We start from the raw sequence: 137,550 nt of genomic DNA on the forward strand, positions 1-137,550 counted from the left end.
GCTGTCCCCGCCAGGGACCCCGCTCGGCGCGGGGACCACAAAAAACCCCCGGCAGGACACGACAGGACAGGACAGGACAGGGCGGGGGGCCTCTGCAGAAGGGGCAGCCCCTGGCACCGGGGGGGGTGTGGGGAGCACGGGGACCCCCGTGCTGCTGCCCAGTGTGCCCATGCCAGGGTGCAGATGCTGAGGTCTGGGGGCACATCCCACCTGGGAGCCCTGCGGGTCGGGAATGGCACCGTGGAAGTAGTGGGAAGATTTGAAGGTGGCAGGGAGGCGTTCCCACCCCGTCCTTCATGCTGAGATTGGCACAGGTGGTTTTGGGGCCTGGGGTTGTACCCTGGATAAGGGACACTGCCTAAGACATGCAAAGAGATGGTGGCTCTGGACCACACAAGGCAGCCTCGCCGTGCAGAGCCCAAGGTGTTGGCACGGGGCAAAGTCCCCTGGCTGGGGTTTGTGGTGCACCAGGTCACCAGAGTCCTCCCTGGTGCCACATCACAGGGGTGGAGGCACTTGGTCCTGGCAATGCTGGGCCAGTGCTCAGGTGCCAGGGTCAGTGCTCAGCAGTGCCCTGAGATGCCTGGAGACACTGGCACTGGCCTGGAGACCTGATGTGTGTGGAGAAGGCATCTGCCATAGGCATGAGAACTGCTCCCACTGCAGACACGGATCTGGCATCCACCATGGCCGTGGACCTGGCATCACCACAGGCATGGATGTGGCATCTGCCACCAGCATGAGTGTGGCATCTGCCATGAGCATGGCATCCAGTCATGGTCACAAACATGGCACAGCCACATCAGCCATGGACGTGGACACAACATCCACCAGAGGCACAGATGCAGCCACCATCACCATCATTGCACATGGCAACACTGCCTCCTCCCTGGATGGCCTCCTGCCCTCGCAGCTGGGCCCTGAGGGGACACCTCAGCCTCTCAGCGCTCAATCAAACAATTTTAATGGCAGCTGAAGGGAGAAATTTCAGCTCACATCCATCCCAAACGCTGGGCTGAGCTGGGGCTGCAGAGCTGCCGATGAGCCGCTGGCAGAGGGGTTCCCCTGATGTTCCTGGAGCTGTCCCACTGCTCGGGCACAGGCAGGTGGCAGTGGCCGAGGGACGCTGGGGCTGAGCGGTGGTGGCACTTTGTGTGCTCCCACCCCTGCCCGGCTCTGCTCCGGCGCGGGAGCGGCTGCGGCGGGGAGGGGGCCGGGGCCGGGGGCGGAGGGGCCGAGCGCGCTCCAGTGCTGCTGTCTGACATGATTTTGCTGATGGCGATTGGGAACGGGTTCGCTGCTCTCGCCGGCCGGATTCGCTCCTTCCTCCCGGCTTTCCTGCCTGCTCCGCATGGATGGGCACGCAGACGGGACGAGGGGCGACGTCTCGCCTCGCTCTTCGCAGGCTCTGCTTCCAGCGCGGCTCCTGCGAGCGCGGCCCCGGATGGAGGCAGAGCTCCCACCCCGGCGCGCATCCCGAGCGGCCCCGGCCGCCGTCCCCCGGGGTCACGGGAGCTGCCCGAAGCAGGTCACCCTCATTAGCCCCATTTCAGATGGGGAAACTGAGAGCGGGAGCAGCGCAGTGACTCCTCGTGGCACGCAGGGTCCGGCCCCGGGGACTCGCCCCTCCCAAAAGGCGGTCGCCGATTGCGGCTGTTGGGACAGTCGCGGCTGAATCGCGCCAGAGCGAGAGCGAAAATACTCCCCGAGTGCTCAGCGCAACCCAAAAGTATGAGGTTACATAAGCGGCACCACACCTGCCGTGAGCAACGCGGGACCCACGCAGCCATCCACGCACCCGCTCCCGCCGCCGGCCCTTTAACCCTTCGTGTGCTGCGTCTGCTCTGGCACCGACAGGTTCGGGATCGGCCCGGGGAAAGGCCCAGGGGAGAAGGAGATGCTGCAGGATTACCTGAGCATGTGCTGGGTGCTGCAGATCTGGGATTCAGCCCCACGGTTTTAGGGCCACAAGGGTGGAGGTGGAGAGGCTCTACCAGAGCAGGATCCCTTTTCCTCGTGATGGGGTCTCACCCCATGGACCTGGCTGGGTTTAAATTGGGGTCCTGGTCCCAGGAAAGCCAGAGGGAGGTGGATCCAGCTCACTGCTGGCTGAGCCCCTGGAGTAACATTTGTTCTTACGAGAGAAGCGGCCTTGACCAGAGCTGTTTCAGCTGTGGCAGCAGTGGAGGTCACAGTATGTCCCCTAAACCCCCTCTCCCCCTCCCCACGCAGTGACAGGAGCTGGTGCAGCTCCCTTCAGCTGCTTGGTGCAGAGACCCTCACCCCAGCATCTCCTGGTGCTGCTCCTGGTGATGGGAACAGTGGGGCTGGAGGGCCAGAGCTGCCTTTGGTTCCTGCGTGGTGCCAGGCCCAGACTCTGTGCCAGGAGCTGCACCCACCGGGACAATGCTGGGGGACAGGTCCAGCGGGGCTGGATCCAGCCCAGCCCAGGTGGCATCAGTGGCAAAGGAAGGAAATGGCCATCAGGAGGGGATTAAGGACCCAAAACCTGACACTTGCCACCATCCAGCACTTCTCCTCCTGCCCCAGCCTCGCTGCCAAATCTTTGTGATCAGGGCCAGGGCAGACGGTGGGGCCATGCCAGCCTGTGGCAGCACTGAAGTGGCCACGGTTGGCACGGCTGTGCCACCAGGATCAGCCCAGCCGGCCCCCGGCTGGCCCGGAGGTGAGCAGGAATTCCGGATGACACCATCGCGCCTTAATCACTGTTTGCTCTCCCTCGGGCCCCGCCCTGCGAGAGGGGAACCTTCTGCCAGCATCGCCCGTCCCACACCCAGAGCCCCTCACCCAGAGCCCCTCGCCCAGCTCGGGGACCACCGCCAGGGCTGGGCCAGCAGCCCTGAGCTGTGCGAGCCCCGGGCTGGGCCAGCCGGACCCGCGGTGTCCCTGCCGTGGGCTCCCTGCCAGGGGCACTGCCAGGGGCACTGCCAGGCACCTGCCGTGACTCAGTTTCCCATCTGGAATGGCTGACCTGCCCGGCAGGGAGTGGGTCACGGGGTGAACCCACTGACAGGGGCCACAGCACTGGTGTCCCTACATGTCATCCTCAGGTGGGGGATGTGCCCCACGGCAGCCCCCAGCCCCAGGACTGGGCAGAGTCCTGTCCCCCAGTGCCTGGGCTGGATGAGGGTCCTGTCCCTCAATCCCATGGCTGGATGAGGGTCCTGTCCCCCAGCCCCATGGCTGGATGAGGGTCCTGTCCCCCAGCCCCAGGGCTGGATGAGGGTCCTGTCTCTCAATCCCTGAGCTGGACGAGGGCCCAGCCATGTCCCCCATATCAGGCTGGGGGCGAGGGCAGCAGTGGGGGCCGGGGGAGCTGCAGGAGAACTGCAGCACTTGCAGCCACTGAGCCTTATGGTGTCCCCCAGCTGTGGGGGTGATGCAAGGGGGTACCCCCCTCAGGGGCTGGGTCCCACTGCTTTGTCCTCTCCACGGTGCCAGTGCCACCCTTCTTCCCCACCCTGCTGCTGAAGTGCCTCGGTGGTGCAGGTTGAGGGTCCCTCAGCTGTGCCAAAGCAAACAGGGCAGTGCCCTCAGACCACGGGGACGAGATGTGGCTTTGCCAGCTGTGCCAGTCCTGGCAGCCAGTGGGATCAGGCATGGTACTGGGCACGTGGCCGCGCTGCAGTGCTGTGAGTCACTGCACCTCGCTGCTGCTTATGCAAAGCTTGGCACGGGCATGGCCTGTGGTGTGGGGCTGTGGGGCCATGGGGTAATGGGGCCATGGAAAATGGCTGTGGTGTGGGGCCGTGGGGTCATGGGGTGGTGGTGTGGGGCTGTGGGACCAAGGAATGGGACTGTGGTGTGGGGCTGTGGGGCCATGGAATGGGACTGTGGTGTGGGGCTGTGGGGCCATGGAATGGGACTGTGGTGTGGGGCTGTGGGGCCATGGAATGGGACTGTGGTGTGGGTCCGTGGGGTCATGGGGTGGTGGTGTGGGGCTGTGGGGCCATGGAATGGGACTGTGGTGTGGGGCTGTGGGGCCATGGAATGGGACTGTGGTGTGGGGCTGTGGGGCCATGGAATAGGACTGTGGTGTGGGGCTGTGGGGCTATGGCGTTCAGGGGCCATGGCATGGGGCTGTGGGGCCGTGGGGCTGTGGGTACAGGGTGGGTGTCATTCAGACACACTGCGAGTGCAAAGCAGAGCATGGCAAGGGGGGAAACTGAGGCAGCACCCCTGAGTCCTGCAGTCCGTGCGGGGCTGTCCCTGTCACCGCCCGAGGCCGGGAGCAGGGGGCAGCAGGGCCAGGTGTAACCGGAGCCCCTGGGCTGGCCTGACTCGCTCACGGCTCACGTAACGCCTGCCCAGTGCTTATGCAATAGCTGCTGCCATGTGGCTCTAAGGGACACCAAACGCCGGGCAATTACCCGGCCCCTAATCAGCAGCGACGCAGGATAACGAGGCTAATTGGAACCATGGCCAGCAGAGCTGCCGGGGGAGGAACATTCAGTCTCCCCCCGCACCCCGAGGGGTGTCCCAAGCAATTAGTGACTGCTGAGCCTTCGTTAGGGGCTGGGGGGTTGGAGAACTATGGCCAGGCTGGATCCCACTGTGCCCCGGGCAGAGGCTGTGGTGTCCACTGGGGTGGAGCACGGCATCTCCATCCCTTCCTGCATCCCCACCCTTGCCTGCATCCCTGTCCCTGCCTGCATCCCCACCCCTGTTTGCATCCCTGTCCCTGTTTCCATCCCCATCCTGCATGCCCATCCCTTCCTACATCCCCATCCCTGTCTGCATCCCTGTCCTTACCTTCATCCCCATCCGTCTGCTTCTCCATTCCTCTCTGCACCCCATCCCTTTCTCCATCCCCATCCCTGTCTCCATCCCCATCCCTGTCTCCATCCCTGTCTCCATCCCCATCCCTGTCTCCATCCTCATCCCTGTCTCCATCCTGCACTCCCGTGGCTCACTGATGATCCAAGTAGGTCACTGGGCCGTGGTGTTGGGTGACTCTGGGTGGCTGCAGCACCCACCCTGGGGGGCTTTGCTCCCTTTGCCCCTGGGTGCCCTGGCCCCAGGCCCAGCCCACCCCCTGCTCACCCCGCTGGGCTCTGTGGTCCCCAGGGAGGGGGCAAAGGCAGCACCTCCCTGGCCCAGGCTGCAGAACCCTGACTCACCTCACTGCATGATGCCCAAACTGGCACTTGAAGGACGGTCCTGCCCCCCCAACGCTGCCCCTCCCTCCCAGGAGCCCCAGGGGCTCAGCCCAGCAGCGTGGGGTGCAGGGGCTCCCCGGGCAGCTCCCCCTGGCACTCGCCCCCGGCTCAGGCGGCGCAGCCTCAGCTTGGCACCGTCCCGGCACCGCGCGGCGCTGCCGAATCTCCAGCGTAATAATTAGGAGATAAACAGGAAAGAGGAAAGGGGCAGATTTCATATTCCGCCCCGATCCCTCCGGGACAGATAAAAGCGGAGTGGGGGGAATCAAGGGGGCTTTTTTCCCACTTGTTTCTGCTGAATCAAACATTTTTCCTCCTGCTTAGAAGATTTCCTGACTCCCCCCGTTCCCCCCGCTCCCGCCTTAATGAGGTTTTGCTGTAAAAGTCTCCGAGCCTCAACCATGGCCTTGAGTTAATCTCCAGGCACCTTCAAAGCTGTGTTGTTCCTGGCCCCCCCCAGCCCCTCCTTCACCTCCATCTTTTTGAACTTCCCAGCCACAAAATTGCTGAGTTTCATGTGATGCTGCTTCTCCCGCACCCGGCGGCGAGCACGGGGGTCCTGGGGCAGATGGGGGCACTTGGCAGTGACTCGGTCCCTAGGGCTGGGGCAGGGATGTGGGATGGTCCCTCCAGGTGGAAAAGCCACCTGCCTTTGAGGGGAATCTCCAATCTGGGGTGAAAAGGGTATATTTGGAGATTTTATTTTGTGCCCATATTGGAATATTGTGGAAATACTGGAAAAGACAGCCCGTGGCTCAAGGCCACCAAGATGGTGGCCCTGTCTTTGTCACCAATAGTGAGGCTCTGGGGGCTGGTGGCACTGGGGCATCACCCTGTGGGGCAGGCAGGGGATGTGGCACGATGTGGTGGCAGGTGCCAGGAGCATTCGCCCTCCAGGGCTCCGCTGGGGATGGCTGTGGGACCCCGGACTGGGGCTGGCAGCAGGAAAATGGTGCTGGTCAAGGCCTGGTCCTGGCTGCCCACTCAGGGCTCTGCCACAGGAAGCAGCTGCTCCCTGGGGAAGGGGCTTGGAAGCTGCACAGCCCTTGGTGGCATCCCTGTTACCAGGACAGACCCTGGTCCTCAGAGCACCCATCCATCCCTACTGGGGGGCTCTGGGCACCCCAGCCTGCCTATCACCTGTGTGGGTGCCCAGCCCTGAGCACAACGGGTCCAAAACCCTGGCAACGGGAGAAGCAGGAGTGGAGCTGACAGCACCTGGGCTGCTTGAGTGTGGGGTGCTGCCCTGTCCCACCGTGCTGAGCCATCGGGCACTGCCAGGCTCCCTCCTCCTGCCCCCGGTGCCCCGGGCTGCCCGTGGTGCCCGTACCTGGGCGTCCTGTTCCAGAGCCGATCTGGAGGCTTGAGTGCAAGTTAATCCCAGCAATCCCTTAATTCCAGGGACCGAAATAGGAAAGATCAGTAGGTCAGTGGGAAAAGCTCTTGGCCAAAGTTAACATGTTAATGCAGAGAGAAGGCGAGGTAAAGAGCAGGGAAGAGGAAAGTGCCCAGAAATCTGCTGCTGGCCCTCCCCGTGCCCGGGCTCTGGTCACTCTACATCCCACTGCTTCGGGGATGCCAAGCACCCCTGGCCCAGGAGGGCTTGGCAGCTCCCATCTGGTGCAATTTTGGGAAGGATGGAGGGTTTTTCCCCTCCCACCAAACAGCCCAAGCCCAGCAGTCCGTCCTGGGGGCGATCCTGGTGCGTTCAGCCCCGCTCTGCCGAGGCCGGGGCCGCGCGTTAGCGCCTGCACCGCTGAGCTCCTAATTAGGGCTTGGCAGGCGCCCACCCTGGCCCCGTAAGCACCTTTTTGGCTGCTGCTCTGGAAAAAGCTGTGCCAGAGGGCTTAGCTTTTAATACAGCCAAGGCCCAGGTGAGCCACCCACCACTGGCCAGCACCGATGGGCCGGTGCCAGCCCTGGCTGAGGGGCTCAGCTCTGGTTATGGGTGCCAGCTCCAGCTGTGGCCTCACCTGGTGACCCCACACAGGACCCCCAGCCCTGCAGTGCCAGGGCTGCTGCTGCTGCATCCCAGCTGGAACCTCCCAGAGCCTTTTCCTGCATCCCCAGCCGTTTTCCCTTGGGGTTGGGTGCTTTTGGGCAATAATATCGCTATGGGAGCAGTTTCCTTAAATCCATCTTTGTTACCACAAGCAGCTTAGCACCAGAAACTCTCTTCCTCTCTGCTCTTTTAATACGATCCCAGCTTAGCAAAGCCCTGAGCTTAGCCACTGCCCCTGCAGTGCAAGTGAGGAGAGGAGAATTAAATAATATGAAAGGAGAAAACAAAGGGCTCTGCTTGATTTGAGCAGCTGGAGGGGGGTGGCAGCAATCCAGCCCTGCCTCGGGAGAACCTCTGGGGTTACCTGAGGAGGGGGATGCTCGGTGGGGTGATACAGGGTGAGGCCCCTCTGGGATGCCTCGTTTTTACAGGTCAGTGGGTCAGGGATGCTCTGGTGTTCTCAGCCATTGCTCCTGCTGACAGATCCCAAGGGAGACAAGGTGCCTCAAATACCTCACTATGCTTCCTTGTGGCAAATATCCCCATTTTCTAGAGATTTTCCATCTTGGGCTCTGCCAGAACCAGTGAACAGCTTGGGAGAACTCAGTGCCCTTTGCAGGGGCAGCATCACACCGGGACATGGGCCTTCCCCACATTTCCCACCCCACCAGACCGGGATGGTGCTCCCTGGCTGTCGGGCAGACCCTGCTCTCGCCATGGGCTGGGGGTTCCTGCTCATCCCTGGCTCCCAGCTGGCCGGGCTGGCTCCCATGGCTGCCACCGTGGCTCACCTTGGACTCCGCTCCCGGCACAGCCCAGCGCCCGCCTGGGTTGCTGGGGAGACGGGCTGGTTTATTTACCATCGGGTCTGCGATAAGGAGTGTGAAAGGAGAGGAGGAGCACATGGTGTCCAATGTGCCTGACCCACTTTTCCATCGCCCGGGCGCTGCTCGCCCTCGGCGATTGGATTGCAGCGGCTGCGGAGCCGCCGGGGCCGCGTCCGTCCGTCCGTCCGTCCTTCCTTCCTTCCCTGCGAGCCCCGGGTGGGCTGGGGACGGAGGAGAAGCGTCCCCGGGCTCCGGGAGTGGACGGGGATGGAGCCCCGCGTGGGAGCTCCCCGGGGCCGCTCCCCGGCCCGTGCTGGCCCCCGGCGCTGGCACAGTGGCCCAGATCTGCCATTCCGCATGGCTTCCCCGGCTGTCCCCGGGGCCGGGCCCGCCGGGCCGCCCGCTCGCTCGGCGCCTCGTCCGCCCGCCCGCTAATCCGACATGACTCTTCCATTAGAGACGAGATGCCGGCAAAGAGCTTTTCGGTGTAGGAATTAACTCCTTCTCCCACCCCGCAGCTCCCTGACCTGGAGCGTGGGCTCCGGCTGCGTTGCCTGTGTGGCCTGGGGTCTGTGGGATGAGGGGGGTCCCCCCGTTGTCACCCCCAGCCTGGTGGTGGCTGGTTGCCCTGGGGACCTGGCCAAGCCCTTACGTGTGCATCTCCCATCCTCCTCCGGCGGGAATGCGGGATGCCAGCAGAGACCCGGCACCGAGGTGGCAGAGGGGACAGAGAGGGGCACCCCCCGGGTGGCAGGAGGGGCCCCAGCCCGGTCCCTGTCCCTGGCTGCAGCACAGCTGCTTCCCTTATCGATCTTCTCTTGTTGTTAATTATCGGCTCCAATCGAGCCTGATCAGAGCTACGGCTCCCTGTTGTGGTTTTGGCCATTCCTCCCCTGCCCCGAGGTGCTGGGGGTGCTGGGGAGCAGATGGGCCCCAAAGGGGAACTTGGGGAGCTGGGGGCAGGTGGGATTTGGGGTGCATCCCTGGCTAGGGGTGCTCCCTAAGCGGGGGAACCTGGGACACAGTGGGGACTGAAGGAGGGGAAGAGCCCAAGCCAGGAGGCAGCACATGGACCCCTGAATGGCCCAAATGTCCCAGAGCAGAGGTGCCAGGGTCTCACATGTGGCACTGGGGGACAGCAAGGGTGGCTCTGGTAGAAAAGGAGGTGAAAAGAGTGCAGGGTTCACTCTCCAGGAGCAACCACTGCCCCAAGGACAGCCCCCTTCCCACACTGGGCCAGAGCTGTCCCTCATGTCTCTGTACCCCAGGAGCCATTCAGGGAAGGTGACAGCAGTCCCCAGTCCCCAGCTCCAAGGACAGAAGGGAAGCAAAGCTGATCCTGCCTGGTGCTGAGCTCAGGGGAAGCGCCCACACTCTGCCTCCTTGTGCTGCTCCATTGCATGAAGAGAAAGATGGGCACTCATGTCCCCTGGCCACCCTTCCCATCTGTGTGCTCAGGGCTGGGGTCTGTCCCTGGATGGAGTCAGGAGTCCACTGATATCCTGTTCTCTTGCCTGAGGTCCTGGAAAATACCCTAGACAGAGGGCTCATGCCCAGGATACAGAGGGGGAACTGAGGCACAAGTGAGGAGGGGACATGCACCATGATGAGCTCTGCAGGGGTGGTGGCTCTGCTGGAACCAGGAGGGTGCTTGAGCCCTGTCCCTGCCATGGTGGGCTCTGCTGCCCTTGGGGCTCCAGCTGAGGGGACTTCAGAAGCAGCCACCCTGCAGCAGCCCCCCAGAGCTGCTGCGGAGCAGGCAGGGAGTGCTCAGGAAGGGCTACAGCCAAGGGGGCTGGAGAGGGCTGGGGAGGGGCTGCTCTCCCCTGATGTTGTCACCATCACCTCCCCTCCACTGCATTGCCACTGGGGACCTTTTGCTATCCTGGGCTGGCTCGGTTTGGGTCAGGATCCTGTGTAAGGCTGGCTGTGAGCACCTGGCTCACAGAGGGGATGTCCCAATCGAGAGCTGACCTGGATCCCAGCCACCTGTGTGACCGTCACCTCCCATGCCTCTACATGGCCCTGGGACAAGGGTCTCTAGCAAGGAAACAGCCCTGCAGCAGCCAGAGAGGACAGGCCTGGGGACAGCTGCTGTCCCTGTCCCTCGTAGTGACAACAGGACAGCCCAGCCCAGGGTGAGCACAACTTGGCGCTGTGAGACTCAGTTTGGGAGGTCACCCTGGAGACCTGGGGTCTCCTGATCCCCCCAGAGAAGATAGATGCCCAAAAGGACGCGACCTCTCCTCCCAGCCTGGGCAGGGGTCAAAACATGCATTGATTATTTCTGAGGGACTCTTTGGCTGCAGATGAGGTGGCATCACTCTTCCTCCATGCCAGATAGCTCAGACTCCATGGCAGGGTGGGGCTGCAGTGGCAGTGCAGGAAACCATCCCCAAAATCCCAGTGCAGAACCCCCCATGAAATATTCAGGCTGCTCTGCACAATTCCCACCTTGCTGCCGTCAAAAGCACCATGAATATTGCAGGTGGGCATTAAAGTTTCAGGGCTGCCATGTTTCAGGACACTGTCACCACAGGAAGTCCCTCCGCTGGGACATGTCACACCTTCGCCAGGCTCCAGTGACCTCTTTCTCTCTGGTTTACCCCAAAAACTGGTGGTGGTGATGGGTTAGGTCCTTGAGGTGCTACAAGAGCAAACCAACACGAAGCTCCTCACTGTGTCCCTGGAATGGATTGGCACAGTTCAGGGAAGAGTTGCAGGAGGTCCTGCAGGACTGGGAAAAGCAGAGGTCGTGGTCACCCCACCCCAAGGCTCAGGCATGGTCCCCACTGCCCAGACAGCAGTGTGGCCCCACTCCTTCCCACTTCCAGGCAGAGAAGGATGCCCTGAGCATCTTGGAGGGTTTTATCCTCCATGTCATGAGCTTTCCAGGTCAGTCCCCATCAGAAGGGACCATTCCTTTCTCATCCGCCTGCTCTCATAACTTGGCTCTTCCCGTGTTTATATAACAGCGACGTCTCCTGCGGACTGGGGAGAGAATTGGCTGGGGAGAAATAATGAGGATAATTCAAGTCATTTGGGAAGACGAGGTTTTCGAGGTGCCCAGCGTCTTCCACCTTTTACATGTTGTCTCTAATCATCCGCAATCTCGGATGGCCATTGATGGAGCTCGTTGCTGTGGTGACGGATGAATAGCCCTGGGATTGTACCATGCCAAAAAAGTGCTGTCCTTTCCATCAAAACAACAACAACAACAAAAATATCATTTTGTTCAGGAAATTAAGCAGTTTGCAACCAAATAGCAGAGTCTGAAAAGGCTCCTGCGTCCGTCCCTTCCTCCCGGCTCCCACGGCTTGTTGGGTTTGTCAGGAACATGCCCAGCACCCTGGAGGGTCCTTTGTGTGCACCAGACAAGGAGAAGGTGGTAATTGCAAGGGGGTTTCTAACCCACTGAGCCTTTTAAAAGGATTTGATGCCCCCCTACACCTCTGTGCTCGGCCAGATGTGTGTCACACAGGCAGGGAGCGCGGGGCCGGGGGCTGGCGCAGCACTAGGTTAATGTGTTAGCTGTGCATGGCCGGCATCCAGGGGACAGGGAGGTGTGGGTGACCAGTGACCAGGCAGCGTGTCGGGGCTCAGTTCCTGCTTGTTCCCCAGGGAAGCAGCAATTCTCAGTGGTGAGAGCCAGCATGGAGCTCCTGAGATGCTGAGAAGTGTGGCCAAGGCCAGACAAGGAGCACAGGGCTCCTGCCATTGCCAGCCTCTGTGGTTTTCCATATAAATTTCCTCCCAGGCAATAGGACCAGAGTTCAGTTTGCCTTTCTCCCCAGATCCTTGGGAAGCATCTCCTGGGCTGGCTGCTGGAGATGCTGCTCTCAAGCTGTGCCACTGGATGTGGGTAGTACAGCCCTTGGGGACAAGGCTGCCAGGCTGGGAGGGGGAGGCTTTGGGGTCTCCCCAACCAGGGATTGACCCTGGCTGTGGTGTGACCTCTCCCAGTACTGGAACCACACCACATGTCTCAAGCTGTTCGCTGGGGGTGTTTGTATAATCCCAGATTGGCTTAGGGTTGGGAGGGACCTTAAAGCCCATCCAGTGCCACCCCCTGCCAAGGCAGGGACACCTTCCTATGTCCCAGGCTGCTCCAAGCCCTGTCCAGCCTGGCCTTGGGCATTTCCAGGGATCCAGGAGCAGCCACAGCTGCTCTGGGCACCCTGTGCCAGGGCCACTGGGTCACTGTGCTGTGACACAGAGTATCCCCTACATGTAACCCTCGTTACTGCTCTGGGCTGCATTTTGAGCTGGAGGACTGGTCCCTGCTGGCATCTTTGGTGCTCCCAAACACCACGCACCAGTGGTGGAATCAACCTGGAATATCCTGAGTGAGAAAAGACTAATCAGGACCCTCAGCCCAGCCTGTCCCTGCACAAACACCCCAACAAGCCCACCCTGAGCACCCCTGGCAGCGCTGGCCAAACGCTCCTGCAGCTCTGGCAGCCTTGGGGCCGGGACCATTCCCTGGGCAGCCTGGGCAGTGCCAGCACCCTCGGGGGCAAGAACCTTTCCCTGAGCTCCATGCCAAGCCCTGGCACAGCTCCAGCCCTTCCTGGCCTCCTGTCCCTGTCCCAGAGCAGAGCTCAGCCCCTGCCCCTCTGCCTCCCCTGGGGAGGAGCTGCAGCCCCCGAGGAGCCTCCCCTCAGTCTCCTGTGCTCCAACTGAACAAACCGAGCGACAGGGATGGTGTAATTCGGAGCTGTGTGACTCCAACATCCATCCTGCAACAGTGTAAGAAGCCAAAACCATGCGTAGGGCGAGTGCCCAGCTGGCAGCCTGGGAGAGCCCTGGGGTGCAGCAGGGTCGGAGCCAGGCCCCTGCCTTGGGGTGGCGGGAAGGTGGAGGGAGAAGGAGGGATGGGCACATGGAGAGAGAACATTTTAGACGACCTGAGGAGGAGAAATGCTCCAAGTTCCCGCAGCTCCAGCCCCTCGTCGGGCGAGAGCCCCGGGCAGTGCTTTGCCAGCCATCCCCAGCGCCCTGCACCCTCCCTGGGCTCAGCCAGAGCCAGATGGAGGCACATCCTGGCTGCACGGAGAGCGAGGCGGTGAAGCGGGCTGGGGAGATTAACTCCACGGGGAAAACAAGCTCAGCAGACGCCGCGGAGCTCAGGACCCGTGCGTGTGTGTGTGTGTGTGTGAGCACACGCGTGTGCCCCGAGCACACAGGACACACACGTACAGAGGGAACGAGGCGCTCGGATGTGTTTGTGCATTTCTGTGTTCGACAGAGCCGCTGAGCCCGCGCCTCGCCTCGGAGGGGCAGCCGGGTATTGGCGATGTGGCCTCATCCTTTAATTGCTCTGCTTTGATAACAGTGATAATTGGCTGGAAATCGATACTGTTTTGCTCCTGTTTTTCCCATCCTGTCTAACCCAGCCTCCCCTCCCTTCCCGGACGCCGTCGTGCTCTCTTTAGTGGGTGACATTTAAAGGCTCTGCCACAGCCATTAGATAACCCAGGCAGAGAAGATGCTGTGGAGAGGGCTGATGCCGGCAGGGATGGGGGCATCTCCCTTCTCCTCTCCCACGGCTCAAGGACAGATGGACACGATGCTCCAGCAACACGTCCTGGTGCTGTGGGAGCCACAGGGGTGGGGGGACCGGTGGACCTGGGGGTGAGGGGAGAGTGAAGAGGGAGAGCAACAAACCCAGGCTGTGTCAGCCAGGAACTCCCTCCGGCTTTAGCTCTGAAAATTGTGCCAGAACATCACGGGAAAATGTGTATTAATATCACACTGCCCAGCCTGCCATGCTCTGCATGCCCCCTGTGCCTCCCCAGAACAGTGTCCCCAGCTCCTGCCATGCTGCCCCAGACACAGGTGTGATCTCAGGGCCCCCACGGTCAGGGACCTCCTGATCCCCTTGCAACTGCCCTCAGAGCAGCCCCTGCACTCCACCTGCCCACCCAGGCTGCTGGAGCTTTGTCCCCCCAGAAGGTGCCCTGATCCCCAAAGCTGAAGGGCCTGGGGAGCAGGACAGCAGCACCAGAAGGTGCATGGGGAGCCCCAGGAGCCGGGGGCACACTGGGCTGGAGCTGGCAGCCCTAAGGCTCCTGCTCTGCAAGAGCCAAGGGACCCTCATTAGCCAAGGGAGCCTTGTTAGCTGAGTGACCCTCATGAACAAAGCAGGGTCCAGGGACACCCTCTGCAGGGCTGGCTGGAGCTTGGGGCTGGCAGTGAGTGAGGGATGCCTGGGAGGCTGCAGGTGCATGAGTTACCTGTGCCCTCACTTTCCCTGGGCACCTCTATGCCCACCCCATCCCAGTAACCTGTGCACACATCTTCCCTGGTAACTCCTGCACACACCTGCCCAGGGTACCTGTGTATTCACCATCCCCATGGACCTGTGTGCCCACCTCCAGGAGAACCTGCGTGCCCACCTTCTGTGGGTATCTGTGCACTGGGTATCTGTGCTTTCACCTTCCCCAGGTACCTGTGCACCCACCATCTCTGGATACCTGTGTGCCCACCATCCCTGGATACCTGTGTGCTCACCATCCCTGGATACCTGTGTGCTTACCATCCCTGGATACCTGTGTGCTCACCATCCCTGGGTACCTCTGTGCTCACCATCCCTGGGTACCTGTGCACCCACTGTCCCAGGGTACCTGTGAATTCACCTTCCCCAGGTACTTGTGCACCCACCATTCTGGGGTACCTATGTGTCCACAATTTGTGGGTACCTGTGTGCTCAGCATTCCTGGATACCTATGCACCCACCGTCCCCAGGTACCCGCACCCACCATCCCGGTGCCCTCACCCTCTGTACCCTCACCCTCTCCGGGTACCGGTGCCCCCACCCTCAGTGCCCTCACCCTCTGTACCCTCACCCTCTGTGCCCTCACCCTCTGTACCCTCACCCCCCACGTCCGTGGGTTCCTGGTGCCACCTGGTGGCCGCGCTCCCGGCCCGGGGTGCGTGTCACTGAAATGTCCCAACTTGTCCCCGCAGTGATCTTTGCGCTGCCCCAAAGGCTCCCCCAAGGCCCCCCCAGAGCGGAGCCCGGCCCGCGCCTCTTCAAAGCGGACCCGGGCCGAACCCCGCGGCCCGGCCCGCCGGAGCTCAGGGCACGGCTCTTGGTGCCGTTTTGGGCAGGGAGGTGCCGGGGAGAGTCCCTGGCCGCGGCTTCCCGGGGGTTTTGCTGCTCGGTGCTCCCCAGCCCCAGCAGAACTGGGAGCGGGCGTTTTCTCCTGCGGGGTCTGCCCTCATGGCAGTGGCACTGGGGAGGGCTGGACCCCCGGCAGGGGCTTGGAGGAGACTCCTGGAGCCCGGCACGGACACACGGGCTGGGACGGGAGTCCTGCACGCGGGGTTGGGCACACGAGCTCAGAAGGGAATCGGCCCCATGACCAGCTGGGCCACCTGAGCCAAGCTTTGACTGAATAAACCCCCACATCCTCCAGGGCTTGGTGAAGAGCGGCAGGAACAGTTTGCAGCTGGGAACCCCTTCCAGCCAGAGGCCCCTGGAGCATCCCACCACCTACACTATGCATGGTTTATGGCCCCAGACCCCAGAGCTGGGGGTCCCAGCCCCTCTCCTGCCGCTGGGGCAGAGCTGGCTGCATCCCGCCCCTAAGGATGGGGTGTGAGCAGAGCGCCGTCCCCACTCTTCTCCAGCAGTTACAGCCATGTCCCCAGTCGCCTGCCCTACAGCTGAAGCCCCCGCAGTGTCCCAGTCTCTCCAGCCATGCCATATCTGTGTCCCAGCCCCTATAGCTCGAGGGACAAGGGTCTCATCCCCCTTCTTACAGCCTGGGTCTGATTGTGACCCAGGTTCCCAGACCCCTCTCTCTGCAGAGGAGCTGGCTGTGTCTCACCCCATACACCTACATGAGGGTCGCAGCCCCTCAGCTGTAGATGGGGCCCATCTATAACCCCGGCCCTGCAGCCAAGGGGGTCAGAGCTCCCTCCCCTATAGTCAGGGCACACGCACACCGCAGTCCCTGTAACCAGGGGGTCACAGCCCTCGCCTCTGCTGCTGAAGCACACCTGTACCCCAGCCCCTGCCCTATGCCCCAGTCCCTATGGCTCACAGCCCTCCCCGCTATTCCCGGAACCCACCCACACTCCTGTTCTCACAGCCGGGGGGTCACAGCCCCCTCCCCTATTGCACACCCACACCCCAGCCCCCTCCCCTACACCCCCGCCCGTGTTCCCGGGGGTGTCACAGCCCCCTGCCCTCTCCCCGGCTCGTCCCAGGCCTCGCGTCCCCCCCGTCCCGTCCCCCCCGTCCCGGGCCCTCCCCGGGGGAGGCGCTCGGGGCCCGCGCCCGCCATGTTTCCCGGCAGCGCTCCCTGCCCGCCGCCCGCCTGAGCCTCCCGGGGCCGGCCCGGCCCGGCCCGGGGCCGCCCGCCCTCCTCCGCCGCCGGTGAGTGGGGCGGCTCGGCCCGTCCGCCCGGCTGGGCCGTGCGGCGCTCGGGGAGGGCTGAGCCCGCGGCCCCTTCTGTCTGCAGGGACTCGATCGACAGCAGCTCCCGAAGGTTTGTCCGTGTGGCAGCGGGCGCTAGCCGGGACCCCCGAGGGATCCGCGGCTACCGGGGCTGCCCTGGCTGCGAGTGCCTGAGGAGAGGCCGGTTCGGGCCGGTTCGGGTCCCGGTGTGGCGATGGGAGCGCTGGTCTGAGCTCTGCGAGGGACCCCCGGGTGCGGAGCTGAAACCCGCATCCCCCAGCTGAGGACGAGGAGGGATAAACCAGAGGTGATCCGGTTCCGTCCCAAGGGAGCGCTCCTGGCAGGGTAATGATTTCGTGTTTGTCTTGTTTATTCCCTGGGTGAAGCAAGTTTTGTAGGAGCAGAAAGGGAAGCGGCAAGGCTGGCTGGGAGGTCGTGGGTGCTTCATGCACCCCACAAAGGCAGCACTGCTGGGAGCTCCTGGTACCAATGCCGTGGCTTTGTGCCCGAGCTGGAGCCACCCGCACCCACCATGGTCCTGCCACATCCTCTCCCCTTGTTCTGTGTCAAGAGTTGGACTGGCTGCAGCCACGTTGTCCACACACACTGGAATTGTGTGTGGTTTTTGTTTGTGCCTCATGGTTCTCATTTGGAGCACTGTGGTGGGTTTGGCCCTGTAAATGCTACACCGTGTGTGGCTGGAAGGGGCTGGTTCCTGGGGTTGGAGGTAACTGCATGTGTTCCAGAGAGACATTATTAAGATTAAACTTAAAATTAGGTTTCAGCATGTCAGTTGTTTTTCCTGGGAAGGTGATCTGGAGTGGCGTCTTACTGCTGGAAAGAAAACCTTATCCTTATTTCCAGCCTAACCATGCTAATGTTCCCCTTACCCACGTATGTCAGAGCAGAGCGTCAGTGGGTTCTTTCTGCATCGCTTGCGTCATCTTCCTGAGAATTAAAAAACTAAACCAGGCTCGAAATGAAAACCCAAATGTGACTGACTGGGCCTGCACTGGGCGTGTGAGGTGTGGGTGTTCACTGGGGGCATCAGTGGTGTTGTGGGGGCTCATTTGGTACCGGTGGAGAGCGGATTGTTGGGGTCTGACGTGCTCGTGTGTCACCGGGAGTTTAGGGAGCCTCGTGGAGCAGCAGGGAGAGCTGGGAGCCAGTTCCTGTTGCCTCTCTCTGGCTCTGGGTGGCTTAGGGCCCCAGGACACTGATTTTAGGAGCCCCGAGTGCTCCAGGGTCTGGGGCCTGGTGTGGTTGTGCACGTGCAGGAACCGGGCTCTCCTGGGATCCTTTGTGCTCCTTCCTGATCAGCTGCAGCACACAATGCCTGAGTGCTCTGGCCCTCACAGCTGTTCCGGGTTTATTTCTGATTCCTGGCTGCAGCTCGGTGCCTCGGAGGGGCGAGGATGGCTCAGGAGACGAACCAGACGCAGGTGCCTCTGCTGTGTACCACGGGCTGCGGGTTCTATGGCAGCCCCCGGACCAACGGCATGTGCTCCGTGTGCTATAAGGAGTTCCTGCAGAGGCAGCAGAGCAGTGACCGGATAAGCCCTCCAGGTAGAGGATTTTTTCCTGAAAATCTCTTAAATGTGTGTCTGGATCCAAGCTGTGTTCAGCATGGTGCTGGTGCCTGGCCACCAGCAGATTTACCCCCTCATAGAAAAATCATCTTTCCCTTTCCATGATACCCAAGGCTCTAAATCAAGGACCCAAGCCCTGAAGCACTTCTGTTCCCTGTCAGGAGGGGCACTTGCTTTCTTCCCAGTCTTACCAGTTTGTGAAGCCCCATCCCAGCCAGCACCTTCTAGTAAACTGTAGAATTTCACATGTGCTAATGGTGATCCCAGCTTTCAGCTATTTCCTGCTCCCTGATTAGGTGCTGACTGCTGGGAACCATGACAAAGCCCCACAATGAAATTTTATTTGGCCTATTTGTATAATATTCTTATCTTAACAGTGTGATATCTAAAAGCCATTACTCACAAGGTTTGTTTCCTGCAGTTGGGATGGGAGCAAGGGAAGGATGCTCTCTGCATTGTGAGCAGGGATTTCTTCTGCTGGGGGTTTGTGCAGATGCCACATGTACAGACTGGGAAATGCCTCTGAGAGTTCTTCCACAGTTTGTTCCTGTGGGTCATGGAATTCATCATGGCTTTCCTTGAGTCACCCACACAAAATATGCTCAGGAACATGACTTTTCCTGACAAAGGCTTTTCCTAAGACCCCAGCTTAGATCCTCAGCTGACACAAACCCATATGTGTCTGTTGAAGCCTGTTCCTTTCAGCAGGTGAGGATCTGGTTCTTACACCTTGGACAAGTTACAAAGTGCCATTGGGTTCAAGATCCAGACAACTCTGGTGTCCCACAGAGTCCCATGCACAAATTTGGAGAGTGTAGGAACAGGGATATGGGAGTGATCCCAACAGGGGTGTGCCCTCCCAGCTCCCGTAGGGAACAGGAGTGTAAAGCCTGCTGGAAGTGCTCGTTCTGCTTTCTCCTTGACTGTCAAGCACCTGAGGAACTTGCTGATACTTCCCAGAGACTTGACCACGTCTGCTCTTGTCTCGTAGCACCCACTGGTCCCAGCAGCAGCCCCATGGCTTCTGAGGCCATCGCAGGACAGCACCCAGAGGGAGACTCCACAGCTGAGGATGCAAAAGCCAGGTAGGGGCAGAGTCTGGAGGGGAGGGGATCTAAACCCTGCTAAAATCCAGCTCTGGGACACAGGGGACAGGCTGTCATCCTTTATATGTCTGTAAACAGGCTGGGTCAAACTTTGTGTTGTGACTCTGGTTTATCTGGAAGATTGAGACGACCCTCAATCTGCTGCTGTTGATGTCTGATGAGTAGAGTGAGGTATCAGAGGGCTGGTAGTAAATTAAGTGACATCTTGGTTCTCCTGCAGCCAGTGCACCTTTTCTGTCCCTGGCTCTGATCAACTGTTCAGTTTCTGCTCAGTCCCAAGCAGTGGGATTTTTGGGGTTTTCCTGTGCAGGGCCAAGAGTTGGACTTGGAAGGATCACGAGGATCATCAGCTCAGAATGTCGTGTGATTCTAAGTGAAAGCACCTGCTGGTGACCCAGTCTGGAAGCTGTGACAGCAGGATTAGAGACCTTGGGCCTGTTTGATGGGGAGGAGGACAGAGCTGCACTGAGCTCTACCATCACATTACAGCCCTGACTCATAACTGTGTTTCCCTGGACTTGTTTGGATAGGCTCTTGCCTTGGCTTTGAGATATAATTGGGTGCAAAAGGAAACTGAGATCATCACAGATTCATTCCATTTATGTCTGTAAAGAACTTTGATCCCCAATCTCAAGGGGAATTGACCTGCTGTGCTCCTGACCTACTTTTGAATATAAGGAAATAAACTTTACGGGCTGAAGGTCTCTCCCACATAACAGTCCATCAAATGAAAATACTTGTGTTTTCTCTTTTTGTTTGTGTGCTGCACATGCTCCCAGCGCTCAGACTCCTGTGACCCATCAGATGACGGCCATGAGCATATCCAGAGAGGAAACCAGCAACGAGACAGAGGAATTCAGCAAGACAGATGAAGCCTCATCAGCTTCTTCCTCATCAGGTGGGGTGGTTTGTTTGTCCTTTGCACAGGTCTGAGTGACACTGAGCTCAGGAGTCCATTGGAGCAGCAGGGACAGCTGCTGACCCCGGGGTGTGTCCCCTCCCGGCAGTAAAGACACACCTGAGAGCTGAGGAGGAAACTTGTTTTGGTGACAGGGAGGAGAGCAAATGCTGTGCTCGAGGGCAGGCTGATAGAGATTGCTCTGTGGGCTGAGGGCTGAGTGGCTGCCAGCCCTCGAGTGGCTGGCAGGAGGATAATCTTCCATGACGCCTCTCCCAGCGAATGGCAGCGAGCCCGGAGCGTCCCACAGCCTGACGCGGCTGCTGCTGGCGGCACTCCCCTGCCAGCTCCCGAGGGGGAGGAAGGGAGATGGATCCATCCGAGGCTTGGAGAGAGGTGGCTCCTTTGTGACAGTGCCTGTGGGTAGTGGAGGCCTGTTGTTGTCACCCCGTGTGATGGGGGAACGCGTCCCTCAGGGGGTGTTACACAGCGAGTGCCCTGACGTGATGGAGGAGCAGCAGAGTTGTTGCCCAGTGTGGCACATCTTCTAGCTGATGCCATAAGCAGGTGATCTGCATGCAGACACCCTCCTTTGCTCAGCTGACAGCTTGCTTGCATTGAAAGCTAAAAAAACCCAGGAGCAGTTGGTTGCTAAAAAGCCAGGTTCTAGTCACCACACATGGCTGGGCATTTTGGGTTAGGTAATCTCTTGCCTGCAAGCCCAGGAGGCAATTTACAACAGGCAGGTGAGAGACTGTTAAAAAGAGGCCTGGGAGAGCCTGCCCCTTTCATCTGCCTGTGTAGTTTTTAGGAGGCTGTTTAGGGTCAGCTCCACAAAGCTGTCTCTGTTTTGTCTCCTCAGAGCAGCCTGCACCACAGGTGCTCCAAGGAGCAGTTGGAGCTCCTCCCTCCTGTTGACTTCTCTAACCTGCTTAGGTACTAGAGGAAATCCTGCTAAGCATCAGTGACCTTTAACAATCTGGCTTTGAAAGCTCAGTTTTCCCTTTGGTAGATTAGAGGCAGTGATGGATATCTGTGTAAAGCATTCTAAGACCTACATTTGGGGAACACTTACATAAGAGTCAGCAAAAATAATTAGTAGTACTTACAAGGGGTTAACTTTTTTTCTCCCTGCGAAGATTAACTGTGGGCTCAGCTGACAGCTGTGTTGCTGTACAGCAGCTGAGCTGTAGTGACTATCCAGTCACTGTCCAGTGGCCACTTCAGCTTTGGATTTAAGGCATTTGAAACCGAGAGAAAGCTGTGAGGTGGAAATCTCTGTGGAACAAGGCAAATCTCAGTCTGGGGTATGTCAGCCAGGGCAGCGTGCGCATGGAGAGTCATCAGAGCCTGAAGCAGCTCCTGTAATAAAATGTGTTTGATTTATCAAGAAGGGCAGCAAAACTCTTGGTTCTGTTTCAGGTACCCTGCTTGAGATATCCCAGAACACAGCTGAGGGCAAGACGGCTTCGGAAAAACCAAAACCGAAGAAGAATCGCTGCTTCACCTGCCGGAAGAAGATTGGGCTGACTGGTAAGTGCCTGGCTCTGGGAAAGCTTCCCTGTGCCCTAAGCAGTCCAGAGTGAGATCCCTGTGAGCACAGTGCTGTGGTGCTGCTGGGTTTGGAGGGTCAGAGCCAGGAGATTCCCCCCAAATCCATCCTGGAGCTGTGGTGCTGAGGGAGAGGAGGGAAGAGAGCTCTGACCTGCAACAGCACTGGCTGAGGCAGCAGCCTGGGGAACATCCCACTCACTGCCAGGGTCCTGGCAGCCCTTGGGAGCAGGATTGGATGCAGCAGCACCTCTTGGTTGTTCCTGCTTCTTGGCAGAAGCTGCTGTAGAGGAAGGCAGAGCTCGCTGTGGATCAGAATCCGCTCCCGGTCAGGTCTGTGGTGAAGCTTTCATAACAGTGACATGAACTGAGCTAGACCCAAATGGAAAATCCCTCTCCAAGACTCATCCCATTTGTTAATGCTGCCTGATTTCCACTCTTAGCTTCCTGAGAGCAGGATGGCTCTCAGCATGCAGCCTATAAAGCTGGAGAGAGAAGTGCTGGGATGGTGTCAGGGCATTGCTGTCAGTGGGGAAACAGCTTCTGGAAAGTGAAGCAATTAATTTGGCTGTGGTTTGTTAATAAAAACATCATTCCCCTAAATTATCTCTGGCATTTAGTGCTTCTCTGGAAGAAAAGTTAACTCTGGAGCTGTGCAGGTCATATTGTTCTGGCAGAGCACTTGCTTCTGTAGCCTGCTTGGGGCATCCAGCAGCCAGGGTCTGGCTGTTTGCATGGATATGAGAAGCTTTGGCCAAGTCTAGACTGGAAAGTTTGAACCTGAGCCTGCCTGGAAATCCATGGGCACTGTCCTAGAATAGGGCTAAGTTTATAAACCTGGATCTGGGCTGGGTGCTTCGTGCCTAGCCTTCATGTTGCAGAGAGGATTGTTTTCTTACCACAATGAGTGTTTCCTTACGAGCTTTAAACTATGAGAAGTTATCTTCTTTAGGATTCAACTTACAGAGAACTCCTGTGAATTCAGGGCATTTAGGATAAAATGAGTTTTCTCAACCAGGAGTAAACTTGCACCTTGGAGCAAGGCGTTTGTGGGCTTTACAGCCTGTAGTTGGAAAAACATGAAGGGACAGAGCATTATGCCCTGCCAGCAGGAGTTCCCTGCTTCCTCCCTGCCTTGCTTTCTCAGTGTGCTGTGTTAATGGTAGCACTCTGAGCATTGTCTCTGAGTGAAGTGATTTAACTGGGAATTTTGAAGTCTGAGTAGCTCAGACGTGATCCTAAGGTGGTGACAGCTCTGCTGCTTGCTGCTGGTCAGTCCAGCTGCTGCTGTGTGACCCTGGGGAGCTGGACTGTCTTGGAGGGCTCAGCTCCAGCTCGGGCTGCCTGGGGAGCCTGGTCTGGATTAGCAATCTGGCACTCTGCAGTGCCTGGCATGTCCTTTGTCTCCAGGGAGCATGGACAGCAGCTGCTCTGGGAGCGTTTCCCACCATGTGACAGCTGGGGCTGCCCAAAGCACACAGAGCTCCTGAGCCAGAGGAAAGCAAAGAGCCACCCGTGGTCTTCCCTAAATGAAGAGTCCCTTTGACCTGTGGGGAATATCAGGCCCCCCTCCCTTGCCCCTCTCTCTGCATTGGTGGCATTTCCTGGTGTGGCAGGAAGGAGCCTCCTTCCTGCCCAGCTGGATGGGGCCTGATGAGGCTTTGTCCCTGCTCTTCCTCCCCTCAGGCTTCGACTGCCGCTGCGGGAACCTGTTCTGTGCCATTCACCGGTACTCTGACATGCACGCCTGCCCCTACGACTACAAGGCAGAAGCTGCCGAGAAGATCCGCAAGGAAAACCCCATCGTCATCGCCGAGAAGATACAGAAGTTGTGAAGGGGTTCGAGCAGCTCGAACTGCAGCCAGGCTGCCTGGTGCTCCTCCCCTTCCTCCCAGCCTTCCTCTTCCTCCTCCCAACCCCTGCCGCGGCGCGAGGGTGACTCCTGCAGCGCACACAACCCGGCACCTGGACATGGGGCATCCTCGCGCCTTTGGCAGTCAGTTGGTGTTCCTCCTCTCCCTTCCTGCCTGTCCGACAGCCACAGCTCAGCTGATGTGTTCTCAACCAGCTTCTCAAAGGAACAGGGACCGTCCTGCCCCGCTGCTCTGGCTCTAAGACCTTCGCACTCGCCTCTTGCCGGGCACTTTGTGTGGCGTGAGCGGCCGGGCTCTGCTGGGCAGCCTTTCCCTTCCCGGCGGCTCCGAGTCCTGCAAACCACCCAGGACTTGTGGCCGCAGTCCCCGAGCAGCCGCTGGACTCTGTTCCCTCCGCCTGTAATCCCGGGAGCTGGGGGATCCTGGCAGCCAGGCTGCCGTCTGCTCCCCGGGAGGTGTTTGCTCTCTGATGCAGAAAAGTTGATTCTGTAGTTCCAGCACCCCAGACCCCTGTCCCCACCCTCTGTTGACGCTGTTGGAGAAGCACCAAGGGGGTTGAGCAGTGATGCTGGCACAGGGAAGATATTTTGTGGCTTGAAGTGACGTGGGCAGGGCAGGACCTTCCAGGAGGTTCTACTCGCTGCCTTGTGCCTCTCTCCACAGGGAGGGAGCCAGGGACACCCCTGCTCCAGCCTCCTGCTTCAGCACCCCTGGATAACCCCGGCTGCTTTCCCAGCAAGGTGTGTCCCCCTCAGTGCTGCCTGTGCCTGCTCTCCTCTCTCCCCTCTTTCCCCTTTCTCCTCTCCCTTCTCTCTCTCCCTGCCTTCTGCCTTACACGAGTTGCTCTCATCAGGGTTGTGCACAAAGCTCAGGTCCCCACACCTCTGCTTCTGGACCTGTCCCTGCATCCAGGTGACACTGGGGTCCCCTCCTCCCATGTGGCTATGCTGGTATTGGGGAGAGCTCGGGGAACCCACCCAGCTGCCCTCCTCTGCCTCCTCCCTCCCTGTGGGATGAGAGGCAGGGCCAGGTCCCCAGGAGATGCTCTGCAAGCCAGACAGAGGGAATTGGGGCACAGGGAAAGTCACGAGGAGGGTCCCACGGTGCCCAGAAGTCCAGGTGGGGGCTCAGAAACGCCCATGGAGAGACCCAGGGAGCAAGGAGAGGTGCTTGGAGGGCTCTGGGCTCACTGAGAGACTCAGAATTCCCTGAGGTGCCGGAAGGCCCAGGGAGGGCTCTGGGGTGCAAGGGAAGGCAGAAGGAGAGCTTTGGGGTACAGTGAACATGCTCAGAGGCCTCAAGCACCCCAAAAGCCACTTGGAAGGCTCTGGGGGTGCACACATACAGGAAGGGAGGTGTAGGAAAAACCAAATGCCACTCAGCACCACTCCAGAAGGAGCACCTGGAGGGCTCTTTGGGAGGACCCAGGGCTTAGGGATGCAGCACAAGACAGGCAGAGGCTCCTGGGGCACAGCCACAGCCTCTTCCATGCCCAGGGGATTCCTGGGAACACCAGGAGCGGGGCTGTGGCCATGGGGCTCTGCCTCTCAAGCAGAGAAACCCGGATGTGTCCCGGGGGACAAGCAGCAGCCTCTGTCCCACTGCTGGCCATCCCACGCTTTGGAAGCATTTCCCTCAGTGTCAGCAGAGCTGCAGGGTCCAGCTGGGGGAAATCACAGCATCTCCTTCCTTCCAAGGACTTTTCCTGCCCTGCTTGTGGCAGTTCTGCCCAGGTGCTGGTGGGGGATCCCTCTGGGTGTTTGGTTTCTGCAGTCTGCTCCAGCCAAAGCAGTGTGTTCTCTGTGCCAGCTGCCATCCTGTGCTGCTACCAGCAGCATCTGAACCTCCCAAACTGCTGCAAACCCCCCCTCCAGCACAGAGAGGAGTGAGGCTGCCTCTCACCAGCCTTTTCCTCAGGTTTTTCCTTCTGGATAACACTGACATCATGTCTGGAGCACGCAAGTGGCTGCACCCCTGGACACAGCTGGGCCATCAGTGCAGAGCTGGTGCGTGGCCAGGCTGGGTTTGCCACTGAGCTTTTGGCTGAGGATGATCCCTCACCCTCGGGGGATGCAGGAATTGCAGCCACCAGCCCCCAGGAAGTGCAGCAGCTCCCATGGATCCCTTGGGAAAGCCCACAGCCACCTGCTTCTCCAGCACTGCCCTTTTCCCTGTTCTCCCTCCCTGTCCATGAGTGTAAATACAACACAGTCTAGTTTGCTTGGATGCTGTGGGTGCTCTGTTTCAGGCAGGGATGTCTGTGGGGCTTGGCTTGGCTCTTTTGGGGTGGCTGTGGGGCTCAGTGCCTGAGTTTCCCTGTGGTGATCATTGACAGTACCTGGTGCTGCTTGGGGATCAGAGCACCCCAGACCTGCACCCCCAGATCTCAAATCCACCGATCTCCAGAGGTCACTTCAACCCTGACAAGTCTGGGATTTTGCCTTCTGGCTGAGCAGGAAGCCCTGGCTGGGTTTGAGGGGCTCTGAGGTTCTCCTGGTTCCCTCTTGTCTGCTGTCACCCCCTTGGGGCAGGAAAGGGCGAAAGGAAAAGCCTCCCCCCTCGCCATATCCATGTGGGGCATTCGGGCAGTGTGTGGCACCAGGACTGACCAGCAAGGCTTTGGATGCTGCCTCCCGTGACAGCTCTGTAGGTAGACACGGGAAATGTGGGAAGATGGACTGGGGGGAGGGCCTGGCTGAAGGCAGAGCTCCGAGGGGCCTGGTAGGCACAGCAGAGTCCACCTGTGCTCAGCGCTGTCCGCAGGGGTCGGTGCCTCCAGCCCTGTGCAGTTCGGATAGCAAAACCCTGCCTGAGGGATAGAACGGGTCCTGATCAGGTTTCACCGTGATTCAGACCAGGGTGAGGGTGACTGCTTCAAATGAAGGCCGTGCTGCCATCCAGAGGGACCTTGAGGGGCTGGCTGAGAGCTGGGTGGGGGCAAACCTAAGGGGGTTCAACAAGGGCAGGTGTAGGATCCTGCACCCGGGGAGGAACAACCCAGCATGGGCTGGGGGTGACCCCGCTGGAGAGCGGCTCTGCAGAGAAGCCCCTGGGGGTTCTGGTGGATGACAAACTGTCCCTGAGCCAGCAGAATGTCCTGGGGCCAGGGGGACCCTGGGGGGCATCAGAGGAATGTGGCCAGCAGGGCAGGGAGGGATCCTCCCCCTCTACTTGGGGGGGCACATCTGGGCTGCTATGTCCAGTTCTGGGACAAGGAGCTACTGGGGAGAGTCCAGTGGAGGCCCCAGAGATGATTTGGGGTCTGGAGTGTCTCTCTGATGAGGAGAGACCATGGGAGGTGGGCTAGGTTAATCCAGAGAAGACTGAGAGTGTTGGATGTTTGTTTTTTTTTAAAAAGACTATACAATAAGACAGTTTAAAGTCATAAAAACTCGGAAGTTACATTCGAGAGTACAACGGTATGGAGAACAGCCAGGTTTCCATGGATACAAACCAAACCCAGCTCCAGAGCCGTGACAAACGCCCGTTCATTGAGTCCAGCTGACTCTGGGTGTCACAGTGCTCAGGCAGAGCACCCAAGTGCCCCTTGAACTCCTCCACTCGCTGCTCGCGGGTTTTCCACGCTGTCTTCAGGATCCGCTCCATTTGCTGCTTCTCCTGCATCTTCTCCAGGGCCACCTGCGCCGGGGTGTGATTGTCCAGCCCGCGCTTCTCCTGCTCCTTGCTGCCCGTGATCTGCTCCGGGGTCTGGGCTTTGTCTTTCTCCTTCTGCCGCTTGCCCCCAGGGCGCCCCCGCTGCCCTTCAGCCGCAGGGGGCAGGGGACCGCGCTCCGTGATTTTCCTCAAACTTCTAGATTTTTGTCAAATTTTATACAGTCCCAAACCCATAGAAATCCATCGGTTTAATGTTCATTGGTCCCTCGCCTCTGATGTTAATTAGGAGTTCACTCCTGATTTGCATTTCCTTGCCAGCCTTTTCCAGGTGTCTCCAGCCGTGCCGGGGGGCAGGTCTGGAGTAGAAGTTCGCTGATGTTTCGCCAATGGCCCTTGATGGCCTTTATCTCTCGTGTATCTCGTGCTGCTCTCGGCCTGCACAGATGCCGAACTCATCATTGCTCCTGGTGGAACAATGCTTTGGAAAGAAACTTCCGTTCCCTTCCCCCGGGGCAAAGGAGAACAAACGTGGCTAAAGTTAGGAAATAAAAATTTTAAACTTGGCATATTTTCCAACAAGAGGCGATCTCACCAATCCACCTAAATATCTCCAACGTGAGTGCCAGACTCCTTCTAGTGGTGCAGTGGCCATAAACTGAACTAAACCACAATAAGTCCCATCTCAAAGTGAGGAAGAGCTCATTTACACTGAGGGTGGCAGAGCACTGAGCAGCTGCCCAGGGAGGCGGTAAAGTCTCTCTCTCCGGAGACATTCCAAGCCCACCTGCTCCAGGTGACCAAGGTCGGGCTGGACGATCTCCAGCTCCCTTCCAACCCCATTTGGGATTTTGGGATCCAGGGACCGAGGAGAGGCCGCGCCGCATCCCCGCCATGAGGCGGCCGCGCTGTTCCCATGGCAACGGGCGCTGGACGATGGCGTCACTTCCGGCCGGGGCGGGGCCAGCGCCGCCCCCGCCTGGGAGGCCGCAACGGCCGCGGGGCCTCGGGCAGCGGCGAGCGGGGCCGGGAGGATGTGCAGGTACCGGGCGGGCACGGGCCCACGGGCCGGGGGCGGCCTGCAGGCAGCGGGGCCCGGCGGCGGGGCAGGCATGGTGTGGTGGTGGGGGTCCCACAGCGCGGTCAGAGGGAGGAGAGGCCCCGGCACGCGGGGGAGGCTGCGCTGGTCCGTGGGGGAGGGGACACGGTGGTCAGTGAGGGGGGGACACGGTGGTCAGTGTGGCGGGGATACAGTGGTCAGTGTGGGGGGGATACAGTGGTCAGTGTCAGTTTGGGAGGTGGGGTCAGTGAGGGTGTGGGACCCCCCCAGCGGGCAGTGGGAGGGGGGAGGTCGGGCAGGGTCTATGAGACCCCCCAGCAGGCGGGAGAGGCTCTCGGTGGGGCAGGGGAGAGCCACGCGGGCCACTGTGGGCTCATGGGCACCCCTCAGGAGTCGGGGGGCTCTCGGGGGGGGTCAGTGGGGGAGAAGGACACAGTGATCGGGAGGGGTCCCTCAGCGATCAGTCAGGGGATTGGGGCCCACAGCAGTCGGGGGGGCCCCACACGGGTCAGTGTGGGGAGGGTCTCCATGCTTGGCTGCAAAGTGGGAGGGCCACAATGGACAGCGAGGGGAAGAGCTCACTGCTCAGGGGTGGGGGTGGGTTGGGGTGAGGGGTCAGTGCTGGGGGAGGCACTGGAGGGAAATGTGTGTGCGGGGTGGGGGTCCCGTGCTGCCAGGGGAGGGGGGAGCACCCACCAGTCAGTGGTGGGGGCCCCACAGAGGTCAGTACAGCAGGGATCCCCCCTCGGTGGGCGGGGGGTCGGTGTGTGTGCGGTGGGTCGTGCCCCCACAGCAGGCGTGGGGCGAGGGCAGGGGCCGGGCAGGGCCGGCCACCCACGACGGGCTGTCCCCAGCTGGTGCCTGGCTTTGTCCCAGCGTGTGCAAGACACACGACACGAGTGTGGCCCGAGGTGTAAGTGGCCCGTAGTGCCACCTCCCCGCGTGGACCCCACGCGGGTGCGCTGCCCCCGGACGTCCCGTTCTGTCCCAGCGGCACACGGGGTGCCAGCCCTGGGAGGGACACGGCTGCCACGTGCAGGGTGTCACACCGGCCCTGGCCCTGCTGTGGATGGTCACCGGCCCGAGGGGGCTCCCGCCGGGGCACGGGACATCCCTTCGCTCCCAGTATTTTGGCATATTTGAGTGCCATATCCCTCTTCCACCCTTTCCTCCCCTTTCCCAGGCCTTCGGAAGCAGATGGAGCGAATTCCTCGGGGTGTGGGCTGGTTTGACATTCCTCAGCTCAAGCCTGTGCCCAAACTTGCAGAAAATAGTTTTGTTTTTTTTGGTTTTTTTTTTTTTTTTTTTGCTTGCTTTCCCCCTTTCCTCTCCCCTTTCCCCTTTTTCCTCGGGAGCTCGGCACTCCCGAACGCCTGTGCCGGCACCTAGGTGGCCCCGGGGGAGCCGTGTCCTTTGTCCCGTCAGCTTGTGGCTGCCGTGGGGGTGGCGTGTGTGGGATCTGCGCTTGTCCTCGCCCCCTCCGCGTGGGCTGCCCGCGGGGGCTGGCGAACGTGGCAGGAGCTTGGATGTCGGGGGGGCTGCGGAGGTGCTCGAGGGGGTGGGGGGGGCGGGGGGGGGGGGGGGGGGTGCGGGGGGGGGGGGGGGGGCCGCGGCGGGGAGCGCGTTTGTGTTCAGACGAGGGTCACGGAGGGGACAGAGCCCTCAGAGCCCCCGCCCTGCCCGCAGGCCCCCGCAGCCGCCGGACGGACAGATGGACACGGCAGCCCCGCCGCACGCCCCGGCCCGCGCTGCACGGCCGGCGCCAGCCGTGCCCAGGGCCAGCTGAGGACGGGGCGTCTCCGGGCCCGGCGTCGTTGCCGGCCTCTGTCCGATTCGGATCCTCCCTCGCTCCGGGCGCGGCCGCCTCCCCTCCCGCCGTCATGAACGGGCTGTCGATCAGCCAACTCTGCTGCCTCTTCTGCTGCCCGCCCTGCCCCAGCCGCATCGCTGCCAAGCTGGCCTTCCTGCCCCCGGAGCCCACCTACGCCATGGTGCCCGAGCCTGAGCCCGTGGGCAGCACGGGCTCCCTGCGGGGCGCCGCGGGCCGCTGGAAGCTGCACTTGAAGGAGAGGGCGGATTTCCAGTACTCCCAGCGGGAGCTGGACAACATCGAGGTGTTCGTCACCAAGAGCAGCCGGGGCAACCGCGTCGGCTGCATGTACGTCCGCTGCGTGCCCGGCGCCAGGTGAGTCACCGCGGGTGTGCCAGCTGGGGCTCTGCTGGGCTGCCCTGGGGCCGTCCTGGGGGCTGCTGTCCCCTCTTGCCCCTCGGCTGAGCCTCGCTGGAGGAGCTGGCTCTGCCGTGGGGATTTGGAGGCGTCCGGTGGGACGGGCGAGCCGGGCTCCCAGGACCGGTCTGGCTTGTGGCTGCCCTGGGAGTGGGGTTAATGCAGGAGCAGAGGCAAAGCCAGAGGCTGCGGGGCTGTGGGGATTCCCCAGGCTGTCTCACAGTGTCACAGCAGTGATGCAATGCTGTAGTTGTTTGCACAGAGCTTGGTGTTCAGCGGGCACTGGGGTGGCTGCACCAGCTGCTTCTCCCCCTGCCCAGCCCTGTGGTGACCATGGGAAGGGCAACTGCCCGTGCCAGCAGGAGAGCCTGGCTTAGTCAAATTCACAGGGACATTTGATTCCTGTAGGAAATGAGTGACAAGAGTGAAAGCCAGGAGGGGTTTGGTCACTCCTGTGGGTCTGTGGACTGACACCCTGGAGTGTGAGATGGAGAGCCTATCCTGCTGCCAGTGCCTGGGCAGGAGGAGACAGGAGGGGACCTGGCAGCTGCTCCCTGAGTAGTGGCACAGTTTGGGGGTTCAGGTGCAGAGGGAGGCCAGGTCACCCCAGCTGACCCCTTTCCTGTGTCCTCCCAGGAACAACAGGTCCTCAAAGACCAGCTTGCCAGGCTGCATGCAGGGCTGGAGGGGAGAACCTGGGCTGGGGGGAACCAGGCCTGCCAAACCGTGGGGTATCAGGTGCTGCTGGCTGTCTGACCTCCCCCAGCCCATCCTGTCATCGACTTCCAGCTGGGGCTCCCTGGGCATCCAGGCCAGGATTGGAGGCTCAGCCTGGCCACAGACCCCTCAGACTAGCTGCAGGGGCTCAGCAGGGAGTGGGTCCTGCTTTCTCCCTCTGGCAGAAGGGAGCCAAGCTCTCATCAATCTGCTATTAGTGTTAATTTTTATGATTAACATTGTTTTTCCCCTTATGGTGGAAATTTCTTGTGCCTTGTCACTCCCACAATTCACTTCTCTCTCAGCATCTGGTGTCTTGCCAGGCTCAGGAGAGAAAAAACCCGCTGTCAGAATTCTTACTTGAAATCCCCATTGGGCAAACGGCCCCAAATCCTGAGCTTTTTACCAAAAATAGACTCAAAAACTTGAACAGAATCATCATCCTGCCTTCAAGCTGCCTGTTCCTGCTGGGATCAAGCCCCTGGCTCTGGCAGCAGAAGGGTCTGGGTGTCCCTGGGGGTGTCACAAGGACCTCCCTTGGTGGCTGGAGGGCTTTGGTTGCTGGCCTCGGGGGATTTCCGTGCTGGAGCTCCGGCACGGCAGCAGAGCCCAGGATTAACGTTCCGTGCCCGTGTCCCAGGTACACCGTGCTCTTCTCCCATGGCAACGCCGTGGACCTGGGGCAGATGAGCAGCTTCTACATCGGGCTGGGCACCCGCATCAACTGCAACATCTTCTCCTACGACTACTCGGGCTACGGCGTGAGCACGGGCAAGCCCTCGGAGCGCAACCTCTACTCCGACATCGACGCCGCGTGGCAGGCGCTGCGCACACGGTGAGCGGGGCGGGGAGCACGGCCCTGCTGGCCTCAGGAAAACCCGGAGCTCCAGCGGGCTGGAAAACAGGAAATCTCCCAGAAGGGGAACCCTGGGCCGCTTGAGACAGGAAGGGGTGGTTGGAAAATTGTAGAAGGAGCAGCTGGGGGATCCAAGGGGCAGGGATGCTGCGGGGCATGACCTTGGCACAAGCTGTGCTTCCTGTCTCACTGTGCAGGGCTCAGCTCTGGTTCTCCTGCCATGCTTGGGGTGCAGCCCCGTGCCAGGCTCAGCTCTGGTTCTCATGCCATGCTTGGGGTGCAGTCCTGTGCCAGGCCCTGCCTCTTTTTCCTCGGGCCTGGCTCATGGTGTGACCCAGAGCTGGGGCTGCCCCACATGGCTGCAGACCCTATAACCCTGACCTGGTGAGGGAAAGCCTTGACATCCCCCAGAACTCAGCTGGCAGCTCAGCCCTGGCTGCTCCCTGGTCCTTCAGGAGCGCAGGGAGCTGCTCTGGGCCCAGCCATGAGGAGCTGGGGCAAGATCAGGGGGACAGACTCCAGACCCTGCCAGGAACCTGGGTGCAGTGACTGGCACAGAGTAACCCTGAGCTGTATCTCCTGGTGATGTGCCTGGCCACTGAGCTGCCCTGTCCTGTGCCAGGTACGGGATCAGCCCGGAGAACATCATCCTGTATGGACAGAGCATTGGCACGGTGCCCACGGTTGACCTGGCCTCCCGCTACGAGTGCGCGGCCATCGTGCTGCACTCCCCGCTCACCTCCGGCATGCGCGTCGCCTTCCCCGACACCAAGAAGACCTATTGGTTCGATGCCTTCCCCAAGTGAGTGCCCAGGGCAGAGGGCTTGGGGGGTTTGGAGGGGCAGTGCCCAGAGCAGCTCTGGTCGCAGCCAGGGGACATGTGGCACGTGGGACATTTTTTGTGATGGGTTTAAATATCCCCTTTGGCATCCTCTTGCCCTGTATTTGGTGCCCTCTGGGAGTTGTAGCCCGCCCTGGGGTCGCCGTGCCCCCTCCTGAGGGCTGTGCCATGTGTGTACCCTATTCCCCTGTGGCATCACTTCCTGGCCACCCTGTCCCAGTGACTTTGGCCACCAGCTTTGGGACTGTGCCGCTGGCGCCTTGTCAGCTGTCACAAGCCCTGGGACCCCTCTGTCACCCAGGAGTAATTCCGTGGGGATTTTCCAGCTCTGCAAATGGCAGGAGGGGTGCTGAGAGGATGAGCTTTTCCTTTGCCTCTCCCTTGCAGCCAGGCCCGTGGGGCCCAGGGGACAGTCCTGAGCTGTAAGCTGTGGCTGGGAGCCACCAGCCCACGCTCTGCATCCTGATGGCCTCACGTGGCCTTTGGGACGGGCTGGGACCGGCCGTGCTTCCCTTCCTCAGAGCCCAGCAGGGAAGGGCTGTCCTGCAGCGGTTCTCACCAGCCCTGCCGAGGTCCCACGGGGATGTTGTCACTGCTGTCTGCTCCTTGTCTGTCACACTGGGGCAGATCTTTTCCTTGGCAGAAGCTCTGTGTCCCTCCCTGTCCCTGTGCTCTGCCATGATCAAAGAGCATTTCCTGGTCCCTGTCCCAGGGGATGTTTTGGGGGCAGGAGGAGTGGAAATGTCTCATTCCCTGTGCTTACCCCCTCTCTCCTCTCTTCCCCACCCACTCTTTGGCAGCATCGAGAAGATCTCCAAAATCACCTCTCCTGTCCTCATCATCCACGGTACGGAGGACGAAGTCATCGACTTCTCCCACGGCCTGGCGCTCTTCGAGCGCTGCCCCAAGGCCGTGGAGCCGCTGTGGGTGGACGGGGCCGGGCACAATGACATTGAACTCTACAGCCAGTACCTCGAGCGCCTTCGGAAATTCATCTCCCAGGAGCTGGCCAGCCAACGCAACTAGCCAGGGGACAGGCAGGGGGGTTCTGCTTGTTTCTCCAGTTCTCCCAGTAGCTCTCCCTGGTCCCTGCTGCTGGAGCTGTAGCGAGTTTGCTCAGCTCGGCTCCAGGCTCAGGAGAGGGCGGGATGCCCTGGAATGGACAGTGTTTGCTCTCGGACATGAGCACAGCTCTCCTCCCTGCTGGTGCCAGCCCTGGCGCTGCTGGCACCACCGGCCTGGCTGGCCAGAGACGGCAGCTCCCTCCTTGCCCCTTCCCAGAGACATGAGCCCACCCTCCGATGGTGGATCCTTGGCTTCAGACATGTCCTCGTCTCCTCTCCCAAACCGGCAAAGTCCCGAGCCCCTCCCGGCCGCTCTGCTGCTCTGACCATAGCAATAAGGCGAGTTGGAGAGGGGCTGGGGCCCCGGCCCCTCCCGGTGTCCCTGTGGGTGGGACACAGGAGGTGGCAGTTCCTGCTCTCCACGGAGCTTTCCCGGGGCCGGCGCTGGTGGTGCCCGGTGTTCACCCCGCGGCTGGGGCAGAGCCGTGTCCCCACGGGGACTATGGGGATGCATGGAGGAGGTGCCCCCTGCCCCACACCTCCTCCAGTCTGGCGCTGCTCAGCCTTCCCAGAGCACTCCTGGTGCTCAGGTCACCCCTGGAAAACCTCCGGACCACTCGCCCGGGGAGTGGGGCGAGGGAAGCAGGCAGCAAATAAAGAGCAGAGGTTTAACGTTTCACCTGTGTGTGCCCTTTCCCTGGCTACCCCTGGAGGCTCCTGACCCAGCCCCAGCGTGTCTGGCCCCTTCGCCCTTCCCCCTGTTCAGCACCTTCCCTAGATTGCCCTTGGCCAGATCCCCAGTGCTTGTCACCCTCCTCTGGGGACCAGGTGACCCCAAGGTGCCAGTGGGAGCAGGGAAGATGTCCTCAGCCTCTGGGACCAGGCTGCAAAGGTCTGTGTGTCCAGTGGGACTTGGGGACAACAGGAACCCATTCCCGTGTCACTAGGGGGTCCCGCGGGATCACGGGTGCAGAGGTGGAGGATGGCCTCAGCCTTCCAGGAGCTGTAGGGGGCTGGGTGTGCCACAGGAAGGGGGACACCCCCACGGCCTGCTCTGTAGCAGGGCAGCACAGTGAGGGACACAGGCTGGTCCTGGGGTCCATGCGATGGTCCTGGGGAGAGCAAACTTTATTTTTGACCTGCTCCATGCCCAGTTCTGACCAGAGCTGTGTGGGGACCTCAGTGATTCTGGGGGTGCACTGGCCATGGGAGCAGGTGCAGGGGTGTCCCATGGAGTCCTCCCACCAGCACACAGGAAATTTGCCCCAGGGAAAGGCATAGGCTCAGGCTGGTGATTTTGGGACAGTACCTGCTCTTACACCCCAGGAAGAGCTGCTTGTCTGTGTGTTTTCCTGCCCCTGGGACATCCCTGGCCCCAGCCCAAACAGCAAAACACTGCTCTGCCCTTCCCCTCCCTGTCCCTGTCCTCCCGGTGTCCTGTCCCCGACGTGAGGCCCTGGGGCCCGCCAGGCTCATGTGAGGAGGGATTTAATCTCCTTAGGGGCTCAGGGCCAGGCAGGGGGGCCTGCTGCACCCCCACGCTCTGAGCACTCCAATGCACCTATTGTTTGGGGCTGGGAGCTGGGGGTGGGGGGCATGGGACCCCCTGCTCCCCACACATCCCTCCTTTCCCCCAGGAGCAGAGCAGGGTGTTCCAGAGGAGGAGGGATGACCCTTCCTTGGTGCTGGGGCTGTGCAGGAGCTGGAAGAGGACTGGATGGCTCTGGAGGGGCTCACTCATTTCCAGGGGGATTTTGGGGTCCAGGAGCTGGGATGTTTGGCTTCTCCCTGCACAATCCCCCACTCCTTCCTTCCCCATCCCTCTGCCAGCAGTGGCCAGGTGGTTTGGGAGCCTTGGGCTCACACGTGTGTGGGAAGCCAAAGCCACCCAGCCCAGCTCCCCCTGGCCCCACTGTCCCAAGGCTCCCTAATCCTGGCACAGAGACATTCTGTGTGCACCCAGGGTATTTTTATCCTCTTACTGCTGCCTGTTTCCTGTCCAGCTGCGGATGCTTCAGGCCAGCTCTGCCTCGCCAGCAGGGTGGCTCAGAGCTCATTGGGTTTGGGGGGATGTTGAGGTGGCTCGAGGTTGTTTTTCCTGTGTCTCAGTTTAAAACAAACACAAAAGGTCAGGAAAGTTCAGCCTGATCCCCAAAGTCTAGAGCCAGGTCGGGAGTATGGGAGTCCATGGAGATGGGTATTGCTGGGTGCCACCTCCATGGTGGGGAGCCCTGACTGGGATAGGGATAGGGCTTTGGGTCTGGATCTGGCCCAGGATGGAGGCTCCATCCTTACTCAGCAGCTGGAGCGAGGAGGGACAGAGGAGCACTCCCCCCTACGAGGGCTGCAGGGGCCTCAGAGGGCGTGGGCTGGGGGTCCTGGGCACAGGAACCCCCACCTGGGGCCAAACTGGGCCATGAGCCACTGGGACAGCACTTCTGTCCCCTCTGGGATCACATTTCTGTCCCCTTTGAGACAGCACCTCTGTCACCTCTGGGATCCTACTTCTGTCCCCTTTGGGCCAGCACTTCTATCCCCTCTGGGATCACACTTCTGTCCCCTCCACTGGTGCTGCAGTTTGGGGTGAAGGAAGGGCACTGGCTGGGGGACAGGGCTGGACGGTTTCCGTACCTGGATGGGGACTCTGCCGTGTCCTTTCCCTGGAGGGCACAGGCAGAGCCAAGGCCTTGAGCGTCCCCAGAGTCCCTCCTGCAGCCAGAGCAGAGCAGGGTAAGGGCAGGTTTGAAGCCCCCAGCCAGGGGGGCACAGGGGCCCAGGCTGGGCATGGGGGACGTCGGGTGTCCAGCCAAGAGGGGTTTAAGTCTCATTTGGGGCATAAATGAGGCTTTTGATGGCCGGGGCCTGCGTGCCACAGTCATGAGACCTTGTTCAGAGGCCGAGCTCAGTCATGAGATCCAGGAAACTGAATTAAAGCATCTTAAGGAGCTTTTTTCCAAGCTCTGCTCTGGTTTTCCACGTGCTTGTCATATGAACAAAGATGGTATAAAAGGGCAGAGGGGAAGGATCCCATCGGTGGTCAGGCTGGGAGAAGGGACGGCGTTGGGAGAGGATGTCGGGGTGAGGGGCACAGCACAGTGCTGGCTGAGGCGGAGGGAAGAGACAGGAAAGGACAGGAGACAGGAGGCTGTGTTGGCTCTGCTGAGTGAGGTGGAGGCCTTGGAGTCAGCAGGGACAGTGGGGACAGGTGTGGGGGCAGACCTGGGGGAGCAGAGCTCCTGTCCCCCTCCCTGAGCAGCGCAGAGCTGTGAGAGCCCGACGAGCCCGCGGCTGCACCCGACACCGGCGGCACCTCCCTGGTGAGACACGGGCAGGGGGGCAGGGGGGGCACCACAGCCCTGGGACACCACAGCCCTGGGGACATCACAGCCCTGTGACACCCACAGACCCGGGACACCCACAGACCTGGGGACACCACAGCCTCGGGGACATCACAACCCTGGGGACACCCTGAGAGTGCACCCACAACCTTGGGGGGCACCCAGAACTCATGAGTGGCACCCAGAACCCGGGGGGCACCCAGCCCTGCCCTGCTGGCTGGGGCTGGGGACAGGGGTGGCAGGTGGTGGCTCCTGAGGGTCCCTGAGCTGGGCTGGGACCCTGGGCCTGGGTGGGAATCCATGGGATGGCCCCACCCTGCTCTGCCTGTGCACACAGCACACACGTGTGCATGCACAGGTGTGCACACACACAAGAGTGTGCACAGCCCTGCTGAGACCTGCACACACACGCAGGAGGTGTCCACAGACACACGGACCTGCACACACACAGATGTGCACTCACACACAGATGTGCACTCACACTCACACAGATGTGCACACACACACAGAGATGTACACAACACACATGCACAGGCACACACACACAGATGTGCACAGGCACACACACACAGATGTGCACAGGCACACACACACAGATGTGCACACACCCCTGAGCAGCCCCACGCCCCCTCTGCCCCCTCTGCTCACCCTCGGGTTCCACAGCAGTCCCTGCACCACCGGCCCCACTGCACCTCACCCCCGCCTCTCCCAAACCACCCCCAGGGACCGCAGCCCTGCCAGGGCTGTGCCTTGCACCAGGGAGACCCTCGGGCTGCTTTTCACCTCCTGGAGATGTGGGGCAGCCCGAGAATCTCCAGCTGCCTCTGATCCCCCAGCTCCCCTGGCTCCATGGGATCCCCAGGATGCCATAGGGTCCCTCAGCTCCTGGGATCACCCCAGACCCCCGGATCCCTCAGCTGCTCGGGATTTCCCAGCTCCGCAGAATCCCCCAGCTCCCCGGGATCCTCCAGCTCCCCTTGCTGTCCCCTCACGTCTCTCCTCTGTCCGCAGGAGCTCTCGCAGGAGTGCGGGGCCGGGCCCGCTGCCCCCTGTGAGCTTCCCTTTGTCATCCTATGCCTGAGCGTTCCTGGAGGCTGGGACGGCCAAGGGAGGCCCACGGGCTGCCACAGCCCCGCGGTGACAGCGCCCGCACAGCACCCGTGGGACCCGCAGCCGGGCTGGGACACCCTGCGGCACCCAAGTGTCCCTTGGGGGGCCACAACATCGCCGTGGGGCGCCGGGAGCCGCCCCTTCGTGGCAAAGCAGTGTCTTGTAGGGGCCAGAGCATCCCCTTAGGAACATCCTGGGGGAGGAAAATCCCATAGTGGGATCAGAATGTCCTGGAGGAGGGGTTGGGATGCACCCCCTTCTTGTGCCAGGAGTGCCTGTGGGGAGCTGGAAAAGGGGAAGGGAAAGCATCCCTTTGGGGTGCCAGAAGAACATGGGGAGCTGGAAACACCCCTGGGGAGCTGGGGCATCCCCCAGGGTGGCTGGTACCCTGTGGGCTGGGGCTGGAGCTGGGGGTGGGCAGGGGGGAGGCAGCAGCCAGGCCATTGCCCAGGATGTGGATGGGATTATGGGGTGTCACAGAGAGCCCCTGACTGGGAAGGAACTCCCGGGGGAACACGGACTGTGGGGTGTTAAATGCAGGGTGGTACCAGGATGAGGTACTGGGGGTACTGGGAACAATGTCACCATGCTGGTCAGCCCATCCCTGGGAAGATGTGACCCCATGTGGGGAAAGCCCTGTTCTCCCAGCTCTGTTCCCTCCTCCATCTTCACAAACCCACCCGGCCCCTCGTGCTGAGGCTGGAAAAGTTCCCACGTGGATGCAGAGAAAATCTCCCCCACGGGGAGCAGAAACTCCTCCTGGGTGCTCGGATGGAGTGATGCAGAGCAAGGAACAGGGAGTGGGGGTCTGTGGGGGGAGGCTCTGGTCACACCAGCGTCTGGTTTCCACTTTTTTGGGTTCTTCTCCCAAAACTCGAGCCCATTCACCCAGCTGGGGGTGGATGGCAGGGCAGGGATCAGCTGGGGGGGCAGGGCTGGAGGGTGGGGATGAGATTCCAGGGGACCCCCAGCCCCAGGCTGGATGTGACCTCTGCTCTGGGAAGTGACCCAGGAGCAGCCCTGGAGCTGCTCCTGGTGGGTGGGGGACACCCAGCAAGGCGTGAGGTCACCCTGGCACCAGGGCAGCCCCTGTGTTCCCAGCACAGTTTGTGTCCCCCTGTCACAGGGGACAGGTCCCTGTGTCACTGTCACCTAGCACAGTGTGTCACCCTGTGTGCCCCAGCACAGTGTGGTGTCTCTCTGTCACTGGGGACAGGTCCCTGTGTCCCCCAGCACAGTGTGGTGTGTCCCTGTCACAGGGGACAGGTCCCTGTGTCACCCTGTGTCCCCCAGCACAGTGTGGTGTGTCCCTATCACAGGGGACAGGTCCCTATGTCGTTGTCACTCAGCACAGTGTGGTGTGTCCCTGTCACAGGGGACAGGTCCCTGTGTCACTCAGCACAGTGTGGTGTGTCCCTGTCACAGGGGACAGGTCCCTGTGTCACTCAGCACAGTGTGGTGTGTCCCTGTCACAGGGGACAGGTCCCTGTGTCACTCAGCACAGTGTGGTGTGTCCCTGTCACAGGGGACAGGTCCCTGTGTCACTCAGCACAGTGTGGTGTGTCCCTGTCGCAGGGGACAGGTCCCTGTGTCCCCCAGCAGCAGGAAGGGCTGTGCCAGGGGTGACTGTGGCCCCGATGCAGTGACACCTCCCTGCCTGGCCCTCCTGGGGAGGCGAGGCCAAACCCCTGTCCCCCTTGTCCCTGCAGAGGTCAGTGACAGCCCCACCCTGTGCCCCCCTGCCCCACTCGTCCCCTCCTCCCCTGGAATCAGAGCCTCTGTCTGGGGGTCCCCCTCACTCCTCTGCAGAGGCTCAGGGGCTCTGAGGTGCTGGGGTCAGGTTTGGGGGTCCCTTGCTCAGTCCAGGAGGCTGGGGGGGGGTTTGGGTCCTGAGCAGGGCTGGAGGGATTCCCTGGAGTGCTGGGCAGGATGGGGGAGTTTGGGGGTGCTGCTTGCAGAGGAGCTGCCTGGGTGGGCACAGGGACCCTCGGGGCCTTGCCCAGTGCTCTTGACTGCGAGCTGAGTGGGCATCCCAGTGAACTGAGCTTAGGTGAGCAGGCAACAGCAAGACCAGCATCGATTTTGGGAAGGTTTTCCATGTGGAGTCCTCCAGGTCTGAGCAGAAACAAGTATTTTATTTTATTTTATTTTATTTTATTTTATTTTATTTTGGTGGTTTGTGAGTTGAGGAAGCACAGGATGAGAATTGTAAGGCAGGGAAATATCCTGTGTGTCTCCGCTTTTACGTTGTGTGTCTTTCTTGAAGCTTCTCTGTCACAGCTGAAGTTTTATAAAATAGATTTAACCACGCCATAAAAATAAAAACACTCTGCTTTTGTGGGGGGAAGATGAGCTTGCTCTCCCAGGCCTGGTGGGGAGGGGGTCTCAGCACAGCCCTCCCCCAGTACCTGCAGAGCACCTCGTGCCAGGGCCAGGCTTCTGCCTGAGGGAAGGCAGCTTATCTCTTGGGTCTCCTGCTTTTTAGAAGCTTTTTATGGATTATTCAGGATTCCCAGGGTCAGCAGCTGCTGGTTCTGCTCAGTGCTGGGTTCCTGGGCTCTGCTGGGATGCTGTGGGAGTGATGGGCAGGAGGAGGCAGCAGCGTGTGTCCAATTTGGAAAACAAAGGGGTTTTTTTTCACTTAAGACTATTACAAAACACAGTTTTGCAACCTTTCCCTCATCCCTCCCTTTGGCCAAGGCCAGCTCCTCCTCGTGCACCTTCCTCTGCATCACCCAATTGTTCCTGGCATTGCCCTTGAGCTTCCCATCTCTCCTTGCACAAGAGGTGAGGCTCTCCTGGATCGTCCTGTTTCTCCAGGCTGGGCTGTCCTGTTCCACTCCACAGGATTTCCCCTCGGAGGGCTTGGTCCTTGCTGGCCCGAGAACAGCCTCACCTGCTGGAGGTGGAGTCTCCCTGCTCTGCACACCCAGGCAGGGGCAGTGCCAGTGATTCCCAGGAGCTGTGGATGCCCCTGTCTGGGTTGGAACAGACAGGTGTCTGCTAAGGAAGGCAGGAGCCTCCCCTGAAACAGAAAATGTAAACCCCCCCTCTCTGAATTATTATAATAATTTTGAAATTAAAAGGCTCTCAGGCAAAGATATGGGAATAGGAATAACAACTCTTTATTAGGGAAGAAAATAAAAATAAAATTTAAAATGTAGCAACACAAAACAACCCTGCCAGAGTCAGAACAGGCCCTGCCCCCTGTGTGTCAGGGTGGTGGCACAGCCCCATCCCACGGTGGCTCAGCCCTCCTGCAGTGCCAGCTGTGGTTCTGCTGGAGCAGGGATCCTGCACAAGGCTGGAGTTTTCCTCTGAAGCTCCAGGGCTGCTGGAGATGGGCCTGCTCTCCCTCTGGGAATGCAGGGCAGGAGAAAGCTGCTCCTCTGGGAATGCAGTGGGCAAAGGCTGCTGGGCTGTTCCAGGCTCAGATTGTATCCAGGTAGGAATGCTTGGCTCCTGCCCTGGGCAGAGCATCTCCCCATGGGATGCTGGAATTTGATCAGCCATGCAGGGACACTCAGTGGCCATGGACAGCAGAGATCTCCTGGAGGGAGGGTTGGCTGTGGGAGAGATAAAGAAAAAACTGCCCCATGAACAGAGATAACTGCCCCAGCTCTGACAGATGGGAACAGAACACACACCCCCAGCCACATCTTCCAACCTAAGACAGCCCCTCACCTGACTGATCCCCACAGGCTCTAGGCCCCTGCTCTGAGCTCAGCCAAAGTGCTGTCACTGCGTGCCTCAGTTTCCCCGCTGGTGAATGCAGGTGTGGTGACCACCTGGGGCAAGGAGGGGGCTGGGCCCTCATGGGATGTGGAACCAGTTCTTGGCCTGGCCTCAGCCTCAGGTCACTGCCCAAACCCGTCCAGTGTCCTGCTGCTCCTGAGGAAGCTGAAGCCGTGCTGGGGCTCAGGGAGCTGGTTTGAGGTGCTCCCTGCTGGGGTGGATGGGCCGCGCTGGGGCTGGTGGTCCGTGGCAGTCCATGCTGGGACGTGCTGAGGCAGTGGGGTGTAACTGGGGCTGGTGGTCCGTGCTGGGACTGGGCTGGCAGTCCATGCTGGGACGTGCTGAGGCAGTGGGGTGTACTGGGACCAGGGCAGTGGTCTGTGCTGGGAAGGTGGTCCGTAGTGGTGTTAAAAACAGGACCAGACTCCCAGTACTAAAAGTGATTTCAGCATTTGTTATAATAAAAAGAAAGGCCTAAAGCAGGGGGGCTTGCAGGCCGAGCAGGAGCGCTCCCGTCGAGGATGGGGCTTCTTCAGCAATGTCCCCGATGCTCCAGGTGGGCAGCACACTGGGTCAGATGTCCCTTTACATCCTGGTTTTTGTCCCTTTGGATTGGTTTCTTTTTGGATCCTTCATTTGCACAAAGGTTTAAGGCGCTTGATTGGCCCATTACAGTTCAGTCCAGGCTGGCTGGTTTGGCTGGGGGTGGTGCACTTTACTCAGGGGTAACATGGTACATTGAGTGCCGTATTTCTTATAACTACCCTTTTAAACTCTTTTACAATAACCAAACTAATAGTACATGTTTAACAATTACCAACTATTTCACAACCGTTTCTAACCTATTTTTAACAGTGGTCTATGCTAGGGACTGATCCATGCTGGGGCTGGTGGTCCATGGTGGAACATGCTGGGAATACTGGAATGTGCTGGGGCAGTGGTCCATGCTGGGAATACTGGAATGTGCAGGGGCAGTGGTCCATGCTGTGAATACTGGAATGTGCAGGGGCAGTGGTCCAAGCTGGGAATACTGGAATGTGCAGGGGCAGTGGTCCAAGCTGGGAATACTGGAATGTGCAGGGGCAGTGGTCCATGCTGGGATCTGCAGGCTCTGCCGGCGTGCTCCATGGTGCTCCACCGTGGTCTGTGCTGGGGACGCTGGGCTGACGGGCCACAGAGCAAGGAGCCCGTGACCATCACTGTGCCCACAGCAGGGTGAGGTGGCTGCAGCCCCCAGCCAAACCCAGCCGAGGCTGGATTAGAGAATCCTGGAATATCCTGAGCCGCGAGGGAACCCTAAGGATCGTCGAGTCCAACTCCCGGCCCTGCAGACACCTTTGTGCGGGGACGGGGCTGGATCCACGTTCGCTGCGGATCCCCCTGAGGCCATTCCGGGATCCTGTGGCAGCTCCCGGCCCTCCCTCAGCCCCGCCCGCCTCGCCCCGCTCTCAGGCGCGCCGCGGGCAGCCCTGTGCGGGCAGCGGCGTCGCGGGGTCCTCGCTGCCGCGCCCGGCGCTCCCAAGATGGCGGCGGGGCCGGTACCGGCCGTGTGAGGCGGGAGCGCGTCCCGGCCGCCCGCGGCTCCTCCGCCCGCCCGGCCCCGCTCCCGCCCCGTAGCCGGCGGGATGCTCAGATCCACCGGCTACTTCCGCGGCATCGACTGCCCGTTCCTCAACGCCGGAGGGTCGGGGCCGGGCCGGGGGTGCCGCAGGCCCTACTGCCACTTCCGCCACCCCCCGGTGGCCCCGGCGCCGTGCGGAGCCTCCGGAGCCTCAGGCGACCCCAGCGTGGGGCTCCCGCTCGGACACGGCGCAGGTACGGCCCGGCCCGGCCGCGGTGCCCCCTCACCTTCCCGCGACCCCGTCCCCGGGCTGCGGCTGTTCCCGTCCCCGCCGCCCCCAGCCCGGTCGTGCTTTCCTCCCCCCCGCTCCGTGTGTTTTCCCTCCGGCCTGGCCTCCCCTTCTGCCGCCTGCCCACCGTTCGGGGCCCGGGTCACCCCTCCGCAGTGCGGCGATCCCGGGCTCTGTCGGTGCGTCCCGGCCGTGCCGGGGCTCTGTGGCTGCGTGTGCCCGGCCCGGCCGTGGCTGTCAGCTCGCCCCGCTCCCGGGGAGGGTTTGGAGGAGCTGTGCGGCCCCAGCGGGTGAGGGTGGCTGGGCTCGGTGGGGTCCCGCCGTGGCGCTGCTCAGCGGGTGTTGGGGAGCAGCGTCCCGAGGCTCCGGGACAGCCCCGGCGCTGCCCCGCTCCCGTTCTTTGTCGCCCCGGGCACCGGGCTCACGTGGCGCTGAGGCGTCAGCGCCGAATTGCTCCGCTGCTGACAGCTCCGTTAGAGCCAGAGCTGCCTGGAGCGGGAGGCCGGGCTCTCCGGGGGGCTGTGGTCAGCCAGACCCCCCCGTGAGGGGCGTGTGGGGCACTGCCAGGCTTCTCAAAGGCAGCTGGCACAAAAAGCCAGTGAATCAGGAGTACCCTGAGTTGGAACAGACCCACAGGGATCAATAGTGAGCTATTGTTGGCCGTCCTTCAGCAGCTCTTGTCATTTTATTTATACACATTATTTGCTGTTCTGCTGATTTATTGGGAGAAAAAAACCTTCATTCTTCTCCCCAGAAGAGCCCTGCTGGCTTTCTTTGTGTCAAAGCTTTGTTATTTCTGTTAGATATGATGGGATATTAATGCTGGTGTGGACAGTCTCTAATAATGTGAAGCAGAAATTGCCAAAACAAAGCCTAGTTTGTATTTTTTATGTGTGCTTACTTAACTTTGGGTTGCTCTCAAGTTTGGAAGAGGATTAATTATTGATGTCTCCTGGTTACCAGGCCAGCTTACCACCACTACCAGTTTAGTTTAAAATAAAAGAAGTATTCTCAGGGCTGTCACAGGCAGATAATTGTTAGAAAGACAAAGGTGGTTTTTTTTGCCAATTTTGGTGTTTTGAATTTTAAGAGCTCCCTAGAATGCTTTAGGATGGTTCTTTAGATGATGTTATAATTATCTTTCAGTGTGCTGTTCCTGCACATCTTTAAATATCTGAGTGGAGTGTCAGTTTTGGAGCTGGAATTGCTCATTTTGGCCTGCACCAGGTGCTGCTGTGCTTGATTACAGCTGGGGCTGGGTTTGGAGTTTGAAGTGGGGCAGGGAAAACCTCTGTATGCCCCTGGGAAGTGTGTGAGGCTCCCAGAGCTGGCTGGAAGTGTTGGTGTAACCTGAGTGTGAAAGGCAAGGAAAATACCCCAGTGCCTTGCTAGGCTTGGCCTGGGCGTGTCAGAGGCAGGGGGAGCAGGCTGAGTTTTGGGAAGTAAGAGTTTCCTTACCATCATGGAATTGTAAAGGTTGGAAAAGCCTTCCAAGTTAATAAAATCCAATCCCTGTCCTCTAGAGCCACAGCCATGCATTGTTTGGACACTTCCAGGGTTGGGGACTCCACCCCTGCCCTGGGCAGCCCCTTCCAGTGCTTGACAACTTTTTCTATGAAAGAAATATATTTTATTAATTCTATATTCTATATATTCTATATATTCTATATTCTATATATTCTTAATTTCTTTATATAATTATTTATAGAATTTCTTATAAATTCTTATAAAATTTGTTAGAAATTCTTATTCTTATATTCTTAATATTCTATTATATTATTATTCTTATTTCTTAATATAAATTCTTATACAGAATCTATTCTGTATAATTTCTGCCTTTTCTTAATATCCAACTTAATCTACAGCACTTAGAGAAGAGTTTTTTTGGCAGGTGAAACCCCCAGTGTGGGCCTGGTTTCCGGAAGGTTCTGCCGCTTGTGAAAGAAGCAGGATGACGAGGCAGGGCTCCAGGCACTGCTCCCTGCAGCCAGCTCACAGCCCGTTCCTGCCTCTTCCCAAACTCTTGGCATCCAGCACATGGCACAGCTGGCATGACAGGGATCTGTGAGTTCTGTCTGAGCTCAGGGTTCGCCTCCAGCCATTTTTTAATGTTGGTTCTGTGTTGGCTCCCAGCTGCAGAGCTGCCCCAGCCCTGGGGAACAGCAGCAGGAGGACGTGGAGCTGCTGGAGCCAGGCCAGAGGAGGCCACGGAGATGCTGCCAGGGCTGGAGCCCCTCTGCTCTGGAGCCAGGCTGGCAGAGCTGGGGGTGCTCACCTGGACAAGAGAAGGCTCCAGGGAGAGCTCAGAGCCCCTTGCAGGGCCTGAAGGGGCTCCAGGAGAGCTGCAGAGGGACTGGGGACAAGGCCTGGAGGGACAGCACACAGGGAATGGCTGCCACTGCCAGAGGGCAGGGCTGGATGGGATCTTGGGCAGGAATTGTTCCCTGGCAGGGTGGGCAGGCCCTGGCACAGGGTGCCCAGAGCAGCTGGGGCTGCCCCTGGATCCCTGGCAGTGCCCAAGGCCAGGCTGGACAGGGCTTGGAGCAGCCTGGGACAGTGGAAGGTGTCCCTGCCATGGCAGGGGTGTCACTGGATGGGCTGCAAGGTCTCTTCCCACCCAAACCATTCTGGGATTCTGTGATTCCAGTTGAGAAATGGGAGATGAGCAATGGACCTGCTGCAATCTCAGGCTTTTAGAACAGACTCCAGCAGGTCACAAAATGTTCCTGATTCCTTTAGGAGCAGGAGACACTTTTGCAGTTATTCTGCAGTGCTTGGCTCAGCTTCCTGGGAAGGATTCTGGCTGAAGTGCTCCTCTCACTCCCTGCCTGCCCGAGGCTCCTGGCCTGGAAGGATCTGTAGGATTTACACTAGAGGGTGTAGTAGCTCAGCCAGAACCAGGCAACCATCTTCTGGGAGCAAGTTCTCCATCCCCCAGGGCTTGCTCCCTGCCGGGGGAACTGCCTGTCTTGTTTTGAAGTAGCCTCCTAACCATGCACGTGGGCAGGTCTGACCTATTTAATCACATCACTCGATAGAGAAGCTTTACAAGTGTAATTTTTTTGCCAAGGCAGGTGGGTTTCTACACCAAGAGCTACAGCACAGATTGGTGTTTTCTGGGATGGTGCCTAGAAAAAAGGGATAACATCTAAAGGAGCAGCCTGCTAAGCATATTGATTCGAGGCTGGGGCTGGCTTTGATGTTTGAGGATCACCAGAGGATTGGCAGGAACCCCAAAACTCTCGGTGCAATTTCATAGCTTTGAAAGGAGCTTTTGAAAACTGCAAGTGGAGCTGGCCCTGGCAGGTTGTGGGAGGGGGGGCCATGTACATGTGCCAGGTGGAGCAGAGAGGATGTGGAAAGAGCAATTTGTGGGATGTAGCACTATTCCCACCCTTTTTTTGCCCACCCTCACGGCTCCAGGTTTCCCAGGGTTCAGGTGTTGATGACATGATCTCTGTTTTGCACACACAGTGCTGCTGTGCTCCCAGGCACTGGGGGACAGTGCTGCAGAGCCCTCCATGCCCCTTGGAGATCTGCAGGAGCACGACTGAGTTTTCCTTGGCTGCTGCTGGATGTGGTAGGGGTTCCCTTTCCTTCCTGTCTGGAAGCAGCTCCATGTACAAACATGTTGAGTGAGGGGCACTTTTGAGCCGGGGTCTGAAACATGGAATGCTTGGTGTGGGAAATCCATTCCCATGTTTTATTGCAGGGATTGCCTGTGTGGTAGCAGAATGTGGGTGCCTTGGAGGTTTGTGAAAATTCTGTGCTGGCTGAGCACTGAGGCTGATGAGGTTTTCTGTCCAGGACTGGGAATTTGGAGATTGCAAATTCTCATCCTGCCTTGAAGGTTTGTGAAAATTCTGTGCTGGCTGAGCACTGAGGCTGATGGGGTTTTCTGTCCAGGACTGGGAATCTGCAGATTGCAAATTCTCATCCTGACTTGGCTGAAGTGCTTTTTCCATCTCTGAGACGACTAAAACCCACCTGCTTCAGAGCAGGATGAAAAGATTATTGAATGTGTGTGAAGTGCTTTGAAAGCGTGTGCTGTAAGGAGGAGGGAAGAGCTGCCTTCAGTCCTAAAAGCGTCTTTTCAAGAGCTGTAGAGGGGAAAAATAGGTCTCTCTTTAAAGTCGAGGTCCTGAGTATGCTGAAAGACATAAAAGAGGCATAATAACAGCTCTTCATAAATATCTTAAGGTAGGCAGCCCTGGTTTGCTGGTCTGATGCTGTCAGGGGGTGTTTTGGAGTTGGATGTTTTTGAACCAAGAGCAGAAAGCTGCTTCCAGGTCTGGAGCTCTGAGCTCTTTTGTCTGCACTGATCACAGAATCCTGGAATGTGCAGAGCTGGAATGGACCCTCAGGGATGCTCAGCCCAGCCCCTGTCCCTGCACAGCCACCCCAACAAGCCCACCCTGAGCACCCCTGGCAGCTCTTGGAGCTCTGGCAGCCTTGGGGCCGGGACCATTCCCTGGGCAGCCTGGGCAGTGCCAGCAGCCTCGGGGGCAAGAACCTTTCCCTGAGCTCCATGCCAAGCCCTGGCACAGCTCCAGCCACTCCCTCAGGTCCTGATCCTTGTGTTCTTGTGGGATGGGAAGAGCCAGGCAGGCTTTCAGCACCCTGCCTGAAGTACTTTGTTCTGCAGTGGAGTGTGCTGAGCTCCTCAGCAGTTTTCTGATGTGGTCCAGTTTGTGGAGAAGTTTTCTGGCTGTGTGGATTCTCTATCTGGGTGTACAAAGCTTTGCTGGTTAGACCTGGATCAAATCTGTGGAAGGTGTCAGGGACAGAATTCTGCTCCTCTGTGATTGGCACAGTGAGCTGCTGCAATACTGTTAGACTCAAGTCAAGTGTGGAGAAATCCTTGGGCTTATCTCCCCAGCTTTAACCCTGGATCCTGTCACTGGTGCAGGGAGGCACTTCACCTCTCCCTTTTTCTGCCCAAAAGCAGCCACAGAGGATGGCTGTGACCAGGATGATCCCCCTAAGGGTGCTGGCACTGCCCAGGCTGCCCAGGGAATGGTCCCGGCCCCAAGGCTGCCAGAGCTGCAGGAGCGTTTGGACAGTGCTGCCAGGGGTGCTCAGGGTGGGCTTGTTGGGGTGTTTGTGCAGGGACAGGGGCTGGGCTGAGCATCCCTGAGGGTCCCTTCCAGCTCAGGATATTCTGTGGTTCTGTGATACTCGGTAAAACCTAAAGAGGCTCTGTAGAAGTTAGACCCCAGCTTGAATCACCCCATGTGGTCAGGGCCATTGTCAGGTTCCTCACACAGCACTCTGTGAGGGGCTGTGCCTGTTTGTGGGAGCAGCCCTGGCACAGGCTGGGATTTAGAGCCTTGGTGTGACTCACACTGCAGGCCATGTTCACACTGTGTTGTAGAAGGGATGAAAAAACATCTTTCCCAGTGCATTTTCCTTCCTGGAACTGATGTTGTGCACGATCATCTCAGCAAAGAGCTTTTATTACTGTGTTTGCTGCAGCAGAAGTGGAAACCCAAGTGTTTTCAGTATCATTTCACTGACAGAGCAAAGCAGGTGTTCAGTACTGGGTGCTCCAGTCCGTGAACTGGGAGGGGGCATTTCCCCCCCACATCTGTGTTTAGGAGAATAATTACCAAAATGCCACCAGTGGATTTTATTTTTAACCAAGTTTTGAAATGAAGAGTGAAAAACCGATTGGTGGTGAGGTCGGGATGTGTCTTTTCAGCAGTTTGGGATTTGTGGTGATTTCCCTGCGCTGGCGGTTGGGGCGTTCCTGTGGCTGGGCAGGTGCAGGTGCCCTTTGTGCCAGGTTTTCAGTGTGGCCTCACAGGACACTTCCTATATTTGGTTTTTCTGTGGCTGTGGGGAGATTCCGCCCTGCATCTGAGGCAGTTCCAGATGTGTGAAAAGCAGGAGGTGGGAGCAGATCTCCATCAAGCGAGCAGGATTTTGGGTTTGGCACAGCTGGAGTTGTGCCAGTGCTGGTGAGTCCCCGGCTCCTCTCCACCCACCCAGGAGTCCTGTGTCTGCAATCCCGGGATTGAAAAATTCCTCTCTTCCGTGACATTTGAACACTTCCTTTAATTTATGTTTTTAATCTCCAGCCAAGTCCCGCCGCGCCAGTGGGAAGCACAGTTCGCTAATCCAGAGCTTCCCGGAGCGCGTTCTGTGCGCTGGGCGAGGCGGAGGCGCCGGGTGGCTCCCGTGGGCTGGGGCAGGCAGCGACAGGCAGGGCCAGGCTGTGTCCCAGCCCTGCCACCTCCTCCCCTGCTGGTCCAGGCTGTGTCCCAGCCCTGCCACCTCCTGCCCTGCTGGCCCGGGGGGCTGCAGAGCTGCGGGGGTTTGTGTCGGGCTGAGGGATGGATGTTTGGGGAACCACTGCGCGCAACGCGCGGAGCTCAGAGCGAGCCGAAAGCAGCCGCAGGTGGGGAGTGGGGAGAGGAGGAGGAGGTCAGAAACTCCCCCAAGGTGAGGGCAGCAGCGCTAGCAAAGAGGAGCGGGGTCGGGAAGCCCTTGCAGCCGCTCTGAACCCCGCCGAGCTGGGAGCAGCGGAGGGTGAAGGCGGGACTGGGGCAGGTCCTGCCCCGGTTCCCACCAAGTGCTGTGTCAGCAGCCGGGCACCGCGTGCTGCCTCCAGCCCGTGCCGGGGTGTCTCGGCAGCACCGGCCGGCTCCAGCATGAACAAATACCTGCAGTGTTTATCGACCCCGGGCAGCTCAGGTAACTCTATCTGAAGTTTTTGGCGTCCTGCGGGGTGAGGTGGAGGTTTGGGGGGCGCGGCTGGGAAGGAGCAGCTGGAGAGGAGCGGGTTCTCCAGGGCGGCTTTCACGTGGTCACCATTCATTGAGCAGGAAACCCGAGTCCGGGGTCACCTGCCTCTGGAATATGTGCACTGTGCAAAAAGCCCACATTGGCTTTGGAGGGCTTGGTTTATGAGAGTTTCCATTCCCCTGTGGATTTTGGATTTTTACTGGAGAGAGGATTCTGCTGGGGGTGTTGGGTTCTGTGGTTAAAAGGGGCTGTGGAGCTGCAGGTGTCCGAGACCTAAAGGAGCTGCAGAGTTTTAATTCCAGCTTTTGAATTGTTTAAAGCCAGACAGGTTTTAAAAACAGCTGAAGTTTTACTTTTAGCCTTTCATACATCACAGCTGAAATGTTTTCATGTAATACACCTTGAAAGGTGCTTTTCTTTAGCTTTTAACTTTGTTTTCCAAGTGTCTAGTTGTGACTAAGGTGAAATAGTTGGCCTCTCCTCTCCTCTCCTCTCCTGTTTTAAAAACAGCTGAAGTTTTACTTTTAGCCTTTCATACATCACAGCTGAAATGTTTTCATGTAATACACCTTGAAAGGTGCTTTTCTTTAGCTTTTAACTTTGTTTTCCAAGTGTCCAGTTGTGACTAAGGTGAAATAGTTGGTCTCTTCTCTTCTCTTCTCTTCTCTTCTCTTCTCTTCTCTTCTCTTCTCTTCTCTTCTCTTCTCTTCTCTTCTCTTCTCTTCTCTTCTCATTTTTCACCCACACTAGTTAAAGAATCAGACAGGTGTTGAGAAGATAACTTATCTGGAGCGTGCAGAGAAAGGCTGGAAAATTGAAGGACTGGTTGGTGTTGCTGCTTGTGACTGTACTGGTTGGAGTAAGTTTTCAAGGTGCAGTTGAATGAAGTCACCAGGATACTTGAAATATTTAATTTTTTTTTTCTTTGAAAAGAAGACTTACTCTGCTAATTGCATTTTTGAGTAGATCCGTAGTTTTATCCAGCACTTTACACAGGTGATGTGGAAATGGTTTCTGGGATTTTTCTCAGAGGAAAAAAAAACCCAGTTTCTGTTAAGTTTGGTTTGGTTTTTTTTTTCCCCCCCAAACAGAATTTAAGTCTGTGTTAAGTTTGGTTTTTTTTTTTTTCCCCAAACAGAATTTAAACTTTTCCTGTATTTTGAGGAGTAACTTTATAGCTAAAATGAGAGGAGGGGATGGAAAGATCTCCAAAGAACCCAGACATTGAATATCCAGATTTTCAAATGGTGAGACTCCTTCCAGCCTGTGCATGACAGGCTGTGGGGTCAGGGTGTATTTTAGGTGCCAGTCTTTGTCCTCTGCCTGTCCTGGCCAGTCCAGCCAGTTGAGATTCTCACATTCTTTCCTAAATTATGGGAGAAATGTGCCAGTGGAGTGATTTCCTCTTAGGAAAATGTCTCACGGACCTTGATGCTGTTTGCTGTTTTCCAGCAGCGTGGGTGGGAGTGTCAGTGGTTGGCAGAGGGAGGGCAGTGATGGGTTGGGGTGGGCCAGGTCATCGTGTTCTGGCTTTTGCATCCCTGGATTGAGGTGGTGTTGCTGTGTGAGGCAGTGTCAGCCCCAGGTGTCCTTGAGGACTCCCTGTGAGGCCACCAAGAGGGTGAAGCTGCCATGCTCAGTGGCTTGGGGACCTTTCAGATTCTTGTTTTGCTGCAGCAGAGACAAAACTGCCTGTGAGAAATGATACTCACTTCCAAAAATGTAAAAGGTTTATTAAAACATTATCAAAAATACAACAGAAGACTGAATAGAGAAAATAGTGCAGTGCCAGGAGCAGAGGATTTTTCCCACCATCTGCTCACCCACACAATGGAGGTTTCACCTTTTAACCCTTTAGCTCCTCCCAAAGTTCTGCCCATTGGCTCCTTCTTCACTGTCCAGTGGAGGAGATCACTTCCTTAAACCTCAATTGGAGGTCAGGTGCTGCCATGGTAACAATCCTACCCTCCCAAATATCCCAAACCCAGGCCACCCCCTGAGAACAACAGAAGGGGGGGTAAAACACAACTATAAATCTATGAAACTTCTCTTAACACATATACAGGATATTTGCCTTTTAATTGTGAGAGTCAAGTATCACATTACTCACCCATCACATGCCCAAAATTGTGTTGCCTTGAATAAATTGAGGAGGTGGGTGCTGCATCCCAGGTTGTTTCTGTCTGAGCTGCTTTGTGGGATGTGTCCTGATGAGTTTCCTGCTGAGTTGTTCCCCAGTAAAGCTTCCAGCTTTGGAAGGACACTCTGGAGCTGCCCTGGCTGAATGAACCCCCTTGGGCAGGTCCCTGTCCCAGGAGATCAGGACTGGAGAGACAGGACACAGGGAATGGCTGCCACTGCCAGAGGGCAGGGCTGGATGGGATCTTGGGCAGGAATTGTTCCCTGGCAGGGTGGGCAGGCCCTGGCACAGGGGGCCCAGAGCAGCTGTGGCTGCCCCTGGATCCCTGGCAGTGCCCAAGGCCAGGCTGGACAGGGCTGGGAGTGACCTGGGACAGTGGGAGGGGTCCAGGAATGAGATGGGCTTTGAGGTCCCTTCCAACCCAAACCATTCCATGATTTCTTGCTGGGCATTGCCTGCCCTCAGTGTGGGATGGCTGAGCTGGGGAGACAGCTCAGAGTACAGTACAGAGGTGCTGTCTGGCTGCTCTTGTCCCTCAGTGTCACCCCTGGGGTTCAGCCCATGGGGACAGGTGGCCCCATTGGCCACGACACCTGGGGAAACCACCACTGCCCTGCTGGGTTCCAGGAGGACTAAAAATACCTTGGAGTGAGAGATGACTGTTCAGATGTTTTTTCAGCCTTGCTAATATCAGACTTTCTTTTCTCATATTTGCATCCTTTTTTCCATTAAAGAAATGACTGTAGAGGTTTATGATGTACTTTGAGGCTGTGGCACTAAATACCTCCCCTGGAGGAACAAATCCAAGGAGTGGGGTGCACAAGGATTCTTCTGCCTCTCATGCATCTCAAACCTTGCTTCCTGGTGTTCCTTGACCAGCACAAGGTTATTCTGCTTTTAACACTTAATTTTATAATTAGATTTACTTTTTCAAAAACACAAAAAAAGGAGCAAAACAAATCCTTGCACTAGGGTTGAATTTAAAGTTGAAGAAACATTTCTCTTAGCTCCCCTTCCCTGCCCTCCTAACCCATTTCCTCTGGATGATTATTTGAAATGTACTATTTTAAATCTCAGTGTTAATTATTTCCAAGTGGTCGCATATTATTGTTAAATTAATTGTTGGAAATTTGCTTTGGGTCCTGGTGAATGAGCTCTGTGCCAAAACCTGCCATTTCTTGTGTGCTCTTTAATTCTGAAGAGTAGCAGAACTCAGGCTGCTGGTGAAACCTCTCTGAAACATTCTGTTCTTGAGGCACCACTGCCCCTTCTGTGAAGTGTTAAATGCAAAGCTCAGAATGATTTTCCAGTGGTGATAATTTTTCTGCAGTCACAGAGGTTGTCCCTTTGCTGAGTGCTGGCACTGTAAACACAGCGAGCCCTTAAGCCAACAAAGCTGTTCCAATGACATGAAATAAAAATGCCTTCATTTTTTCCTTTTCCAAAGAGTCTCCAAACAGCTTTCACCTTCCCCACCTCCCATGAATGCACCTTTTGTTGCCAGCTGCAGGTGACCCAGGGCAGTGGGTGACTTCAGCAGCAGGACTTGAAAATCAGAAAGAGCTGTAAGATCATTGTGTCCAGCAGTTAGCCCAGCCAACATGGTCACCGCTAAACCATGTCCCCAGTGCCACAGGCACACAATTTTTGAGCACTTGCAGGGACAGGGACTCTATCAGTGCCCTGTCAGGCTGTGCCAATGTCTGACAACCCTTTCTATGAAGGAATTTTCCCAATTTCCAATCTAAACCTCCCCTGGCCCAGCCTGAGGCCGTTCCCTCTCCTCCTGTCCCTGTTCCCTGGGGCAGAGCCCGACCTTCCCCAGGCTGTCCCCTCCTGTCAGGAGTTGTGCAGAGCCACAAGGTCCCCCTGAGTCTCCTTTTCTCCAGGCAGAGCCCCTTCCCAGCTCCCTCAGCCCCTCCTGGGGCTCCAGACCCTTCCCCAGCTCTGTTCTCTCCCCTGGACACGCTCCAGCCCCTCAGTGTCCTTCTTGTGTTCACTGCAATAAATGTTCAATGTCTTTAGACCTGTGCTGGTCCCTCTGCAGCTTGGTCAGCAAAGCCTTTTGTTTGGAATTCCTAATTGCTGTAAATTTGAAAGTTTCTGATTTTTGCAGCCTTTTTGTCTGGCAGCAGCAGCTGAGTAGCTCTGTTGGATCTGGGAGAAGCAGTTGTCATCCAGTTGTCCAGAGCAGCTGTGGCTGCTGCATCCTGGAAGTGTCCAATGTTGGATGGGGCTTGGAGCAGCCTGGGACAGTGGAAGGTGTCTCTGTCCATGGCAGGGGTGGCACTGGATGAGCTTTCAGGTCTCTTCCAACCCAAACCAGTCTGGGATTCTGTCTTCCATATGCATTCAAGAGCTGGAGTCCTTTTCCAAAACCTGCAGGTTTGCATGATCATTACAGCTCACCTGTCACACATTTGGGCTTTTCTGTATTTGAAGCATCTCAGCTATGTGCTGTGGTAGGCTTGGACAAAGAAAAAAAAAAAAGACTTTTCTCTGGAATGATTCACTGTAAAATAAGTTTTACCTTCACACAGGTGACCTTGTCCTCCCACTCTTTAATGTCAGCTTTGTTTACTGCCCTTGCCTGTTGCCCAAACTAGAAGGACCAGTGAGGAGTCTGGCTCAGAGAAGCTTTGTAATAATCCAGCTCCACCTTGGAACTGAAGCCTCGTGTCCCTCAGTCATCCTGACAGTTACCAGGAAAAAAACCCATCAGCCTGGTTTTTTTAGGTAGAATCTTGTTCTGTGCTTCTATATTTTCTGTGCTGCCTTGGCTGATTTAAGCACAGCTCAGTTGGGTGTGTTCTAAAGCAGTTGTGGGTTAAATATAATGATCACTGAGGTGCTGCATAGAGACCTCTGTGTCTCTATTACTATAATAGATATAATTATTAATGATATATTAATAATAATGTCAATAACTTGTTTAATATTAATAGCTTGCTTTCTATAATATTAATGGTAACCTCACCTTTTGTTTCTCAGGAGGGTTATTTCATGTATCTGAGGTACATTAATTTATTAAAATAGTTTGTACTTTAAAAAGTGTTTAGTTCACAATCCTGCAAGGAGTTGGCATCTCCAGTCTCATTATCTCCTGATTCCCGAGGGTCAGAGCAGACTCAGCTTTCCATCCCTCCAAAAAGAGTTCTTTCACTTGGAGTGCCTCTCAGTCCATCTGCTGCATCAGAGCAGCAGCCCCAGTGCAGCTCATCCTGTTCACCCTGAGTGCCCAGCTCAGTGAAGGCAACAGGAATAAAGGGAAACATGAAGCAGACTCCTTTGAGAGTCACATCCCAGGGGCAGGAAGATCCTTCCCTTTCCTGGTTCCTGGGAGTGTAGTTTGGCAGATGAAAATCTGATTTGAAGTAGCAGGTGGAACATCTCTGGTTTGGAGACTTGTGTGTTTATACCTCATCATATATGTATACATATAAATATATATAAATAGATATAAAATAAATATATAAATATATTATTATTATATAAAATAAAAATAGTTATATATAAATATATAAATAAATACACACATATAATTATAACTTTTAAATATATAAATATGAATAAACATAAATATAAAAATAATATAAAAATATGAGCATATAAGCATTTTATATATTTTTGTATTTAATATATTATATAAACATATATATTTATATTTAGTATATAAATATATATTTTTATTTTATATTTATTTATAGATTATATATATTTTTATTTATAAATATTTTGTGTAAGTGTTTATATATATATATATAAAATGTTATATATAAAAAATTATAGATTTTTGTATATATATGGTTTTATATAAATAAAACCCCTCCTGCAGTGTTTCTGCTGCATTCTCTGCAGATGCCTCGAGGCCAGAGGGGTGGTGCTGATGGGCATCCTGGAGCCACTTACACAAGTCTTTCATGGGCAGGCAGCCTTTGATCAGCAGTGCTGGAGAATCCATCAGGCCTCCCCCACACTTCCACAGAGCTCTCAGAGCTTTTCCCTGCCCTGTCTCACAGCCTGTGGCATGTCCTGAGGTTACAGTGTGTGTTTTCATCATTCCTGGCACAGAAAACGTGCCAGGAGTTCTGTGCTAGAGAACAGCAGCCGCCATATCTGTGCTGGGGTTGCCCGCTGCTTTCCCTGATCCTGATACATTTAAAATAGTTTGGTTTTCTGCATGTACAAGATGGCTTTTGTGTGGTTAGGATTTGTTGCTTTTCTTTTTGGCAAGTCTCTAGATCCATACTCTGTGTTCTCTGTTTGCAGGCCATCTGATATTTAGCCCTGCATGAATTATCAGACTTTCAGCTGTTCCCTTCAAATATTTGTGCTGCATTTTAGTTCTCAGTCCTGATTTAGAGAGCATTGGCTGACTCCTGCAGGCTTCAGTGCACTGATCCTTTCTGCCAGTGTGGAGCTGATGTTTCACACCGTGGTCAGAGATGAGCTGTCTGTTCCTTCTCACTTCTTAGGCTGATTTTATTCCTAACAATTCTGATAATCTGTACATAGCCTTGCCTTGATGCTGCTGCTGTTTGCCTATGGGTTTGTTCATGTTTTTGCCTTGTTACCTGCTTTTCTTCAAGATTTGTAGCCAGGAATTGCTCTGCCCCTGGTTTGTCACCTGCTCCCTCCCTGTGTCCCTGGCTGTGTCCCAGGGAGGAGCACACCCTGGCTTTGGAAATGTTCTTTGTGTCATCATTACAGCTCTCTGCAATAGCTGCAGGGGAACTGGTTGTAGAAATAGCACCTTGTTCCTCTTTCCCCGTTTGTGGCTCTGAGCAGGGCTCAGGCAAGCATGTGGAAGGTGGTGACATCATCTGCCATTGCCCAGAGTCCCTGTTCAATCAGGAGCTAATTGGTTTGGAAAAAAACCTTGCAAACCCAAAGGGATAAAAAGTATTTTCTGAAACTGCTGCCTTTATTTTAACCCAGCCTCTTTCATTCTGCTTCCTTGGGGGCCAGTTCTGCCAACTGCTAGACAGATCCTTTTCCTGTTGCCAAAGGAAGCTCTGCATTTATGTATCCTCTCTAAAAACCCTCAAACCTACTCCTGCCTCCCCCAAAAATACCCCAAAGCCCTCAGTCTTATGAGAATGGTGGAAACAGCTCTTTTAACACTGTCTGTTTCTGACTGTTACAAGAAATTCTCTCATCCCTCTTAGACCTGAGAGGTTTTTGATTTTCTGTTTTCTGTCTCTTTGCTTTTTGTTTGGTTATTATGCATATCCATGTTGGAGAGCCAGTTTTGTACTGTCCTTGTAGCAGAGAACAAAAAGCTCCTCTGGAATGTCAGCATCCAGAGATGCTGTGATAAAACAAGGATTGAAAACAGTTCAGAGTCAAAAGGCAGCTGTTAATGTTCTTGAAGCTTCTGTCATTGTTGGAGTCCTGGAGTGGTGTGGGTTGGGAGAGACTTTAAAAATCATCCAGCCACCCTCTGCCATGGCAGGGACACCTGTCCCAGGCTGCTCCCAGCCCTGTCCAGCCTGGCCTTGGGCACTGCCAGGGATCCAGGGGCAGCCACAGCTGCTCTGGGCACCCTGTGCCAGGGCCTGCCCACCCTCACAGGGAACAATTCCTGCCCAAGATCCCATCCAGCCCTGCCCTCTGGCAGTGGCAGCCATTCCCTGTGTCCTGTCCCTGCAGGCCTTGTCCCCAGTCTCTCCCCAGCTCTCCTGGAATCCCTTTAGGCTCTGGAAGGGCCTCTCAGGTCTCTCAGGAACCTTCTCCTCTCCAGCTGGAAGTGGAAGAGAAGCCATCAAAGGGACTTTTCTGGAAAGGGGAATGTGGAAAGGGGAAATATTTTGGTTGCTCAGTGTTCTTGCCCTGGTGATTGCTCTGATGGTTGAGTTGTGTTGCCCGGTTTAGTTTTTCCTTCCTACCAGCAGCTCTCAGTTTGTCAGTTCAGATCAGAGTGGTTTTCCTGCATCTGCCATGAGGATCACTGAGCCTTGAGGAATATTGGAGGCTTTTGGTGGGCTTTAGGTGTTGGCATTGGGAAGTGAAATCCTAATCCACAGTTTCTCACTGGAATCCTCTTTCCTCCTTGGTGGCTTCATTGAATTTAGGAGATAGTTCTGTGCACATTCAGCTCCCCTTGGGCCTAATAGAGTGATTATTCTTTTGTGCCCTGAAGAATATTTAATTTATAGAGCTATTCCATGAGTCTTAAAAGCACTTTGTTAACAGATCTTTAGTCCTGGGAGTAGGTTGTACAATCTGGTTTAGTCTAGGCCAGAGAACATCACTGGTGGCTTTAGGTATCCTACATTTATTTATTCTGTGGTGCAGAATGTGGCTTTTGGTTTTGTCACTCAGTGTTGGGTTTGATCAGAGCAGACCCTGAAAAGACCTCTTTTAAATTTTACTTGAATTGCTAGCAGTAAATGATGCTTTTTCTCTTTCCAGAGCGAGGCTATGATCCCTACAACCCTGAGCTGCCCAGGCCCTCGCTGGAGGTGGAGGATGGCTTTCTGGCTGACATTACAGATGTCACACCTGGAATTCTGGAGCTGGAGCTGGTCAACAAGGCCATTGAGGCAGTGAAGAATGAAGTGGAGAGGGAGCAGAAGAAATATGAGGAGCTGCTGGAAACCACAAAGGAGTTTGGTGCTTCAGAGGGCTCCTCACTCATTTCAAACACACCTGTGTCAGCTGCTGGGCCTCAGAATGATTCCTTTGCTTCCTTGGAGTATAATCCAGGGAGCTACAACTTCAGTAATAACTCAGACTACAACCCCACTCCTCTGGCTGCTGCTGGCCGCTCCAGTAAATACACTTTGGATTCCTCCCGCTCCAAAGGGAGCTCACTGGAGTACGTGCCCAAGGCTGTGGTGCAGAATAAGAAATACAGCAGCACTGTCACTAACAACAAATACGTGATTGATGACTCCAAGCCCTCCACAGACTTGGAATATGACCCCCTTTCCAATTACTCTGCCAGGCTGTTGGGCAAAGCCACAACCAAGGGGTCCAAAAGGGAAAGGGCCTCTGATTATGAGGACTCCTACTCGCCATCACGGAAGAAGCTCTGTGAAGATCCCGATGATGACGAGGTCTTGGCCAGGTTCTCCTCCTCTGAAGATGAGGCCGAGGTGGAATATAAAACAGCTTCTGGTAGTTCACCCTCAAAAGCTGGTTCTGAGAGTGAGTCAAACGAGTTCTCCAGCAAAGAGCAGAGCACAAAAGCGGATGGCTCTGCTTCCCAGGAAAGCAAAGAAGCAGGAAAGCACAGGGAGGACCTTCCAAATTCACAGAAAACCCTTGCCAAGAATTCATCAGACAAGAATTCAAAGGCAGCAAAGTTGTGTTCTGGTAAGAACAACAAGGAGATTGAAAATAAAAACAAAGACTCCAAAGACAAAACAAAAAAGAAGAAAACCGATGTTAGTAAAGCACCAGGCCTCAGTGAGGCTGGGAAGAAGGAGAAAAATAAAAATGCAGACATAGACAAAGTGCTTAAGAAAGAAGAAAAATTAAAAACAAAGAATGAAGAGAAAAACTGCAAAGACAAAAGCATCAAAGCGAAAACAGATGGGAACTTGAAGAAACCTGAAAAACAGAAGTCAGAAAAAGTGGATGGGTGTAAGAAAGAAAAATCCAAGTCCAGCACCGGCAGTTCAGGGAAAAGCAAGAGCGAGGGTGTCACCAAAGGCACAGAGAAAGTGGGGAGCAGCAAGAAGGATCCGCAGAGCAAAACCACTGATGTGAAAAATGGCAAGGAAAGCTCTGGTCATAAAAACAAGGAGAAAGGGACCAAGAGCTCCCTGGAGCGAAAGAAGGACAAGGTCAGTTGTGCAGGACAAGGAGAACCCAAGAAGGGTCAGAAGCAGCAGAGTTTGAGTCACGTGGACCTGTTTGGAGATGAGAGTGGAGATGAGGATGACAAAGGCCGGCCTTTGTCCTCGTTGCTTGATGTGAGCTCGGACTTGGATGAGGCTGACTCTGGCTCAGCCTCTGACAGTGACAAGGACAGGACAAAGAAAGTGAAGCGCTCGAAGTTGTCCAAGTCATCATCATCTTCCTCAACATCTGATGACATTGATTATTCCATCCTTGAGAAAGATGTGGACTTTGAGTCAGATCCCATGGAGGAGTGTCTCAGGATCTTTAATGAATCTAAAGATGTAAAAACTGAAGACAAGGGAAGGCTGGGCAAACAGGTAATGCTGGGTTTGGGGTGGTTGGTTCTCTCCCCTCCAAAGGTGGAAGGATTCTGGTTTGGTTTGGTGGTGCTGCTTATCTCAAGTATGTGAAGAGGGAGACTCCATGTGTTGGAAGAATCTCTTCCTTGTTGTGACTGAGTGCTTGGAAGTGTTTGCATCTGAATTTACCTGCTGGATTGAAAGCTACTGTGAAATGCAAGGGTTCAGTCCCCTTTTGTGTGGGAGGCTTTCAGGGTTATCAATTACTTCTGTCTCCATCTGGCCTGAGAACCTTGAGGGTGTTGATGGCTGGAGAAAAGGCTTCAGGGAGTGAGTTTTGGGGGTTTCAAAGCCAATCTAAGGTTGCCAGCCTGGGCACTGCCTTCTTGTTGCACCAGAGTTTAAGGAACATGGGGGCAGGTAGAACCTGGACAGGGTGTTGGTGTAAGTAAGTCCAGTATTTGTCAGACATTTTGGAGACTCCCCAGATTCATCTTTCCTATTCTAAATGCACACTACAGGTAGCTCCTCAGGATCTCTGGATACCTTGTGGGTGGTGCAAGCAAGAAATGGAAGGTAAAATTTCTTCCAGTGATACTGGGGGCTTCAGACTAAGGAAGTAAAAAAGGCAGTATTTACATAAAAAGAAAATAGTTGAAGGGCACATAATCTGTAGCAGGAATTACTGATCAGTGAATTCAGAAAGTGCTGAACCAGGGGCTGCCACTTACAGCCAACAGTTAATTGTGGCCTGGGGTGACAAAGCTCAGTTGTCAGCAGCCACGTGTGGCTCCTTTGCATCCCAGAAAAGGTTCAGGGAGTGAATTTTTGGGGTTTCAAAGCCAAGGTTGCCAGCCTGGGCACTGCCTTCTTGTTGCACCAGAGTTTAAGGAACATGGGGGCAGGTAGAACCTGGACAGGGTGTTGGTGTAAGTAAGTCCAGTATTTGTCAGACATTTTGGAGACTCCCCAGATTCATCTTTCCTATTCTAAATGCACACTACTGGTAGCTCCTCAGGATCTCTGGATACCTTGTGGGTGGTGCAAGCAAGAAATGGAAGGTAAAATTTCTTCCAGTGATACTGGGGGCTTCAGACTAAGAAAGTAAAAAAGGCAGTATTTACATAAAAAGAAAATAGTTGAAGGGCACATAATCTGTAGCAGGAATTACTGATCAGTGAATTCAGAAAGTGCTGAACCAGGGGCTGCCACTTACAGCCAACAGTTAATTGTGGCCTGGGGTGACAAAGCTCAGTTGTCAGCAGCCACGTGTGGCTCCTTTGCATCCCTGTGCTGAGGTTTGGTTTCTGCTCCTTGGGAAGGAGGCTCACTGCAGCGCAGGGATCCTTCTTTGGGACATGGGTGTCTGTGGGTGGGATTGGTCATGGGGCATTTTTTTTGTTTATGGAATGATTTCCTAGATGGACCCATTGTGGTTTGACTGGCCAAACACCAGGAACCCACAAAAGTCGCTGCCTTGCTCTCCTCTGCTACAGCTGCACAGAGGAGAGAAAAAGTTCAAACCAAGGGTTCATGAGTTGAGATAAAGACCAGAAGTGAGTAGTCCAAGGGCTCAACTTAGAGGTACAAAGTGAGTTTATTGCTAACAAAATCAGAGGAGTATAATGAGAAGTAAAATAAGCTCTTAAAACACCTTTTTCCATCCCAGCCCCTCCCTCTTTCCCAAGACATCAGAGGGAGACAGAGCGTGGGGGTTTGGTCAGTTCATCACTGAGATTTTCTTCCACTGCTTTGGGAGAGGAGTCCTTCCCCTGTGAGTCTGTGGGGTCCCTCCCAGGGGAGACAGCTCTCCATGAGCTTCTCCAACGTGGTCCAGTCTCATGAGCAGCAGCCCTACTGCACCTGCTGCAATGTGAATCCCTTCCACAGGCACACAGCCCTCCCAAAACTGCTGTGGCATGGGTCGCTCTCCCACAGGGTGCAGCCCTCCAAGGACAGGCTGCTCCGGCCTGGAAGCAGGGCCCCTTTCTCCACCAGGTCTCCCACTGGAGCACAGCCTCCTCCAGGTATTCACCTGCTCTGGCATTCACCTCTGTCACAGGCTGTGCATGGGTCTGTGCATCCCCATGGATCCCCATGGGCTGTGGGTGGATCTCTGCATCCCCCATGGATCCCCACGGGCTGTGGGTGGATTTCTGCATCCCCCCGTGGATCCCCACGGGCTGTGGGTGGATCTCTGCATCCCCCGTGGATCCCACAGGCTGTGGGTGGATCTCTGCATCCCCCGTGGATCCCCACTGGCTGCAGGGGCACAGCTGCTTCACCATGGTCATCATCACGGCCTGCAGAGGAATCTCAGCTCTGGTCCCTGGAGCACCTCCTGCCCCCACTTCTCTACTGACCTTGGTGTCTCCATGTCATTTCCCTCACATGTTCTCACCTCCTCTTCTCTAGCTGGAATTAAAACTGCATGCCTCACTTTATTTTGATTTTCTTCTTAAATCTGTTATCACAGAGGTGTTGCCATCACCTCTAATTGGCCCAACCTTGAGCAGCAGCCTGTCCATCTTCAGAGCCACCAGGGATTGGCTCTGCTGGGCATGGTGGAAGCTTCCAGCAGCTTCTCACAGAAGCCACCTCTGTGCATCCCCCCACTACCAAACACCAGACCATGCAAAACCAGCACAACCCTGTGTTGTTTGGGCTTAGTAATGTGCCAGTTGGAGCAGGCACAGTAATGTGCTTGGCATGGAGCTCAGGGAAAGGTTCCTGCCCCCAAGGGTGCTGGCACTGCCCAGGCTGCCCAGGGAATGGTCCCAGCCTCAAGGCTGCCAGAGCTTCAGGAGCTCTCAGGAATGCTCAGGGTGGGCTTGTTGGGGTGTTTGTGCAGGGACAGGGGCTGGGCTGAGCATCCCTGGGGGTCTCTTCCAGCTCAGGATACTCCAGGATTTTGTGATTGCAGGAGCTGCATGTGGGCAGGGCAGTGCTTTCTGCCTGGGAGAATTGCATTGTGAGAGTTTATTATGGGTGTGAGTGAATTAACAGACTCTGGGGTTCCTGGGGAGCCAAGGGATTCAGGGTGAGGTGCTCATCCAGAGTGCCCTTGTGGTGATGAACACAGGCTTATCCTGAGTGGTGCCTGAGCTCATCCCTAAATCCAACCTTGGCTCTGTTGCTGAATTTCAGAGATTGTCAGGCTCATGTCAGAGTTTTGCCAGGAGTTGTTTTCAGAAACTGAAAACAAGATTGTCTGGAGAACAGCTGGAGTTTTGAGAAAGAAACTTGTGAAGTGTTTTGTATCAATTAACAACTGATTCAAATTTCAAGCAGATTTCCAAGTGGTTCTCCTTGTCCAGGAGGAGGTCTGAGGTGTCAGTTTGGAGTAGTTTTGGCTGGAGAGGTGCTTCTGCCTCCTGCTGAGTTTCTGGATGTGTCCTGGACTGTGTCACCAGAGTCTTCCTGCAGTGACAGCTGTGGCTGAACCTGCAGAAAATGTTTCCCTAAATGTGGGGTGAGGGCACTGTGGTTTGCTGTTGAGCACGTGTCAGCACCTGCCCAGGGCAGAATGAGTCAGTTCCCAACTTCTTAAAAAACCAACCCATCCCAAACCCCCTGGACTCTGAAAATGCCATGGGAGGTGAGGTGTGTGAGTGGCTGGCAGGGGAGGGCTGTTCAAGGCTCCTGTGGCAGGTAAGGCTGATCTGCCCCATGCCAGCTTTTGAAGCTGCTGCTGGGGTGGGAATGTTTTGCTGCTCTTGGCTTCTTTGGTGGCTCTTGGGCTCACAACAAGGTTCTTGTCACTGGCCCAGCAGCTGGCCAGGTGTTCTCACCTGCCCCCTGCTAGGTTAACCCAAAAGGAGACTTTCCACATCTCCCTCTTGTGAGGGATCTTCAAGTCTGTTCTCCTGTTCTTTTGTTTTCCAGCCATCCAAAGAAGAAGCAAATGAAGAAAAGACAGAAGATAATTTAACTACCTTGTTTCCTGGCCAAAAAAGAAGGATCTCTCATCTTGTCAAACAAGGAAATGTAAGTGCAGATTTAGAAGCAGATTAGTTTAGGTTGTTCCAAGTGAGGATTTTCTGTGCTGACCCTGGAAAAGGCTGCACTCCCAGGGCCAGGCAGCAGCGTGAGAGCTGTTTGTGCTGGAATCAGTCTATGGCAGTTTTATTTCCTCTCTTTCCAATTTCTCAAAAAACTCCCATGTTTAGGATCTCTAAAAAGTGGCAGGAAAGCTCTCAATAAACCTTCCTAAAACCAAGGCTAGGCTGGGAAGTGTGAGTGGATTGTGCTCTTGGTAACCCTTTGGGATAGGTTGTGGTGTTCATTTTTCTCCAGTATAGCTTAATTTAGAGATTTCAGTAAAAATTAACTGGACACAAGGTCACTCTGTGTCTGCTAGTATTTTTCTGTGCCTTGTGGATCTAAAAGATACTGCAGGAATTTGGTCAGATGTTTAAGACCATTATCTTACATCTGTTCTGAATCAGCCAAAATTTCTGCAGTATTTGTTTGGATACTCTTCTTTCCCAATTGTACAAATACATAGGAGAAGAATTAAAACAAACAAAAAAAAAGCAAAGAAGAAGCAAAAAGTTCTGATTTTTTTATTCCTTTCTCTCTGGGATTTTAATTCATGTTTTCTCTGAGGGTTTAATGTGTTTCCCTCCAGGTGCTGATCACAGATTAGTTTTATGTTGCAGCAGGATAAGAGTGGAGGCTTGTGCACTAATTTGAGCTGGGTAGTCCAAATTAATTGTTCTGCCTTTCCTCTCTGCCTAGGAAGGGTTTTTTTGCCTTTAATAATTTGAAGCCCTGGAGTCAATACAATGGGTTTTATTTAACTACATCTCTCCAGCCAGTTCATGTGGTTTGATAAGGGCCCTTTCTTCCAAAGTGAAGAGATAAGAGACTGAAGCAAATGGCTTGGAAATTCATTAACTCAAATATTTATTGCAAAGAGGCACCTTTTAGACATGTACAAACCTTTAAATATATTTTCTTAATGTGACAGCTGATCCCAAAATGCTTCCCAAGGATGGGAGCCCCAGCAGAGCCTTTGCTTGGGCAAACAGAGCTGATCTGGTGTGCTCAGCTGCCAGGGCAGCTCCAGGACCTGCATTCCCTGCAGGATCTCAGCTCAGAGCAGCTCCCAGCTCTGCCCAGGAGGTGCTGTAACACCTCAGCTGCCACTTTTCACCTCAGAATATGCTTTGCTGTGTCTCTCCAAGTGGAATATTTGCTCAGTCTTGCTCATGATTTATGGCTCAGGGACTGAGCAGAGAAGGGGAGGGAGCTGAGTTCAGAGTTGGTTGCCAGGGGATATGGGGGCCAAAGGAATTACAGGTGAGGCAGAAAATAAGTGGCCTGTCCTGCTTGGAAGTCTGTAATTATAATTTAATGTCTGACTGCACCCAGTTTGGTATCCAGAAGCTGCTGTCAGCATCAGAGGCCGGGAATGCAGGAGGTGCCAGCTTGCCCCCAGGTGTTAGACTGGGTCACACTCCTCCAAGGAGATTTCAGGAGGGAAGGCCTGTTCCTCACATTTCAAAGGCTTTTAAGTAGAGGGAGAAGTTTGTACTACTGCTGCTTCTCTTGCACTTCTGCTGCTAGGAAACTTCTCTCTTGGCTGACATAATTTCTGGCACTTTTCCTGCAAACCTAAATTTGGCCATCAAAGGAAGCTCGTGTGGAACCTGTTTGTGCTGTAATGGCTGAGGCACTGAGGTGCCTCCAGAAGTGGGCAGGGACAGAGCCTGTTTGAAATTCAGAAAATCAGTTTATGTAATGCTCTGATCCCATAAATACTTCTCTGTGAGCCTTTAAAGCAGTTCCAGGGCTGCAGGGAGGTGGGAGCTGCCGTGGTGCAGAGGTGGATGCAGGTGTCCTCAGGGAGGGAGCAGTGGAGCTCAGTGTCACGTGCCAAAGAGGAGTGGAGAATTGGTGTCACTTTTTTATTGCAGTGGAAAGCAAAGTAGGCAGCACAGGGCTAGGTCTGTGTGCTAGGGCAAGGCTGAGGGTATTGCTGGAGCCCAGGGCTGGGCTGGGCACAGCCACTAAAAGCAGCTCACGAATACCACCTGCCCATTGAGGAACGTGCCAGTGAGCTGGGAGGCCTTCCCAGAGCGTGAATCATTAATGCCATGTTTGTTGAAGGATGACTCTTTAATTATTTCATTCTGGAAGACACTTGGGATCTTGTCCTCTCAATACCCTGTACTTTCTAACAGAGGGGTTGAGGAGGAGAGACCTTCCTGGGGTGAGAGGAAGGCGGGGGGTGTGGATGGAGCAGGGGGCTGCTGGCCCTAAACGCTGTTTGTCTGTGCAGGCAGAGGCCCCGAGCAAGCCGGTAGTGCGGCCCTACCGTCCCCCCACAGCCCAGGAGGTGTGTTACCAGAGGATCCAGCTGGCTCAGCAGCAGGCAGCACAGCTGGTTGGGGCTGTTCAAAAGACCTCTCTCTGTTTGCCAGGAGAAAAGAGGAGGATTGCTCACGTGCCAAATGCAGCCCTCACCGCAGCAGCCAAGCAAAGTAAGCCAGCGGTGGGATTTGGGGTCGCTGTCCTGTCCTCCCCCTGGTCAAAGGTTTTATCATGTGTTTACATTTCTCCTGGGCACGTGTGAAACTGTCAGGGGATGTGTAGGACTGTCCATGACTTGAATCTTTGCTGATTGTGTCCAGTGGAAGATCTTTCCCTGAGAAATTCTACCCTGTTGTGAAAAGCAACAGGTCAGACTTGTGCAGCCTGATGTCTCTCACCCAGCCTCCCTCACTTCAGCCTCTCCTTTTTCTGTTTCTTCCTTGGATTGTGTTTGCTCTTCATTCCCTCTTCCGTTTAAGCCTGGAGCTGGCAGGAGCAGGAGGGAAGTGCTAATGAAGGCTCATTGCTGTGCCTTTGTAGTGGAAGGACTCAGAGCTGACGTGTGGGGTGTCAGTGCCTCCAGCTGACAGAGTTACCTCTTTAGACTCTGCTGACTCAGTCACCCCAAAACAAACCCAAATGAGACACGTTTCCTGGCAGAAGATTTCTTCATCCTTGCCTGCAAGGTGGTAAAATTGCCCAATTTGTATCCCTTTGGAGACCTGGACGTGAGAAAATCACAGCTTGCAGTGCTGGCCTTTGATAGTGAGTTCATTCTGGCAGCCTGAAGCCCAGTGGCAGGATTTGCACCTGAGTGTTTTGTGTTCCCTGCAGGCCTCAGGAGCAGTAAGGCGACTCTTGGTGGCAGGAGTGTCACACCTTCCAATGACTCTGAAACCCCCACCCTTCCTCTGAAGCCTTGCACCTTGGCTGGGATGGCTTCCAAGACCACCAGCACCATCGTGCCCAAAAGGGTAGCACATGTTCCCTCCTTACAGGTAAGGGGAATTTGAATTATTTCTTGTCATTCCCCAGGGAGGGTGGAATGTTTGATCCTGCTGTTCCAAACTTAGCACTCCCTGAGAGTGGTGTTTTGATTATGTTGATTGAGTGGGTTTGTTTCTTCCTGTGGTTTTCCTAGATAGCATTGTATAAAAAATTAAACACTCAAGGAGTAGGAGCTTAAAAAGGTAGAAATACTTAAATGCTGCTCTGATCTCTGTGAATATTGATCACTTGTCTCCAATTTGAGCCTTTTGTGCTGACTGGCCTGGGTGTGTTTGGGTCAGGGGCTTGGAACCTCCCGTGCTCTAAAGCCAAGGATGGATTCATGGCCTTCCCAGGCTCTGTGGGCCACACTGGTGGCTATGAATAATGTCCCTCTGTGATCTATATATAGAATATGAACTTCATGCTGCTGCTGGTGTTTAAGGAAAAGACTATTTTGTCTTTGTTAGCTGCTTTTGTTTTGTTTCTCTTTACCCCCTGTGCACTCAGCCCAGCATTTGGGTACCTTTGCTATGAGTTCCTAAGCAAAGTGACAGGACACAGGGAATGGCTGCCACTGCCAGAGGGCAGGGCTGGATGGGGTATTGGGCAGGAGTTGTTCCCTGTGAGGGTGGGCAGGCCCTGGCACAGGGTGCCCAGAGCAGCTGTGGCTGCCCCTGGATCCCTGGCAGTGCCCAAGGCCAGGCTGGGCAGGGCTGGGAGCAGCCTGGGACAGTGGGAGGTGTCCCTGCCATGGCAGGGGTGGGAATGGGATGATTTTTAAAGCCCCTTCCAACCCACACCATTCTGGGATTCTGTTAAGTCCCTCTTTCCATGAGCACTGGGAAGATGTTATTTGCTAACTGAGAGCAGAATTTCTCCTGGAGCAGCCTGGGGATTCCATAAGGAGCTGTTTGCTGGAGTGGATGGCAGAACTGGTTAATGCCAGGACTTGATTAAAGATCCCTTTATTGATGATGATTTGTGTCAAGATCTATCATAACTTGCTCTGGTTATTTCTAGAAGAGTGAAAAGTATTTTTTTTTTCCTTTCCCACCCAAACTGCCACCATAGTAATGTAGAACTTGAAGCTGATTAAAGAGAAATCACTGAAAGGATGCAATATTTAACAGAGTTACAGAGGTGCTTAAGGGTATAATATTAGAGGTTGAGAATTTATACATTTAATGAAAAATAGCAAATCCCCCTGAACAGGGCATCAAGGTGAGAGTCTCCTGGGGAACATGAGCACTTTTCCCATTGAGATAGGACCAGTTGCTCCCCTTGGAACAAACTCACATCTTCCACAGAGCTGTTTTTATTCCAGAGTGCAGCAGATGGATTGGTTTATGGATATCTCTTGGGTGGATGGAGAACAACTGACAAAACAATTGGGTGTTTTAGAGATGAATGAACATTTTCCTCTCTGAAAAGGAGGCAGGTGTGCTGTGATGTGGGGGATAAACTGGTGTGGAATGGAAAGCTGCAGTGGTGGGTCATAGCTCAGTCCAACATGCAGATTTTGAAGAACCTACCATTAAATTGAAGGGGTAAATCCTTTTAGGAACATCATGATTGGCATTAAAAAAGGAAGAAAACTACCAATGCAGTCAATTTGCAGGAATGCCCCAGGAGGTAGGGGTGGGATAAGTGACTGCCAGCCTGGCAGGAGGGGCCTTCTGCTCTTTCTTCAGAGCCAGAGAACCAAAGCTGTCTGTGGTTCCCATAACTGGTGGTGTGTTCGTGGCTCCAGTGGTGCTTGGTGCCATCCTGACCTTGGACCTCTCACGGGAAATGTCAGCATGCCCTGCTCTGGAGTGCTGTGTGACTAATGCCACTGGAGTCCTTGGCTCCTGGCTGACTTCAGAGTGAAATACAGCTGTTTTCTAAAAGACTTGGAGCTCTGAAGGTGGTGAAGCCTCAAGTGGTATTTTTAGTACCAAAAGTGCTGCGTGTTAAGTTTGGCTTTGGGCAGATTTTCAAAAAGGAAGTCACCCCATGATTAATAACAGGAAGTGGGAGAGCCTCAGAGCAACCTCCTGGAGCCTGACCAGCCTCTTTCTCTCTCTGTCTCACCTCCAGAGCACCACTTTACAGAGGCCTGTTATTCCCACAGAATTTGGTGCTAAAGTCCCAACCAACATTCGTCAGAGGTATCTCAATCTCTTCATTGATGAGTGCCTGAAATTCTGCTCCTCCTCCCAGGAAGCCTTCGACAAGGTCTGTACAGATCCCTCTCCTCAGGAATAATGTTTGCAGCAGGGAATGGCATCCTCTGCCTTGGCCAAGACCTTCTAAAATGATAGCAAATCCAGAAAACTGAATTGCATTTGTGCTTGCAGAAACTTGGGGGTGGGAGCTCGATGATCTTAAGGTCCCTTCCAAGCCAAACCGTTCCCTGATTCCCTGAAGATTTCCCTATCCACAACTGAGGAAACTGGCATTAAATATTACCAGACTGGGCAACAGCAAGTGTCATTCCAGTGGGGGCTTCCAGTAGGAAATCCCATCTTTCATTTGGAAAGCTTGCCTGAGCCCTTGAATAACCCCAGGAGAGGTGTTCAGAGGAATGTGCATTGTGGTCAAAGACCTTCTACGCTGGTGCAGCCAGAAAAAACCTCCTGGAATCAAAGTGTTGGGCACAGGGACGTGTTTGGCATGGATGTGTTTGGTTGGGAATTGAACCAATTAACAATCTGAAGGCTGTTAAGGAGACTATTAAGGAGCCTTCTAGCAGTAGGGACAGTATAGTAGGATTTCCAGAAGCACAGTGGAGAGAGTAATGCATTTTCTTGGAAAAGCTTGGCCCTGAGTTGGGTAAATGTGGGACATTGTGTGGTATGTGCAAAACAAAGCAGACATCACGAGGATTTCTTTTGTGGGATTCCACCTTCCCGAGGAGTTTGCCAAACCTGCTTTTCTTATCAGTTAAGATCTTGCACTGCACCAAAGTGGGGAAAGCTGCCTTGCCCAGGCAGTTCCAAGAACAAGAATCAAGAATTACTTGATGAAAACATGGCAAGGTTAGATATTCCTGGGAGCAAGAGCAGCTCTGGAATACTTAAGCCAAGGTGGCAGCAGACTTTATACTGGGGGAAAGAGAAGGGATGATACCTATTTAAATTATATTAAAGTTTGAATTTTTTTTGTTTTGGTTTTTTTTTTTTTTTGGTGGGTTTCTCTATAGTTACCCATACTGGGGGAAAGAGAAGGGATGATACCTATTTAAAATATATTAAAGTTTGAATTTTTTTTGGTTTTGGTTGTTTTTTTTTTTTTTTTTCTTTTTTCTTTTTTTTTTTTTGGGGGGGTTTTTTTAATCTCTTCAGGAAAGGTGGACATAAAAGTGTTTTTTCCAGCACTTTGTTTAAAATAAAATTACTTCTTTTTCTTCTTACTTACCTGAGCAAGTACATATTGCTGCCATATTTGCTTTATTACTCAATTCCTTGTCAGACAATAATTTTTTTTTAATCTCTGCTGATAGTGTAGGCTGACCTAGAACAGAGGCTGGGCAGAGGTAAAGAATAAAGTAGGGATTTATTAGGAGGCCTCAATGGATCCACCTTGGGCAGCACAAGAGCCCAGCCAGGGCTGCACCCAGGATGAACCAAAATGGTCACAAAATGCACGAGGGCTCACGGGGTCTCTCACATTTTTATTAATTTTGTTCCATTTGCATATTGGTGTTAATTGTCCAATTCCAGCTGCAGCCCATGCAGTCCCATCCTTCTTTTTCTCTCTTCATTCCACGTTGTTTGTGCTCTTGGGCCTGAGATTTGGATCCTTTGTCCTTGGTGCCCAGCTAGAGCAGGAATTGTTTTGTCTCCCTGCTCTGTGCAGAGCTCACCATGCCCTGATATGGACCCAGACCCACACACTAAAGCAGCACAGAATCTGAAAAATAGAAAAGCTCAAACCTGAGGCATCACTACTTGGAGTCTGTATTTAAGAGCCAAACATTTCTTTTCTCCCAAAGCCATGGAAGGTGTGCCTGCCCCATCCCTGGAAGTTTTCAAGGCTAGGTCGGATGGGGCTTGGAACAACCTGGGATAGTGGAAGGTGGAAAAAAGTGATCTTTGAGGTTCCTCCCAACCCAAACCATTCTGGGGTTCTGTGAACAGTGGAAGAGAGTGTGTGGTGATGACTTGTGCTGTTCCCAGGCCCTGGCAGAGGAGAAGGTGGCCTACGAGCGCAGCACCAGTCGCAACATCTACCTGAACGTGGCCGTGAACACCCTGAAGAAGCTCCGCAGCCTCGTGCCCAACTCCCCAGCCAGCACCAACAGTAGGTACCTTGCAGCTGAGCAGCTGGAGCCCTGCTGGGATTACAAACCACAGAGAGAAACTTGTTTGAAAAGCCAGAACCCATTTCTCAGCAGCATTATGCTGAAAGGCAAACAGCTCCAGTTTAGCTTTTTATAGCCTGGCAAGCCTTAATGGGCCTTCAAGAGGCAGGTCCTGCAATGCTTTGTTGGCTTTCTCAGCCTAAATGGAGATAATGCCACACGGGTGGGGTTTTTTTTTAGCACAAGTTCTTTCAAATGAAAAGCCCTGCTAATGGAGTAACTTTCACATGATGCCTTCAAAGTGATAGACTCGTCCATCACCACAGAAATCTGTTACACACATTAAGCTTCAAGAGAGAAACGAAGAGGGTTAAGACATTTCATTATTGGCTCTCGAGAGGGTACATTAAACAATCAATTTGTGCTGTTCTTGTGAATTTTTTTTTCTTTGGTCTCTTCCCTTTTCTCCCCTCTGTCTTCATTACGTTCCTGGCCATTAGGCAGAGCAGCTGAACTTGGAGGCTGGCCTTTAGGAGAGGGCTGCCAGTTAATGATTAGTAAAAAGCCCCTCTCTGCCATTGTCTGATGTGTTGAGCATATTCTAGAGCTCTGAAGCTCCTTTCTGAGAGAAGCTGAAGGATCCTGCGTGGGAGGTTGGTCTGCAGGGCCCCAGAATCAAAGCTGCTTCCTGGGGGTGGGTGATGGCCTCACACAGCACATGAAGGGGTCAAGTTGTTTCTGTGCTGTCTCCTCTCTTGCTTTGGGTCACTTGGAGGGCTTGCTGTGCAGAGTGAGCAGGGAGAGCTACAAGTTTCTAGCAGAACTGGAAAAGTGTCTTTGCTGCCCTTAAAATGGCTGTGGGCTGGCACTGTGAACTGAATACTCTCTGTGGTGCTGGAATGGGAATGCTGGACCAGCATGTGGCACAAAGAATCCATTTCTGGAGCAAAACAAGAGTTAAAGAGGATGAACACTGTCCTCCTCTTGCCCATGTGTAGTGTCCCAAACTAGGACTGGAGTCACCCACTGGGTACCTGATCTCTGTCCCCCTGTGCTGTTCCCTTCTCCTTGCAGAGACAAGTAACAAGAAGGTGGTGTCCCACGAGGCTGTGCTGGGAGGGAAGCTTGCTGCCAAGACCAGCTTCACTCTGAACCGCTCAGGGAGCCTGAGAGCCGAGGATCTGACAGGTCAGACCCTGCTCCTGCTGGGCTGTCACTTGTGAGGGGAGAGCTGAGGTGTGACACCGACTGGGGGGTGAGGATCAGGCTGATGCATTCACTTCGAGTTGTGGGGGCACTTTAACCACCACACTGTCAGAAGGATCCAAAGCTGTTGAGAGTGCCCAGAGGAGGGACACGGAGCTGGGGAAGGCTCTGAGGAGCGGCTGAGGGCACTTGGCTCGTTCAGCTGGAGCACAGGAGACTGAGGGGAGGCTCCTCGGGGGCTGCAGCTCCTCCCCAGGGGAGGCAGAGGGGCAGGGGCTGAGCTCTGCTCTGGGACAGGGACAGGAGGCCAGGAAGGGCTGGAGCTGTGCCAGGGCTTGGCATGGAGCTCAGGGAAAGGTTCTTGCCCCCGAGGGTGCTGGCACTGCCCAGGCTGCCCAGGGAATGGTCCCGGCCCCAAGGCTGCCAGAGCTGCAGGAGCGTTTGGACAGCGCTGCCAGGGGTGCTCAGGGTGGGCTTGTTGGGGTGGCTGGGCAGGGACAGGGGCTGGGATCAATGATCCCTGAGGGTCCCTTCCCACTCAGGATTTTATGACCTGAAGTGCTGGGATTTCTCTGTTCCCTGGCTGTATCACAGGGCTGCAGAGTCCCTTGGGAGATGGTGACACCACTGACCAGTGCCCTCCTTGTGTCCTCGCTGGGGCTCTGAGGTCACTGCTGCAGCCTGGCTGGCTTTGATGGAGCATCAATAACCATTCAGAGCTGCCTCTTGTGCTTTGGGCATTATTTTACTTCAACTTTCTTGCCCTGAAGCAGTTCTTTACAATGTGCCTGTCAGATTAAAAGGCAAACTTAAAAATCTCCATCTCTGCAGGGCTCAGTTTCACTTTCACCAATGTCACAGTAAGGTCGTATCGTAGCCAAAGGGTTGTGCCACGAGCATTTTTCATGTGGGCTCAAATCAGTTATGGGTATTTTGGTTGCCAAGAGATGTAGGCAAATTGTGGAGGAGATCAGAGGAGAGCCAGGGAGGCCATGGAGCAGAAGGAATTGACATTGAGAAAGCTTAAAAGGGCCAATATAGCTCAGCTAAGCAACATCAAAGGGCACCCAGGAATATTGGAAGGGTTTAATGCAGCAGCCAAAGGAGATATTGAGCAGAGTGCAAGAAGTTATAATTATTCTGTGAAATTAAACAAGCAGCCTGAAATCAGTAGCAGAAAGAAACTTCTGATAGTTTTTAGGGAGCTGTGGGTGGCCTTTGAGGGCTATTTGAGGGCTGTGTTACCAATTATCAGCTGTTGCATTTAAACACTGAAATGGGAGAAGTCTCATGTTTAGTGACAGGACACAGGGAATGGCTGCCACTGCCAGAGGGCAGGGCTGGATGGGATATTGGGAAGGAATTACTCCCTGGCAGGGTGGGCAGGCCCTGGCACAGGGTGCCCAGAGCAGCTGTGGCTGCCCTTGGATCCCTGGCAGTGCCCAAGGCCAGGCTGGACAGGGCTGGGAGCAGCCTGGGACAGTGGGAGGTGTCCCTGCCGTGGCAGGGGGTGAAATGGGGTGATCTCCAAGGTCCCTTGCAATCCAGATTGGGTTGGTTCTATCAGTAACAGCAAGGCTGAAGATGAGCCTTTTGGAGGAATTCTGTTCCAGCTGTGCTTTCCAGACTTAATGCTCCTTGTTGAAGGTGTTTAAAAATCAACTTGGGCCAGATACTAAAAATACCACCCAACACCTACTCCCCTTTCCATCCTGAGCTGAGGCAGTAGAAGCAAGTTCAGGATAGTGGGAAAAGTTCAGTTGTGAAAGCAGGAGACTTGGTAAAGGCAGAGAAACAGGCAGTGCTTTGGTGCAGAGAGCTGAGCTCTGTGTTTGTGTGCAGGAGCTGCCCTGTACCGGCGCCTCAAGGAGTACCTGATGACTGAGGAGCAGCTCAAGGAGAACGGGTACCCAATGCCTCACCCCGAGAAGGCTGGACGGGCTGTGCTCTTCACTGCAGAGGAGAAGAAAGTGATTGACTGTAAGCTCTGCTGGTTCTTTCCTTCTGCAGGGTTTGCTGGACACAGCAGGAGCTGCCCCTTGGTCCTGTTGGGATGGGGAGTGTGGCTGCAGAGCTCTGCTGCATGGAGAGTTTCTTCAGCTTTCACATCCTGAGAATGCTATTTTTGACCCAGAGTTTATAGTCTGTGGGGCTGAGGGAAGTTTCTAATTTCTAATTTCCAGGTAACAAGTGACAGGATGAAAGGAAATGGCCTCAAGTTGCAGGGAAGATTTAGATGGGATATAAGGGAAAATTTCTTCTTGGAAAAGGTTGTGAAGCATTCAGCAGGTTGCCCAGGGCAGTGGTGGAGTCATCACCCAGTAAATGTTGAAAAAATCTGTGGATGTGGCTCTTGGGGACATGGTTTAGTGCTGACCATGGTGGTGGGTGCTGATGGTTGGACTTGATCTTAAAGGTCTTTTCCAACCTCAGCAATTCCAGGATTCTGTGCTGCCAAAGAACAGCAATTGAGCAGGTTGGAAAGAGGCTCCTGTTCTGCACTTGGTGACCCTCCCCTCTCCCAGGGGAAGGATTTTTTTCCGTCTCCGTCTGTGTGAGCTGCTGTTAAGGTGGGATGAGGACTGACACTGGGCCAGACTGGCTTTGCAGTGGGTCCTGCTGTGCTGCTCTGGATTGCAGAGTTTTCTATTTGATCTTGTGGCACTGCTGGGCCAAATAGTTCCCCAAAGTCCTTTGTGCTGCTGGACAAAGTGATCATAAAATCACAAAATAGTTGGGATTGGAAGGAACTTTAAAGCCCAGCTCATTCCACCCCCTGGAACACCTTCACCAGACTGGGTTGCTCCAAGCCACATCCAACCTGGCCTTGAACCCACAGGTTTCCTCAGGACAGGATGGGTCCTCCTCTGAATTTCCTGAACTCATGGCAAGATTTCTGCTCCTCAGCCCCTGCCTAAAGCAGCCTGTGCTGCAGCAGGGATAAAAGCCAGACTGGTGATTTCTGTTGAGGTGCTTTGCCACGCTCCGCTGAGCATGTGTGTGGAGAGACCTCACTAAAGTGTGTTAAGTGCTCATCCATGTTAACACCTTGTGCCTACATTTGTCCTGTGGTTGCTGAAGCAACCTGGGCAAAAGCTCTCTTGCATTAACACTGTCAAGTGCTGTATTTGTGAGAGTCCTTTTTTTCCCAGGAACCAGCCAGCTTCTTTATATGAACCTTTGCTCATGTTCCTGGTTTTGTTCCTGTAGTTTCCTGCAGATGTTGCAGGATCTTTGAATTTCTCCTTGTTTAACTAAAGCTGTTGATGCCACTGTGACCAGTTGGGCAGAGCTGGGAATGTGCTAACAGCTTTAATGCTCACACCAAAATGGAATTTTGGTGGAATCATGGAATTGCATGGAGATCAGAAGAATGATAGCTCCTTCCCAGTGGCTTTTTGCATCTCCCTTCCCCACATTTTGGGCAGTAAAAGCAGAGGTGGTAGGAGGTTGCAGACTGCCAGGCCCTGCCCTAAGTGTTCCTTCCTTTAGCTGCTGGAAAATCCTGACAGAAAAGCTGTGCCCTAGAAGAGCTAAAATGTCATTTGGAAGTGACAAGGCACAGATCCCCTGGAAACCAGGCTTCATTAGCTCTGGTGTCCAAAGAATGACTTATTTATCCTGTTTCTTAAAATAACCGTGTTACACTCCAACGTAATTTGCTGTGCATGGAGAAACAATGCAGCAAACCTTGGGGGCAGCTTATGTGGGCCAAAGCCACTGGAGAGTCTTTGTGTTTGCCTCTGGGAAATGTTTGGAGGGGCAGATTTCAGAGGGATTGCTGTGCCTTTGCAGGAGTTTGCAACAACATTTGGAATCCTTTTGAACAGAAAACATCATTTAACAGCACTTGGGGCTGGAGTGGTGGTGATTTACTTTGCTTTGGCCAGGTTAAGCAGGTGAGGGGTAGGAAGGGCTGCTTCCAGTGACCTGGCTGTTGTTTGTCTCCTGTCCCCAAGCCTCGTGCAGGATCTGCTGTCGCTGTGGCACCGAGTACATGGTGTCAGCCTCGGGGAGCTGCATCCGCAAGGAGGAGTGCGTCCATCACTGGGGGCGGCTGCGCAAGCAGAGAGGTACAGCCCTGCCGGGGGAGTGGCCCCTGCTGCCTGCTCCAGCTCCTAACACAGGGTCTCCCTCAGCTTTGAGCTTGATTTTGGGGCTTGTCACGCTCCCAGGTGGTGGCAGCTTTGTGCCTGTCACTGCAATGACCTCGCAAAGAGCTGCCGGGCTTGGCTGCCTCAGAATGTGACACTGGGGCTGCAGCAGAGGTGCTTCATCTTTGTTCAGAAAAATAAAGGAAAAAACCTTCCTGTGCTTTTTGAAAGAATCAGACCTTTAAAAGGCTGACTGGGAGCACTAGAGGTCTGTCACTCCCAGGAGAGTTCACTGATCGTGGTTGAATTCATTTGTAGCAAGGCACTAACCTAGTTTGAGCTCTGCTCTGGTTTTCCATCAGAGCATCTGAGTGGCTTCTGGAGTTTGTCTGGCTGAGTACCAGAGACTTAAACCCTTTAGATTGCTGCCTGTGAATGCACAGTTATTTTCCCCCTGTGTTTGACACATTTTTGTCATGCTTATCCAGGGGATCTGCACGTGAAAGCTGAAGTTCAGGTCTCTTGTTAACAAGAGCCTTCTCCTTGACCCTTCATCTCTTGCTCTTTCAGTGCCAGGTGGGTGGGAAACTCACTACAGCTGCTGCTCCGGAGCTGTGGGGTCACCAGGCTGCCAGGTTGCTAAAGTAAGTGATGGAACAACACCTCTTTATTCTCAGTGACATTTGTGCTCTGCTCACAGTGGCAGTGGCTGGGAAATCCTTGCTTAAGCCTTTAGAAGAACAGTGGCTTCTCTTAAGGGGATAAAACAAGTGCAACTATTTTTTTTTTTTTTTTTTTTTTTTTTGCTCTGCCGTGGTAGGAAAATCCAGTATTTGACACTCAGCTGTCTGGAGTGAGCTGGGTTCATTTATCCTGAGCTGCCCAGCTCATCTGCTTGAGGGACATAGAAAAGCTCATGTTCTTTAGTGAATCACAGAAGGAATGAGAAATAAGGGATTTCCTTTTAAGGAGCAGTCTCAGGGCCTTGGCAACAGTGTGGCAAACCCTTTTTCCCTTTCCAGATTCCCATGCTAAGGTAACTTTATCCTGGTGGACAAATCTCTTCTGACAAGTTTTCTGTTTGTTGCCTGTCCTTGGTTGTAATGAGGGAAGGAACCTTCCCAAGGAGCCTGTTGTAACTCCAAAATATCACAAAACTTCTTTTGAGGGAGCCCAGCACTAGAAAAAAGAGTGAAGAAGCTTCTCAGGTGTGGAGTTTGCTAGAGTAGAGCACTGTCTGGGTACCTTTGCACAGGTGCTTTTTTCTTGCCCTTAGGCAGCAGGAGAGTTGGTGTCCTAGCCCAGCATCCCCAGTCTGTCTTGTGCCTTTCTCTCAGGTCTCTGGGCATGTTCCTTGTCACTTGTTTTAGTGGCATTTTTATATTTGGCACCTGCCACACAGGGAAGAAGCAAAAGCTAGAGGTAGAAGGTGATTCTGGGCAAAATTCAAGGTTTGTTATAATTTATTTGTTTACACCATAAAAGCCTGCCCTGCACAGTTGGATTGGATGGTATCAGGTTATTACTTTTCTTTATTTTCCACATGAATTTAGGATTTTTTTTTTAAATCACTTCTCTGGGCACCCTGTGCCAGGGCCTCCCCACCCTCACAATTCCTTCCCAATATCCCATCCATCTCTGCCCTCTGGCAGTGGGAAGCCATTCCCTGTGTCCTGTCACTCCATACCAGTATAAAAAGTCCCTCTCCCTCCATTTTATAAGTCCCCAGTTTTCATAGCACCCTTTGGTAGATTCAAGGTTGAATCCACAGCCTGCTCAGCATCAGAGCATGCAGTGAAATTTTTGGATATTGGGGTATTGGGAAGCACAGAATCCTTCAGTGTTGAAGAAGGGCTTTGAAAGCAGAAAATGTTTGTAATGAGACCATTCTCAGTAACTGGAGCAGTAAGCTGGTTAGAAAAGCTTCTGTGTGTGCGTGTCCAAGGACAAGGGTGGGAAATCCTTGCTTAAGCCTTTAGAAGAACAGTGGCTTCCTTTATGGGGATAAAACAAGTGCAACTTAAATTGTTTTCCTCTGCAATGGTAGGAAAATGCAGTGTTTGACACTCAGTGTGGAGTGAGCTGGGTTTGCTGCAGTTAGGCAGGGAGGCAGGAGGTGGCAGGAGGGAGCTGTGCTGCTCCAGGGAGCCTGCAGAGGCTGCTCTTTGTGCTTCCTTGGCTCTCAAAAACAGGAGCAACTTCCCTGCCCTCCTCCCAGCCAGGAAGAATTGGGCATTTTCTGGACAACAAAAATAACTAATACAAAAAATACCTGGGGTTTTTTGTTTTGTTTTTTTGGTTTTTTTTTTTCTCTTCACTTCACTGCCCAGTTCTGTTGTTTTACACAGGGAGGGAAGGCTGAAGCTGCAAGGGAGAAGTGTTTGGTGTCTCCTGGCTGCTGAGCTGCTCTCCCCACTCCCTCACAGAGCAGTTCCATGCCATGGGTGCAGAGTGGACAAGTGCAGCCCCTTGCACCAGGGCAGCAGTGATCCATGAGGCCTTTGAGCAGTGCTGGCTGTGGAATCAGGGAGTGATTGGCCTCAGTGTTGGCCCAGCTGCCTCATTAACTTCAAATGATGCAGTTCCTGTGCTCTGGCTGCACCTGCAGTAGTGACCTGTGCAGGAAAATATGCAAATCCTGCTTTGCTTTCCTCCCTGCCCACACACAGCAGCTTTACAAGGACCTCAATTCCTCCTCTGTCCAGCCTTTAATCCTGGGACAAACCAGAACAGTTTCATTCTTTGTAGGGTGAGACCAATGGGAAGCTCTGTCCTGGGCACTGCTGAGGCCCCACCTCAAATCCTGGGGTCAGTTTGGGGCTCCTCATGACAAGAAGGACACTGAGGGGCTGGAGTGTGTCCAGAGAAGGGAATGGAAATGGGGAAGGGTCTGGAGCCCCAGGAGGGGCTGAGGGAGCTGGGAAGGGGCTCTGCCTGGAGAAGAGGAGGCTCAGGAGGCCCTTGTGGCTCTGCACAGCTCCTGACAGGAGGGGACAGCCAGGGGGGTCGGGCTCTGCTCCAGGGAACAGGGACAGGAGGAGAGGGAACGGCCTCAGGCTGGGCCAGGGGAGGTTTAGGTTGGAAACTGGGAAAATTCCTTCACAGAAAAGTTTGTAAAGCATTGGAAGAGGCTTCCCAGGGCAGTGGTTGAGTCACCATCCCTGGGAGTGTTCAGGAACCGTGTGGGTGTGGCACTTGGGGATGTGGTTTAGTGGTGACCATTGTGGGCCTGCTGGGTTGACTTGATGATCTTGGGAGCCCTTTCCAGCCTTAGGGATTCAGTGATTCCATGGTTTTGGACATGGCAAAGGAGGCTGTGCCCACGTTGCTGTGGTTGTACACAAATACAAGGGGATTTAGGGACAGACAAAATTTAAACACAACAGAAAACCCCACTGGGGAATAAGGAAGGGAGAGCATCACCCCTGGGTGTGGTGCAGGTTGGTTTTACCTAGAACTGTGTCAGCAAGTAGAAGGACAGTCCCAGCTCTGCCTTGCTCTCTGTTACCTGTTCCTGCTTCCCCTTTAAACTTCCTCCAGCTCAGAACCCCTGCTTGCCAGGAAGGTTTCAGGAGAACCAGTGGGTCTGTGCTGTGGAGGAGTGTGAGAGTACCTGTGTTGCAACAGCAGCTCAATCATGCACTGGCTAAAACCACTTGTGAAATCACTCCCTGAGTTTTCCTGCTGGATCTTGTTGACCCTGGAGCTTTAGCTGGGAACAGTGCAGAGTGCTTGGAAATGCCCTTTATTGCCTCAAGAGCTGGTGGGCTGGAGCTCCTGTGGGTGTGGGCTGGCTGGGTGTGGAGTGCAGTGTGTGGATGCACGCATTGCTCTGGAGCTGGCTGGCTGCTCGTGCTCACACAGGGATGTCTGGGCTTAGGATCCTGCACCTGGCCTTGTCTTGGAGCCAGGAGCTGGAGTTACAGCAGAGTCAGGCCTCAGTGTGACCCTTCCTGACTAATTCTGCTCCAGATTGAAAACTCCTTCTCCCCAGACTCGTGATGTCCTGCTCCTGCATGTGCTGTCAGTAGGATGCCACCAGCCCTGATGTGCCACTGGAATTAGGGCTGCCCATGGCTGTGTTTGCTGTGGTTGTGAACTTCTGAAAATTTATTCCTCATTAAGAAATTATTAAAACCCCACTTTTGTTGAGGTGGAGGTTTGTGGGAGTGGGCTTTTTGGCTTCTTGTTCCTGTGATCACCAGCTGTCCCTGGCTTTTCCTTTCAGCAACACGTGCACGATGGGCGCAAGGAGAGCCTGGATGGCTTTGTGAAGACTTTTGAGAAGCTGCCCACGACTGATGGCTACCCTGGGATCTATGCCTTAGACTGTGAAATGGTGGGTCTAAAGCCAAAACAAAGCTTTTTGGGGCTGCCTGAGGTGTGACACGAGTGGCTGAAGGGAAGCTGTTTGCTGACCTCATTCTCTCTGTTCTGAATATTGGTGCTGGAGGTGTAAATGAGCTCTTATTGATTGGTGTGTTTGGCTTGAGGGCTGTGCAGCCCTGACAGGCTCTGACTGGACCACGCTGGGCAGTGCTGCTGCCTGGCCTGCTGCACCACATGTGCTGCAGTTTGGGAGCTGCAGCCCTTGGGGGAGGGGCTCCACAGATCCCACACTGTTTTGGCCTCTGCCTCTCATCACATCTGCCCTCTTCCTTGCAGTGCTACACTAAGCAAGGACTGGAGCTGACGAGAGTAACTGTGATCAACTCAGAGCTGAAAGTGGTGTATGACACCTTTGTCAAGCCTGACTCCAAGGTGGTGGATTACAACACCAGGTGAGGGCTGTAACACCAGCTGAGGATGGTCTTCCTTGGGACAGAGCTTTGTGCTCTCTCAGGAACTTGGTGTGGCTGGCAGCACTTGGTGAAACTCCACTGACCACCACTCCCTAAGGGCTGAGGGGCTTTGGGCCTTGAGGTGTTTCTTCAAGTGAAGGACCCTCACCTGTGTGCTGTTGCTCTGCAGGTTCTCAGGTGTGACAGAAGAGGACCTGGAGAACACGAGCATCACCCTGCGGGATGTCCAAGCTGTCCTACTGAACATGTTCAGTGCAGACACCATACTGATAGGGCACAGCTTGGAAAGCGACTTATTTGCACTAAAGGTAACTTGGGCTCTTGCTTTCACGTCTCCCTGTGGTGCTCTCCCACCCTGGGGGGTGTTAGGTGTCTCCTTCAAATTTAGGAACTGTTTATTTCCAAGGACCAGGGAGTGGCCTCACCTCAGGTCCTGTGTGCAGTTTTGGACACCACAATGTAAAAAAGCCATGCCCACATTAGAGAGTGTCCAGAGGAGCTGTGAGCGTGGGGAAGGGTCTGGAGGAGCCTCATGAGGAGCAGCTGAGGGTACTTGGTTTGTTCAGCCTAGAGGAGACTGAGGGGAGACTCGTTGTGGTCTTCACTATCCTCATGGGGGAAGAGGAGGGGCAGGGGCTGATCTTTTCTCTCACATGACCAGGGACAGGAGGCCAGGAAGGGCTGGAGCTGTGCCAGGGCTTGGCATGGAGCTCAGGGAAAGGTTCTTGCCCCCGAGGGTGCTGGCACTGCCCAGGCTGCCCAGGGAATGGTCCCGGCCCCAAGGCTGCCAGAGCTGCAGGAGCGTTTGGACAGCGCTGCCAGGGGTGCTCAGGGTGGGCTTGTTGGGGTGGCTGGGCAGGGACAGGCTGGGCTGAGCATCCCTGAGGGTCCCTTCCCACTGAGAACATTCCAGGATTCCATGGTTTGTCCAGTCTCTGAGCCTGTGTGAAGCTGGTTTTGGTGGAAGTGCAGGGGGGTGGGGTCATGTCTGTCACTTATGGTGTCACCTCAGCTTTTAGTGGCTGCTGCTGCCCAGGGTGACAGAGCTGGACAGGGCTCTGAGCAGCCTGGTCTGGTGGAAGGTGGAACAAGATGGTCTCTAATGTCTCTTCCAACCCAAACCATTCCATGATTCTATGACTGATCCTAAATCATTTGCCTCTCACCCCTGCTTGATCTGTTCTCTGCTCTATGCCAGCTTTTCCAGCAATTGTGATGTTACTTTGGTGAAGCTACTTCGACCTTTTACCTGTCCTGTTTCCTGCCTGGCCCTCATCAGCCTGATGTGCCCATCCCTCAGCCACCTCTGCTGTCCTGCCAGGGAATCTGTCCTGCACTGAGGCCCCAGGGCTTTGTCCTGGGTCACCAGGAGAGCGTGTGGCAGGCAGGAGCCAAGTCTTTGTGCTCACATGCCAGAACTTCCCTCAACCATTCTTTGTCCCACAGCTCTCCTGCTGAAGCCTCTGTGGCTGCCAGCTCCCAGGGCTGGCTTGGAAGCAGGAGCTTTTAAGGCCTGTAAAACACTTTACCTCTCTGTGGAACCCTTTATCCCAGCCTTGGAGAGGCTTCATCATAATCAGAAAGACATTATTTCCAGTTAGATCAGCTCGAGATGACTGCCTTGGCCTCTTAGAGGCTTGATTTTCTCTTAGCACCTCAGCTGCTGCCAAGAGGAGGAGCCCAGAGCAATCCAGCAGAGCCGTGGGGTGTCACAGCAGAATGGCCCAGGGCTGTGCCACTAAAGCCATATCTCACTAATGGCTGTGGCAACTTCCAAGTGCTGATGGCATTTCAAGTTTTATTTAAAGCTTTATTATCCTGTTTCCTCACTCTTCCTGATCTACATAAGTAATTACCAGTGTGTCTGGGAGGGTGCCAGGGCTGAGTGCAGTCCAGGGGAGATTATCCATAACATTGGCAGTTTTATATTCCGAGGAGTGGAGCAGGTTGTTCCTGTTAAAGTGCAGTTGTGGAGCTGTTACTGATGGAGTTATGGGTTGTCCTGTAACATGAGCTGGTGCCTGGAGGCAGAGAGGAGAGGGGATTATCAGGGTCCTGTTGGAGTCATTCCTGTTGGGACAGGACACAGGTTTATCTCTTAGGCCCTGCCCTTCACTCCTGTGCTCAGGATATGGGATTGCCTTCACCCACATTCCTTCAGCTCCCACTGAATGCAGCTCATGACAGCAGAGAATTCTTCTTGTCTTAGCCTGAGAGGAAGAAATCAGTGTTAGAAAAAAGCCAGCCTGCCCTGTGTTTATGGACTTTATCAGGTGGGGCCTTTTGGCTGTCCCCAGCCCCCTTGGTGCAGGGCAGGGGTCACTTTGACCTCTTCAGCATCCTCAGTTCCTCCACCGTGGTGACAATTCTTAGCTGAGCTGTTGGATTAGAGAGCCCCTCTGCTCTGGAGCCAGGCTGGCAGAGCTGGGGGTGCTCACCTGGACAAGAGAAGGCTCCAGGGAGAGCTCAGAGCCCCTTGCAGGGCCTGAAGGGGCTCCAGGAGAGCTGCAGAGGGACTGGGGACAAGGCCTGCAGGGACAGGACACAGGGAATGGCTGCCACTGCCAGAGGGCAGGGCTGGATGGGATCTTGGGCAGGAATTGTTCCCTGGCAGGGTGGGCAGGCCCTGGCACAGGGTGCCCAGAGCAGCTGTGGCTGCCCCTGGATCCCTGGCAGTGCCCAAGGCCAGGCTGGACATTGGGGCTTGGAGTGACCTGGGACAGTGGAAGCTGTCCCACCATGGCAGGGATGGAGTGGAAGCCCTTTGAAAAGTCCCAACTGGAAACACTCTCTGCTATGATTCAGTGATAGAATTTCCTTGTCCCATTCCACCCTTGCTGAGCTGGTGCTGGTTAAAAACTTCCTGTTGAGTCACTGCTGGTGGATGGGAGGATTTGGGGTTTGTTTGCACCCTGAAGGCCAGGCCTGCTCTGTAGCAGCAGTGTGATGTACATCCTGCTTTGTCATGTGTGCACATCCTGCCCACTTCTGTCCCCATCTTAGAATCCCAGGATGGTTTGGTTGGAAGGCACCCCGAGGATTACCCAGTTCCAGTGCTCTGCCACAGGCAGGGGTGCCACTCACTAGACTGAGGAGCAGCTGAAAGGTTGCTGCAACTCCCACAGGGGCTGTTCTGCAGTCAGCTGGCTCTTCAGTTTAGTTTTTAATTGGGAAAGACTCCAGAGCTCTTCCAGCTTCTCCCAGCTGGGGCATTAAGGACTGACCTGTCCTGCTGGAGTTACACAAACTGGATCAGCCCCAATCTCTGCTGAGATTCAGGAAACCTCCTGAATGTGAGGTTCCAGGGCTGTGGGGCTGGCACAGCAGTGGGAATGCTGTGTGCCCACACCCTGCAAGGGGAATCATCCTGGATCCAGCCAGAGCCTCCTGCCAGACTGGTTGGGTCAGAAGCTGCCGAGAGCGGTCACGGAGCCCAGAGGTGACCGGAAGGTTGCTGCAGCATGGCTAATCCCAAGGAGTGCCTGTCTGTCCCTGTGAGAGTGGAGAAATAACCCTGTTCCTCTGCTCCTCCCCAGCTGATCCACGGCACTGTGGTGGACACAGCCATCGTGTTCCCCCACCGCCTGGGGCTGCCCTACAAGCGGGCCCTGCGCACGCTGATGGCCGACTACCTCAAACGCATCATCCAGGACAACGGTGAGGCCTCGCAGGGACCCCCTTCCTCCTGCTCTGCTCTCCTCAGCCCTGCCTTCCTCTGCTCTCCCCAGTTCTCTTGCCCCTGGTGTTTTCTGCCCTGCATGTGTGTGCTAGCTGGGAATGTGCTGGCGTAAGAAGCCTCAGCCACAGCTCGTTTGTATGGCCCCTGTTCCGAGGGCAGAGCTCTCCCTGCTTCCCTGCCTGTGCTGAGTGGGACAAAGGAAGTGGTGTGGGAAGGCCGAGGGTGGCTCTGCCAAGGTCGGGTCCTGCCCTCCCTTCTCTCTCTGGCCAGCTGGGATGGAACTTCCTGTTGGAAGTGGGGCCTGTTCCCTCTTGTCTTCCCTGAGCACACTGTAAACACTGCTGGGGAAGCTCCCAGCTGTTCCATAGCTGATGGTGTCAGGCTCAAGCCCAGCAAAAAGTGTGGGTTTAGTGGAAAAAAATACATGTTTAATATAGGGAGTATTCAGCCTGGAGAAGAGAAGGCTTTGGGGACTCCTTAAAGCTCCGTGCAGGGCCTGAAGGGGCTCCAGGAGAGCTGCAGAGGGACTGGGGACAAGGCCTGGAGGGACAGGACCCAGGGAATGGCTGCCACTGCCAGAGGGCAGGGCTGGATGGGATCTTGGGCAGGAATTGTTCCCTGGCAGGGTGGCTCCTTAGAGCTCCTTGCAGGGCCTGAAGGGGCTCCAGGAGAGCTGCAGAGGGACTGGGGACAAGGCCTGGAGGGACAGGTCCCAGGGAATGGCTGCCACTGCCAGAGGGCAGGGCTGGATGGGATCTTGGGCAGGAATTGTTCCCTGGCAGGGTGGGCAGGCCCTGGCACAGGGTGCCCAGAGCAGCTGTGGCTGCCCCTGGATCCCTGGCAGTGCCCAAGGCCAGGCTGGGCAGGGCTTGCAGTGACCTGGGACAGTGGAAGGTGTCCCTGCCATGGCAGGGGTGGCACTGGATCAGCTTGAACAAACCATAAACCATTCTGTGATTCTGTGGAATCTTTAAATCTCCAGCTGTGGCTCAGGGTGCCCCCAGGTGTGGCTGGGGCTGCAGGGGCCAGGGAGCAGCTGGCTCTGCCTGGGGAGCTCCCTGAGCTGAGCTGAGCTGAGCAGGCAGATCCCTCACTGCCACTGTGTTTGTGTCCCCAGTGGAAGGACACGACTCCAGTGAGGATGCCAGAGCCTGCATGGAGCTGATGGTGTGGAAGATCAGAGAGGATGCCAAGGTGAAGCGATGACCTGCGTTGTGTCTCTGCTGTCCTCCTGCACCTCTGTGAAGAAGCAGTGCAATAAATGCCCACAGCCACTCTGTCCCCCCGTGCCAGCAGCATGTTCCTGCTCCCCAGCCATCCCAGCAGGACTCCTGGACTCACACCTGCAGCCCCCCTGCCCAGGTGGTGGCTCTCGGATCCTCAGACTCCACCTGAGGGATTCTCTGTGGTCCAAGCACTGCCTTTTGGGCCTGGCAAGGTGGTTTTGAGTAGCACAACCAGAACTTCTTGGTTCCTAGGAGAAGTTTGTTAGAGGTAGGTTGGAGATGTGCAGAAGGTTCTTTCTGGTTCAGTTCAAAGTAGATTGTTTACTTTTTTTTTTCCCCAAATGTAACTTAAATTGCCTCTGTACTCCAAAGCAGTGTTTGGAGAGGGGGGAGATGGAAGAAGGTTGGGCAGGAAGCTGTGAGTGGATGGTGTAGCTGGGGTGGGAAGCAAGAGCTGAGAATCAAGCACTTGGGAAGAGATCCTGGTGCAGTCCCACTGCAGAGCTGCAAAAGAGGGAGGCAGGCTCTGAGGGAGAGGAATGAGATGGGATCTGGGAATTGCCACCTGCTGTGCCCCAGGTGATCTCCTTGCTGAGGGCTGGCTGGCACCTGGTTCTGCAGTCAGTGCAAAGGGGGAAACCACGAGTGTCCCACCTTGCCCAGACCTCAGGGAGCCACGAGGCAGGACAGGGACAAACAGCTCCCAGAGCCAGGGAGAGCCTGCATCCCATCACTGCAGGGTAGGACAAGGGTCCTTCCCTGACCCTCAGCTTCCAGCAGGGCTCCAGTGAGCTTGTGTTCAGGGAACAAGGTTTTTGGGTATGCAGAGAAGGTTGCACCTAAGGGTGGTGTCAGCAGAGTGCAGGACTCCTCAGCAGTCTGGCCCTGCTGTAGGGACTTGGTCCAGGCCAAAGCAAAAGGGGAAAATCCTTCCTTTCACCTCGTTTACATGCTGGGAGTTCTGTAGAGAGCAAAGGACCCAGCTGTGTGTCTGGCACCTGGACTAAAGCAGCTGCTGAGTGTGACTGTCACTGGGGTGACTGGATGGCACTGGTGGGTCCCTCTGCCCAGCCCCTGCTGCTGGCTGGGGACAGCAGAGCTGAGGGGAACAGTCCCCATGGACCCCATGTCTGTCAGCTGGGGTCAGGGAGCACCTTCACCCCAGAGCAGTGACCCCTCACCCTCCCTGGCAGCGCTGGAATTGTCCCTTGGTGGCTGCTGTGTCCCTGTGTCCCTGCAGGGGCTGGCTGTGTCAGTCTGGGGGCAGTGGGGCAGAGCAGCTGCTGGGGTTTGGTTCCTGTCAGAGCCAGGTCCTGCTCACTCCTTTGTGCCCCTGCTTGGTTTGGGGACAGCTGGGTGTCCCCTGCATGTCCTGCTGAGCCGTCCCAGCCTGTGGGCAGGAGCGTGGGCTGGGCTGTGGTCCAGGACAGGGATGTCCTGCTCCAGCCCCACGCTGGGCCTGGTGAACTCTGCATCCCACTGCTGCCCTTGGAGGCAGGGAGGTGACTTCTCTGCCAGGCTCTCCAGGAGCCACCAGGAGCAGTGGGGCTGTACAGACTCCTGCTACTGCTGAGCCCATCTGTGTTTCCCCTGGCAGCCAGTTCCTTACCCCAGGTTTTGGGGATGCAGCTCCCTGCTGCTCCCCCACTGCTCCACATCCAGCTCTGCTCCTTCCCTGTCCTGGGGCTTCCACCCCAAGCAGCCTTGGGACACCTTGGGCTGTCCCTGTGTCCCACTGCCTGCAGGGAACAGTGCTGGTCCTGCCCAGGCTGTGGGAGACAGTTCAGTGCTTCCAGCTGGGGAGGGAAGGGTTTGTTCCTGCTCCTGCCTCTTTCCCATGTTTATCCCCCATTGATCTTCACCCCTGGCTGCGGCGATGGAATGTCCCTGGAGCAGCCAGCCAGGCTCAGATCTGGCTCTTGCCTCTTGCCAGTTCCTCAGCAGGCAGCCCCTGCCTCCCAGCCTTCCCACAGCAGCTCGTTCCCTGGGAAAGCCAGGCATTGTGCCGTGGGCACGGTGTGCTGTGTCTTGCTCTGCAGCTGCTTGGCTCCCTCCCACCTCCTGGGGCTGGGGCAGGCAGGAATCCTGCCGGGCCGTGGACCTCCATCATTTCCCCTTCCTTTCCCCATGGTCCAGCCTAAAGTGAGGCTTTTGGGTTGGGGGTGTGGAGGAGTTGCCTGTGTCAAGGGATGTCCCTGGGAGGGTGGAACCATATCCAGCCACACCATGGGTGTGGTCAGAGCCAGTCCTGGCCCAGGGCTGCCATCACCTCCCCAGGCACCAGAGGTTTGGTTGGGTTGTACAGAACGATTGTAACCTGTAACTTTTTGTAATTGTTTTTAATAAAAGAGTGTTGACTAGATGCACATTCCTGAGTCTGGGACTGCTCTGCCTGCAGATGGTTGTGGAGGGGGGGTGCTGGAGCCATCCTGCAGCTGGGAGGAGCTGGACAGGCTTCTCAGGAGATCCTTCCCAAGATGGAGAAGTGGGTTCAGCAGGTCCAAGGTCCTGCACATGGGGCTGGGCATCTCAGCCCTGAGCACAGGCTGGGGAATGAACTCACAGAGAGCAGCCCTGGGGAGAAGGACTTGGGGTGTTGTGGGTGAGAGGCTCAGCCTGCCCCAGCCATGGGCACTGACCCAGAAACCCCCCCTTGTGCTGGGCTGAGCCCCCAGCGTGGGCAGCAGGGCAGGGGGGGATTCTGCCCCTGTGCCCCTGTGCTCAGGTGAGAGCCCAGCTGCAGAGCTCCCCCAGCCCTGGGGAACAGCAGCAGGAGGACGTGGAGCTGCTGGAGCCAGGCCAGAGGAGGCCACGGAGATGCTGCCAGGGCTGGAGCCCCTCTGCTCTGGAGCCAGGCTGGCAGAGCTGGGGGTGCTCACCTGGACAAGAGAAGGCTCCAGGGAGAGCTCAGAGCCCCTTGCAGGGCCTGAAGGGGCTCCAGGAGAGCTGCAGAGGGACTGGGGACAAGGCCTGCAGGGACAGGACACAGGGAATGGCTGCCACTGCCAGAGGGCAGGGCTGGATGGGATCTTGGGCAGGAATTGTTCCCTGGCATGGGCTGAGAGGAGAGTGACCCAGTCCCAAGGGGTCCCATCCTATCCCCCCTCTGCCCTTTTGGAACCTGGCTGCTGCCCAATCCAAACCATTCCGTGATTCCTCGACCCCTTCAATTCACAGCCGCTGTTCACAGAATCCCAGAATCGCTGGGTTGGGAGAGACCTTCGAGCTCATCGAGTCCAGCCCAGCCCCAACACCTCAACTCAACCCTGGCCCCCAGTGCCACATCCAGGCTTTGTTAAACACACCCAGGGATGGTGACTGCACCACCTCCCCGGGCAGCCATTCCAGAACTGTATCACCCTTTCTGTGAAAAACTTCTTCCTAATACCCAACCTGAATTTCCCTTGGTGCAGCTTGAGGCTGTGTGCTCTGGTTCTGTGAGTCACTCCTGTGAGTGCCCCCGGCCGGCTCTGCAGCCCAGCCCGGCCTCCCCCGGCTCCCGCTGCTCCCTGCCCCTGCAGGACATCCCTCCCGCCGGGATGAGCCCGAGGAAAAGGGATGAAATCGGTGCCCCTCCTGTTGGACAGCACCCGATGCCAGCGCTCTGGACCGAACGGGGCCGGGGGGCAGCGGCCGGACCCCGGCTCTGTGCAAACCCCGCAGCCCGAGGCTGCCCGGGCACATCCCGGCTCCTCCTGCCCCATCCCGAGCCTCATCCCCAGCCCTGCCAGGCTCCCCCCGAGCCCCAATCAATCTCCCAAATGGGGCAGGAATGAAAGTGCCAAGCCAAGGAGCTGATTCAGCACGGAGGAAGAGGTGAAGGTAAAAAGTTCAAATAAAAAAATAATGGGCCATTAGATGACCTCACAGGCAATGTGTTTTATTTAACGCGCGGCTGATGGCTCGGCGATGGCAGCGGCTGCTCCGGAGGCTGCGAAAGTCACGCCTGGCTCGCGTTCTCAGCCACCCCCGGGGGCTGTTGTGGCACTGCCTGCTCCGGCAGTGACCTCCCCATCCCCGAGGGTCCCTTTGCTCCCCCTTGCAGCTCACCTGATGGCCCGAGGTGACACCAGGGAACCCCTGCAGTGAAAAAACATTTTGCTTCTTTTTCTCCTTTTTTTTTTTTTTTTTTTTCTCTCTTTTGGGGTCTGGGGGGTGCAGCCGATCCTTCGACCCTCCTCCAGGGTGAGGGTGGAGGTAGGCAGGATTTGCAGGGTTATAAGAGCCCTTGTCCCAAGGGAGCAGCACTCACCCAGCCCCAGGCACGTGGAGGGACAGGAGGACACAAAGCCAGGCTGGACAGGGCTTGGAGCAGCCTGCGACAGTGGGAGGTGTCCCTGCCATGGCAGGGGTGGCACTGGGTGGGCTTTAAGTCCCTTCCCAACCCAAACCACTCTGGGGTTCGATGACACCAAAGCATGCTCAGGATCTGTCTCAAGTGTGTGTCTCTCCTGTTTTTCCCTGGAAGATCTTGTCTCCCAGGGCACTGCCAGAGTTGGGCATCACCAGCAGAAGGGATTTTCTTGCTCTCTGAAGCCTTTGCCCCTTTTGGGTGGCTTTGCCTCTGGCTCTGAGCGTGGCTCCAGGGCTTGGCACTGCCCATCCCCACCTTGGTGCTCGGATGCTGCAGCTGAACTGGGGGAAGCAAAGGAGCAGAGAGAACCCCAGAACCCCATTCCTTCCTCTTCCCAAAACCCTCTGGGATCAGCTGAAACCCAGGAGATGAAAGGGAGCAGCTTGCTGGGGAAAAGGCTCCATTTCCACCCCAGCAAGAGGAGAGGGGTGAGCTCAGAGGTGCTGGTGGGTCACAAATCCTCCCACTTTGTCCCCCTCACAGGGGGGCAGCTCCTGATTCCATGCTGTGTCCATACCCATGGAAGTCACCTCTGGCCCCAGTCTGAGCTCTGCCAGTGAATTGGTGCTGCTGGTCTGGTCCTGAGAGCTCCAGGGCCCCACAGGGTCCCTGACAGACCTGTCAGTGTCCCAGCCCTGGAGGAGGGCCCTGCCTGGCTTTCCCTGCCCCTGCCCCCACCCTTTCCTTCCCAAGGATGGAGGGATATCCCAAACCTGAATCAAAGCAGCTTTGGCCCCAAAGCTGCTCCCTCACAGGGGAGGAGGTTCTGGGCAGCCTGGGGCCCGTGGGATGCTCAGGGTCATTGCACATCCCTCCTTCAGCTGAGAGCGAGCACTCAGTACACCCAGCCCTGGCTGCAGGGCTCCAGGATTGGCAACAGGACCTGCCTTGCCACAGAATCACAGAAACATAGAATCACAGAATTCACAGAATCACAGAATCACAGATTTCACAGAATAGAATCACAGAATTCACAGAATCACAGAATCACAGATTTCACAGAATAGAATCACAGAATTCACAGAATCACTGGGGTGGAAGAGACCTTCAAGATCATCAAGTCCAGCCCAGCCCCAACACCTCAACTAAACCCTGGCCCCCAGTGCCACATCCAGGCTTTGTTAAACACACCCAGGGATGGTGACTGCAGCAAACACACCTAGGGATGGTGACTGCAGCACCTCCCCGGGCAGCCATTGCAGAACTGTATTGCCCTTTCTGTGAAAAACTTCTTCCTATATCCAACCTATATTTTTTTCCTAATATCCAACCTGAATTTCACTTGGTACAGTTTGAGGCTGTGTCTTCTGGTTCTGTCAGTGCTGCCTGGAGAAAGAGCCCAACCCAGCTGAGCACGGCCACCTTCCAGGAGCTGTAGAGAGCAATGAGGACATCCCTGAGTCTCCTTTTCTCCAGAGTGATAAGGTCATCCCTGAGTCTCCTTTTCTCCAGGCTGAGCACCCCCAGCTCCCTCAGTGGTTCCTCTCAGGGCTTGTGTTCCCAGCCCCTCTCCAGCCTCGTTGCCTCCTCCAGATGCACTCAAGCATCCCAAGGTCCTTCTCAAACTTGTCCTGCAGCATTTCCCCCAGCAAGGGACATCCACTGGTGTCTGTGTGTCACTCCCTGCCCCTGAGCCACCTGGCACAGCTCAAAGGTGACCATCTCATCGATCCTCTCCTTAAAGAGATTTTCAGCACATTTTGTCCAGCCCCTCCAGCACGGGGAGTGCTGGGCCCAGGCAGGGGTGAGTCCCTCCCGTGTCCCACGGCTGTGTGCGCAGGCAGGACAGCTCCTCACTGGTGACATCAGTGAGTGACACCCCTCTGCCACAGCCCGTGGGGACAAGGACCTCAGGGCAGCCCCTCAGGGCTGGCTCTGCTCTCCTCCTCACTCCAGACTTCTCTCGGCTGGGCCCAGGGCTGGTCCTTGGCCGTGGTGCTGAGCCCGGGCACCTCGGCCACTGCTCTTTGCCCTGGGCTCTCCCGGGTGCCAGCGCGGGGTGCCCGTGCTCCCACCAGGGGTGGCCCTGTGCCCAAAGTGCAGGGCAGGGGGGCTGGGGGGCTCCCCAGGCACTGGGGTCCCTGTTGCTGAGTGACACCTGTGTCACCTCAGGGACCGGGGTCCTTCTGCAGCCTCCAGCCACCAGGGAGAGGAGAACTGCCCACCCTGGGGAGCAGGGGCTGGTGGTGGGCAAGAAACGGGGTCAGCACAGCGACCAGCCCTGTCCCCCCTGGAGCTGTCCCCTGGCTGGGGTGGCTGTGGGGTGGCTGGGGACAGAGGAAGAGGAAGAGGAGGGTGGAAGGAGCAGGAAGGAGGGCAGCAGCCGCTGTGGTGCAGGTTTTGGGAGGGGAGTGAGGGCAGGTTTTGGGCGTTGGAAGCAGGTTCTGCGTGCTGAGGGCATCTCTCACTCCGGGCACCACCTTCGGGCAGTTTGGGACACGAATGGGAGCGCAGGAGGTGGCGGCTGGAGGTCGGGGGATGCTCCTGGGGCTGCCCTCAGGCTGGGGAACAACCCCTGTCCCGCAGGGAAACGCTCCTAAATTAGTATTAGTATTAGTATTAGCATTAGTATTAGTATTACATTAGTATTTCCGAACAAACGGGGCTTTGTAGCCGCTCGGCCGCTCGGAACGGGGCACCTGGAGCGGCTCGAGGAGAGGGGAAAGCCTGGCCCGGAGGTTTAACCCTTCCCTGGGAGCGCAGGGGCTGCCAGGGGCAGCTCCCGGGGGGGACACACGGGGACAAACCCCGCGGTGCCTGGGGAGGGGACACACGGGGACAAACCCTGCTGTGCCTGGGGAGGGGACACACGGGGACAAACCCTGCTGTGCCTGGGGAGGGGACACACCAGGACAGCCACCGCGGCGCCCCAGGGACACCCTCTGCCCCGGCCTCCCGGCGCTCACTTAATTACACTGGAAGGGAGGGGGGGTGCCCGCTAATTGCACAGGGCGATTGATTGGGAAAATGTCATCTTCACTGGCCTCTGTTGCCAGGGTGACCTCGGCCGTTCTCGTTCCCGGGTGCCCAAAGCCACCCGCCCGGTGGCCTGCCGGGACACAGGAGTGGGACCTGGAAGTCCCTGTCCTTGCTCCAAACCCAGCCCGAGGGACGGAGGGAGGGAGGGAGGGACACATGTGGGGACATCGGGACATGTATAGGGACACAGGGACATGGGGATATGTGTGGGAACAAGGGGATGTGTGGGAACAAGTATGGGGACACAGGCCCATGAGGACACATATGGGGACATGGGGACATGTGTGAGTTGTTTGCTGTAGATTTGGGTTTTTTGTTTGTGTTTCTGTATAGAAGCTTTTTTATTTCTTTTTCTTTGTAATAACAGAAGTGGTTAGAGGGGCTGCTGTAGTGGGAAGTTGGTAGTTTTGATGGTTATAAAATCGTGTTTGTGGTGCTGTGCATGCTTGGCATGGAGGGTTGTTATTTTGTTGAATAGAAACTCTTTGTAGGGTGCTGTTATTTTGTTTTAAGGGAGTATGTTCAGTAATGATGTAAGCCATTCATATAACAGTTTTTTGGTTTGGAGTTGGGGCTTCTAAATTTTTACTCAAATTTTCGGTCAAACGTTCAGGAGGGTTGTTGTTTTGTTTAGGACTGTTATTTTGACATTGCAAAGTTCGTGTACAAGGTTGCACATGTGGATGAGGGGACAGGGACACAGGGACATGTGTGGGGACACCAATGGGGACGTGGGGACACAGGGACAGAGCAGGAGCCGCTCCCGGCTGTGCACTAAATGCTTTATGGGCTGCGGGGCTGGCGCTGGGTGATCGCCTCCGGGTCCCCGCGTTAATTGCAGGCAGTAATTAACGTGATGACGGCGATGGCGGGACCACTGCGGGTGTGCAGGATGAGAGCGGGGCGGACACCGGCTCTGGCCTCATTAGCTGCCGTCACTAACGAGGTGGCCTCTGTCCCCAGCTGGGCTCGCAGTCGCGGTGCCCGGAGTGGCTCCTTTGTGCCTTCGGCCTCCTCTTCCTCTCTGTCCCCTCCTCCCTCCTTCCTCGGTGCCCAGGGCACGGCCCAGCCCCCCCGAGCTGCTGCCACACCCGGGGGGCTCGGGGGGGACCGGGGAACCCCAGCGACACCAGTCCAGCCCCGGGGCTGCCCAAACCCGCCCCGTGCCCAGCCTGCCCTGGGATCCACCCGCCTCTCCACTGGGACGGTGGCAGGGACACCCGGACCGTGTCACCGAGTCCCGGAGCCCGGACAGGCCCACGGGAGCGCGGCTCGGCTCGGTTTGAACGGGACAATAAACCCGGGCAGGGAGGGCAGCGGGGGAGGCGGGCAGGGCCCGCGGGGGTGTGGCATGGGCTGTCCCCAGGTCCCGCGTGGGGCAGGACGGTGGCAGCACGGTGGCAGCAGGGGTGGCAGGAAGGTGGCAGCACGGTGGCAGGACAGTGGCAGCACGGTGGCAGCAGTCCCGGTGGCGGCGGAGCCGCAGGAGCGCGGTGGCATCGGGGCAGGTACGGGGACCCCGAGGGGAGCGTGGCACGGTGACATCCAGGGCCCGGACAGCGGGGGGACACGGCTGGCAGGTCCCTGGGGTCGCGGGGGAGCCCCATCTCTCCCCGGGAGGAGCGGGGTGCCGGGGCAGCCCCCGGCCGATGCCGCCGGGCACGGAGCAGCGTTTGGGGACGGCGGAGCCGCCTTTGCACCCCAAACCACATCCAAGCGGCTGGAAAATGGGGCGAGCGGAGGGAAACTCACGGCTCGGGCACGTCCTGGGAGCTGGGGAAATAACCCCGGAGAGGCTCTGATGATCCGCCCGGCCGAGCGCGGGGGCGTTTCCGGCGTGCCGGGGCCGGGAGGTGACAGCCACCCACCCGCTCAGCCCGGCCCGGGCCGCTGTCACTGTCGCCTGTCGTGATGGGTGACACGGGCCGGGCCGGGGGCGATGCCGGAGCGGAGCTGGCGGTGGGGACACCCCGGGGTGGCTCTGGCTGCGGTCCCAGTGGGACACTGGGGTCAGAAAAACAACAGCAGCACCCGCGGGAGGGGTGACGGGGCCGTGTGCCAGCCCGGGAAGGGACCAAGGCTGGTCCTGTCGCCTCCGGTTTCTGCGTGGGAAGGAGCAGGAGGGCACAGAGGGCACCGCGAACCCCCAGCTGTGGGCACTGCCCGGCCGGGCGCTCCCAGCGCTCTCACACAGCTCCTGCACGGAGCTCGGCGCTGAGCCGGTGATTTCAGGAACAAAACCTCCTCAGAATTCCCGTGGCAGCGCTCGGAGCAGGCAGGGACATAAATCTCGGCGGGTTTCAGCAGCCTGCGCCGAGCCCCGGTGGCGCCGTGCCCGGCGCTCCCTCAAGCCGGGCTCTGCTCAGCCCCGCGAACCTGCGGGAGCCCGGGGCGGCTCTTCTGGGGTGAGAAAACTCTGCTTTGGGGCTCCTTAGCCCCGGCAGCAGCGCGGGGATGCTTTAAGAACACTCCCGGGATGGGACAGGCCCGCGGGGCCGGGCAGAACGCGGCTCCATCCCAGGGGGGGATTTTGGGAACATCCCCTGGGGTAAGAACGCACTGCTGGGCTCGCTGAGGTGTGGGGCAGCGGGCACGGCATGTCCTGTGCCCTTGCCATCGCTAGCGCTCCCTGGCCCCCCAGGGAGCCCCGGGCTGGGGCCAGAGCAGGGTTCGGCTGTCCAGGCTGTCCCCGGTGTGGCTGGGGCTGGCAGGGAGCCCTGGCACCGATTCCAGCCTGTTCCCGCCTCCCCAAAGCGCAGTTTTTATCTCTAATTACTGAGCTGGTGAGTGACGTTTGTCAAGAGCTTTCTTGGAACCGAGATTTCTTGGATACCTCCTTGGGCACTCAGCCCCATGGAGTGTCCTGCCTGTGCCAGCTGCAGGTGCTGAACAAGCTGTGCTTTTGTTTGGGACACAGGGATGCTTGGAGCTGCTGAGTGGAGCCTGGTTGGGCATCCTGGTGATCCTGACCGGGCACAGAGGGGCTCAGAGATGCCAGCACGGTGGGGACATGATGGATCAGCAGCTTCAGGCCTGATCCTGAGCATGAGGGGACCAGGATAACCACAAACAAACCCCGGAATTCCAGTGTGGAACTCAGGGCAGGCTGGTCTGGAAGCAGAGAGCCCAGGAAAACGCCTTGGCATTTCTCACCATCAGCCTCACCCTAAATATCGGTGTCCTGGAGCGAGGAGGGAGGGCAGGGGATGCTTTGAGCCACTGATCAGAGCCCCGAGGGCACAACCAGGGTTTCTGGCCCTGAGCAGCCCCCTGGGACCCCCCACCCATCACCCTGGGCTCGGGAAGCTCAGCCAGGGCTCAGATCTTGACCAAGCCCCCAAGGTGGGTCTGGCTGCAGCTTGGCCTTGGAGCTGTCTCACCCCAGTGGATGGGCTGTGTCCCACCTTAGCCTTTGTCCCCTTTGCAGTCCTGGCTCTGGACTTCCCCACCTGAACCTGGGGAGCTTGGCTGAAGCTGAGGCTCAGGGCTTGCCCTGGGTGCCACCCCTGGTTGGGACCTTAGAATGGGTTGGGAAGGACCTTAAAGCCCATCCAGTGCCACCCCTGCCATGGCAGGGACACCTCCCACTGTCCCAGGCTGCTCCCAGCCCTGCCCAGCCTGGCCTTGGGCACTGCCAGGGGTGGGATCAGGGTTTGTGAGCAGCTGACTCAGTGTTCTCCATCCCCTAGGTTTGTCTTGTCTCCTGTAGGATTTTCCCTGTGGAGCAGCTGCCTCCCCTGGGCCAGTGTTCCTTGGCCTGTTTATGGTCTCTGAGGGGATCCCCCACATCCCAGTGCCAGGGGAGTCCATCCCTGGCAGGAGGAGAGAGGGCAGTGCTTGCCAGGAGCAGGGGACGGAGGCTCTGCTGTCCCTCCTTTGTCCCTTTGCACACAAAGAGACAGTAAAACATATGAAAGCCAGATGTAAATACTATAACAATGCCTTATAAATAATTCTTATCACAAAAATCAGTGATCCACGTTATACAATCAATATATTAGCAGCGAGTGTTTGAAGAGTTAAGATGATATTTTTTAAACATTTATGCAATATTAACAGCAGTCACTATTTATTAATGTTACCTATAGAAAACAGAAATACAGAGGCTACAAGCTCACTGCCAGCAATCCCCAAAACTCTGAGTCATTGGGGATCAGCTGATGACCCTGCAGATAAGACCTGATTGAAGTTCCCCAAATGCTCTGTCTTCAGAGACATTTTGGGTACTTGAATCATCACTAACACTTGTATCCTTGCACAGTGGTTTCACTGTCTGTGAAACGCTTTTCACAGTAAAAGATTTCCATCTGTGTCACATTTGGAATAGCACTGATTTGCAAAGTGTCTCCTTTTTCTGCACCTTGGGCAGATTCGGCGCTGCCACTTTTTCCACAGACTCTGGGCAATATTTTGTTTTATGTCCACATTTTCCACACTTTAACCGTGGCCTTTTGGTGAGTTCTGCTGCCGTTATTTCTGTGGAACTGTCGTGTTGAGGAGTTACATGGAGAGCTGTGAGGGTGTTTTTGTCCTCCTTTGTCCCTGGGATCAGACCTGTGTGTCTGCAGGGAGCTGTGCCCAGCTGGCAGCCCCCAGGACAAGGACACGAGGGGGCACAGCAGGGAGGAAGGGGAGGCTGGCATTGCTCTGTGTCAATCCTACTTTGCCTAAACTCAGCGGTCACAGCCAGTCTGAGCACCGAGGGGCTTCTGAGGGATTTCTGTGTGGGAGAGATCCCATCCCTGCAGGTGTCCACCTGCTCTTCCTGCTGCCCCTCGCCTGTGGGACAAATGGGAGTCGGAGCCTTTGGGAGTGTCCCACCCCCCCAGCAGCTCCCTGACACCCTTCCTTCCTCCTTTTTCTTTGTGAAAACAAAGAAAGCAACATCTGGGGCTGCCCCTGGATCCCTGGGAGTGTCCCAGGCCAGGCTGGGTTTGGAGCACCCTGGGATGGTGGAAGGTGTCCCACGCCAGGGAGTGGAGTTGGATGAGCTTTAAGATCCCTCCCCACCCAAACCATTCTGGGATTGTGTGTGCTGAGCTCAGGGGTGTCATTTAGGATCCAAGGACAGGGACAGCACCAAGTCCTGGGTGGTAAAGGAGGATTTTGTGGGTCAAAGCTTCTTCTGGGCAAGCTCTTGTCTGCAGGTGTTTGAATGTCTTTGACCTGGAATGAGGATGCCCAGCCAGTGGCATCTGTGAGGTGTTGGAACAAACCAATACCCACGAGGAGCAAGAGGGAAGTTCATACTTTGGGTAAAAGAATGGAAATGTGATCAAAGGAGTGAGATAAGAAATCAGGGCAGGGGCTGACTTCTGGTGGGATTATTTAATAATAAGGTAATTAATGCTTTATCCCTCACTGCCTCCTTTCATGTGAGGATCACAAAGCTCTTCACAAACATTAATTAATCTTCCCTACCATCCCTGCAGGAAGGCCACGGGGCCACCAAGCATGAGGGAAATCTTGTCATTGATGGAGGTGGCTGCTCCCCCAGCACGATGGAGCTGGGCTGGGGTGGCAGGCCAGGGAGAGCTCCAGCTCCTCACCAAGGACTTCAGTGATTCCTGTAACTTCCCCAGAGGGCAAAAATGTCTTGGAGCTGTCACAGGGAGCTGGGATGGGCGAAGGCTGATGGGAGAACGTCCCTCCCAGGGGACATTCCTGTCCTGGAGCCTCGGGGAGATGGAGCCGGAGCATCCCAGCTGGACCCCGCTGTCCTTGCTCAGTTTCACAGCCCTGTGGCTGTCCTTGTCCCCAGGGCCTGGCAGCGGTGCCAGCATGGCTGAGCAGGACCCGGCCGCAGGCTGCCCACGTGGGAAGCAGCAGCTGCCAGGTCAGTGTGACAAGGGTGTGGTTTGGGGATTTTCCCTGCTTTCAGATGGTTTATGAGGAAGCTGAGTGTGGGACACGGGTGTGGAATGGGGAAGAAGATCTGGGGTGAGCAGGGGCAGGTGCTGGGAGCAGGGCTGGGATGCTCCCTGCTTGCAGGGTCTGCACTGGGATGGCAAAAACGGAGCTGGGAGAGGAACGAGCAGAACCCAAAGGCTGGGGGCTCACCCTGCAGGGCCTGAGCCCGCTGTGAGCCAAAGCCTGAGCCCAAGGGGCGACCCTGAGGCTCGGGGGAGGCGTGGGCAGCACTCCTGCAGCTCTGGAATGTTCTGTCCCCTGTCACGGACCCTGAGACCCAGCTGTGCCTGCAGCTCTCAAGGTCCCGTGCCCTGGGAAGCCACCCCAGCAGCGGCCACCCCTGCTCCCTGTGGCTGGCCTGGCTCCCCTGGAGCTGGGGATGTCCCCTTGGTTTTCCAGCGTTCACCTGGGAGGTGAGGGCCAACGACCGCAGCTACCACAGGCAGGTCAGGAAGAGATTCGCCTTCTGCCTGAGCAAGAGGAAATACTCGGTGAGCCAGGGTGCCCTGGGGAGCCTTGCCTTGCCTTGCCTTGCCTTGCCTTGCCTTGCCTTGCCTTGCCTTGCCTTGCCTTGCCTTGCCTTGCCTTGCCTTGCCTTGCCTTGCCTTGCCTTGCCTTGCCTTGCCTTGCCTTGCCTTGCCTTGCCTTGCCTTGCCTTGCCTTGCCTTGCCTTGCCTTGCCTTCCCTTCCCTTCCCTTCCCTTCATTTTATTTTACTTTTATTTTAGTTTAGTTTAGTTTATTTCATTTCATTTTATCTTATTTTATTTTTATTATCTTATTTTTATTATTTTTATTTTATCTTATTTTTAAAATTTAAAAAAATATTTTATTTTATTTTATTTTACTCTTTTAAAATATTTTTTTCAGCTAAATAACATGGAGGTCAGTGAGCTGGGCTTTAGATCAGGGTCAGAATCACGGAATATTCTGAGCTGGAAGGGACCCACAGGAATCCAAGAGCCCAACTCTTGCTGAGTGGCCCACATGGGGAACAAACCCAGCAGCAAACGGTTTTGTTCTGAATTTTAAGCTGCCCTCGGATCTGACAAATTCCTGTTTTCCTGTCAGACCTTAAATGCTGAGAATTTTAAACTTTCTGTGCACACAAACATTAAACCCCCAAAACCACTACATTTAACCTAAAGCCATAAAAAGGCTTCCAAAGTTAAATAATAAAATTAAAATTATAAGTGTGTAGTTTAATTAAGTGTTTAATAGTAGAAAAGTTAGTTTAAAGTTTTAAAATATAGTAATATATATAAAACAAAATGAAAATTTTAAAGCAAAAACTAATCCTTCTTCACCTTCTTCTTCATAAGTTTAGGTTGTATTTTATAATTAAAGTCCACATTAAAGACATAAGTAATTATTTATTAAGTTAGAAGTAAAAATAATTTGTAATTTCTTAATTAAATAGTTTTTCTTTAAAAAACCTTATAAAAATAGATACAAAGCCATTTGTACCTTGTTAGTAAAATACTAAAACTCAGAGCTTGTAAAACTATAGATCAAAAATAATGAACATTGAAATCTGAACACAAAATACCATCTCAAACACTTTCAATCCCAACGCTAACCAAAACAGGAAAAGAAAATAAAAACTCAACATTAGTGGTGCCCCATGTGAGGGACAAAAAAATTATTAAAATAGCATATTTTTAAAACAATAATATTAAAATTTAAAATAATATTAAAATAAAATTATATATTAAAACTTAAAATATATAAAAAATAACAATAAAATTAATTATAAATAAATATAATATAGAAATAATGTAATAATAAAATATTAAAATAAAAACATATGAAATAATAATAAAAATTAATAATGAATATATACAATATTATATTATTAAAATAAAATAATATAAAATAAAATAATATATTTCAATTTAAAGGTATTACTAATAATATAAAATATACAATATTATTAAAATAAAATATTTTAAAAGATTTTCATTAAAATAATATTTATTATTAATAAATTAAATTATAAGTAATAAAAATTAATAAATTATATAATGGAAATAATAGAAATTAAAAATAATAGTAAATAATGAACAAAGTGTATTAATAATAAATATTTAATATGTGATTTATGGATTATAATAATAATGATAATTGTGATAATACTTATGTTGATGATGATATCAATATCAATATCAATATCAATATCAACATTAATATTAATAATAATTATTATTTATATTTATTTTATTTATATTATATTTATTTATTTTTATTTATTTTATATTTATTTATATTTATATTTATATTATTATAATAATTATTATTGTAGTAATAATAATAATAATAATAATAATAATAACTATTATTACTATTATTACTATTATTACTATTATTACTATTGTTATTATTATTTTAGAAATCCACATTTTCCCTCACGGCCTTGATAACTTTTTAAGGCGTCTCTTGTGCTGTGGGGATCCTCAGAAGAGCAGAATGTTCTGGCACGGCAGAGCGTGTCCCTGATCCCCGTGCCCCTGTCCCGCAGGGCAATGCCATCAGGACAGCCAAGTACAACGTGCTCACCTTCCTGCCCCTGAACCTCTACGAGCAGTTCCATCGCATGGCCAACGTCTACTTCGTCTTCGTCATCCTCCTGCAGGTGGGCCGGGCACCCCGGCTGTGTGCCAGGGAGGGCTCTCTGCAGGGAAAATGGCAGGGAATTCGGCCTGAAAGGTTCCCCGGGAGCTTTTCTGTGCTCCCGGCTGTCTGTGAGGAGCGCTGAGGGGTTGAAGCCCCGTTCAGTGGGGTTAATTTAAATTAAAGCCTCCCAGCAGCAGGAGGACGTGTGGCTGCTGGAGCCAGGCCAGAGATGCTCCAGGCCTCCAGCTGGGAGCCCCTCTTCTGGTTTTATTTCTCTCCTCCAAATTTTTGATTTCTTCTTTCAGTTCTCTTTCTTCTTCTCCTTTCCCCTCTGTGCTTTAGTTTAACTTCTAACCCTGGAGCCCCTCTGCCATGGAGCCAGGCTGGCAGAGCTGGGGGTGCTCACCTGGACAAGAGAAGGCTCCAGGGAGAGCTCAGAGCCCCTTGCAGGGCCTGAAGGGGCTCCAGGAGAGCTGCAGAGGGACTGGGGACAAGGCCTGGAGGGACAGGACACAGGGATGGATGGGATTGTTCCCTGGAATTGTTCCCTAGCAGGGTGGGCAGGTGCTGGCACAGGGTGCCCAGAGCAGCTGTGGCTGCCCCTGGATCCCTGGCAGTGCCCAAGGCCAGGCTGGACAGGGCTTGGAGCAGCCTGGGACAGTGGAAGGTGTCCCTGCCATGGCAGGGGTGGCACTGGATGGGCTGCAAGGTCCCTCCCAACCCAAATCTTTCCTTGATTCTATAAAATTGTTTGGGTCTGCATGGAGGTGAAGGTCACATTGATCACACCAAAACAGAAATTCATCCCTCCAAAGTCAGAGACCCAGGAGCATTTCACACCTCAAAAAGAGGTGAAAACCCAGCAAAAGAGGTGTCTGTAGCAGAGATGTTGATTTGGTGATGCTGAGATGGGTTCCTGCCACCCTCGGGCGCTGGTTTGGGAGCCAGGGAGTCACCTCAAGTGCCCCAGGGTGGGACAGGAGCTGTGTCAGTGCTGTACAATCCTCGTTCTCCAGACTTTCCCCGAGATCTCCACGCTGCCCTGGTACACTCTGCTCTTCCCCCTGAGCTGCCTCCTCATCATCCGGGGGCTGCGAGACCTCATCGATGACATTGTGAGTGGGGGTGGCCCTGGGGACATGGGCAGGGAGGGGCCCTTTGCTCAGAGCTGGGCTCAGGGGCTGCTGCCACCCCTCAGTCCTGAGGGATCACCTCCTCCACCACATCCACACGTGGTTTTGTTTTCCCTCGGGAAAGATGTGACCCCCTGGCCGCTTCCCTTGGGGTCCAAACCCTCATTTCTGTCACCTTTAATAGCTTGACCACGGGCTGGAGTGCCAGCTGGGTGTCCAGAAACACCTGGGGGGAATTCAGCCCATTTATTCACCAGAACAAACCTTCCCATGGCTCGGAACACAGCTCTGGAGTGAGGAGGGAGGTGGTGGCATCAGGGGGGTGTTTCTGTGGAACACCACAGCCTGGCATTCCCGTTCCCATGCCCTGGCCTCTCTGTCTGTCCTGTGCAGGGCCGTCACCGCAGTGACAGGAGCATCAACAGCAGGCCCTGTGAGATCCTGGCTGGCAGGAGGTGAGGGGCTCGGGGGGCTGTGCCACACCCCGGAACGCCATGGAGCAGCTGGAGTGAGAGCCCTTGAGCAGCTGAGGAGGGGCTTGGTGGGACTGTCCTGGGCTCTGCAAGCTCCTGCCACCTCCCAAAACCTGCCACCGGTCCTCCTGTAGGATTGGTGATGTTCCAGGCATGGGCAGCGGGTTTAAAAATGCCCCAGTTTGCTGAGATATGCTGGGGGAGGCTTTCCTTGGCCACAGAATTCCTCCAGGCCATTAGATCCAGTCCACGGAGCTGTGTCCCTGCCCAGCACTGCTCCAGGGAAAGATGAGCTATTCCCAGCTGTGCTCAGGGTGTGGGGACAGGGACATGGATGTGACACACGGCTCCTGTGCCACCCTCGGTGCTCAGCCCTCTGGAGGTGGCACAAGAACCTGGAGACCCAAATCCTGCAGGAATTCGGGACAGGCAGGGGCTGAAACAGCCCCAGCCCCCAGTCCCACTGCTCTGCAGGGACACAAAGCTGTCCCCTGCGTCCCCCGCAGGTTCTGCTGGCAGGAGTGGCGCGACATCTGCGTCGGGGACATCGTGCGGCTGCGCAAGGACAGCGTCGTCCCGGTGAGGGGGGACCAGAGCTGGCTGTGCCCTGGGGACACCGGTGACCAGGGGCTCACCCAGCTGCTCTCCCCCTTTTCTGCTCCTCAAGGCTGACCTGCTCCTGCTGTGCAGCTCCGAGCCCAGCAGCCTGTGCTACGTGGAGACCGCTGACATTGATGGGTGAGGACAGGACAGGAAGGGACAGGGACAGGGACAGGGACAGGGACAGGGACAGGGACAGGGACAGGGACAGGGACAGGGACAGGGACAGGGACAGGGACAGGGACAGGGACAGGGACAGGGACAGGGACAGGGACAGGGACAGGGACCCTCTGGCTGTGGGGGTGATGCCTTAAGGAGCTGGAACAGAGGCTGGACAGAGTTCAGAGGAATAAAGTGGATTTATTGTCGTGCCTTCCAAGGCCACACCCTGGCAGTGCCAGAGCCACAGTTGTGGTTCTGCCTGGATGGCTCCAAGATGGAAGCAAAAAGGGCTTGGTCACAAGATTTCTCATTTTTGTAAGTTTTAGTCCATTTGCATGCAGGAGTTAACTGTCCAATTAACAACTTCAAATGATGAAGTTTCATCCTCCTTGCTTGCTTGCCTGCCCTCCTCTTTTCACGTTGTTTGTGCTTTGGGCCTGAAGGTTGAAGGGATTGTCCCTGAGTCTCCAGCTAGAATAGAATTGTTTTGTCTTCACCATGCTGTGAAAAGATCCTAGTATAAATCCTATATCCTATATATAGGATATATAGATAGGAGATATATATATATATATCCTATATATATATAGGATATATAGGATATATATAGGATATATAGGAGATATATCTATATCTATCTATATACCATATACCCTATATATATCCTTAATATAAAGCTAAAAGCTGCACACCAAAACAGAACAGAAAACCTTAAAAAACCCTGGTCTTGGGGACCCCCCAGCGCTGGGAGGGTTCAGTGGAAACCACAGGATGTGGGAGAACCTCCAAAACCCAAACCTGCAGACACCCCGGAAATGCAGATTTAACCCACAAATTTTGAAAGTGGAAGTCCAGAAGCTCTGGTGTGGGTCCTACAGAGCCCCTGGCACCTAAGGCTGGTGTCTCCATCTCCCAGCTCCCTCCCACCCATCCTCCCTGTGCAGGATGATTTAAGGGCAGGGTCCCTGGGCCAGGGCTCTTCCTGCATGTGTGGCACAACAGGTCCCTCTCTGGCATGTCACTGCCACCACTTGTGTAATTAGCTGATAATTAATGACCTGTCTCTGTCCTGTGGGCCTGACAGGAGGATGAACAGCTCTGTCACCCCACAGGGTTGTTTTATTTTCCTTTCCCTGGCTCCTGCTCACAGGGAAACCAACCTGAAGTTCAGACAGGCCCTTCTGGTCACCCACCAGGAGCTGCAGAGTGAGGAGAGCATGGCTGCCTTTGATGGTGAGTCTGCTGCCTGCGGAGGGACATGGCCAATCCCACTGGGATGGGATGGACTCAGCCTTGGGAATTCTCTGCTCCCCATCAGTCCAGCAAGAGGCAGCCAAAGGCCTTGTGGGGAGGCACATCCCATCACTTCTGAGATGGATCCATCAGGGCTGGGCACTTTCCCCCTGCCCTGGATCTTGATTTTCCCACTGGAACCAAGCTCTTGGTGCCCAAACCTGAGCTCAGCCCCTGCTGCTCCTCCACAGGGAGCAGAATTCCCCTCTCCAAGGCCTTGGGGATGAAGGGGGTTGAGTTTGTACCTTCTCCAGTGAGGTTCCTGCACTGCCCAACCTCCCAGCACCTCCCTTAGGCTTAATCTGAGCCATCCAAATCCCACCTAGAGATGCCCTGACAATCCCTGGATCTCCCTGAGTGGCCCCAAGTGTTGGATTATTCTCAGCTTTTTACAGACAGCGTAACTGAGAGGCGTTTGAAAAGATTTTATTCCATTATCAGTCTCGATGAAGAGTGAGACATAAGAGATGGTTATAATGCTTCATAAAAAACGATACATTTTTATAATTTTTCATTTTATAATACTTTATAACCTTTTCAGCCTGTTACCTTTTGCCACACAACGCTGCTAATACCTTTAACACTAATAACCTACATTTTTACCATTACAAATCCATTTCTCACACCCGAGCACCCTTCTTTGGGGGGGACTGATGGGGCTGAGAGGGGAGCAAGGCTCTCCCTGCGCCCTGCTCTTCCCTGTGCCAGGGTGATGAGATATCATGGGGGTTCACTCTGGCTAGCTATAGACCCTTGCCCACACCATAATTCATAGATGGAGGTGAAAGATTGAGAAGCGCTCTTCTCCACGTGGGAAATGTTCTCCTTTATTCCAAGAGACACAGCAGGTGGACAAAGCCATGGGAGAAAGAGAGCGTTCCCTGGTGGCAGGGGACTTTTATACCCCGGGATGGGGACAGAGGGAGAGGTCCACAGCCGATGGGACACCAGTGAGGAGTGTGAGGGGAGAGGTAACCCAGGGGAGAGACCACCAGGGGTACTGGGGTGGGTGGGGGACAGACCATGAGATGGGGGAAAGGGAAACAAACCACGTGATGCAGCATAAGCTATAAAGTGCAATATAAAACCACTCTGTGCAAATTCCCAACCACCCAGTGCAAGAGAACAACCAAATAACCTAAATTGTGCACCCCACCAGGGCGAGTGACGTGCGAGGAGCCCAACAGCCGCATGCACACCTTCACGGGCACCCTGTGCTGGCGGGGCCGCAGCCACGCTCTGGATGCCGAGCGCATCCTGCTGCGGGGCTGCCGCGTCCGCAACACCGCCCGCTGCTACGGCTTTGTGCTCTACGCAGGCAAGTGTCCCTGCGGGCCGGGAAGGGCAGGAATGCCCCGGCAGCACGGGGGGTTTAAGCTGCCTGAGCTCTTCCAGCAGCGGCAGGTGCCGTTCCCAGCTGGCACAGGGTGGAGGAGCTGCCGCGGTGTGTCCTGGTGGGAGGTGAGGCGGTACCAAACCTCTCCTCATCCTGGGTTATCCCCCAGCTGCACCAATATTTGGTCCAAAATGTGTTTGGTTTAACATGTTCAGAGAATCAGAATGGTTTGGGTTGGGAGGGACCTCAAAGCCCATCCAGTGCCAGCCCTGCCATGGCAGGGACACCTTCCACTGTCCTAGGCTGCTCCAAGCCCCAAAGTCCAACCTGGCCTGGGACACTTCCACTCATCCCAGATCCAACCCACCCAGCTCAGGCTGTGGGGAGCTGCGGGGAGAGGGAGGGGTGAGAGCTGCTGTGAACATCACATTTTGGAGCCTGCAACCATGGCTCCATGGACACTGAGGGACGGAGGGTCTCCTCAAGGGAGGGGAGGTGTCATCATGGAGGGAAGCAGCCTCACTGACCTGCACCTGAACCTTCTGGGGACTTGCATTTTTACTTTGGAAATGTTTCCTGCCCAGGGTTTGATTCCAAAATCATGAGGAACTCTGGGAAAATCAAGAGGAAGAAAACCAAGCTGGACCACCTGATGGACCGGCTGGTGATTGTGGTGGGTGTGGGACCAACACCTCTGCTCTGCTCCTGGGGTGGCTCACAAGACTCCTCACGAGAGGCCTCTTGCTTGGGTGGTGCTGCTTTTCTTAATCTTTCAATATTTAGCCCAAAATATTTTGTGTTTAACGTTTTCAGAGAATCCCACAATGGTTTGGGTTGAAAGGGACCTTAAAGCCCACCCAGTGCCACCCCTGCCATGGCAGGGACACCTCCCACTGTCCCAGGTCACTCCAAGCCCCAATGTCCAGCCTGGCCTTGGGCACTGCCAGGGATCATCTTTCAATATTTGCCCCAAAATATCTTGTGTTTAACGTGTTCAGAGAATCCCAGAATCGTTTGGGTTGAAAGGGACCTCAGAGCCCATCCAGTGCCACCCCCTGCCATGGCAGGGACACCTCCCACTGTCCCAGGTCACTCCAAGCCCCAATGTCCAGCCTGGCCTTGGGCACTGCCAGGGATCCAGGGGCAGCCACAGCTGCTCTGGGCACCCTGTGCCAGGGCCTGCCCACCCTCACAGGGAACAATTCCTGCCCAAGATCCCATCCAGCCCTGCCCTCTGGCAGTGGCAGCCATTCCCTGTGTCCTGTCCCTCCAGGCCTTGTCCCCAGTCCCTCTGCAGCTCTCCTGGAGCCCCTTCAGGCCCTGCAAGGGGCTCTGAGCTCTCCCTGGAGCCTTCTAGAAAATATTCTGGTGGGCTCTGTGATCCTGGGACTTGCTCATCTTGGGACCTTCTCATGCTGGTTTCCCACCCCAGATCTTCCTGCTGCTGTTGGTGACATCCCTGGGCCTCGCCGTGGCCTCTGGGTTCTGGGCCAGGACGTTCCAGGAGAAGCACAGCTACCTGGCTGCCCTCTACCAGCACACGAGCCCTGCCCAGCAGGCCTTCCTCAACTTCTGGGGCTTCACCATCCTCCTGAGCATCATCATCCCCATGTCCATGTACATAACGTAAGGGCCCAGCACCCGCCCTGCCCTCGCTCCTCACCTGGAACTGGGGTCACAGCCCCAAAATGAAGGTCCAGGTGTGGCCCAGGTCATTCCCAGGGGCTCCCTTAGCCAGCAGAGGGGAAGGGTGGATGGGGATGTGTGTCCTACAAACACCAAGGATGTGATTGAGATCTTCCCAGGGCAAAAGCAGAACAGGGATGTGAGCCCTGGGCATCGCTGAAAAGGGTCTTGGGAGAAGGGATGGAGGGACAGGACACAGGGAATGGCTTGCACTGCCAGAGGGCAGGGATGGATGGGATATTGGGAATCATGGGCAGACTGAGGATGGCTCTGAGGAAGGTACAGCTCCCTAGGAGCAGGATCTGAGATATTCCTGGGTTTCCTATGGACAGCAGCAGGGAGGAGAAGAGCACAGCTGCTCTGTGCAGCCAACAATCACAATTCATGCTGGAAAAAGCTGTTTCCAAACTTTTGGGCCCTTCACTGGACCTCCAGACCTGTGAATTTGGCCAGCAAAGGCCACAGTTCCAGAGGGGACCCAGTGGGTGATGAAAACCCTCTGGCCTCCCCCAAACCCAGAGCAGTAGGATCAAGGTGGGGATGTCCACCTGCCTTTCCTTCCTGTGTCAGGCCCCCAGCACCCTGGACTGTGAGGAACACCACCTCCTTCTCCCTGTTGTCTCCTCCTGCACTCCCTAGGTTCGAATTCATCTACCTGGTGAACAGCTGTTTCATTAACTGGGATCTGGAGATGTATTATGGTGCCAAGGACATCCCAGCCGAGGCCAGGAGCACCAGCCTCAGCGACCAGCTGGGCCAGATCCAGTACATCTTCTCGGACAAGACGGGCACCCTGACCCAGAACATCATGAGCTTCAAGAAATGCTGTGTCAACGGGACCATCTATGGTAACCTGGGCTGGGATTGGTTTGCAGGGAACCTGGAGCTGGTTCTTTCCACCCCTCCTGAGTGCCTGGGACAGGGGGATTGGTGTTGGTAGGAATTCTCTTTGTCTTATTCCCCATGTTTTTGGGGCGTTGCAGGTGCGCCATTTATTATTGTGTTTTGGTTTGACAAGACAGGTGTGTGCTAAGGATGGCAGGGGCCTCCCCTGAAATGGAAAATGTAAACCCCTCCCTCTGAATTGTTATCATTTTGAAATTAAAACAGGGACACTCCGTGGCCATGGACAGCAGAGATCTCCTGGAGGGAGGGTTGGCTGTGGGAGAGATAAAGAAAAAACTGCCCAATGGACAGAAGAGAGCTGCCTCAGCCCTGACAGATAGGAACAGAATACACACCCCCACTAACATCTTTCAGCCTAAGGCTGTTGTTGTCTTTAATGAAGGAATGGGATTATTGTTGGGTTAAGAATCATTTATTGTTTAGATAAATATTAGTTTTAGAAGTTGTTAGATTTTAAAGGAGTAAGTAGTTGGTTATGGTTTAAAGTAGTTATAAGTTTTTTGTTATAAGAAAAGGTGTAATTTTTTAATTTAATAGATAGTTGTTATGAGGTTTATTTTATTATTTTATTATATTTATTTAATTTTGTTGTACTGTAGATATTTTTGTTTAATGTGTTTTTGTTATATGTTTATATATGTTTTTATTATAATTTTTAGTTTTAGTTTTAGTTTTTATTTTTAATTTTTATTTTATTTAATATAATTATATTTAATAATAATTTTAATCATTTTATTAATACAAGTTTTAATTAATTTAAGGTATTTTAACTCATAATTACAGAACTATATGTTAATGATTTTTGTTTAATATTTGTATATTTTTTTTCATATTAAAGTTTTTTTAAGGTTATAGATTAAATTTTTTTCTATTTGTGGAAGTTTTTATTTTTTATTTTATTATAAAATTATCATTGTCCTTAAGCTCTTCATTTAGAGTGAATATATTTAATTGCTCTTTGCTTTTTGGTTTTTTAAAAAAAATTATTTGTTTGTTTGAGGTTTTGGGTTTTTTTACCTTTTTTGTGCATTTAAAAATCCCTTATTTTTAATGATTCTGCTCAGTTTTCCCCATAAAGCCTTGAAAATTGCCAAGACCTTCCTCTTCTCATTGCTGTACTTACTCCAGCTCTTGGCTTACTTTGGGAGCCATCATGATGCTTAAATAGTGACATTTCATGAGCAGGGCAGACCCAAGCTTTAGCATGAAGCCCTGTTAAGTATCATGTGTTTGAGACAAATGGACAGTGATAAAAGCAAAAAAGAAGGTCAAAAAGCCCTAGCAAAGCTTTTACAGATGGGAATAGAATACACATACCCATTTCCAACCTAAGACAGAAGGACAGCACAGAGTGCCACTGTGTCACATCCCGGTGCCCCTGGGGACACAGACCCCCGTGCTTGGTCCCACCGGGCTCCTGCATCCTGCCCGTGCCTCCTGCAGGGCTCGGGGCTGGGCCGGGAGCGCCCTGCGGAGCGGAATTCGGACGTTTGCGATGTGACGCTGCTGGAAGCTGCCCAGAGGGACGATGACCCGGTGCTGAGAGAGTTCCTGAGGCTGCTGGCCCTCTGCCACACCGTCATGGTGGAGGACAGGGGCGGTGGGTTGAGCTGCCCCTCGGGGCTGTGGGGCGGTGGTGGGGTTGGGCAGTGCCCAGCAAAGCTCAGCTGTGGGCTGAGAGAGCACAAGGGTGGCTCATGCCACTGTCCCTGCACCATGGATTTGTGTCTGGGGGAGTTTTAGAGCTCATGGGTGGGAACAGAAGCACAAGGGGAATAATCCTGTCTTGGGCAATGAGCTAAAGGCGTCATAGAATCCCAGAGTGGTTGAGGTTGGGAGGGACCTCAAAACTCACCCAGTGCCACCCCTGCCATGGTAGGGACACCTCCCACTGTCCCAGGCTGCTCCAAGCCCTGGCCAGCCTGGCCAGGGATCCAGGGGCAGCCACAGCTGCTCTGGGCACCCTGTGCCAGGGCCTGCCCACCCTGCCAGGGAACAATTCCTGCCAAGCCCCATCCAGCCCTGCCCTCTGGCAGTGGCAGCCATTCCCTGTGTCCTGTCCCTCCAGGCCTTGTCCCCAGTCCCTCTCCAGATGAGACAAGCAGGACTGGGCTTCCCCAGCCTGGCAGCTCAGGCTCAGGGTGTCACAGCTGGGGAAGAATGGGGCACTGCAGCTGTCCCAGTGGGGTTTGCTGGGAACCTGTGTGTGTGTAATCCTCCTCCCCTCCTGCAGACCAGCTGGTTTACCAGGCAGCCTCCCCAGATGAGGAAGCGCTGGTGTTGGCAGCCAGGAGCTTGGGCTATGTCTTCCTGGGCCGGACTCAGGACTCCATCACCATCAGGGAGCTGGGCAGGACCAGGACGTACGAGGTGCTGGCCATGCTGGACTTCAACAGCGACCGCAAGAGGATGTCTGTCCTGGGTGAGTGGGGTGGGGTGGGCTGTCCCAGGTCCCTTCTGTGCTCAGCCCTACAAGGGATGGCACTGGCATGGCTGCAGGTGGCCACAGCTAGCTCCTGAGGGTCACCCTGGTCATCCCTGTGGGTTTGGTCACCTTGGTCAAGGTAGCCAAGAAGAGTTTGAGCAGCCAAGAGAGAGGAAGTAAATCAGGGCTCAGAGGAGTTGTGTGAGGAACTGACAGTCCCTGATTCTGCCCCGTGGTGGTGCAGATCTGGGGATATTCCTGTGCTTCCCATGGCCACAGGTGGGAGACCACCAGCGAGCCCTCTGGTGCCTTCTGGGGGCCAGCATGGGCCAGCGTGGCCACTGTGCAGGGACAGTGATGCAGGGGAGCCATCTCTGAGGGGACCTAAGGTGTCCTCCCCTCCCTGGCAGTGCGAGACCCCAAGGGCACCATCCGGCTCTACACCAAGGGTGCTGACACCGTCATCCTGGAGAGGCTGCGGAGCCGAGGGCCCAAGGAGACCCTCACCGAGAGGGCTCTGGACGTGAGTGCCACCCCAGCCCGGGGTGACAGGACTGCTCTGCCTCCTGCTGCCTTTGGGCTGGGGGTCCTGCAGTCCCTGCCCTGCTGCTCTTCCTCGCTCTGCCTTGGGGATTTTTGTTCTGCCTTCTGCTCTAGGAGCCTCACCTGCATGTGGGACAGGGGGTAAGAGGGCACGGATTCCACCTTCGGTGTTCTGCATGGACCAGCTGCATCCAGGGATGCTCGTGGGGATGCTGTAGGATGGGGGAAGGGAGTTGGAGCCTGCAGAGAGACGCCCAGGTCCTGGAGTGTCTCTGGCTCTGCCCATGGCTGGCCTGGGGTGATGCCCTGGTCCTGTGAGAGTCTCCTGGCCCTCTCTTGCTGGTTGGGGATCTATGTACACATCACCAATGGGACGGGACTGCTGGGGAACAATTCTCAAGCTGTTGTATTTTCCAGCATCAGTCTCATTACATGGTTATGACAATGGGAAGATGCCAGCAGCTCGCATCCCCAGCAGCAGATTAAGAACTCAATGTTACAACTCACTTTAGAAGTTTTTTGACCAATCACACAAAGCAAAAGCATATTGACAGTAGTTCTTTCCAACTACTATAAGCACATGTACCTTTGGTTAAAACATAGTTCTTTCCAACTACTATAAGCACATATACCTTTGGTTAAAACAATGCTTGCTTATTTTGAATACAATACCTGCTTGTAGACCCTAAGATACAAGCACAGAGCTCCATTATTAAGCTTAGAATTTCCTAATATCTCACCAGATAGACTTTCCTGTAGCTTAGGGAGCTATTCTAGCTAAGTGTTAATACACAGACCATTGTTCTATTTGTCCTTACTTTCTACTTCTCATGTAATTTCCCACGATCTCCTGGGGCGGGAGGAGAGTCCTGATGTCTCGTCCCTGCAGCGCTTTGCGGAGGAGACGCTGAGGACGCTGTGCGTGGCCAGCAGGGAGGTGAGCGAGGCCGAGTTCCGCGCCTGGAGCCGGAGGCACCGCGAGGCCGCGGTGCTGCTGCACCACCGTGCCCAGGAGCTGGACAGGCTCTACGAGGAGATGGAGCAGAACCTGCAGGTGGGACGGGGCTGGGGTCAGGAGGAGCTCTCTGTGCCCCCAAGGGCAGGCATGTGGGGTTTGGCTCTCCAGAATGAGGAAGTGAAGTGTCCAGCCCATTCCCTGGGGCAGGACAGGAGGAGTTTCCCCCGAGGGGTGATTTTGTGACGTGCCAGTGGACACTGGGGTGTCAGGCTGTAGATGTCAGGTTGTGTCATCCCGAGCGAGGGCTGCTGGTTGGATCCAGGGTTGATTCCCACCTCTGTGTCCTGCCCTGCCCTGTGCCATGACACGAAGTCACCCCCCTCCAGCTGCTCGGGGCCACAGCCATTGAGGACAAGCTGCAAGATGGAGTCCCTGAGACCATCCAGCTGCTGAAACTGGGCAACATCAAAGTGTGGGTGCTGACAGGAGACAAACAAGGTCAGTGGAGGCACCCCCAGACCCCCCAACACATTTCAGCTTCTCCCCTGACCAGGACCAGAGAGGAGGAGGGCCACTGGGAGTGGGCAGGAACTGGTACTGCTGCTCCCTTTACTCTCCAATAGCAGCACATCCCACCTGCCAGGGGAAACTGAGGCAGGGGAAGGATCTGCTGCCCACCAAAGGCTCTTGGAGCCAAGGGCTGGCGGCAGCACCATGGACCACTAAGAGCTGGGTGTTGCAGAGACCGCGATGAACATCGGCTACGCCTGCAGGCTGCTGACAGATGACATGGAGATCCTGGAGGAGAAGGAGGTCAGGTGAGGAATCGTCCCCTCCTGGCTCAGGACATTGCTGTCCCTGCTGAGGACACCCTAGGGCAGAGGAACTGGGACAGGGTGGGCAGAGCTTGGCTCAGCCAGAGGAGCTTCTCCTTCCCTTGCCAGCCTGAATGTCCATGGTGTTCATCTGATGCTTTTCCAGACCTCCTCACCTGTTCCTCCTCCCATCCCATGCTCTTCCTTGGCAGGCTTTGCCCAGAAAGGGTTTAAGCTTCTCTCCAGCCTCTAAACCAGGCTGATTTCCGATATGAGTGAACCTCCTCTTTGTTCCTCCTGTTCCCACCACAGTCTCATCTCCCTATCTTTGAGATGACCAAGACCTCACCAGCATTCCCAATGTCCCCAGCTCATATCCAACCCCCCTTCCTCCCACAGCGAGATCCTCCAGGCTTACTGGGAGAGCAACAACAACCTCAGTGGCCGTGGGGATGCCCCGTGCAGCCGCCGCCTCTCCCAGCAGTGCCCAGAGACTCTGAGCCACAAGAGAGCCATCATCATCAGCGGGGACTTCCTGGTAAGGTGGCACCTGGATGCTGTTCTCTGCTCCCTGCCTGATGGTTGTTCCTGCCCTGGTGGTATCAGAGTCCTGGGTGGCACCAGCACGGGCAGGACGTGGTGCTCCTCCTGTCCCAAAAGGTGGGAAAAGCCCATTTGGGGCTGGGGAAGGAAGGGTGGAGAGGAGATCAACCTTGCACTGAGCATTTGGTGTTGAGGGGCTTTGGCCAAAGCTGCGCAGTGTTCTGGAGTGACACGGGCTGGGTGGTGATCACAAGCTCTCGTGGTCACACTGGGACATACTGGGCTCATGTTCACAGCACCCACTCTGTGATGAGCTTGGGGAAAACCAGAGTCACTCTTTTGGGGCATTTAAGAGCATTGCTGGGGAGCTGAGAGCTCTGAGGACTATGGGTGAGGTCCCAGCCATGTGTGCTCTCCCCCAAGGACAAAATCCTGCACACAGGAGAGGTGCTGAAGGAGAAGAAGGGGTGGCCTTGGCGGTGGCTGTGCTGTGGCAGGGCTGAGGCCTCGCAGGACCAGGGAGCTCTGGTGGAGAAGGCCTTTGTGGACCTGGCCAGCAGCTGCCAGGCCGTGATCTGCTGCAGGGTGACCCCCAAGCAGAAAGCCCTGATGGTGCAGCTGGTGAAGAAGCACAAGAAGGCCGTCACCTTGGCCATCGGGGACGGGGCCAATGATGTCAACATGATCAAAAGTGAGGCTTGGGCAGGGGGAGGTCGGGGTTCTGTTGGTGTGTCCCACTGGTGATGGTGGTGTCCCATGTGCCATCTCTGCCACCTCACCCTCCCCTTTGGGGAGAGGAACTGGGAGGGGAAGCCCAAAACCTGTTCCCCACGTTGCTGTGCTGGGAGGGGAACGAGAGGCACAGGACAGGGACCAGCCCGAGACAAGTGAGGGTGGCTCACGTGCTTTTGGCACCTGGAATGAACCTTGATGAACCCTCAAACCCCAACGTGGGCAGCTGGCAGAGCCACCCCTGCCCCTCCCAGCAGCCCTGACACGGGGCTGTGCTCTCACACCACGCCTGGAATATCCAGGACATGGGATAGAGGGGGTTCCCTTTGTCTGTCGCCCCTGGATTCACATTCCTGGGGGCAACCCACGGGGACATCAAGCCCCCAGCTCCCCCAAACCTCCCCGTGTGCGTTTGCCACCCGCAGCCGCGGACATCGGGGTGGGCATCAGCGGGCTGGAGGGGCTGCAGGCCGTGCAGTGCAGTGACTACGCCCTGGCCCAGTTCTCCTTCCTGCAGCGCCTGCTCCTGGTCCACGGCCGCTGGAACTACCTGCGCATCTGCAAGTTCCTCCGGTTCTTCTTCTACAAGACCTTCGCTGGCCTCCTGGCCCAGGTGTGGTTCGCTTTCCACAGCGGATTCACGGCCCAGGTGAGCGGTGCAGGGGTCACATCCATCCTGTGGAGGTCTGTGCACCACAGTGACGACCCCCCTGCTCAGGATCCCCTGCAGGGATCATCCCTGGGGTTGCCTGGAGGACACGTGTCCACATCACCACCTTGGTCCCCTTTTCTCCCTTGCCATGTCCAAATTCTGACTGAGGCACAACTGGTTATCTGCCTTTTACCTGGCTGGATTGGGAAAGCACCCTGGGGAAATTCAGGATCTCCTTCTGTGTCATAGTTGAGACAGACACAATACAAGGCAATACTCCATTTTCAGAAGGCTTCAAACCCATTTTTATTATAGCATGCATGCTTTTTATACATCCTTACAAGACTCATAAGTTTACACTTGGTCAGGAAAGACACACAAAGTACTTATTGGATAGACAGTTGCAGGTTTCTCTTATTTCTCCTTCTTTCTTTCTTGGTTTCTATGTCAATGACCTTGGTAGAAAATTTTTTCAGGGGTAAACATGGATCCTCATATCAAACTTCTCTCTGGCTCACAGAAGTCTCTGTAAAACCTCTTCCGCACTTGTGAGCTGCACTTCAGTCTTGGACATATGCAGGATCCCATGTGGGTTTAAACTGGTTTCCTCCAAAATGGGAGCTTTGACCCCAAGGGCCATCATTGAGTGTGACTTGACCAGCAGCACACGGAGCTCCAGCCCCATCTCTGTCTGCAGCATGACCCTACAGACAGTGTGGGGCTGATGCAGGGAGTGGGGCAAGACCAAAGGGATTTCCATGTTTGGATCTGAGTGTCCTGGGGCCTGTTCCTCCTTTATGAGTCTTTCCAAAGCACCTCCAAGCTCACAGCTTCTCCCTGTTCCCTTCTAGCCTCTGTATGAGGGCTGGTTCCTTGCACTCTACAATATTTTCTACACTGCCTACCCCGTGCTGTCCGTGGGCCTTTTGGAGCAGGTACGGCTTCCCCGGGCTCCCCCAGCCCTGTGCCACCCTGGGCAGGTGGGAGCCAGCCTGGCAGTCACTGCCCCATCTCCACAGCCCTTTGTGCCACACACGGCCCTGGCAGCTCGGTGGGCATTTGGAGCTCACCCTCAGTCCTGGGGTGCCTGTCCCCAGCCACCCCAGAGCCACTGCGCAGAGGGACCCACTGCAGCTCTCCCAGAGGGTGTGTGGGGTGGGGCAGACCCATCCTGCTCCCCCAATCCCTGCATCCCCTCTGGGATTCCCTCCCTCCCCCAATCCCTTCATCCCCTCTGGGATTCCCTCCCTCCCCCAATCCCTGCATCCCCTCTGGGATGCTCTCCCAACAGGATGTGAGTGCCAAGAAGAGCCTGGAGTTCCCTGAGCTCTACGTGGTCGGGCAGCAGGACGAGCTCTTCAATTACCGTGTTTTTGGTGTCACCCTCCTGCACGGGGTGGGCACCTCCCTCGCCAGCTTCTACATCACACTCTGGGCCTTTGAGGACCACGTTGGCACCAAGGTTGTGGGTGACTATGAGTCCTTCTCTGTCACAGTGGCCCTGTCAGCGTTGCTGTCGGTCCTCATGGAGGTGAGCACTGGTCTGCTCTTGCTCATCCTGCCCCACAGCAGATCTTTAGGGTCCCTGGGCTCTGGCATTATCCCCAGTAGCTTTATGGCTGGGGGATGATCTCTCTGGGATGGAGGAGGGATTTGGACAAAGCAGCTGAATGGAAGAGGGTCACCAAGGCCCTCAGGAGACTGCATGCTCTGTCCCCACAGATTGTCCTGGACACTCAGTACTGGACAGTGCTGTCCTTCCTGATGGTCACAGTCAGCCTGCTCCTCTTTTGCCTCTTCTCCTTCCTGACCCAGACTGTTGATGCCTACAGGATAGCCCCTGCCATCTTCCGCTTCCCAGGTGAGGTGCCCTGGGGATCCACTCGGCCCTTCCTTTCCCTGGCCTTGGTGCTAGGAGCTGTTTCCCACCCTGCAGATCATCTCCTCATTCTTGAACTTCTGCCTTGACTTCTAACTCCAGTTTAGGTGCCATCTCCTCTTTAGAGCCCGCAGCACCTTCCTGGCTGGGGGCCCAGCACTTGTTCCCTGTTCCCTCCCTACCTTCCCTACCCAAACACCACACCTGTGTTGACAGATGCCAGCTGGAATGCCCTGACTGACCCCTATGTCCTGCTCGTGGTCCTGCTGTCCCTGGTGGTCAACACCATCCCCTCGCTCACCGTCCACGCCGTCCGTGCCATCCTGGGCAGAGCCACCACCCAGCAGGTGAGGGCTGGGGGCACTGCCAGGGCAAGTCCTGCTTCCCACTGGTGTCTGGGATTGGTGTTAGCAAGGGGAGGTTCTGCAGGGAAGCCTGGACTGTTGTGCTGGGACATGTCACCTCTCCTTGGTGGTCCCACTCGTGGTGGTCCCTCGTGACATTGGCACCAACTCTGACTCCAGAGGCCTCTCCCAAAATTGCTCCATGGCCAAGCCTGGTCTGGGCCAAGACAGCTGACCCAGCTCTTGAAGAGGGTCTGCTTTTGGTCGCAGTAAGTAATTGTCCTATAGGACTCCCCAGGAGGGTCTGGGGCCTGGTGCAGGTCCTGGGGCCACCCCAGCCTTGGTGGAACTAACCCCCACCGGGGTTGTGGGTTGTACCTTCAAAAGAGTCCAGGTGGAAGTAGGGGTTGAGATTGTGTTCCAGAGCTTTGTGAGCTTTGCAGCCCCCTGGGAGAGTCCCCATGTCCCTCATCCCATCATGGAGAAGGAGGTTGTGGTGGAGCTGGGATCCAAACCCTGTCCTGGTGAGGATGCCTTGTGAAGGCTGAGCTTGAACAGAGTCTGGACAGAACTGAAGAATAAAGTGGGGATTTCCCAAAAGGCCTCAATGGATCCACCTTGGGCAGCACAAAAGCCCAGCCAGGGCTGCACCCAAGATGAACCAAAATGGTCACAAAATGGACAGCTGGTCATGGGCTCTCTCACTTTGATCAGCTCTGCTCCATTTGCATCTTGGAGTTAACTGTCCAATTACAGCTCCAGCCCATGCAGTCCCATCCTGCTTGTTTTTCTTTCTTCAGCCCACATTGTTTGTGCTCTTGGGCCTGAGATTTGGATCATTTATCCCTGGTCCCCAGCTAGAGCAGGAATTGTTTTGTCTCCCTGCTCTGTGCACAGAGCTCACCATGCCCTGATATGGACCCAGACCCACACATTAAAGCAGCACAGAATCTGAAAAATAGAAAAGCTCAAACCCGAGGCATCAGTGGAGGGTGTGCCTCTGCCTAGGGTGTGCCCCACCTTGGGATGAGGGCTTGCCTGGAAGGTGTCCACAGCCTGTGTGACACTGTGCTCCATAGCTCCACGAGCTTTGCAGATCCCTAGGAGAATCCCCATGGAAAATCAGGTCACTGTAGAGCTAGGAGCCAAGCTGTGCCTTGGTGGAGGTGCCCCTATGCTCCCTTTGATGCCTCAGGATTTAGCTTTCCTATTTTTTCAGATTCTGTGCTGATTTGGTGTGTGGGTCTGGGTTCATATCAGGGCATGGTGAGCTCTCTGCACAGAGCAGGGAGACAAAACAATTCCTGCTCTAGCTGGGGACCAGGGATAAATGCTCCAAATCTCAGGCCCAAGAGCACAAACAGCGTGGGCTGAAGAGAGAAAAACAAGAAGGATGGGACTGCATGGGCTGGGGCTGGAATTGGACAATGAACTCCAATGTGCAAATGGAGCAGAACTGATCAAAGTGAGAGACCCCGTGAGTGCTCGTGCATTTTGTGACCATTTTGGTTCATCTTGGGTGCAGCCCTGCCTGGGCTCTTGTGCTGCCCCAGGTGGATCCATTGAGGCCTTTTAATAAATCCCTGTTTTATTCTTCAGCTCTGTCTAGCTCTGTTCTAGCATCATCTTGCTCAGCCTCTGCCTCCTTAGCTCTGTTCTAGCTCAGCCTTCACAAGGCATCACTTCACGTCCCCCCTTGGGCTGAGGGCTGTCCAGGGAGATGTCCCCAGCCCTGATCTCTCAATGTCCTTGCAGAAGATCCACCTGAAGGCCAGGCGGGACCCAGAGCCCGCGGTGGAGCTGCGCTCCCACGTCCCCCGCGGCTCCTTCCGCCGCTCCAGCTACGCCTTCTCCCACCAGGAGGGCTACGCCGGCCTCATCACCCGCGGGGACAGTCTGCGTGCCAGGGCCACCCACGGCACTGCCCCGGGTGCCCTGCGCCCCCAGGGGACCCCGGCTGTGCCCTCCGCGCGCTGCCCCCCGGTGTAGCAGTCCCGGGCACACCTGGCTGCTTCCCTCCTGCCAGGGGCCACCTTGAATCCCGTCTGGTGGCCTTGCAGAGGGGCTGGCCCAGCCTGGGGGGCTCCTGCTGCGGGCTCTGTGACCCCCACGCTGGGAGCACGTGGCATTGCAGAGCTGTACAGCTGTGACAGCCACTGCCCGCTGCCACCATGCTCCCTGACCAGTGCCACCAGCTGCCTGCTGCCACAAGGCTCCCTGACCAGTGCCACCAGCTGCCTGCTGCCACAAGGCTCCCTGACCAGTGCCACCAGGCTCCCTGACCAGTGCCACCAGGCTCCCTGACCAGTGCCTCCGTCCTCCCTGATCAGTGCCACCATGCTCCCTGACCAGTGCCACCAGCTGCCTGCTGCCACAAGGCTCCCTACCCACTGCCACATTGCTCACTGACCACTGCGACCAGCTGCCCACTGTCACCATACTCCCTGACCAGTGCCACCAGGCTTGCCCTCGTCCTGTGACCCCTGGCTGGCAGCCCAGCCCCCTTCTCTCTGCCGAGCCCTCGGAGCCTCTGGTGTGAGGCTGATCCCAGCCCAGGCTGAGCCTACAAAGGCAGTGCTGCCGACCCAGAACTCATTAACCTAGGTCTGGGTTAATTAAGTGCCTGATGGAGAGCAGCAAGGGGCAGGGGGGTGCAGCTCTGCTCGTTCCCACCCACAGGGCACTGAGCTGCAGTGGCTGCAGGAAGAGCCTTGTTTTGTGTTCTCCACCAAGGGCTGGTCAATCCTGTGGCTTTTCTGTTAGGTCACACAGTCCTGGAGTGGTTTGAATGGTGTTGGATTATGTTTGGGTTTTGTTTTTTTTTTTTTTTAATTTAGAGATGGGGTAACTGAGAGATGTTTTAAAAACTTTAATTCTATTTTTAGTCTCATGAGAAAAGTGAGACAATACAGATGTTATAATTTATGCTATCACAATCAGAAGCTGACTATTTCTTAATTACAATATATTATAAGCATTTTTTGGTTTATCAGCTTTTGCAACACTATGTTGTAAATGTTTTAAAGCCAATCATCTAAATTACTCCTTGTGGGTTTATTACAATGCAACTTTCATTGTTCTATTTCTTTAAAGTATCTAGTCTTATTTGTAAGGCCATCCTTTGAAACTTGTTTCTAGTTCTGTTTTTCTCTTAACAATGTCTGTCCTATTCCATGGCACTTCTAAGTCAGCATTTCTTATCTCAAGGTTTGCATACAGGTGCACACCTTAAAGCTCATCTCATGCCACCCTCTGCCATGGGCAGGGTCACCTCCACCAGCCCAGGTGCCTCAGACCCGAGCAGTGTAACTTTAAAATATCTCCTCATTTCTGGAGAAGCAGCCAGGTATGATTGATTGATTGATTGATTGATTGGTTTTTCTTCTCCAGCCAGACCAGCCTGGCTCCTGCAGCCTCCTTGTCACTCTCCACCACTCCCAGCTCCTGCCTTTGCTGTCCCTGCACTGGGGCAGTGTCCTCTGTGTGTCCTGCCCCATCCCCACACGCTCCCCTGGTGCCCCCACCTCGGGGGGAAGCTTATGCTCACACAGTCTGCAGAGTCCCAAAAAGCACTTCAGGGGCTGTGGGGAAGTTCTGCCTGTTGGGCACAGGGGACATGTCCCACAGAGCCAGGGCCACCAGCAGTGGCTGCTGGAGAAGTTGTGTGTGAGCGATGGACTCATGACATGGTCACCCTTTTTATGGGTTTTGCTTTTTAATTAAAAGGACCTTTTAGCTTTTTTCTCCTCTCCTGGCAAGCTCTGCTGTGCCACGAAGGGTGAAAGCAGCACTGAAAGGTCCCGTGGTCCCTCTGTCTGTGCCAGCCCTGCTCGTGCCATGGCAAAAGGCACAGTAGGAGAAGAAATTTGGGAAAAAGATGCACAATTAAATCATCCACGGAGGCTTGGCCCTGCCTGCAGCTCATGTGAGTCCATGGGTTTGTTTTACAAGTGCTTTGGCCTCATCTGCACCAGGTTTGTGAGAATTAAAGTGTTTCCCTTGGGTTCTGGCCAGAAGGGATTGGATGGTGCCAAGAAATAAAAATCTTGCCTCTGGGAAAGCTCTCACTGCTGCAACTGTCAGGTGGAAAAGAGGGGGAAAAACTTTCCCCAGTGTCCTGGGCATGATCCCTGAACCTCCCAGGCCAGGACTGTGGGAGGAGTGAGGTGGTGAAAGGGGGCAGGGGAGGGAAGTGACCCCCTCACCACCACAGGACACCACACACGCCAGGGTGAATGACTAGAAAATAATTTATTGAAGAAACAGAAAGCTGCAGAAATACAACACAGTCATGACCAGTAGAGGATGAACAAATAGAGATTAATTTTTTTCTCTCTTTTAAAACCTGTTGACAGGCTGGAGTTAAGTTTCCTGATAACTTCCCCTGCGTGAGTCATTGCAAAGAACAAGGAACAAACTCCAGAGCACACAGCACAGTTTGGATAAAGTGCCTGACACATAAGACTCTTTTTTATTTTATTTTTTTTTCTTTTTTAACGTTTGTAAATAGCTTAAACAAATATAGTTGCAAGACACAGAGGAGTAACAATTGCATTTCGCTGTAGAACAAAACTTATCCCATGAGAGTAACAATGAAGCAGCAGCAAAAAAAAAAAAAAATTAAGTTAATTTAATTAGAACGAAAAAGTCATTTAAAAAGTCAGAGATGTTGCCCTCAGACTGCATGGGACGAGGACGAGCCTCACCTATTGCTATACACAAAAACGAGCAATGTTTTCTGGAGGAGGCTGGGCTGGCAGAGCCGAGGCTGTGGGTTCTCCCTGGCCAGGCTGGATTCTGTCTGACTCCTTTGTTTCCTTTAGAAATCAAAGGGAAAAAATACAAAGAAACCAAACCAAAACAAACCCACATTTTGTTCTTTGCATTTTTAATTTCCTCTCTTTAAAAACGCCAGACAAAGATGTGGGAGGAAGTGGGTTCCTCGTGGCAGCTCCTGCAGGTCCGGCCCCACGGCTGGGTGTCCTCTGAGACAAGGGAAAGGAGCCAGCTCCATGCTGGGGACATGTGGTGGTGACAGGGACAGGCAGACGGGGCAGTGACAACCCCGTGGTGAAGGAAAGAGGAGCTTCAAGTCTTCCCCACCCAGACTTGGGATGTTCAGGAAAAAGGATGACTGGTGAATTTTTGGCAAAGCCGTTTCTCTCGCTCTGTGCCCATGTCCTGCCTGCACAGCTGATGTTAGAGCAGAGAAAGCTTGGCTCTGGTGGGGTAAAAATGTTTAGAATCGACCCCAGGAGCCTCCTGCTTTCCCAGTGGGATGAGGACAGTGCTGCCCCACTGCCAGTGGTGGGGTTTCAAAGTATAAAAGCCGTCGTTGGAAAACTTCCACTCCAGGAAGAACTGGAGTGACTGGGGGCATCACAAGTCATGGAATGACCCAAATCCCTGAAAACTTCCACAGTCCAAGCAGGAGACACTGTCCAGGATGAACCAGTAGGTTCTGGTGGGAGATCCCAGGTCTCCTCCTCTTCCTCGCTGCCCTCCATCGCCCTCAGGGGTGTTCCCAGGGCCCTGTTTGCTCTCCTGCTCCCCACAGCACAAAAATGCCCTTTGGGTGCAACTCTGGTCAAGAGAATTGTCTTTAGGACAGAGCTCGGATTGTCATTACCTGCAGGGAAAAAAAAATCTTTGGTATCGTGGCAAGTTGCTCCAGAAGGCATTTTGGTTGGTGTGGGCAGCAGGCACAGCCAGATCCAGGGTGGGATCAGCAGAGCCAGAGTCCTGGCGGGCCAAAGGACAGGGAACAGGACTCAGATCTTGGCTTCTCCAGGGTTTCCCAAGCCATCACTCCCAGGATGGAATCAGCTGGTCTCTGTAAGCTCCAAGGACTTGTGACTGGGGTTGTGTCCAAACTTTCTTGCAGTTGTAATTGTGGTCTTGGCTGTCAAGCTTCTCATGGTGGAAAAGATCTTGGAGGAGGAAATGGGGCATGGTGGGGATGCTGAGCTCTCCAGAGGACAGAAGGGGTGGCCAGCAAATGAGTGGTGCTGCTGGAACCAACATCATCTTCTCCTAAAAGCCAGGTCCTTGGTCAGTGGGTCTTCCACCAGCACCTGGTGCTGAGCACCAGACAAAGGCTGCAGACTGAAAAACACCTTCCTTGGCTTTTGGGACCACTTTGGTGGGGCCTGAAGGAGCTGAGATCTCTTTCCTCAGGGCCAGCTGAGCTTTGGGTCCACCTTGAATGGTGAAGAGGTTGGGAAGGGCTGAGGAGGCAGCAGTTTCAGGGAAATGGTCTGGGAATGGCACCACTGCCTCCTCCAGGTCCCCATCACCCTCCTGGCCTCCAAAGATGTGGCTTCTCAATGCTCCTCTGCTCCTGTCTGTAAGCAGGGAGAGGAGGAGGAGCAGGGGGAGGAAGGAGCCACTCAGGGGTGGACTCTGGGCATTTCAGAAAGCTCCAAAGCCCTTCCAAAGTGCCCTGAGGCCATCTGGTGGGTTGGGATCCTCCAGGGGCTCTTCCACTGCCTGGACTCTTCTCCTTCCACCAGGGCAGTGTCTTTGCACAGAGGGAGAACCGGGCTGGTGGCACAGGAAAGCCTGGCAGGGACAGAGTGCTGGCTGTGCCCCTGACCCAAACCACACTCCTGGGGCCAAAGACCCCAGAAATGGGTCACCCCAGGCCATGCCTGGTCCAGCTGGGCCTTGATGCAGCAGCATCCTCAGCACCTCTTTCTGTGCAGGGACAGGGCTGTGAGGTCGTCCCAAGGATGGGGATTTGGGAGCATCATCTGGAGATGTCTCACCCTGAGGGGGGTTTTGGGGGGCCCAGGGCTGTTTCCCTTGTCTCAGAGGACACGAGGAGCCCCATAGCTTTGCTAGCTCAGGTCGTGGTGGCAGCTGATTGTCTCTCCTCCTCTTGGCTACACTTGGGATTTGACCCACAGAGCTGGAAAAGCAAAAAGACAAAACCAAAAAACACAATTTCCCCCCCAAACAAACAGAAAACAAAGCAGAGTGAGGAGCCAGGCCTCAGGGGGAGGCAGGAGGGAGGGTGGGCACGGCAGGGTCCCGTGTCCCAGATTCCCTTACCCTGTTTGCTGGGCACGGGGCCAGGCTGTGCCCCTGCCCTGCCCGGTGGTCCCCCGAGCAGCCCCCACCTCCCCCCGAGGCTGCCAAGCCATTTTCAGGGCGAGGAAAGGAACAAAAGAGGGGAAGGAAGAAACCGAGGGGGTAAATGATGACTTTCCAGTGGTTGTGAGTTGGAACAGAACCATGATCCATGCAGAGAAATCTTCATCAACCAAAAACTCGTGGACAAAAAAAGCACAGTTTGTCCCCTCCCGCTCCCACCCGACCACCCCTCCCCCAATAATTATTACATTACTTCAAGAAAGAGTATATTTTTCATGCATAAATCAAATTCTCATCTTGTCTTTTTTTTTCCTTTTTTTGTCTTCTTTAAATTACATTTGAACACAGAACACATATAATAAATACTCTCATACGACATGACTCAGAGAAAAGTAACACATCTGAACGCAAAGGTATCGTCATCATTATTAGTTTTTCTTTTTTTTTTCTTTTTTTTTTTAAAAGGACTTGTTTAAATATGAAATCTGTAAACTCCAAGGGTCCTTTTTTTTTAATCTTTCTCTCTCTCTTTCTCTCTCTCTCTCTTTCTTTTTTTTTTTTAAATCGTGAAACTATCCAGCTTTCCTTAACATTCAATATGTCTCCCATTGAACGCATCAAAGAAATAAGAACATGCCGTCTTCTGCAAAATTATAATTTAACAGTATAAAGCTTCAAGTCACAAATTCCAAAAACTAGCTAAGTAATTTTTTTTTTTTTATCACATAAACTATACATTAAATATTTTGAGGTATTTCAGAGAACATTGTCAAAGGCTTGTAAGGTCTGTGCTGGGTGGCAATGAAGGCTTTCTCCTGCATAGAGAACATCTTTGGTATCACGAGCCAGGTGGGGCTGGGGACAAGGGGGTGGCGTGGCCAGGAGGGCGGGCAAGCCCTGGCCAAGGCAATAGTGTGGAGGTGTTAGGGGGGACAGGGAGGTGACAGGAAGGTGACAGGGAGGTGACAGGGCCCTCTCAGGCTGCCCAGCAGGATGGGGTTGCTCTCACCAGGGGCGTTGGAATCCTGGAATATCTTGGATTGGAAGGGACCCCCCAAGGATCACCAAATTCAGCTCCTGGTCCTGCACAGGACAACCCAAGAATCACACCAGGGGTGGCCCTGGGCAAGTTTGGTCCAACTCAAAGGAGTCTCCTTGGCCTGACTGACCCAGGCAAGTACAATTCAACCCGAGTTTTCCCTAAACTGGGCATTCTGGAGATTGCTGGGGAGCTCTGGCAGGTCCTCCTGCTGCCTTCTGCTGAAGCCAAGGGCAGAATGGAGCAGACCTGGATGCACAGGTGAGCCAAAAACATCCCTCTGGGGACTTGGAAACAGCTCCTGCTGGAAGGATTCAGTGCTCCAGCCCCTTCCCTAAAGGAAGAGTTTGGAGAAAGCTCAGGGTGAGGCTTCCACTGCTCCTGCCTTCATCTTTCCAAACAGAAATGCCACAAACTGTGCTACCAAAAGTGAGAAGCAAAGCTCAGATCTGAGCTGAGTGAGGCAAAAACACCCAAAGTTGAGGAAACTCAACTTTGTCACCTCGTGAGGAAACTCAGCTTTGTCACCTCGTGGGCTTCTGCAGGGTCCAGCACTGAGGCTGCAGAAGGTCATGGAGCAAAGCCTTTCCCTGGGAGCAGCATCCCTGGACACCAGGTCTGTGCTCCTGGGGCAAGAGGGGCTGCATGGAGGGACCCTGGGGACCAGTTTGGGGGACACAGGGACATCTGAGAGTGGGGACATGCTGGGGAACCAGCACCTTTCCCTCAGCCAGGGGGATGTTTTCTCTTCAATTAGGACAAGGGTCGGGTTTTCTTTCCTTCATCCCAACACCCAGAGACTACGAGAGCCCTGGGACTCTGTCCCTGCGGAGAGCTGAGGTCACGCTGAGTCTTTAGGATCAAAGCAGAGGAGCAAAGAAATGGCCACACACCTTTGGTACAAGAAAAAGGCACTCATCTACCACGCTGCCATCCCGGAGTCGCTCGCTCGCCTCCTCCCTCGCTCTCTGGGGACTCGACAGGGCTGGGGCTGGGGCTGGGGGTGGCCAGGGGCTCTCTGGGCCAGCCTGGCCACGGGGAGCAGGGAAAGTGGCCTTTCCAGCACAGACCAGACAAGGCAACAAAATCTTTGGTATCAGACGTGATTTTCAAATCACAAAAATTGAAAACTCAAGTGAGGTAGCCTTTAGTCTCGGGTTCTCACTAGAAATGTCTTTGCATCCTTGAGGGCCTGTGGCATTTACTCTTTTTTTTCTTTTTTTTTTCTTTTTCTTTCTTTTCCTTTTTTTCCCTTTTTTTTTTTTTTTTTTTTCTTTTTTTCCTGTTGTGTTTTTCACTTCCCAAACCAAGGCCCCCTTCCTGGCTTTGCAGCCCTTGAATACTACTCGATGGGGTTCAGGAATCCACCACCATCATCACCACGTCACGACAAGACGAAGAAACAACATTAGGGGAAAAAATCAGTGGCGGGGAGCAGGGTCCTGGGGGGGATGAGATTCCCATGAGGTTTTGGGTTCTGGTTGGCAAAACACGCTGTGGCACCTGCCCCTCCCCACTCTGCCCTCTCTCCTCCCTCTGTCCCGCCCTCTGTCCAGCAATGTTGGTCAGTTTGGTGTGACCATGTCCAGCCTGACACCCCCAGCCCCTCCACCGCCCACCTACCCCAGGAGCTCTTTGGTTCAAGGCGTCCTCTCACCCTGCCCGCTCAGGGCTTCGTGTGCAGGGCTTTTTTCTTTCTCTCTTCATTCTTTTGTCCTTTCTTTTTTCTTTTATTTTGGGGGTGCCTTTTTTTTTTGGTTTTGGTTTTTGGTTTTTTTTTTTGGTGAACCCATCCCCTTTTCTTTTCTTTTCTCTTTTTTTTTTTTCCTTCTTTTCAACAAGGTGCCTTCCTGTGACACAACTGATCACTCTCAAAGTAAAGTGAATCGAAGAAACCATAGAACACAGATGGTACTTTTTACCCGCATAAATTCAAGAGTGTCCCTTTTTTTTTTTTTTTTGGTTGATGGTTGGTTTGGAGGATTTTTTTTTCCCCAACTGGTGGGGGAAGAAGGGGACCTTGCCTCCCCGTTCATCCCCAAGCCTCTCCCAGCCCTTCCCTGTCCCCAGCGGCACCTCCTGCTCCTCCCGAGGACAGCCGGGCTGCAAGGAGCCCTCGGGGGGCTGGGAGAGGGCTGATTGTAAGGGTTTGGCCTCGTGATTGCTTTTTTATATGGCACAAGTCACCATCGAGAGCTCGGAGGAAACGATCCCTTTGAAGATAAGTACCATTGCTCCAGAAATTCGAGTTTAAGGCAGGTTGTTAATTGGCACAAAAAAAAAAAAAAAAATCTGGCGTCTTTTTGGTAAGTTGCCCGTGTTTGTTGAGCTTGTTTGGTTGTGGTTTCTGTTGTTATTCCTTTTTTTGGGGGAGGGAGTTGGTTTTTTTCCCTTTCAATCTCGTTGGGGAGTTTTTCCCCCTTCTCACACCCAGGGCTGGATTTCGCCACCAGATCCCTTGGATTTTTCTTTTCCCACTGTGCACCGACGTTGGCTCCCAGGAGGGAAATTTTTTTTTGTTGTCGTTGTTGTTGTTGCGTTTTTGGTTCCCAGGAGGGAAATTTTTTTTGGTTGTCGTTGTTGTTGTTGCGTTTTTGGTTTGTAATTTCTTTGGTAACAGAGATGAAGAGGAGGGATGGGAAGGGGCAAGAGTGTGTGTCGAGGGGTGGATGGGGCGAGAGGCAAAGCCAACAAATCTGCTTTGTCTGTGTCCATTCCTCAGCCGAAAAGTGAACCAGAAATCCAGAGGTGAAAGGTGGAGCCAGTCACCAGGACAGACCAGATCCTTCACTCCGAGTCTCTCCTCCCGTCTCCTTTCCAACAATTGTTATTAAATACCCGATTTCTGTAGCTAAAATGTGCTTCTTTGACCTGCTGGGGCGCCAGGCGGCGCGGAGCAGCGGGGGTCCCCTCGGGGTGGGGGTGCTCGGGTCCGTGGAGGCAGGAGGGGACTCCTTCACTGTGGAGCTTCTCTGGGAGGGATCTGGGAGCGGGGTGCTCTCGTGGGTGGGGGGCTGTGAGGGGGCTGGGGTGTGGGTGCTCCTGGGGTGTCTGGGGGGGTCAGAGGAGGATGCCCATAGAGGGAATGGGGGTACAGGGATGTTCTCAGCCAGGTTTCCAAAACCCTCAAGGGGTGGAAGTGCCATGTGGCGATGGCACAGAGGGTCTGGCTGCCTTGGGGAACCCGTGAGCAGGGGAAAACCTCCAGCAATCAGAGAGCTGGCAGGAGCCCGGGAGCCCTCCAGGCACTGGGAGCACTTCCCCGGCTCAGTCCCCTTTGAACCACGCCAGGTCTGGCCCTGCTGCAGTGGGGCTGTGCCAGAGCCCAGCCTGTGACACCCCTTCTTGTGTCACCCCCACGTCTACCCCTCCCTGGGGGAGCCACAAGGATGGCTGTGACAGAGATCAGGGCGAGAGGTCAGGACAGGCCCCTCTCCCCAGAAACCTTCCAGGGCAGGGGGAGATGAGGCTCTGTGATCCCCAGGGACCGGGGACACTTCCTTCCAAACAGAGCCCTGCTCCTCCCTCCATCCCACACAACCCACGGGCTTCCTCTGAGCCCTCCTGGGGACGGAGCTGACCTGGCCACAAACCCTGTCCCTGCTCCACACGCTGGCAGGAGGTGGCAGCAGGAGGTGGCAGCAGGAGATGGCAGCAGGAGGTGGCCCGAGGCCCACGTCCATGGGTGACACCCAGCTGAGGGTTTGGGAGGCTGACAGACCCACCCCAAAAGCACCCACCCCCGCCAGGCCATGCGTGTGAGTCTGGGGTTGGCTTTGTCATGAGGGGGACATCCAGGAAGGGGCAGGCGGGGGCTGGGGGACATCATGCTTTGGAGAAAGTGCTTGTAGACGACGAGGGGACCCCGGGGTTGGCGCCTGGCTCCTCCTGCCAGCGGTTCATGCAGCGCCGGCGGGCGTTCATGAAGAAGTTGCTGACGGTGGTGAGCTCCAGGCCCAGCTGCTGGGAGATGGTCATCTGCATCTCCTTGGACGGGCGCTTGTTCTCCTTGAAGATGGCGATCAGGGTGCGGCGCTGCAGGTCCGTGAAGACCAGGCGCTGCTTCTTGGGCTGCAGGCTCCGGTCCTTCTGCTGCTCCTGCTCCTTGCGTTTGCAAGCTGGAGATGTTCAAAAGAGAGAACAGGGCTGTTAATTTGGGCTTCCCCACCCTGGCCCGCTTGCAGGTTGCCCGGCTGCCTCCCAAAATCCAGGCCCTTCCCGCCAGGAAACTCGCTGGCTCGTGTCCCACTGCTCCCTCCTCTTCCTCCCTGCGCCTCCTGAGAAGGGACAATGGCCTCTTGTGACACCAGGGTGACAAAAGCCTGGGGGAAGCCCAGGGAAAGTCTCAGCATCTCCAGCTGACCCTGGGACTAGAGACTGAGGAAAGCCCTGGATTGCTCTGTTCCCAGAGACTGGCTATTGGGATTCAGCCCTAAATTCTGGGGGTTACCCTTGGGCCTCCCTCAGCATGGTCTCACTCCTCATCACCCCTGTGGATGTCCCTGGAGGACTCAGGGAACCGGTGTCTCCTGGCCACCACATCCAGCTGCCAGCTCGGAAATGCAGGGGACAGGGACATTATGGAAGGGTCGCTCTGCAGCCTTAATCCCACAGTTTGGAAGGACCCACCATGGATCCACCTCTCTGGGAAGGGGTTTTCCTGCCTGAGCCACTGGAGGCTCCGGGAAATTCTGTCTCCCCTGTGTGCCTTTGCTATCGGATACTCTGGCACATTTGTCAGCATTGAATTAAAAGCCTTCCCTACAGGTTTGGCTGGAGGCAAAGGTCAGCACAGAGGGGCTGCCAGGGGGGAAGCCAGGAAAGCCCCCCTGACCCCAGCACACTGCATGAGGGCAGAGGGGAAAGTGAGTAAAATAGATAAATATATGAACGTTAATTGTGGGGATATCAAGCACACTGCTGGTGGAAGGGGTGGGACAAGGGGACCTTTGCTATGATATTTTCTTAGAAAACTGTAAAATGGTGGAGGTGGCTGATCCAGTCCCTGCTCAGAGCAGGGCTGACCCTGAAGCTGTTGAGGTTTGATCTGGGTGCTCAGGGACTCAACCAGACACAGAACTGCAGGGACCTGAGATGCCACAGACACGGCAGGGCATGGACCTGGCCCTACAGGGCTGGGGACAAAGTATTTCCTCCTGGGAAGCTGAGAAAAGAGAGAGCAAACTGTGGGCTGAAGACTTCCCAAAGCAGTCCCGCTCTTGCCCGGGGCAGCAGCAGTTTTCACCTTTGGGCTTTCTTGGTTCAGATTTTCTGAAGGATTTTGCAGGGTCCCTTGAGACATTTGCTGTCTGGGTGGCAGATTTCAGCTTGGCACTTGCAGGAGCCTCTTTGGCCTGGAGGGCTCAAAGCAAGTTCCAAGCTCCAAGCACAGATCTCAGAGGGGCCAAGATGCTGCAGGGCAAAGGACAGGTATTTCCCTTGGGCTAAACCCGTCCCTGCTCTCCAAACACACCTCCACAGCCACAGGGGAGGCAATGTGTAACTCAGGAGTACTGGGAGGCTGTTTGGAGTAATTTCTTCCTCACTAGAAAATAAGCAACCTCCTCCTCCTGTAGTTCCTCAGCTGCCTCCACTACAAGCCCTCTTCACATCACCTCGAACTGAGAGAGAAGGATGAGATCCACCCCTTCCACCCAGAGCTGGGGAAATCTGGAGCTCACTGAAGGAGACAATTAATGCAGCAGATTGAGCTCTGTGTCCCAGCTGCTGGGCTCAGCCCTGGCCTGGACCCCATGCTGTGCTGGGAGCCACCAGCTCTGCTCCCACTGGGCAGGGGATGGGAGGCACCAAGCTGGACACCACCAACCACTCTGAGTCCAAACCAGCCAGCCTTGGTAAAGCCAGGGGACAACCTTCCCCTCCCCTTCCCCCTCCCCCAGGCAGGTTTGGATGCACACCACCATCCTTAGGGACAAAGGGACACTCTGAGTGATGCCAGGGGACCCTGTCCCAGGGGTACCTTACTCAAACAGCCAGCAGAGAATGTGGAAACCTACCCTATGACCATCAGATGCTTGCAAAAAGAACAAACAAAAAAAAAAGCCTTTATAGAAAATTTGACTTTTTTTTCCCCCAGACATGAATTTTAAAAAAGAACCCACCCAAAGTCCCCCCAAGCCAAACAACAAACAGAAACACTCCCCCCACACTTGTGCCCCGAGCCCACCCTCCCCAAGCCCTCCCAGCAACCCCAGCATGCTCAGTTCCTCCTGTGTCCAGGGTGGGCTCCTCACACTCCACTCATGGAGCTTTTGCCCTGCAGGATGGCCTTTGGAGTGTCTCCCACATCCCCACAGGACCCGTGGGTGTGATCCAGCTGTCACCCTGGCAATCCAGTCCGTCCTCTTGCTCTCCTTTCTGCTGGCACCCATTCCCACACCGTGCTGGACATCCAGCCCAAGGTGCAGCCTCTCAGCTTTCCAACCTCCATTCCTTTTTTAGCAGTGATTATTACAGTCTCCCATCAATAACTCTGAGCTCCGAGGCAAACACAAACCACCAGGGTAAGCCTGGGCTCCTGCAGTGGAAGCAGTGCCATTGTCCAGGCACAGGTGACATCCCGCTCCTCACCGCTGCTATTTTGGGTTATTTTTGGCCCGCGCTGCCGCTGGCGGCCACATCCCCCATTTCCTGTGCTGGTTTGTTTATTTATTAATTTCCCTTTCTGCTGACGCAGCCCCGCTCCCCTCTCCCCCAGCTCAATCTAATTACAGCTCCGCACAGCAGCGATCGATGGCGGCGCTGCTCAGATCTATTTACGGCAGCCATCAACCCCTCCACGGAGGATCTTTTTCCCATTCCCCATCCCCTGGGCGCTGCTTTCCCAGGCAGCCTGGCTGTGGCTGTCCCCACGTCCCCGCAGGCAGCCAGGGACGAGGGGCAGCCAGGTGTGGCATTCACATTCTCTGAAAAAATCTCTTTGCCCAGAATTTTTCTCCTGGGAAGCTGAGAAGCCTCAGAGAAAAAAGATTATTACAACCCAGTCTCCCATCAATAACTCTGAGCTCCGAGGCAAACACAAACCACCAGGGTAAGCCTGGGCTCCTGCAGTGGAAGCAGTGCCATTGTCCAGGCACAGGTGACATCCCGCTCCTCACCCCTGCTATTTTGGGTTATTTTTGGCCCGCGCTGCCGCTGGCGGCCACATCCCCCATTTCCTGTGCTGGTTTGTTTATTTATTAATTTCCCTTTCTGCTGACGCAGCCCCGCTCCCCTCTCCCCCAGCTCAATCTAATTACAGCTCCGCACAGCAGCGATCGATGGCGGCGCTGCTCAGATCTATTTACGGCAGCCATCAACCCCTCCACGGAGGATCTTTTTCCCATTCCCCATCCCCTGGGCGCTGCTTTCCCAGGCAGCCTGGCTGTGGCTGTCCCCACGTCCCCGCAGGCAGCCAGGGACGAGGGGCAGCCAGGTGTGGCATTCACATTCTCTGAAAAAATCTCTTTGCCCAGAATTTTTCTCCTGGGAAGCTGAGAAGCCTCAGAGAAAAAGGAAAACAATTCTTATCTCATTTGCTTCTCCTGTGTTGTGCTCATGTGGAATGTGGCTGGAGATTGTTTACCCACAGGTGATTGTTCCATTGGGTTCTGGTGTGAGTTGTTTTCACTGTCTGGCCAATTCCGGCCAAGCTGTGTCAAGACTCTGGAGAGAGTCATGAGTTTTCATTATTATCTTTTTAGCATTCACTAAGTATCCTTTCTGTATTCTTTAGTATAGTATGCAGTATTATTTAATATCATATAGTATTATAAAGTAATAAGTTAGTCTTCTTCTGAGAACATGGAGTCAGATGCATCATTCCTGCCTTTGTTGGGGCATTCCCTGAGAATACAATAGCCAGGGGCACAGCTCTGCCTCCCACCCATACCAGCTGTGGGTCAGGTATTTCTGCTCCAAAATCCCTTTTTCCCCTCAAGTTCTAAGATCCAAACAGCCCAGCCATGAGTCAATGTTGTATTTCCATCATGTCCTTCCTGGCTCTCTGGGCTTGGCTGTGGGGATGGGGACATTTCCAGCCCTGCCTCTGCACGTGTCCCCAAAGGACAGGGTTTATTTATTCCTGGGCTTGTCCTGCTCCTCCTGGGACACAGAGGGCCCTGGCAGCACCAGGACCATCCCGGCCCCAAGGCTGCCAGAGCTGCAGGAGCGTTTGGACAGCGCTGCCAGGGGTGCTCAGGGTGGGCTTGTTGGGGTGGCTGGGCAGGGACAGGGGCTGGGATCAATGATCCCTGAGGGTCCCTCCCAGCTCAGGATATTGCAGTCTCCCACAGCTCTGTTGGCCAATAATGGGCTCACCCACAGTGGGGTTTTCTCCTCTGTCAACCCCTCCCCTGCTCATTTCGCACCCTCCAAACCCAACCAAGGAGCCCAGAAGTGACAAGGGGCGGACGGCAGACGCAGTGGGATGGGGTTGGTGACGGCACAGATCCCTCCACGCAGCGGGCACACAATCCAAACAACGCCATCCCTGAGGCAGCTCTGACCCAGCTGCAGAAAAAACAGAGGGAGCAGAGACAAGGAGGAACCTCGGACAGGGAAAGCAGGAGGAAAGAGCTCCAGAAAGCAGAGCCATCCCACCCTCCTCCCCAGAGGTTCTGCCCAGGGTTTTTGCCTCCCGGGAGCCTCATGTCAGAGGCAGCGCGTTTTCCTTGACTTAACCTTGACAGCTCCGAGCAAAACATCTCCCAAATCATTTCAGAGGGGACATAATGGAGACAATCAAATGGCTGCTGCTCAGGAACTGCGATTATGCCTCGCAGCGTGAACCCCGCCAAGCATTTAACTAATACCTGATGGCTTTGCAGGCTTCCACAGCCTGTCAGACCCTGCTTTCTCTATTATACCAGCAAACCTCTGCTTTTCGGCCCCAGTGTGCTCTTCCCTCTCCATTCACTTGCAATACAACCTGTAATTTTCTGCCCACTTTGCTTAAGTGCTGGTGATTTGTTGAAATCACAAAAGACAGCCAGGGGCTTTCAGAGCCAGCACAACGGCTGTAAGCAAGGATAGGGGGAGGAAATTCTGCACAAAACCCACCAGTTTCTCTCTTTTTCTCCTTGTCAAATCATCTCCCAGGGGTGGAAGAGAACTGAGGAGCATTTATGGGCTCAGAGGGAGGTGGAGGAAGAAATGGAGAGGGGGAACCTGGGTGTGGTTGGCCAGGTGGGGACAGGTTTCCCTGGTGCAAAGGTGGGATGGGCTGATGTGGGAAATGGATTTGTAGAGAATTCTCAAAGCCTGGCAGAAAGCTCACACAGTGTGCATCTGTGTGCAAAGCTTGAGATAACAAAGGATGACTTAGAAATGCCATGGAATGGGACAGACGTTGCTGAGAGAGAAATGGACCTGAAAACAAGTTTCAAAAGATGGCCTTGCAAATAAGCCTGGATACTTTGGAGAAATAGAACTATGAAAGATGCATGGTGGAAGGACCCAAGAGGGGAAATTTTAGATAATTGGCTTTGAGGCATTTACAGCATGGTGTGGCTAAAGCTGATAGGCCAAGAAACACTTTTAATGTACTGTAATTAGGAAATAGTTAACTGCTGGTTGTGATGGTGTGAATTACAACATCTG

At 54.9% G+C, this 137,550-nt stretch overlaps 5 protein-coding genes across 6 annotated transcripts in view; 4 read left to right on the forward strand and 1 right to left on the reverse strand.

Moving 5' to 3' along the window:
- The first annotated feature begins 16,260 nt into the window (after positions 1-16,260).
- LOC121345612 (AN1-type zinc finger protein 5-like) lies at positions 16,261-25,660 on the forward strand. Of its 2 annotated transcripts, none has more exons than XM_041422709.1 (7): positions 16,261-16,395; positions 16,481-16,761; positions 17,775-17,982; positions 18,997-19,090; positions 19,891-20,009; positions 21,432-21,542; positions 23,247-25,660. In XM_041422709.1, exons 3-7 carry the CDS (start codon positions 17,832-17,834, stop codon positions 23,393-23,395), a joined length of 624 nt encoding a protein of 207 aa, XP_041278643.1. In that variant the 5' UTR covers positions 16,261-16,395; positions 16,481-16,761; positions 17,775-17,831; the 3' UTR covers positions 23,396-25,660. The 2 variants fall into 2 exon arrangements, with proteins under 2 accessions (XP_041278643.1, XP_041278635.1); XM_041422701.1 differs by having other exon boundaries at positions 17,809-17,982.
- Positions 25,661-27,955: 2,295 nt separating this feature from the next.
- Positions 27,956-34,488, forward strand: ABHD17A (abhydrolase domain containing 17A, depalmitoylase). The gene is made up of 5 exons (XM_041423533.1): positions 27,956-28,088; positions 29,793-30,291; positions 31,691-31,885; positions 32,529-32,708; positions 33,548-34,488. Exons 1-5 carry the CDS (start codon positions 27,983-27,985, stop codon positions 33,771-33,773), a joined length of 1,206 nt encoding a protein of 401 aa, XP_041279467.1. The 5' UTR covers positions 27,956-27,982; the 3' UTR covers positions 33,774-34,488.
- Positions 34,489-43,455: 8,967 nt separating this feature from the next.
- REXO1 (RNA exonuclease 1 homolog) lies at positions 43,456-89,841 on the forward strand. The gene is made up of 16 exons (XM_041422664.1): positions 43,456-43,809; positions 59,146-60,899; positions 64,767-64,868; positions 67,168-67,369; positions 68,034-68,197; positions 70,269-70,406; positions 72,350-72,473; positions 73,549-73,662; positions 75,523-75,660; positions 77,640-77,753; positions 78,345-78,418; positions 82,003-82,113; positions 82,440-82,555; positions 82,746-82,884; positions 86,113-86,233; positions 87,373-89,841. The coding sequence occupies exons 1-16, from the start codon at positions 43,620-43,622 to the stop codon at positions 87,459-87,461; spliced, it is 3,690 nt and encodes a 1,229-aa protein (XP_041278598.1). The 5' UTR covers positions 43,456-43,619; the 3' UTR covers positions 87,462-89,841.
- Positions 89,842-95,679: 5,838 nt separating this feature from the next.
- ATP8B3 (ATPase phospholipid transporting 8B3) lies at positions 95,680-121,805 on the forward strand. The gene is made up of 28 exons (XM_041422484.1): positions 95,680-95,863; positions 96,197-96,322; positions 100,576-100,650; positions 101,124-101,215; positions 103,242-103,355; positions 104,353-104,451; positions 104,863-104,924; positions 105,449-105,521; positions 105,610-105,680; positions 106,855-106,937; positions 108,157-108,315; positions 108,918-109,006; positions 109,766-109,959; positions 110,659-110,908; positions 112,402-112,525; positions 113,159-113,347; positions 113,761-113,873; positions 114,783-114,947; positions 115,238-115,349; positions 115,594-115,669; positions 116,066-116,204; positions 116,633-116,900; positions 117,367-117,590; positions 118,445-118,528; positions 118,885-119,124; positions 119,316-119,454; positions 119,689-119,819; positions 121,572-121,805. The coding sequence occupies exons 1-28, from the start codon at positions 95,680-95,682 to the stop codon at positions 121,803-121,805; spliced, it is 3,909 nt and encodes a 1,302-aa protein (XP_041278418.1).
- Positions 121,806-131,775: 9,970 nt separating this feature from the next.
- The window catches only part of ONECUT3 (one cut homeobox 3), a 24,703-nt gene continuing 18,928 nt past the window's right edge, over positions 131,776-137,550 (reverse strand). Inside the window, exon 2 of the mRNA XM_041423373.1 lies at positions 131,776-132,068. Within this exon, the coding sequence (XP_041279307.1) occupies positions 131,776-132,068 (293 nt within the window). The remainder of the gene's footprint in view (positions 132,069-137,550) is intronic.

The sequence above is a fragment of the Onychostruthus taczanowskii genome, unplaced genomic scaffold, assembly GCF_017590055.1.
Source record: "Onychostruthus taczanowskii isolate IOZ18803 unplaced genomic scaffold, ASM1759005v1 scaffold110, whole genome shotgun sequence".
Classification (NCBI taxonomy): domain Eukaryota; kingdom Metazoa; phylum Chordata; class Aves; order Passeriformes; family Passeridae; genus Onychostruthus; species Onychostruthus taczanowskii.

Excerpts from the sequence above, each read along its gene's own strand:
- ATP8B3 (XM_041422484.1), top strand. The coding sequence starts at position 95,680 with ATGGCGGGACCACTGCGGGTGTGCAGGATGAGAGCGGGGCGGACACCG. Across the intron at positions 103,356-104,352 it reads TCTTCGTCATCCTCCTGCAG|ACTTTCCCCGAGATCTCCAC; the intron begins GTGGGCCGGGCA and ends CTCGTTCTCCAG. Across the intron at positions 108,316-108,917 it reads CGGCTTTGTGCTCTACGCAG|GGTTTGATTCCAAAATCATG; the intron begins GCAAGTGTCCCT and ends TTTCCTGCCCAG.
- REXO1 (XM_041422664.1), top strand. The coding sequence starts at position 43,620 with ATGCTCAGATCCACCGGCTACTTCCGCGGCATCGACTGCCCGTTCCTC. Across the intron at positions 67,370-68,033 it reads CACCGCAGCAGCCAAGCAAA|GCCTCAGGAGCAGTAAGGCG; the intron begins GTAAGCCAGCGG and ends TGTTCCCTGCAG. Across the intron at positions 72,474-73,548 it reads CTCCCCAGCCAGCACCAACA|AGACAAGTAACAAGAAGGTG; the intron begins GTAGGTACCTTG and ends TTCTCCTTGCAG.
- LOC121345612 (XM_041422709.1), top strand. The coding sequence starts at position 17,832 with ATGGCTCAGGAGACGAACCAGACGCAGGTGCCTCTGCTGTGTACCACG. Across the intron at positions 17,983-18,996 it reads TGACCGGATAAGCCCTCCAG|CACCCACTGGTCCCAGCAGC; the intron begins GTAGAGGATTTT and ends CTTGTCTCGTAG. Across the intron at positions 21,543-23,246 it reads GAAGAAGATTGGGCTGACTG|GCTTCGACTGCCGCTGCGGG; the intron begins GTAAGTGCCTGG and ends TCCTCCCCTCAG.
- ABHD17A (XM_041423533.1), top strand. The coding sequence starts at position 27,983 with ATGGCGTCACTTCCGGCCGGGGCGGGGCCAGCGCCGCCCCCGCCTGGG. Across the intron at positions 28,089-29,792 it reads GGGGCCGGGAGGATGTGCAG|GCCCCCGCAGCCGCCGGACG; the intron begins GTACCGGGCGGG and ends CCCTGCCCGCAG. Across the intron at positions 31,886-32,528 it reads TGGCAGGCGCTGCGCACACG|GTACGGGATCAGCCCGGAGA; the intron begins GTGAGCGGGGCG and ends GTCCTGTGCCAG.